The sequence below is a fragment of the Hemiscyllium ocellatum genome, chromosome 37 (genome assembly GCF_020745735.1).
Source record: "Hemiscyllium ocellatum isolate sHemOce1 chromosome 37, sHemOce1.pat.X.cur, whole genome shotgun sequence".
NCBI classification, from domain to species: domain Eukaryota; kingdom Metazoa; phylum Chordata; class Chondrichthyes; order Orectolobiformes; family Hemiscylliidae; genus Hemiscyllium; species Hemiscyllium ocellatum.
This window is the reverse complement of record NC_083437.1, coordinates 8,929,618-9,073,796: the sequence shown is the minus strand read 5'-3', so window position 1 is coordinate 9,073,796 and position 144,179 is coordinate 8,929,618. Positions and strand designations below refer to the sequence as shown.

At 41.0% G+C, this 144,179-nt stretch overlaps 2 protein-coding genes across 2 annotated transcripts in view; both read right to left on the bottom strand.

The window, feature by feature from the left end:
* The window catches only part of b3gnt7l (UDP-GlcNAc:betaGal beta-1,3-N-acetylglucosaminyltransferase 7, like), a 3,958-nt gene extending 2,054 nt beyond the window's left edge, over nucleotides 1-1,904 (bottom strand). The window contains exon 1 of the mRNA XM_060852158.1: nucleotides 1-1,904. This exon is cut by the window's left edge and continues 2,054 nt beyond it. Within this exon, the coding sequence (XP_060708141.1) occupies nucleotides 159-1,496 (1,338 nt within the window). The 5' untranslated portion in view covers nucleotides 1,497-1,904 and the 3' untranslated portion in view covers nucleotides 1-158.
* A 53,337-nt stretch (nucleotides 1,905-55,241) lies between these two features.
* On the bottom strand, nucleotides 55,242-140,264 carry kif17 (kinesin family member 17). The gene is made up of 16 exons (XM_060851912.1): nucleotides 139,951-140,264; nucleotides 126,727-126,873; nucleotides 125,913-126,014; nucleotides 109,559-109,748; nucleotides 102,065-102,517; nucleotides 99,825-99,931; nucleotides 96,554-96,698; nucleotides 91,792-91,898; nucleotides 85,258-85,433; nucleotides 84,512-84,740; nucleotides 81,262-81,520; nucleotides 78,342-78,373; nucleotides 73,225-73,246; nucleotides 63,136-63,176; nucleotides 56,922-57,039; nucleotides 55,242-55,450 (listed from the first exon to the last, which is right to left on the bottom strand). Exons 1-16 carry the CDS (start codon nucleotides 140,179-140,181, stop codon nucleotides 55,242-55,244), a joined length of 2,568 nt encoding a protein of 855 aa, XP_060707895.1. The 5' UTR covers nucleotides 140,182-140,264.
* Nucleotides 140,265-144,179: the final 3,915 nt, after the last annotated feature.

Genomic DNA, 144,179 nt, shown 5'->3' with positions numbered 1-144,179 from the left:
ACAGCAGTTTTTTTTTGTAAATGTCTATTCTATAAAGTACCTTAGCTCAGTTAAGTTTAATATCGGTGTCATTCATAGTAGGTCTCTCTTCACAACATCAAGCAGATTTCACAGGCTCAATGATTCGCTCCTTCAGGATCCGCGAGAAAGCATCGAGGTTACTCGTTCAAATTGACGAAAAATTTCTTGGCACAGACAAGAGTCGAGTTGTGGACGGTGTCCCACATACGGAGCAACCCCTCGGGGCTCAGTTTGTGGATGACCACCAGATTTTTGTAGAAGCACGGGTCGCTGTTCATGGGACTGACCCGGCGCTTGACGATGCCGAACGTCCTGAAGGCGTAGTGCAGCTGCGGCTTGACGCCGACCTTCTGCAGGCACATGCCCAGGTAGACGTCGTCGATGGGGTACAGCTCGATGCCCTCCGAGGCCACGAGCAGCCGGCGGGCCAGGGCCGACGCCATGAGGAAGCCGCCCCCGCCGGCGTAGGGCGGATACGGCCGGTCGTGCAGCTGCTTGGGGATGAAGTACTTGCTCTGGTGGTTGCGGATGGGCAGCGCGCGCGAAATGATGTCGCCCGCGAACAGGTTCTCGCACCGCGGCCCCTCGCTCTGCGACGCCAGGAATTCCAGAAGGTTCTCGGTGTTGACGAAGACGTCGTCGTCGCCCTTGAAGATGAAGCGGGTGCCGCGGCAGTAGATGTCGAACCACTTGAGGAAGTTGACCTCCTTGAGGGTCAGGTTGAAGAAGGTGTCCATGAAGTCCCACTGCAAGATGTCGCCGTACAGACGGTCCTCGTATTCCAGAAGCTTCTGCAGGTTCCTCCGGTCTTTGCCGGCGGCCGGCGTGCCCAGCAGGAAGACGGTCCTGATGCTGCGGCCGCCCACGGTGAGTTCCCTGCCCCAGGTCTTCCTCACGGCCGCCCGGCGGTCGTGTTGCTCAATGACCGACTTGACGGCGATGAGCAGGTGGGGCGACCCGGACTCCCGCTCTCCTCCCGGCGACGGCCGGCACTTTTCCGGGTGGTTGAGCAGCAGCGGGAAATAGCGGCAGTGCCGGTAAAGGACGTACTGCTGGAAGCGGCTGTCCAGCCCCGAGAACCAGGGCAGGCTCCGCACTGAGGCGTTCGGGCTGCACTCGGTGACCGTTACCTCCCAGGCCGGAGCCGGGCTGCTGAGATTCGCCAAGCCCCCTGAGGGACCGAGCTGTGCCTCCTCGGCCCCCGGAGCTGCCGCGCCCCCGACACTCCCGTTACTGGCAGCTCCGCTCCGGGAGAAGATGTTGTCGGCCTCCAGCCAGCCCCCCACCGCCACCTCGAGCTGCCTCCTGCCACCTCCTCTTCCTCCTCCGCCGGCGGAGGCCTCCCCCCGCAGCCCCGCGGCCGGGCTCAGGCCATCCCCCAGTTTGAGTTTCTGGAGGAGAGCCAGGGCGGCGAAGAACAGCGACAAGCTCAGCAGTGTCTTCAGGAGTTTCCTCTTGCGGAAGATGTAGTCCATGATCAGAGGGGGAAGGGGCTGAGTGAGACAGAGATAGAGAGGGGCGTGATCTCCCCCCCTCCTCCCTCGATCTCCCCTTCCCCCAGGCTGCAGGCGGAGTGGGCTCAGAGCGTCGGGCACTGCCCCAGACGCTGTCTTAACCAGCCCGTCTCCGGGTCGCCCGGGGAGCTGGAGCCCGGGCACATGGCCCCCTTTCCCGGCGAGAGTTTGGGAGAGGGATGTCCTTGATCCGAGAGAAAAGGCGGGGGTGGGTGGGGGTTAGTTAGACTGGTTGCGCTCCCTGGAGAGGACTCCCTGTCTTGCGGAGCAGAGGGCACAGAGCTGCTCACTCGGGGCTCTCAGCCACTAGACTGAGCTGGTTGCCAGAAGAGGAGGAGATTCAAGTTTTCCGACAAGAAGATTAATCTCCCGTTCACATTTCTCTCTCTTCCTCTCTTTCCCCTCCTCCTCTTGGTTCAGTGCGAATTTTATGTTGCGTTTGCGATGGTTTTTCTCACTGAAACTGCTGAATCATGCCTTTTGCACAAACCACATCTTCCAGACTGGCGGCCCTAATTGGGAATTCCTTGCCCTTTTTGCCAGTTTACCAGTTATAATTGTCGTTTCCAAATAATGCTTTCAGCTCCTTTCAGTTTATCTGTAAGGCAGTTACCTAAGTTGCCATTGCCACCAAACCAAAACATTAAAAGATTATGGGAACATAGAGTCATAGAGATGTACAACATAAAAACAGACCCCTTGGTCCAACTCGTCCATGCAGACCAGATATCCTACATTAATCTAGTCCCATTTGCCAGCATTTGGCCCATATCCATCTAACCCCTTCCTATTCATATACCCATCCAGATACCTTTTAAACATTATAATTGTACCAGCCTCCACCACTTCCTCTGGCAGCACATTCCATGAATGCACCACTCTATGCATGAACATGCCCTAAGATGGGGTACATACAATGAATAATAATGCAGTGACATTGCACAAATCATATTATTGGTAATATTGACTATCCTCCATTATACCATGCTCACCAGTCCTGGAGAGCCTCAAACATGCCAATAAACACAGCGTGTTCTCTTTCCAGATCCAGTTGCAAAACTGGAGTCAGTGGGAAATGGGGGGAAAATTCTAAGCTGGTTGGAGAAGTGTCTGGAACATAGGAAGGTGGTTGTGTTTGTTGGAGGTCAGTCATCTCAACTCTAAAATATCTCTGTAGGAGTTCCTCAGGATAGTATCCTCGGCCCAACCATCTTCAGCTGCTTCATCTTCCCTCCATCGTAAGGTCAGAAGTTCGCTCATGATTCTTCCAGCTGAATGAGTTGACTCTGACTGAGTGTTGCAGACTGGCACATTCCAAGGTCCAGGACTACATGTTGAGGGACGCGCTGAAGCTTGGGGCAGCTGCCGCCAAGGCGCGGTGGGGAAAGACCACCGTTTAACATTTGCCTGCCTAAAGAAGAACAGGGGGCCCATGCAGTCATTTGGGCTCTGCTGACACCTCAGCTAACTATAGGGGCATAGGAGTGAGAAATGCACAGACCTGTATATAACAATGATAATTCTGAGCTGTGTATGTAAATGTTGACATATGTATGGCATGACCAAATGTACAGACCATCAAATTATTTTAGGATTATTTTACGAATAAAGTATATTTTTGAAATTAAAAAAAGAAGTTCGCCCATGATTGCACAGTGTTCAGCATAATTTGCAAATCCTCGAAGACTGAAGCAGCAAATGTTCAAATGCAGCAAGAGGTGGATATTATCCAAGCTTGGGCTGACAAATGGCAAATAATATCTGTGCTGCACAAATGCTGGGTACTGACCATTTCTGATAAGAGACAAGCTAATCTCTGCCCCATGATATTCAGTGACATTACAACCACTAATTCCCCCTCTGTCAACATCTTGAGGGTCACTATTGACCAGAAACTGAACTGGACTAGACATATAAATAGCTGAAAATGTGTTGCTGGTTAAAGCGCAGCAGGTCAGGCAGCATCCAAGGAGCAGGAGATTCGACGTTCATCAGGAAAGACATATAAATACTATGGCTGCAATAGCAGGTCAGAAGCTCTGAATACTGCAGTGAGTAACTCACTTCCTGACTCCTTCCCGCACACGTCAGGAGTGTGGCGGAATCTTCTCCACTTAATTGGTTCTATTCTAATGAAAAATGGCTTCAACACTTAACCATTGCCCCTTTGAACTGGTGTCAAGCAGGGCTGCATCATCACCTCTGCAATGTGCTGAATCTACCTTGCTGCAGGACATCACTGCAGACAAGCTGCCCACTTTTGAGCCAAGTGGACTATTAGTTTAGTCCTGCACTGTTGCTGTCCCTGAAACTTTTAATGGGGATCAGTGTGAGAAGTTATTTTAGTTGAAATGAGCAGGTGTGCTTCCTCTGGATTTTCAACCATTGTTGTTCCTTTCCCAGGAGTGTTCAATTGCGACAGAGCAGAGAGGATTTATTTATTTAGTTGTAAAGAGCAAATGCTGGACATCACAACGGGTCAGACAGCATCCATGAGAGAGAGCAAGCTAATATTTTTTGTCTAGATGACTTCTCATCAGAGTTGTTCATTTACTGTTTGTTTTCTTTAATTTGCTTGATTTTATTTTTTTTTAGATTACTTGCAGTGTGGAAACACTGTCTCACTGTAGCCCCTGCCCATGAGTGATTGGTAGGGGCGGTGTCCGGGGGAGCCAAGTTTTGATTATTTATTTCCTTCTGTCTTTCCCCTGAGGAATAGTGTCTTTTTTGTTTCACAAAGTGAAAACAGTTTTAGTTTCTGTTTTGAAAGAACAGAGCATTTCTCTCGGTGCTGTGCCTATTCTGGGTGTGTCTGAGGCAGGCAGTATCTTGATTTTTTTTTCCAGATACACCATCGGATTTAAAAGAGTGGAAGGTTGTTTTCATCCTGGAGGCCTTTGACGAATACAAGGATCGGTGCTGGTCCAATGTAATTTGTCATTTATGTAAAGAATTTGGATGAGAATTAAGGAAACGTGGTTTGTAAGGAGTGGCCGATGGAGTTTCATTTTTATAAATGCAAACTGCTGCATTTTGGTAAGAAATACAGGGCAAGACTTACACTTTTAATGGTAGTGTCTGTGGAGTGTTGTCAAACAGAGACTCCTGGGGTTTGACAGAACCTCTTCAGTGTGGAAGCAGGCCATTTGGTGGAAAAGGTTGACACGACCAGTGCCATATGCCTTGCATGCAAAAGTAGAGGCACAAATCAAGCGGCTGGAAAGCGAAGTTATCATCAAACCACAATAGTTTGCACTATGATCAGCACTAGTCATAGCCATGATGGGTCCATTCAACTTTGTGGAGATTTTAAAGAACGGTCACCCAATTTTTGAAGCCAGTTAAATAGCCAATCCGTATGGAACCGATAGACTTGACTGCCTTTCTTTTGAGATATCATCATCCGTTCCAGTGAATGACAGAGAACATTTTGCAACATCTGTTCCAGGTCGCTAGTTATCTGATTGATGTGCTAATAACTGTGAAGATCAACATTGAACATAGAAAAATACAGCGCAGTACAGGCCCTTCGGCCCTCGATGTTGTGCCGACCCAAGCCCACCTAACCTACACTAGCCCATTATCCTCCATATGCCTATCCAATGCCCGTTTAAATGCCCATAAAGAGGGAGAGTCCACCACTGCTACTGGCAGGGCATTCCATGAACTCACGACTTGCTGAGTAAAGAATCTACCCCTAACATCTGTCCTATACCTACCACCCCTTAATTTAAAGCTATGCCCCCTCGTAATAGCTGACTCCATACGTGGAAAAAGGTTCTCATTGTCAACCCTATCTAAACCCCTAATCATCTTGTACTCCTCTATCAAGTCACCCCTAAACCTTCTTTTCTCCAATGAAAACAGACCCATGTGCCTCAGCCTTTCCTCATACGATCTTCCTACCGTACCAGGTAACATCCTGGTAAACCTCCTCTGCACCTGTTGCACTGCCTTCCTATAGTATGGCGACCAAAATTGCACACAATACTCCAGATGCGGCCACACCAGAGTCTTATACAACTGCAACATGGCCTCAGGACTCCAGAACTCAATTCCTCTACCAATGAAAGCCAATACGCCATATGCCTTCTTCACAGCACTATTTACCTGGGTGCAACTTTCAGAGATCTGTGTACATGGACACCAAGATCCCTCTGCTCATCCACAATACCTAGTATCCTACCATTAGCCCAGTACTCCATCTTCTTGTTACTCTCACCAAAGTGAATCACTTCACACTTACCTACATTGAACTCTATTTGCCATCTTTCTGCCCAGCTCTGCAGCTTATCGATATCCCGCTGTAACCTGCCACATCCTTCCTCACTGTCAACAACTCCACCGACTTTCGTATCATTCGCAAACTTGCTCACCCAACCTTCTAGCCCCTCCTCCAGGTCATTTATAAAAATGACAAACAGCAATGGTCCCAAAACAGATCCTTGTGGAACACCGCTAGTAACTGCACTCCAAGATAAAACTTTACCATCAACTGCTACCCTCTGTCTTCTTCCAGCCAGCCAATTCCTAATCCAAACATCTAACGCACCCTCAATGCCATACCTCCGTATTTTTTGCAGTAGCCTACCATGGGGAACCTTATCAAATGCCTTACTAAAATCCATATACACCACATCTACCGCTTTACCCTCGTCCACCTCCTTAGTCACCTTCTCAAAGAATTCATTAAGGTTTGTGAGGTACGACCTGCCCTTCACAAAACCATGCTGACTATTCTTGATCACATTATTCCTATCCAGATGTTCATAAATCCTATCCCTTACAATTCTCTCTAAGACTTTGCCCACAACAGAAGTGAGACTCACCGGCCTATAGTTACTAGGGTTATCCCTACTCCCCACCTTGAACAAGGGAACCACATTTGCTATCCTCCAGTCTTCTGGCACTATTCTAAAAAATATAGGCCAATGGCTCTGTAATCTCCTCCCTTGCTTCCCAGAGAATCCTAGGATAAATGCCATCAGACCCAGGGGACTTATCTATTTTCACCCTTTCCAGAATGTCCCTTCCCTACATACCTCAAAGCCATCCATTCTAATTAATTGTGACTCAATATTCACATCGGCAACAATGTCCTGTTCCTGAGTGAATACTGACAAAAAGTATTCATTCAGTGTCTCTCCAATCTCTTCAGCCTCCACGCACAACTTCCCATTACTATCCTTGACTGGACCTATTCCTACCCTAGTCATTCTTTCATTCCTGACATACCTATCAACAAAGAGTATTTAATTTTTCTCCAAGGTCTTGGGAAGGATAAAATTTGTGTGTTCCATGGCTGCTTTCCCTGGAGCATCAGAGGAGCTGGGGGGTGACCTTATAGAGGTTTACAAAACCTCACAGCGCCAGAGACCGGGTTCAATTCCCACCTTGGGCAACTGTCTGTGTGGAGTTTGCACGTTCTCCCCATGTCTGTGTGGGTTTCCTCCGGGTGCTCTGGTTTCCTCCCACAGTCCAAAGATGTACAGATGAGGTGAATTGGCCATGCTAAATTGCCATAGTGTCCGGTGAAGAAGTAAATGTAGGGGAATGGGTCTGGGTGGGTTGCTCTTCAGAGGGTTGGTGTGGACTTGTTGGGTCAAAGGGCCTGTTTCCACACTAAGTAATTTAATCTAATCTAATTGGATATGTGCAGCTCCAACAACACTTGAGAAGCTTGATACCATCAAACACAAAACAGTCCACTTGATTGGCACCACATCCACATATATTCAGTTATTCCACCATAACACTTAGCAGCAGCAGTGCATTCGGTCTACAAGTTGTACTGCAAAAATGATCAAAACCCCTGATAGTGCACCTTCTAAACCCACAACCACAATCATCTAAAAGAACAAGGGCAGGGATATATGGGAATACTATCACTTGAAGATTCCCCTCCAAGCGTCTCACCATCCTTCTGGGCCAAAATCCTCAAATTCCCTTCCTAATGGCTCAACCTTCAGCACTGGGACTCCAGAGGTTCAAAAGGTTAACTCACCACCTTCTTGCTAAGGGCAACCAGGGATGGGCAATAAATGCTGGTGGACTGGCAGCACTGATGACCCTCAAGTGAATATAAACAAACTACAAAACTCCTGCAGTCTTAAACTAGAGACTCCACATTCATTTGCAAGAGAAATGAATTACCTCAGTTTTCCTAGTTCCTTCACAAACATTAATATCATGCTTAACAGATGCTTTCATCACTTTGCAGCCCTTTCTCCCTTTGCCACACCTCTCTCTGGCTGTGCTACCCCTTTGACTTTTTGCACCTCGCACTCAGGTTAGCCGTACCTATCTCCATTTGGCTACCCATATCAGCTCACCAACACCCCCCCTCCCCATGTGAAATCCCAATGTCAGCTTTGCTGCCTCCTTTGCAGCCCCTCTCTCCCCAAACCGTTACATTTATAATTTGAATGAAAATTGGGTGCAAATGTTAAGCCAGCATTTACTACTCATCTCTAATTGCCTTTGAGAGGAAACTGTTGAGATGACTTTTAAGCTACTGCAGGTTATATCGTGTAGGTGTATCCGTAATGCTGTTCAGGAAAGAGTTCCAGAAAGTTGATGCAGCAATGGTGAAAGAATAGCAATACAGTTCCAAGATGATATATAGCTCTATCTCACCTCAGTCCCTGTCTTTGCCAGCCTTACTCCCAGTCACTTTCATCTTCACTAACTTTGTTCGCTGGGCATCAACCTTACCCCCAGTGGATCTCATCCCCATCACCCTCACTCATTGATACCCCACCTTGCTACTGGTGGCCCTTTTCCTCACCAAGCTCTTTGGTCAGGCCCCAACCTCACTAACCTTGTTCTTGGTGGCCCTGATCCTCACCAGTCTTGTTTGCTGGGCTGTAGCCTCCAATGTTGAGTCCTGGCCTTGTTGACCTTGTTCCTACAGGCTCTTATCCTTGCCAATCTCACATCCTAGGATTTGTTCTACCTTCTCTGGCTACATTGCTTCCCTTCCTGTTTATTCTGGCCTTGCTGCCTGCTGCCTATTATCTTTTCATTGCTGCTATGATTACAGCCTGCTTTCTCTCTTGAGTTCTTTACAGCAAATGGCCCAGAGAGAACTAGCCAAAGACTGGAGCAGCAGTTCCTTAGAGAGTCTGTCCACTTTGTTTACAAAGACATCTTCCTGCTTGATCACCCTGTGACTGAATTTTCTCAAATGTTTTGGTGACCTTTGGATGTGAATTTACCCTTCACCCCTGTTATTTTTAGTGTTGCTAGAATGCCAATAGTGCCAGTCACGGTGTTGGAATTCTTGCCTTTGCTAAGTAGTGTGATGGGACAAAAGGATTACTTTTGATTTTACTCCTTCACAATGTTTGGATCAGTGCCGATTAGATTTCCCAACTAAAGGGCACTGGGGGATTGAGTGTCAGAGACCATTTCTAATTCCTGTCACTTTATTAATCATTTTAATTTAATTAGGCTGTTTGGTTTATTCTGTTTGCACTTGCAATAATTATTTTATGTTTTCCTGTCCAGTGACTCAGTGTCACCACTGCTGGTTTAATTTATAAAGAGCTCTTGTTTCGCACAAACTGGCGATTGTAACTGTTGGCTGGAACACATGAGGATCAACAAGTGTCAACCCTTTCCCTGCAATAAGCAGGGGGACTCCACGATCACAGACAACCAAGTAGTACCAGGAGATGATAACCATCACGAAAGAATGAACAGTAAAACTGCCTTATACTCTAACCACCTTGCGTTCAAGGCTCACATGGTATTTGCTTTGCTAATTGCTTGCTGACCTGCTGAACTAATAGCTTGCTGTTATTACTGTACAAGGATCTCCCAAATGCCTGTTGGGCCTGGGTGTCCCTACCTCTGAGCTAGAAGGCCTGGATTTAAGCTTCACCTATCATAAACATATGTCATAACATATCTAAATAGGTTAATTAAAAACACCTACAAAGACCTAAATCCCTGTATTTGCTCATCTTTTAAAAATGCCCTGCTTTTCCATTCTCCCATGGGGGTTTAATAATTTCACACGTAGACCCTTATGCTTGTGTGAAGAAAAATGCCTTGGAATTGTAAAATGTGAATACGGAACATGTTGTTCTATTAAAGAATGACCATAAAATGCAGGATTAGAAGTCACCATTTAGCCCACCAATCTGCTCCACCATTCAATGAGATCATGGCTGATCTGACAATTTCCAACTCCACTGTTCTGCCTTTCTCTGATACCCATCGATTTACTTACGAGTTAAAAATATATTTCACACCATGAAAAGATCATAATTATTCTTTCAAAATTTGTTCTGTTAAGACCTTGACTTGTTGCTTTTCTCTTTACATTTGACAGAATTTAACTAGCTTTGGTAATCACACCTGTTTGTCAAAAAATGCAAAGTTGAACTGAAATGCTGTGCACACAGTGATTCAAAAGATATACTGAATAGGTGAGGAAGGTAGACCAAATAGATGAAGAAATGTTTGATATTTGCAAGTGATTTTGAAACCAGTATCTACTGCAATAGTTCATTGAGATGCGCTGAGTAAATATGGACTTTATGTGATAGAGTAAAACCATTAATAATGAAATGAAAGCCCCTTTTATATGGATGTAAATTTGCTCACAGAGCTGAAAGGTTCATTTTTAGACATTTCGTCACCATACTAGGTAACATCATCAGTGAGCCTCTGGTGAAGTTCAGCTAGCCCCTTTTATATGTTTCACTTCTATTAACTTTCACGATGCAGTTTTGTATAAAGTCACTACCTAATTAGCTGTATAGAAAAACAAAATTAGTAGAAATATTTTCAAGGAAGCACACAGATTGAAGACCTATTAGACTTTTTGAATACCTCCATTGTTACAAAACAACCTTCTTTTTCACTAATCAGGAGCAATACTATTGTAGGAATCGGATAGTACAGATAATACGAGAAAAGGAAAACTAAACATTGAAGTAAAGGAAGCGGAAATGCGAAAGAAAACAATTAAGGTTTCGGACCCATCACAAAAACTGAACAACAATAACAACTTTGCAATTATATAGCATATTTAATGTAGGAAAATGCCCCAAAATTTGTTACTGAGGCACTGAATGAAATACTCATATCGGTGTCCAAAAGTTCAGTCAAAGAGAGAGGCTTTAAAGATCATCTTATAAATTGAAAGTGAGATTGAGAGCAGAAGGAAAGGTTTAAAGGAAATAATTCTGGATTATAACACCTAGGCAGCTGAAGCTATGACCACACAGCAAGTTGATGAAAATCAAGTTGATGAAAATGAAAATCACTCTATTGTAGTACAGTGATTTTGGTGGATTACAAGTGTTACCCTTTAATTTTCTTTTGAAGTGGGTGGTAATATGTTTAAGTGCATTGCCACACATATGTGATAACTTAAAAGGGCTGACATCTGCAATCCTATGTGGAAATTTTCAAGTTGCTATGTAGGAATCATAGTTATAAGGCTGGATGAATAAGGAAGGATGAGACTAAAGGGATCTGAACATTGAGAACCTTAATATTAACATGCCCTTGATAATTAAACTGTTGCACATTAGCAGTAATTTCTTATTTGACACAACAATGGTAGCATGTTGATATGATATTAATTGTAATCATACAGTGCAGAAACAGAACCTATGGTCCAACTCGTCTGCGCTGACCAGACATCCTAATTTGACCTAGTCCCATTTGTTGGCATTTGGCCCATATCATCTAAACCCTTGCTATTCATACAGCCAACCAGATACCCTTTAAATGTTGTAATTGTACCAGCCCCCACCACTTTCCCTGGCAGCTCATGCACCACCTTCTGCGTGAAAATGTTAACCCTCAGGTCCTTTTTAACTCTTTCACCCCAATCTTAAACCCATGCCTTCCAGTTTTGCACTCCCCGTCCTAGGAAAAAGACCTTGGCTATTCACCATATTCATGCCCCTCATGATTTATAAATATCTGTAGGTTCGTCCCTCAGCTTCCAACCTCCAGGGTAAAAAGCCCCAGCCTATGCAGCCTTTTCCTATAACTCAGACCCTCCAGTTCTGGAAACATCCTTGTAAATCTCTCAAGTTTAACAACATCCTTCCTGTAGAAGAATGACCAGAATTGTACGCAGCTTCACCAATGTTCTGTGCAGATGCAACATGACATCCCAATTCCTATGCTCAATGCTCTAACCAATAAGCAACAGGCATGCCAATTGCCTTTTTCACCACACTATCTACCTGCAACTCCACTTCTCAGGAAATATGCATCTGCAGCCTTTGCTTTCTTTATTTGGCAACACTCCCCAGGGCCCTACTATGAACTGTGTAAATCCTGCCCTGGTTTGCCTTACCAAAATACAATATCTCAAATTTATTAAATTAAACTTAATCTGCCACTTCTCAGCTCATTAGCCCATCTGATCAAGGTCCCATTGTACTCTGCAATAATCTCTTTTGTTGTCCAGTGAACCATCATTTTTGGTGTCATCTGCAAACTTACTAACTTAAACTCCTATATTCACATCCAAATTACTCATAGAAATGATGAAAAGAGTGTACCCAGCACCGATCATTGCAGCACACTGATGGTCATAGGCCTTCAGTCTGAAAAGCAAGCCCCTACCATCACCCTCTGTCTCCTCCCTTCAAGGCAAGTTTGAATCCAATAGGCTAGTTCCCCCCAGATCCCAAGTAATCTAAATGTACCAACCAGTCTACCATGCAAAAGTGCTGAAGTCTGTATAGACAATGTCTACTGCTCTTCCTTCAGCAATTTTCTTTGTCACCTTTTCAAAAAACACAGTTGTTAGTGCGACACAATTTCCCACTCACAATGCCATGTTGATTATCCCTGATCAGTCCTTGCCTTTCCAAATGCATGTAAATCCTGTCCCTCAGAACCCCCTCCAACAACTTACCCACCATTGACTAAGGCTCACCAGTCTATACTTCCCTGGCTTTTCATACAGCCTTTCTTAAATAATGGCACCACATTAACCAACCGCCAGTCTTCAGGCACCTCACCCATTGCTGTTCATGATACAAATATATCAGCAAGGGGCCCAGAAGTCTCTTCATAACTTCCCACATGGTCCTGGGAAACACCCAATTAAGTCCTGGAGCCTTTTCTACCTTTATGCATTTTAAGATCCCCAGCATCTCCTCTTGATGAACTATTTTCAGGGCATCATGATTTATTTCCCCAAGTTCCCTAGCTTCCATATCCTTCTCCACAGTAAATACCAATGTGAAATATTTGTTTAATATCTCACCCAGCCCCTGTGGTTCCACGCTTAGACAGCCAAATTGATCTTTAAGGGGCTCTATTCTCTCCATAGTTACTATTTTGCCTTTAATGTACTTATAGAATCTCTTTGGATTCTCCTTAACTTTATTTACCAAAGCTATCTCATGTCCTTTTTTGTTTTATTATTTCATTTTTAAAGGCCTCCCACTTCCCAACAGTCCTTTTACCTGCAAATAGCCTCCCCAATCAACTTTTGAAAGTTACTGTCTAATACCATTAAAACTAGCCTTACTCCAATTTAGAACTTTAACATTTTGATCAGTACTATCCTTTTCCAAAACTATTTTAAAACTAACAGAGTTATGATAACTTGCCCAAAGTGGATCCCCCACTGACACCTCAGTCACTGTTATTTCCCAACAGAAGGTCAAGTATTGCTCCTTGTCTATTGGGGACATCCACATATTGAACAAGAAAGTTTTCTTGTACACACCGAACAAATTCCTCCCAATCGAAGCCTTTAACACTATGACAGTCTCAGTTTATGTTTTGTACATATGAATTGTACATATGTAAGGAACATCAAAACATTTACAGGGCAATAGACTAATTGAGCTCAGATAAAAGAGGAAATTCTCCTGGGTTTGTGCCCAATTGCACTGGATATAGGGAATCAAGTAGAAAGTGAGGTCTGCAGATGCTGGAGATCAGAGCTGAAAAATGTGTTGCTGGAAAAGCGCAGCAGGTCAGGCAGCATCCAAAGAGCAGGAGAATCGACGTTTTGGGCATGAGCCCTTCTTCAGGAAATATAGGGAATCAAGCCTACTGTCTTAAACCGGCTGGTTTTCCACACATCAGTGCTTTCAAGACTGAGAATGGTATTTATTTTTATTGAGTTATTAAGGGGTGTGGAGCCACAGGAAGGTTAAAGAAAATAGAGTCAAGATGCAGGTCAGTTATAACCTAATTAAATGGTACTTCTGGACCTGAGGAGCTATTCACGTTCCTAAATTCCAACGCTAGAAATAGAAAGACATAACCAGGAGTAGGCAATTCAACTTCTCAAACATCTACTATTCAATACAATCATCGGTGTTCTTATCTTGGCCTCAATTCCACTTCCCTGCCCACTCCCCATAACCTTTTAACCTATTACTAATTCAAAATCTGTTGATATCCTCCTTCAATTTTATTCAATGTCCATGTGTACTGCACTCTGGAGTGATGAATTCCACAGATTCACCATTCTTTGAGAGAAGTAATTCCTCCTCAATTCTGCTTATGTCTGCCATTTAGCCTAAAACTATGGGCACTTGTTTTAGATTGCTCTACAAGAAGAAACAGCCACTCTGACTACTTTGTCAATCCCCTTTAGCATCTTATGCACCGCAGTTCAATCTCCTCTCATCTTCTGAACTCTAGCAAGGAAAGGCTTAAATTGCTCAATCTCTTTTCATAAAACAAACCTTTAGTCTCTGAAATTAATCTAGTGAACCTTCTCTGAACTGTCTGCAATGGAATTACATCTTTCCTCAAGTAAGGCGACCTAAACTGTCTGCAGTACTCCAGATGTGGTCTAACCAATGCATTGTACAGTTGCAACAACAGTTCTCTACTTTCATATTCCATTTTTTTGACAATAAATGCCAAAATTCCATTTGCTCTCACTAACTGCTGTACCTGCATTCTAGCTTTCTGTGATTCATACACAAGGACACCCACATCCTTGTGCACTGAAGCATTTTGAAGTTTCTTTCCATTTACATACTAAGTTGCATTTTTATTCTTTGACCAAAATGGATATCTCACACTTATCCACTTAAAAGTCATTTGTCAAGTTTTGACAATTTATCTAACCTACCAATGTCCATCTGTAAATTTCTTCTTTCTTCATTGCAACTTACTTTTATACCTATTTTAATGCCATCTGCAAATTTGGCCACACACTGTATCTCTACATTCAAATCATTGAGATATATTGTAAATAGTTGTAGTCTGAGGACTGAACCATGTGGTACCCACTAGTTACAGCTTGCCAATCAGATAAAGACCCATTTAACCCAACTCTCTGCTTTTTGTTGGTTAACCAATCCTCTATCCAAACTGATATATTACCACAAATGGATTTCAAAAACTTCCCAAAATCAGATGTTAAACTAACTGGTTTTAGTGTCCCACATTCTGCCTCCATCCATTTTTAGATAAGGGCATTATATTAACATTTTTTCAATCCTCTGGAACCTTAACAGAATCCGAGGAATTTTGGAAAATTATACCAAAGCATTCACTGTCTTGGCTGCCACTTTCTTTAAAACTTTAGTATGTAGGCCACCAGGGTTTGAGGACTTGTCTGCCGTTAATATCAATAATTTGCTCAGTACTTTTTCCCTAGTGACAACAATTGTTGTAAGTTGCTTCTTTTCTACAACTTTTGCATTACTTGATCCTATTGGGATGTTTTCAGTGTTCTCTACCATGAAAACTGAGGCAAAATATTAATTTAACGTCTCTGTCATTTCTGTGTTCCCCATTATGAACTCCCTAGTCTTGTCTTAGAACATAGAAGAGTACAGCACAGTACAAGCCCTTTGGCCCCTGATGTTGTGCCAACCTTTTATCTTATTCTTACTACATACCCTTCATTTTACTACCATCCACGTGCCTATCCAAGAGTCGCTTAAATGACTCTACTACCATTGCTGGCAGTGCATTCCACGCACTTGCCACTCTGTGTGAAGATCCTACCTCTGACATCTCCCCTAAACCTTCCTCTAATCATCTTAAAATTATGCCTCCTTGTAATAGCCATTTCCGCCCTGGGAAAAAGTCTCTGGCTATCCACTCTATCTATGCCTCACATCATCTTGTACACCTCTGAAAATTACCTCTCATCCTTCTTTGCTGCAATCCATATACACCACATCCATTGCTCTACTTTCATCAATGTATTTTGTCACATCCTCAAAGAATTCAACAAAGTTTGTGAGGCAGTACTTACCCCTCACAAAGCCAGGCTATCTCTCATCAAACTATGCTATTCCAAATAATCATAAATCTTGTCTCTCAGAACCCTCTCCGATAATTTGCCCACCATCAACGAACTGACTGGTCTGTAATTCCCAGGGTAATCCCTATTCCCTTTCTTGAATAAGAGAATAACATTTGCCACCCTCCAATCATCTGGACAGTGAGGATGGGTTTCCTCTGGTTTCCTCCCACAGTCCAAAGATGTGCGGGTCAGGTGAATTGGCCATGCTAAATTGCCCGTAGTGTTAGGTAGGGGGTAAAATGTAGGGGTATGGGTGGGTTGCGCTTCGGCGGGTCGGTGTGGACTTGTTGGGCCGAAGGGCCTGTTTCCACACTGTAAGTAATCTAATCTAAAAAAAAATTGTTGCTAAAGGCATAGCAGTCTCTTCTGTCACTTCCCATAAATGACCATCTGGCCCAGGGGACTTATCTATCCCCATGTTTTTCAAATTTCCAACACATATCAGCCTGTTTCACGCTGTCCTCACAAATGACAAAGTCCCTCTCACTAGTGAATTCTGAATATTCATTAGTGATGTCCCCAACATCCTCTGACTCCAGGCACAAGTTTCCTTCACTATCCCTGATCGGCCTAACCCTCACTCTGGCCATCCTGTTGATCCTCTCATAAGTAGAACGCCTTGGGATTTTCCTTAATCCTACCCACCAAAGGTTTTACATGCCCCCTTCTAGCTCTCCTAAGTCCATTGTTCAGTTCCTTCCTGGCTACCTTGCCACCCTCTAGAGCCCTGTCTGATCCTTGCTCCCTCAACCTTCAGTAAGCTTCCTTCTTCCTCTTGGCTATATCTTCCACATCTCTTATCATCCAAGGTTCCTTCACCCTTTATGCCTTCCTTCCTTGCCTCAGTGAGACAAACCTATTTAGCACTCACTGAAAGTGCTCCTGAAACAACCTCTCCATTTCCACTGTGCATTTACCTGTTCCCAATTTAGATGCCCCTCTTCCTGCCTAATAGCATTTTAATTCCACCTCCCCCAAATAAATACTTTCCCATACTGTCTGGTCCTATCCCTTCTATGACTATGGTAAAGGTCAGGGAATTGTGAACACAATCACCAAAATGGCCTCTGCTCTGGTCGGCCTATCTACATGTTGAGTCAGGAATCCTTCCTAGACACAACTGACAAAATCTGCACCATCCAAACTATTTGCGCTAAGGAGGTTCCAATCAATATCAGTGAAGATGAAGTCACTCTGTTAATTCTGCACATTTCCAAAATCTGCCTCCCAAACTGCTCCACTGTGTCACTGTTGCTACTGGGGGAGTCGATAGAAAACTCCCAATAAATTGACTGCTCCTTTCTTGTTTCTGACTTCCACCCATTATGACTCAGTAGGCAAACCCTCCTCGATGACATTCCTTTCAGTAGCTATGATACAATCCCTAATTAACAATGCCATTCCCCACCTCTTTTACCTCCATCCCTATTCTTTTTGGAGCATCAAAACCCTGGAATATCTAACAACCATTCCTACCCCTGTGATATCCAAGTCTCTGTAATGGCCACAACATTGTAGCTCCAAGTTTTCTCAAGGAGCAACATTTACTTCAACTACTCTTTTCCTTTTTGTATATTTATAGAAGCTTTTGCTGTCCAATTTTATTCTTTGCACTAGTTTTCTTTCATAACTTACCTTTGCTCTTATTATTACTTTTTTAATAACCCTTTGTTGGTTTTTAAAAGTTTCCTAGTTCTTCACCCTGCCACTGACCTTTGTAATATGGTATGCATTAGTTTTTGTCTCTGTTATCTTTAATTTACTTTCCTAGCAATTTTGCCCCCTTACAATGTTTCTTCTTTTGTAGAATATATTTTAGTTGTGAGGAATTGAATATTATCTTAAATGCCTGCAATTATTCATTAACCGTCCTATTTTTTAGTCTTTCTGACAAGTCCACTAGGCCCAAATCAACCCTTCTGTCTATGCAATTGCTCTTACTTAACACCAGAATACTCATAAAGGACTGAAGTTTCTAGGCCTTGAAGTGAATTTGAAATTCCAGCATACTATGATCACTCTTCCCAAGAGCGTCCTTTCCTATAAGACCATTCATTAATCCTATTTCATTACACAATTTTAAATCCAAAATAGTATGTTCCCCAGGATGACTCCTCCATATATTGCTCCAAGAAATATAGTCTTAACACAGTTTCTGAACTCCCCATCAAGGCCACCCCTGTAAATTTGATCAGTTTATCTTGAAAATACCTTAAGATTAAGAAAAACGTCTAATGTATGAATATTGAAATCACTCATGATTATTGTCGTACCTTTCTTACAAGCCCTTTGTATTTTTTGGTTTATATTGTGAAACTACTGTTAGAGAACTTATAGATTACTCCTACTTCTTTCCCTTGTTGTTCTTATTTCTATCCAGACTGATTCTACATCTTGATTTTCAGTGCCAAAATCATTTTTCCCCACAACACTTATTATCCTTTTCTAACAACGCTATATCTCCATCTTTTGCTTTCTGACTATCCTTCCAAAACACTGAGTACTCTTGGATATTGAACTCCCAGATCTGGTCTCTCTGTAACCACAACTGAGTAATTGCCACCAAATCATCCTCATTTGTCACTATTTGCACTATTACTCAATAATTTTATTCCAAAAGCAATATGGATTCAGACACAAAGCCTTTAAAATTGTCCTATTATCATTTTTTTTTCTACGCTTGTACAATTCCTTGGTGCAATTTCAAGTTCATATGCTCTGACCCTCCTTTTTTTATCCAGTTACAGTCAGCCTCATCACTAATCTAAACACCAACCCACTCCTTACACTTGGATTTTTAAAACTTTCAATGCAACCGAACCCTCCACCCCTATCCCAGCTGGACCCCCATTGTTTAGTTTAAAGATCTAGCTACAGCCTTGGTTATGCAATCCATCAGGATGCTTATCCCAGCATGATTCAAGTGAAGCCAATGGCAAAGCTCCCACTTTCGGTAGTATGGTGCCAATATCGTATGAATTATCCCGTACTAATGTTCGAGCCATGCATTTACCTCTTCAATCTTACTGACTCTGCCCCAAATAACTCATCCAGAGATGTGGTTCTGCTTTTATTTTAGCATCTAGCTACTTGTATTTCCTCAGAAGAATCTCTTTCCTTGTTCTACCTTTACTATTGGCATTAATGTGGACCACAACGATTGGATCTTTTGCTACTCTTGGATCTCGCTATCTATCTCTCTCATCGTTACATCACATAGGCATAGTCCCTGTATAACAGTTGCTGTTATACAACTAATGGGCAATGTAGGACCAGTCCTCATTAAACCCAAGGAGCAAGTAATTGTCAGCATTTATTAAACAGGCAAAGCCACCTATTTTGAAAATACCTTAAGATTAAGAAAAACGTCTAATGTATAGACTGTATTCTTTAAATTGGGGTCTGGCCAAAGAAGTTGGCCCATGAATATAGCTATGGTCATTATTCGTTTATTCTCATATGTTATCTACAAGAGATAGTACGTTCCTACTAGGAGTCAGTTGACATTGCAAGTGTGGTCTTTGGACAAACTGTAGCTTCTTATAGATTCATCATGCAAGACAATGATGACTTACTCACACATATCTTAAAACCACATCAGATTTTCGATAGAATTTTCATCATGGAAACATGTACAAAACGGCTATGTTACTTGCTCATTATTTGCATGTGGTTTCTTGTTCTTCTGTGCTCTATTTTTAATTGCCTTGTGGTCAGGTAAAGCCTGAAATGCTGGCAATTTCTTCAACAAAAGTGTAGTCAGAATTTTTCTAGTATCATACTGCAGATCTATGTACCTAACACAACAGAGCTGATAGTGCATACATGCAATGTTAGGTAATTGTAGTGTGTAACTGGCTGATGGTCTTCTGTAAATTTCTATGATTTATGAGAAGCGGGAACTATCAGCTGGTCTATGATCAGATTAGGGCCAAGATCACCAGAGATAATAGAACCATAAAAATGATACAACACAGAAGGGTTCCATCCAGGCAATTGGGTCCATGCTGACTGTCACAAAGCTAGACCTTTCTTTTTTCTAAAAGCTCTTCCTTGGCTCAAGGATACTCTGTCCTTGATGTTTTTCAGAGGGTAATAAACAAGGCCGGCCTCTGATCAGCCTGTTTTGGTACAGAGATGAAAGGATTTTGAAAGGCCTTTTGTTTATATGTAAACAAACGAGACTTCAAGCTAAAGTAGTCACGTTTTAAAAGTGGCCTGTATAATGAAAGGGGAGTGGACAGCACTCTAGCTGAGCAGTTTAGTTCAACATTGAACTGGTGAGGAGTTCAACAATGAGCTGTGTGAAAACTTTCTCTCTCTCTTTTTGTCCTTCAACTTCAGCCTGTAAGCAGGCGTTTCATTTATACTTTGGAGACGCTGGTTTGGACTGGGGTGTACAAAGTCAAAAATCACACAACATCAGGTTATAGTCCAACAGGTTTATTTGGAAGCACTAGCTTTCAGAGTGCTGCTCCTTCATCAGTTGGTTGTGGAGAATAAGATCATAAGACACAGAATTTCTAGCAAAAGATTACAGTTTGATGTAACTGAAATTATATATTGAAAAAGACGTGGATTGTTGGTTAAGTCTCTCATCTTTTAGAATGACCATTTTGGTTTCAGTTCTTTCATATGTAAATCGCAAAACATTTTTTAAAAGTTACATTCTCAAGTGAACTTTAACAATTGGTGTCATGTTGGCCCAGATAATGTATTGAAGGTGTGAGTTTCCCTGTATGAGGTTGTCTGTGCCACCATGGTCAGACTGATTTTAATCTAAAAAATGGATTTACAGAATCTTACATGGATTCATGCAGTTTTAGAGCAAAGTAAAATGTAATTCTGCAAGTACAAATTCACCCCACAAACTCATGTGTACGTGTACATGTGGGTGTGTTGGGGGGGGGGGTGCAGGTTATGAGTGTCTGTGAGAGAGTGTGTATATGTATGAGTGTGAGTGCAAAGGAGTATAAGTCTGTGAGAGGGTGTATGTGGGAGTGTATGGGTGAACGTATGAGAGAGGAGCTGCGTGAGAGTGTGTGTGTGTCTGTGTGTTTGTGTGTGTGTCCGTCGGTCTGTGTGTTTGTGTGTCTGTCTGTCTGTGTGTATAGGAGACAGCCTCAACCAGGACCTTGGGTTCATGTCACACTACAGGTGACTCCATTGTACTATACACACACACACTCAGACAGACACACACACACAGACAGACAGACAAACAAGCATACACAGACAGACAGATACACAGACAGACACTCCCCACACACACACACAGATACACACACTCCTACACACACACTCCTACATACACACACACTCACCAGCCCTTCTCTCATACATTCACACATACACTCCCACATACACCCTCTCACAGACTTATGCCCCTTTCCACTCATGCTCACACATTCTCTAACAGGCACTCATAAACATACACCACACACACCCACGTGCACACACACACACACACACACACACACATATATAAGTTTGTGGGGTGAATTTGTACTTGCAGAATTACATTTTATTTTGCTCTAAAACTGCACGAATCCATGTCAGATTCTGTAACTCTTTTTTTTAGATTAGAACTTGTCTGACCATTGTGGCACAGACAAACTCACACAGGAAACTCACACCTTCAATACATTATCTGGGCCAACATGACACCAATTGTTAAAGTTCACTTGAGAATGTAACTTAAAAAATGTTTTGCAATTAACTATGAAAGAACTGAAACCAACATGGTCATTCTAAAAGATGAGAGACTTAACAAACGATCCACATATTTTCCAATATATAATTTCAGTTACATCACACTGTAAACCTTTGCTAGAAATTCTGTGTCTTGCAATCTTATTCTCCACAACCACCTGATGAAGGAGCAGCGCTCCGAAAGTTAGTGCTTCCAAATAAACCTGTTAGACTATAACCTAGTCTTAAGTGATTTTTAGCTTCATTTATACTGGTTTTTAAAGGGAGTTTGCTTATTGGGACTACATTCGGAACAACAAAATTAAGTCTAGTTTTAGTGGTTCTGTTCGCCGAGCTGGAAGTTTTTGTTGCAAACGTTTCGTCCCCTGGCTAGGAGACATCATCAGTGCTCTGGAGCCTCCTGCGAAGCGCTTCTTTGCTGTTTCTTCCGGCATTTATAGTGGTCTGTCCTTGCCGCTTCCGGGTGTCAGTTTCAGCTGTCCGCTGTAGTGATTGGTATATTGGGTCCAGGTCGATGTGTCTGTTGATGGAATTTGTGGATGAATGCCATGCCTCTAGGAATTCCCTGGCTGTTCTCTGTCTGGCTTGCCCTATGATAGTAGTGTTTTCCCAGTCGAATTCATGTTGCTTGTTGTCTGAGTGTGTGGCTACTAGGGATAGCTGGTCGTGTCGTTTCGTGGCTAGTTGGTGTTCATGTATGCGGATTGTTAGCTGTCTTCCTGTTTGTCCTATATAATGTTTTGTGCAGTCTAGTTTGTGTTTTGTCTAGTTTGGCTAGACTGAGTTCTGTAGGGGTTCTTTATTCTGCTCTTTCTGTTTCATTGTGTGATTTTGTGAATAACGTTTTGTCTGTTTTAAAATCTAGTAGTCAACCTAGTTAACTTACTCCAGTGTAATTTTCACTGTACACTTACCAAAACAAATTGCAAAGTTATGGGTCTGGGCTGCCTACTTAAGAATGTTTTGAGTGGTCTGGCCTAGTCTATAACATGATCCAAAGACGTAAGATACCCTTTTCAATTCCATCTTCCTACAAACGGCCCATAGCCTTGCAGCTTTCAGCACTTAAGGTGCAGATCTAGGTACTTTTCAGTGTTTAGGTCTCTGCCTCCACCAATTTAGGCCCTCCATGTAAAAAAACTTTTCCACAGAGCCCTTCTAGTCCTCCTGTCACTTAACTTGAATCTAAGACCCCTGGATTTTGAACTCTCTGCTAAGGAAAACAGGTTCCTCTCGTGGCCATGGGCACTCGGATGGTCCCCAGCTACTCTTGCCTCTTAGTTCACCACACCTCATCCATACCTAATCAGGCACTGTACCCCAACTCTTCTGCCATTACATTGATGACTGCATTGGTACAGCGTCCTGCACCCACATGCTGAACAGGAACAGTTCATTAACATTGCCCACAACTTCCAACCCACCCTCAAATTCACTTGGTCCATCTCGGACACCTGCCACCAACGCGCCTCCCCACCACCCCACCCCCGAACCTCCCTGTTTCCAGACGGATGTTTACTATAAGCCATGACTCTAACAACTACCTGGACTACACCTCCTCCCACCCAGTGTCATACAGTCATAGAGATGTACAGCAAGGAAATAGACCCTTCTGTCCAACTCATGCATGCCAACCAGATATCCTAACCCAATTGAGTCCCATTTTCCAGCACTTGGCCAATATTCCTCTAAAACTGTGCTATTCACATACCCATCGAGATACCTTTTAAAATATTGTAATTGTACCAACCTCCACCACTTCCCGTGAAAGCTCACTCCATAAACGCACCACCCTTTGCGTGAAAAAGTTGTCCTTTAGGTCCCTTTTAAATCGTTACCCTCTCACCCTAAACCTGTGCCCTCTAGTTCTGGACTCCCCACCCCGGGAAAAATACCTTGTGTATTTACCCTATCCATCACCCTCATGATTTTATAAACTTCTATAACCTCAGACTCCAATGCTCCTATAACCTCAGCCTCAGCCTATTCAGCCTCTCCCTATGAAAAGATTGAAATGTTGCACTTCTTCTCTGGAGACTGAAGTAAAAGTTTCCTCAAAATTGTGGTCTGCTTCCTGACAAACCTACATAAACTCCAATCCTGCAAGAACTCCATCCCGCTCTCCCAATTCCTCCGCCTCCACCGCATCTGTTCGGATGAGGAGACATTCCATTCCCAAGCATCCCAGATGTCCACCTATTTCAAACAACGTGCTTATGCCCCTCTCTGTCATCCAGACAGCCCTCCACTACACCAACCTCATTCCCTGTTCCACTCCTCTAAACCGTGCCCCCCAAACACAGTAAAGACAGAATCTTCCTTGTCCTCACCTACCACCCCACTAGTCTCCCCATCCAACCCATCATCCTTAAACATTTCCGCCAACTTCAACTAGTCTGCACCACCAAACACATTTTACCCTCCCCACCCCTTGCTGCCTTCTGCAAGGACTGTTCCCTTCACCAATCCTTAGTTTGTGCCACTCTCCCCCACCCACCCCCAAACATACAGGTACCTTCCCCTGCAATTGGAAAAGATGCAAACTTGCCGGCATACCACCCCACCTCACCGCTATCCAGGGCCCCAAATAGTCCTTCCAGGTGAGACAGAGGTTTACCTACTTCTCCTCCAACCTAGTATACTGTATCTGGTGCTCCTGATTTGGTCTTCTTTTCATCAGGAAGACCAAATGTAAACTAAGGGAATGTTTCTCCGAACATCTCAGCCAGGCCTGCAGGTGCCGACTGGACCTTCCAGTCACGACCCATTTTAATTCTCTTTCCCACTCCCTTTCCAACATAGCCATCGTTGGCCTCCTCCATTGCCACAATTAATCAAACCACAAATTGGAGGAACAAAACCTCATCTTCTATTTGGGAAGCCTACAGCTCAGAAGACTCAACATTGAGTTCTCCAATTTCAAATAACATCTCTTCCCATCCTCTGATGCCCTTTCCAGAACCCCACCCTCCTTTCCATTCCTCTCAACCACCTATCAGATTCATCCTTCACATTGACCAACCAGGTCTTACCCTCTACCTGACTCCACCTACCCCACCTCACCATTCTGCGCTCTGTGCGCTCCCCACCACACACACACCCACCCCCCCCCCCACCTTATCTGCAGCTCCCTGAAGAAGGGTTACACCTGAAATGTCAACTTCACCTCCCAATGCTGCCTGGCTTGCTGTGTTCTCCCAGCTTCCTGCTTGTCTACCTATCTCTATTCATCACAATTTTATATACCTCAACCATACTACCCCTCAGTGTCCTCTGTTCCAAGGAAAACAACACCACCCCTTCCAATCTCTCCTCATAACTATAATTCTCCAACCCTGGTAATGTTCTAGTAAATCGTCTCTGCCCTCTTTGGAGAGCAATTACATCCTTCCTGTAATGTGGTGACCAGAACTGAACACGATTCTCCAGTTGTGGCTGCATAATTAAACCAGCTGTTTCATTGCCTCTGGGGACATGATTAGCAGTCTAATTGTGAGGATGAGAGAATCTAACATTCCTTTCCCTACAGTACTTAAGGCATTTTCTTGGCCACACCTGGAATACAGATTTGGTCTCCTTACTTAAGAAAGGATGTACTGGTGGGGGTGCAGAGGAGGTTCACTAGGTTGATTCCAGAGTTGAGGGGTTGGCTTATGAGGACAGGCTGAGTGCTTTGGGATTATATTCATTGGAATTCAGAAGAATGGGAGGGGGGGGGGGGATCTTACAGAAACACATACAATTGTGAAAGAAACTGATAAAATAGAAATAGATCGGATGTTTCACATCACTGGTAGGTGAAACTAGGACAAAAGGACATGGCTGAAAATGCTTTGCTGGAAAAATGCAGCAGGTCAGGCAGCATCTGAGGAGCAGGAGAATCGACATTTCGGGCATGAGCCCTTCTTCAGGAAATGCTGCGCTTTTCCAGCAACACATTTTCAACTCTGATCTCCAACATCTGCAGTCCTCACTTTCTCCAAGAGGGCATGGCTTCAAGATTAGAGGAAGCAGATTTAGAACTGAACTGAGAAGGTACTTCTTCACCCAGAGGGTTGTTAATCTATGGAATTCCTTGCTAAGGGAAGTAGTTGACGTGATCTCAGTAATCACTTTTAAAGCTAAGGTAAATACTTTTTTGAAAAATAAAGGAATTAAGGGGTATGGTGAAAATGCAGATAAGTGGAGCTGAGTCCACGAAAAGATTAGCCATGATCTTATTGAATGGTGGAGCAGGCTCAAAGGGCTGGATGGCCTTAAACCTGCTCCTTGTTCTTATGATGACATCAGGTCAGTGGAACCACGCAACATAGAGGGAGATCATTCAGCCCATCGTGTCTTTGCTCGTTCTTTGAAAGCTTTCCAATTAAAATCATTCTCCTTATCTTTATCTTTTCCTTGAAAATACTTCTTTATTTGGTGCCGAACGTACCTATATATTAAAGAAGTGTCAAAACCACTTGATTTGATTAGCGTAACTTTATTTGCATAATAACAGCACCCTCTATGGGTTCCTTGTAGTCAAGAAATAATCTGCCTTCAACAATCAGACTGTTACTGTACATATTTGAGTGATAATCAACATTTTTTTTGATTACGTTTCAAGGTTAAATTTATGAGGTCGAGTATTACATGGATACTACATTTTGAGGAGCTGAAATTCACGCCTGACAGTAGAAGCACAATAGATCTCCAAACGAATGAGAAAAAACACGAATTGCGGCAATTCTAAAGACGCGGAACGGAGCAGGACGGGCGGCGGACTGGACGATCCGGACTGGAGCAGGAGGACTGCCAGACTTAACTCAGAAATGTTGATTAGTCATCTCGGAAAATTCCAAATTTCTGGCTAAAAATAGGGGGTCGATATTTACATAGTATCGACTATTACTCAAATATATACAATGCATGGTATTAAGTCGTTGCAAATTACCTTTTGAATAATATCAAGACACTGGACTGGTCAATAGTAAACAATTGATATTTTATCTTTTTGTGACATAATGAAATTTTGATTTTTTTTATAAAGGCAGAGAGGAAAAATATTTGATTGAATTCAGTTTTAAATTAAGATCTTTCTGTCGGATTTTAAGGCTTCCACATGAAATGGCTTATCCCAGCACAAAAATCTTGTGTATTTTGAAGTGCACTGTTGTGTAGGGCGATGCAGTAGTCATTTTCTGCTCAGCCAAAATCCATCAAAAAGTGAGACGAACATAAGATTGTCAATTTTGATGAAGCTATCGATTTGAATTAATAGGTGAATTAGACTGATGAATTAACAGTTGTTAATAGCATAACTCTGACTCCAGTTCAGAACCGTAAATGGGAATAAGAAAATTATTGGTGGAAAGGAAGGGAAATAGTGTGTTTCTGGTGCATTTCTAAGCTATTGGCAGGAGAGCAGTCTCAGTGAAATTTCTGGCCAAAATAGTTAAATGCAGTGTACAGCAAAACCATGATGAGGATCAATGATTTTCATTCACTATATGAAACACAGTTAATTGCTTTATGTTTAATTAGTGTGGCAGCATGACTATTCTATGTCGCAATTTCAGTTTCCTATCTGTTGAACAAATGTCTTTCAGGACATGATAAAGACTTTATCCATAAGGATTAACATAGAACATTATGGCACAGTCCAGGCTCTTTGGTCCTCGATATTGCGCCAACCTGTGAAACCAATCTGAAACCCATCTAACCTATACTATTCCATTTTTGTCCATAAGACTATCCACCCGCCTTCCTCCTCTAACCAAAAAAAAGGACTCTGAGGTGGGTTGATAAGGTAAGTTGATTGGTTAAAAATTTACATTTTTTATCTTCTATTAATGGGTTAATTGCATAAGATCATAGCAGAGAAGTTCTAGAAATTATTTAACTCAAATTGTTATCTATTAATTAATGAGGTAGAGATGGCTGGACAGGTGTTGTGCTGTAGCTGTACGCTGTGGGAGATGGCTGATCCCATTGTGAATGGCAGTGATCACATCTGCAGGAGGTGTTGGTTGCTGGAAGAACTCTGGGTCAGAGTTGATGATCTGGAATTTGAGCTTAAAACATTGCGGCACATCCGGGAGGGGGAGAGTTACCTGGACGCTTTGTTTCAGAAGGCAGTCATACCTGGTAGATTAAGTAATTCAAATTCAGTTAGTGATCAGGGACAACAGGGTGTCATTGCAAGTGAGGCAGGTAGGGGGATACTGAATTCAGGAGTACAGGAGCCTCAGCTTTTGACCTTATCCAAAAGGTATGGCATTCTTGCTCTCTGTGAGGATGAGGAAAAGGGCTGCGGGAATATGAGCCAACCATCCATGGTGCAGAAGGCCATTCAAGACAAGGGAGCAAAAACACAAGTGGTAGTTATAGGGCATTCTATAATTATGGGGACAGATAGTATCGTTTGCAAGCTGGATCGGAAGTTTCGCATGGTCTTTTGTCTGCCCGGTGCCAAGGTGCAGGACAATTCTGACTGGCTTGAAAGGATACTGCAGTGGGAGGGGGCGGATCCAGTTGTTGTGGTCCACATTGGGGCTAACAACAAAGGCAAGGGTAGGGTGGAGGCCTGTTTGGGGATTATTGAGGAATGAAGTTAAGGAACAGGTCCTCAAGGGTCATAATCTCCAGATTACTGCCCAAGCCAGGTGCAAATTGGCTAAGGGACAAGAAAATTATGGAAATAAGCATGTGGCTAAGGGAATGGTGTGGGAAAGAGGAGTTCCATTTCATGGGGCATTGGCATCAGGTTTGGAACTGGGGGGGGAATCTGTACCAATGGACAGTCTCCACCTGAACCGATCTGGAACTAGTGTTCTAGAGAAAAGAATAAATAAGGTGGTCACTAAGACTTTAAACTTGTGAGTCAGAGGTGGGGGCGAGGAAAAGGGAAAGCAACAGGGAGTATGGTGATAAATGAAAAGGTAGCAGCAGGTTAGCATGTATGCAGGAGGGGTTAAGTTCAAGGCAGACTATGAAAGAAGCAAAAATGAAGGGTAACTCAGGAGATATTAGAGATGTTGTGAATCGTGATAAAAGTACTTTACCTGAACGCTTGTTGCGTTTGTAACAAGGTTGATGAGTTAGCGATACAAATTATCATGAACGAATATGATTGATAGCAATCATGGAGACATGATTGCAAAATGGTCATGACTGGGAATTTAATATCCAGGGGTACCAAATTATTCGGAAGGACAGACAGGAATGCACAGGAAGTGGTGTCGCTTTGATATTCAAGGACGACATCAGGGTGGTGCTGAGAGATGATATAGGTTCTATGGAGCATGAGGTTGAATCCATTTGGGTGGAAATTAGGAATTCCAAGAAGAAAAGGTCACTGATAGATGTAGTCTATAGGCCACAGAATAATAACATCACATTGGGAAGCGCAATAAACAAGGAAATAACTAATGCCTGCAAAATTGGTATGGCTACTATCATGGGGGATTTAAATCTACATGTAGATTGGTCGAACCAGCTTGGTCAGGGTAGCCTTGAGGAGGAGTTCGTTGAGTGTATTTTTCTTGATAGTTTTCTTGAACGTATGTAATGGAACCAATGAGAGAGCAAGCTATCTTAGACCTGGTCCTATGTAATGAGACAGGAATAATTAATAACCTCATAGTCAGGGATCCTCTTGGAATGAGAATTAAGGGATATAGTGAAAAAGCGGGTAAGTGGAGCTGAGCTGAGTGAAAAGATTAGCCATGATCTTATTGAGTGGCGAAGAAGGGTCAAAGGGCCGGATGGCTAGTTCTTACATTCAATAACCATTTAAATGCCCTTAACTTGGCAAGTCTATGACTGTTTCAGAGAGTATGTTCCATGCCCCTACTACTCTTTGACATCTGGCCTATATCTATCACCCCTCAATCCAAAGCTATGTCCCTTCATGCTAGCCATCACCATCTGAGGGAAGAGGCCCTCACTCTCCACATTATCTAACCCTCTGATTATCAGTCTCTCTGGGAAAAAAAAGCCTCATATTCTGCCTTTGTATCCTGCAACCAAACAGAATAAATGTGGATTTCAACAGCTTCCTATTTCCCCTCCCCTCACATTATCCCAATCCCAAGCCTCCAACTCAGCACCACCCTCAGGACCCATCCATCACTGCCCCTTCTGACCTATCATCTTCTCCCTCACGTTCATCCACCTATCGCTTTCCCAGCTATCTCCTTCCCAACCCCACCCCATCCCATTTATCTCTTAGCCCCGACCCACAAGCCTCATTCCTGATGAAGGCTTATGCCCGAAACATTGATTCTGCTGCTCCTCAGATGCTGCCTGACCTGCTGTACTTTTCCAACACCACACTTACGACTCTGGTCTCCAGCATCTGCAGTCCTCACTTTCTCCTCCTGATTATCTTATATGTCGCAATTGAGTCACCTCTCAATCTTCTCTCTAATGAAAACAGCCTCAAGTCCCTCAGCCTTCCCTTAGAAGACCTACCTTCCATACCAGGCAACATCCTAGTAAGTCTCCTTTGAAACCTTTCCAACACTTTCACATCCTTCCTATAGTGCGGTGACTAGAACTGTACATAATACTCCAAATGCAGCCGCACCAGAGTTTTGTACAGCTGCAGCATGACCTCATGGTTCTGAAACTCACTCCCACTACTAATAAAAGCTAACATGCCATATGTCTTCTTAACAACACTATCATCCTGGGTGGCAACTTTCAGGGATATATGTACATGGAATTAAGTGTCATGTAAAAGAAATTGCAGTTGCATGTTATAGTAACAACAACCTACATTCATAGAATAATTTTAAGATAGTAACCCATCACAGATTCCTTCAAAGGAGCATTTGATATCAAATTATGAAAAGGAGGTATTAGAGAAACAGGAGGCTGGAAGAACACAGTAAGCCAGGTGGCATTAGAAGATGGAGAATTCCTTCTTCAGGACTAGATGTGGGGTTAGGGCGAGCTACAGATACGGGTGAGAGGTTGCTGGGGAGAGTGGAATGCTAAAGTAGTGATAAGTGGACACAAGTGGTGGGAGGGATGGATCCGGTTGGTAGCTGGAAGGAAGAGTCGATAGGTGGAATGGAAGGGACGAGGCAAGACTGGAAAGGGAGTTGGGGGATGGATAGGAAGGTTATTTGAAATTAGAGAACTCAGTGTTACGTTTGGGCTCTAGGTTTCCCAGGTGGAAGGGAAGGTATTGTTTCTCCAATTTGTGATCTGATTCACTGTGACAATGGAGGAGGCCAAAAATGGACATGTCAGAAGGGAATTTGGGGGGTAATTGTTATGGGCAGTGACCAGGAAGTTAAGCTGGCCATTTTGGGCCAGGCAAAGATGATCAGCTACATGGTCACCTAATCTATGTTTAGCCTCACCGATGTAGAGAAGACCACATTAAGAGCACTGGGTTCAGAAGACTAGGATGGAGGAGATGCAGGTGAACTTCTGTCTCACCTGGAAGGACTGTTTGGGAGCCCTGGATGGAGGTGAGAAAGTAGGTATACAAGCAGGTATTGCATCTTTTTTGGTTACGGGGAAGGTACTGAGGGGTTGGTGGGGTGTGAGGCACATGCCAAGAATTGGTGAAGGGAATACTCTTTGTGGAAGGCAGAGAAGGGTGAGGAGGGGAGCCTGTTCTGGGTGGTCGGGTCTAATTGGATGTTGGCGGAAGTGCTTGAGGATGATATGTTGGTTGCAGAGGCTGGTGGGTGGAAGGTGAGGACAAGTGGGACCCTATCTTTGTTATTGTTTGGATGGGGGATGTTTAAAGCAGTGGAGTGGGGAATGGAACAGATGTGGTGAGGGATGTCTGGATGACAGGGGGGAAGTAAATGTTTGAATTACGAGCTCACCCAGGATACTTGGGAATGAAACATCTCCTTCTTAGAGCAGATGTGACAGAGACAGAGGAATTGGGAAAACAGGATGGAGTTTTTGCAGGATACAGGATGGGAGGAGGTGTATTCCAGGTAGCTGTGGAGTCTGTGGGTTTGTAATAAATGTTGGTGCATAAACTGTTGCTGGAGATGGAACTGAAGAGGTCAAAAAAGGGGAGGGAGGTGACCGAAATAGACCAAATGAATTTGAGAGTGGGATGGAAGTTGTCAGCGAAGTCGGTGAACTGCTCCATTTCTGCCTGGATGCAGGATGCAGTCATCAATGTAATGGCAGAAGAGTTGGGGAACAGTACAGTGTACATACTGAAGAGGGACTGTTTTACATAACCAACAAAAAGGCAAGCATAGGTGGGTCGCATGTGAGTGTCCATGGCCACCCCCTGGATTTGGAGAATGAGGGAAGAGTTGAAGGAAAAGTTATCAAGAGTGAGGACTAGTTCGGTGAGACAGAGGAGAGTATTGAAGGAGAGAGGGGGGACTGGATGGGTCCAACAACACTTTTTTCCCTCTCTCTGTCATCCAGACAGTCCTCTACCATACCTTCTCCATTCCCACGTTCCACTGGTTTGAACACTCCCCCATCCAAACATAACAGAGATTGGGTCCCTCTTGTCTTCACTTCCCATTCCACCAGCCTCTGAATCCAAAGTATCATCCTCAAACACTTCCACCAACACCAATTAGACCCTACCATCCAGAATATCTTCCCCTCCCCACCCTTCTCTGCCTTCTACAAAGTTAGTTCCCATTGCCACTCCTTGGTTCATGCCACACTCCCCACTAACCCCATGGTACCTTCCCCTGTAACTGAAAAAGATGCATCGCGTGCCCATACACCACCTCCCACATTTCTATGCAGGGCTCCAAAAAGTCCTTCCAGGTGAGACAGAGGTTCACCTGCATCTACTCCAACCTAGTCTACTGCATCCAGTTGGAGCATACAGCTGGAGTACTGCATCCAGTGCTCCAGCTTTGGCCTTCTCTACATTGGTGAGACCAGCCTTAGCCCAGGTGACCGATTCGCTGGGTATTTTTTGTCTGGGACAAAACGGCCAGCCTGACCTCCTGGTCACTGCCAATTTCAATTCCCCTTTTCACTGCCCCTCCGACATGTCCATTATTGGCTACATCTATTGCTGCAGTGAATCAGACCACAAATTGGAGGATTAGAACCTTATCTTCTACCTGAGCAACACACAGTCCGGAGGACTTAATATTGAGTTCTCTAATTTCAAATAACCTTCCCTCCCATCCCCCGGCTCCCTTTCCAGCCTCACCTTCTTCCTTCCATTCCACCTACCGACTCTTCCTTCCAGCTAACAAATGGACTCATCCCTCCCATTGATTAACCAGGTCGTACTCACTACCTATTCACCTATCACTGTCTCACTGTTCCGCTACTCTCCCCAACCCAACTCATTCTCTTTTTCTGTAGCTCCCCCTAACCCCATATCCAGTCCTGAAGACTTCTCCACTTCTCCACCTCCTCGTGCTGCCTGGCTTGCAGTGATCTTCCAGCTTCCTGTTTGACTACTTTGGATCCAGCATATGTAGTTTTCTTTTGCTTCTAACCAAGGAGATATTAGATCAGGTGACCAAAAGCTTAATCAAACAGATAGGTTTTAAGGTGATGAGGTTCAGGATAATAACTCCAGAGTTTAGGAAGCGAGCAGCTGTGAAGATACGATTGCTAATAGTGGAACAAGGAAAATTAGATTAGATTACTTACAAGTCCACACCGACCCGCCAAAGCGCAACCCACCCATACCCCTACATTTACCCCTTACCTAACACTACAGGCAATTTAGCATGGCCAATTCACCTGACCCACACATCTTTGGACTGTGGGAGGAAACCGGAGCACCCGGAGGAAACCGGAGGAAACTCCACACAGTCAGTTGCCTGAGGCGAGAATTGAACCCGTGTCTCTGTGCCACCGTGCCACCCATTAATCAGAGATGTAAAAGAGTCAAGAGTTGAAGGAGGACAGAAATCTGAGGAATTTCAGGCTGGTCAAGGTCACAGTGATAGGGAGGGATGTACCATTTGTTGGGAAAAGTAATAATATTTAAGGTATGTCTGCTGTTGATGTAAGTACATATCTGGAACAGTAACAATATCCCTAAGTGAAAGAAATACAAGTTGTTTCACCTGGCAACAGTGTTTGGGGCTCTGGATGATGGAAAGGGAGAAAGTAAAAGTGTTTGCATAGGAAAATGCCATGGGAAGGAAAGTAGGTATTGAGGACATTGAAAATGTTTCCTTGACAAATTATTCTAATCTATTAACTGAGGAAGCAAATGGACTGCTTAAGATCCTTCAGAGATAAAAGCTTTGCACTTTCCTCCCAATCTCTTGAGAATTTGCAGTAAGGAATATTACAGGTGGTAAATGACGCACATTGTCTCCAGCAGCTTTAGTTCTCCATTTTGTTTATCTCTTTGCTATTCCAATCTCCTTGCATTCACTGCATAAACAGTGAATGCTATTGGTTGATATTACATTCTAGCTACCTGCTCACTGCCCCTAACTCGATAGCAATCTGGATTCAGCAGAAATTTACTGCAGCTGCAAAAGAGTCAAGATCTGAAAATGTTCAAAATTTGAAAATTTCAGATCATTACCGCTGCTTCTGTGTAAATGCTGTCTGATCTACCAAGTAATACCAAGATTTTGACTTCTTCGTTTGAATTTTCAACATCGCGTGGTGGGAGAACACTTTGATGACAGTGATCACAACTGCCTCACATTTATCATAGCCTTGGAGAGGGAAAGGAGCAGTTACCGAGGGAACTGGGGAAAAGGAAATTATGACACTATCAGACAGGAGTTGGGAAGTACAGACTGGGAGAATGTTCCAAAGAAAGGGCTCGGCAGACATGTGGAGACTGTTTAAGGAGCAGCTATTGTGAATGATGTACAAATTTGTTCCTCTGAGACAGGTAAGAAGGGGTAAGATTAAGGAACCTTGGATGACAAGAACAGAAGAGCTTCTCGTCAAAAGGAAGAAGTCAGCTTACGTAAGGTGGAGGAAGCAAGGATCTAACACAGCTTTAGAGGATTACAGGTTTGCTAGAAGGGAGCTCAGAAATGGACTGAGGAGAGCCAGGAGCAGGCACAAAAAAGGCTTGGCCAGAAGGATTAGGGAGAACCCAAAGGCATTTTACTCATACATGAGGAATAAGAAAATGATCAAGGAGAAGGTAGGGCCAATAAGGGATAGCATAGGGAACTTGTGCATGGAGTCTGAGCAGATAGGGGAAGCCCTAAATGAGTTTTTTGCTTCAGCTTTCACTAAGGAAAGGGACCTTGTTGTGAATGAGAACTTTGAAGAGCTGGGATACAGGCTTGAACAGATCAAGATTGATGAAGTTGATGCACTGGGATTTTTGGCAAACATTAAGATTGATAAGACCCCAGGGCCAGACCAGATTTATCCTAGGCTTCTCTGGGAAGTGAGAAAGGAGGTTGCTAAGCCGCTGGCGAAGATCTTTGCCTCCTCACTCTCCACAGGAGTCATACCGGAGGATTGGAAGGAGGCAAATGTTGTTCCTCTTTTCAAGAGGGTAATAGGGAAATTTCTGGTAATTACAGACCAGTCAGTCTTACATCTGTGGTCAGCAAAGTTTTGGAAAGAATTCTGAGGGATAGGCTTTCTGACTATTTGGAAAAGCATAGTGTGACTAAAGGCAGTCAGCATGGCTTTGTGAGGGGCAGGTCATGCCTCACAAATCTTATTGTGTTCTTTGAGGAGGTGACAAGACAGGTTGATGGAGGTCGAGCAGTGGATGTGGTGTATATGGATTTCAGCAAGGCATTTGATAAGGTTCCCCATGGTAGGCTCATTCATAATGTCAGCAAGTATGGGATACAGGGAGATTTGTCTATCTGGATTCCGAATTGGTTGGCTGACAGAAGGCAAAGAGTGGTTGCAGATGGAAAGTATTCTGCCTGGAGGTCAGTGTTGAGTGGGGTCCCGCAGGGTTCTGTTCTTGGGCCTCTGCTCTTTGTAGATTTTATAAATGACTTGGTTGAGGAGGTTGAGGGGTGGGTTAGTAAATTTGCAGATGACACAAAGGTTGGAGGTGCCATCGATAGTATTGAGGACTATTGCAGGCTGCAGTGCGACATAGACAGGATGCAGAGTTGGGCTGAGAAATGGCAGATGGAGTTCAACCTGGATAAATGTGAAGTGATGCATTTTGGAAGGTCGAACACGAATGCTGAATATAGAATTAAAGACAGGATTCTTGGCAGTGTGGACAAACAGAAGGATCTTGGTGTTCAAGTACATAGATCCCTCAAAGTTGCCACCCAGGTGGATAGGGTTGTTAAGAAAGTATATGGTGTTTTGGCTTTCATTAACAACAGGATCAAGTTTAAGAGCCGCAAGGTTTTGCCGCAGTTCTACAGGTCCCTGGTGAGACCACACTTAGAATATTGTGTCCAGTTCTGGTCACCCTACTATAGGAAAAATACACAGGCTTTGGAGAGGGTGCAAAGAATGTTTACCTGGAGGGCTTGCCTTATGAAGAGAGGATGACTAAGCTCGGACTTTTTTCTCTGGAGAGAAGGAGAAAGAGAGGTGTCCTAATCGAGGTATACAACATAATGAGAGGCATGGATAGAGTCAATAGCCAGAGACTTTTCCCCAGGGATGGATTGACTGGCACGAGGGGGTCATAGTTTTAAGATATTAAGAGAAAGGTATAGAGGAGATGTCAGAGGAAGTTGCTTTATGCAAAGAGTTGTGAATGCATGTAATGTGTTGCCAGTGGTGGTGGTGGAAGCAGAGTCATTAGGGACATTTAAGCGACTGCTGGACATGCACATGAACAGCAGTGAATTGAGGGGTGCGTAGGTTAAGTTATTTTACATTAGGATTAATGCTCGACACAACATCGTGGGCCAAAAGGCCTGTTCTGTGCTGTACTTTTCTATGTTCTTTCAATAGAGTATCTGGATTAGTGGTGCTGGAAAAGCACAGCAGTTCAGGCAGCATCCAAGTTTTTACCTTTCAATAGAGTATGATGTCCTTTGTTCAACAAAAGGATATTTTGTGATTTTTTATCATTTTGTTATGTCTAGTCTGATGTTTAAACTGATTTAAATAGTAAATTTAAATTCAAACTTCTGATCAGCTTTTAGTATTTAATTTCCAAGTTGTAATTGATCTCTCAATATTATCTATGTCAGCGCAAGAACTCAATGCCTTTAATCAATGCAGGTAGACAGGATAGTGAAGAAGGTTTTTGTTACACTTGCCTTTATTGGTCAGTGCATTGAGTAGAGGAGTTGGGATGTCATGTGGCAGCTGTACAGCACATTGGTTTTAGGCGACTTTTGGATTACTGCATTCAGTCGTGGTCTCCCTGTTATTGGTAGGATGTTGTAAAACTTGAAAGAATTCAAAAAAGATTTACAAGGCTACTGCCATGGTTGGAAGATTGGAATTATAGGGAGTGGCTGGATTGGCTGGGGCTATTTTCTCTGGATTATCGGAGGCTGAGAGGTGACCTTATAGAAGTTTATAAAACCATGACGGGCATGGATTCAGTCAAGGTCTTTTCCCCAAGTTAGGGAAGTGAGAGAGGTAAGATTTAAAAGGGACATAAGGGCCAGCTTTTTCATGCAGTGGGTAGTGCATATATGGAATGAGCTGCCAGAGAAAGTGGTGGAGGCTGGTACAATGGCAACATTTAAAAAGCATCTGGATGGATATATGAATAGGAAGGGTTTAGAAGGATATGAGCCAAATGAGACTAGATTAATTTAGGCTATCTGATCAGCATGGACACGTTGGACCAAAGGGTTTATTTCCATTCTGTACATCTCTATGAGTAATTAAACTGAATATAATTACTTTTACTTCGAGTTTAGTAGAAATAACAGTTGCCAACAATGGCAGTCAATTAAGAAAATAATTCATAACTCACAACAAAGATCTAATCCAGTGAGGAAGAAGCATTTAAGGAAGGAGATAAATCCACCATGATTAACCAAGAAAGTTAAGGATAGTATCAAATGAAAGAAAAAATTATACACTGTGTCAAAGATGAGTGGTAATCAGGATTGGGAAAGTTTTTAAAACCAGGAGGGAATGACTGAAAAAGAAAAGAGGTGGGATGAAAAATAAACTTTGAGGGTAAAACTAGGAAGCAATATATAAAAAAAGAAACTAGACTTTCTTTAAACAGATAAAAAGGAAGAGAGAGGCCAATGTGAACATGGGTCCCTTAGAGAATGAGGCTGGGAAATAAAAATGAGCAACCAGGAAATGGCAGGGATGTTGAATCAGACTTCAGAGTAGACACTAAAAACATTCTAAAAACACAAAATAACCAAGGGGCAAAGGTAGGGGAGGAAATAAATTTCCTATCTATTTAGGAAAAGTCCCAGAGGATTGAAAAACTGCCAATGTGACATCCTTATTCAAAAGGGAGGCAAAAACGAAACAGTTAACTCTTAGCCAGTTGGATAAACATCTTTCCTTGGGCAACTATTAGGGGTCTATTATAAAGGATGTAATAACAGTGTATTTAGACATGTATAATATAATCAGGCAGAGTTTTGTGAAAGGGCATTATAAATGTATTAAGATTTTATTGAAGAGGTAACAAGCTGCTTAGATAAAGTGAAACCAGTAGGCGTATTGAATTCCAAAAGGTGCTTGGTAAGGTATTCCATGTAAGGTTACTTGATAAGATAATGCTGAGAGATTGTTTCCTCTTATGGGACAGCCGAGGACTACAGGGCGTGATCTTCAAGAATAGGGTCACCTAAAGGAACAGAGATGAGGAGCAATTTCTTCTCTTAGTGAATTCATGGAATTCTTTACCACAGGAGGCTGTAGATGATGAGATGGGTAGAGTTTTACTTAGTAAAGCAAACAAAGGTTATGGGGAAAAGGCAGGAAAGTAAAAGATGATTAGATCAGCCAAGATCTCATAGAATGGCGAAGTAAACTCATTCAGCCGAATGGCCTACTTTTACATTTTCCAGTCTATTGACAGGGGTTCTATCTGCACTAAGCACAGAATGCTCATGGCTGCTCTCCATGAGTTGGTTTGAAACCTATTTCTCACTCTTTCAATAACGAGCTGTGTTTCTGTAAATACTGTGCAGTGGGGGCTATGAGAGCTTGAGGTCTGATACGTTTGCTCAACCTGCCTGGTTCCTGGTGCCAAGGCTCATTCTCTATTATTCTTATGGGCTTTTCTCTCTCTTGCATGCTTTATGTGCCTCTGTGTGCTGACGTTCAGGTTAGCCTGGAGATGGATCATTGGGACCAATTATGATAAAAAAAAACACCAATAGATATTTTTGGTGAATCTCTTGAGACTTCTTAGACCCCTACTTGAGAACTACTGAGTTAAAATTTACCCAGGAACTATTCATCTAGTTGAGCAGTATGAAAAAAGAATGATCATGGAAAAAGCTGAAAGGAGAAAAAACTGTAAAGTTGGCATACTCCTCGCAGACCATAGGTTCTTATTTTCTCTTATTAGAGAAAAATGACCAGTGGTGGTTTAACCAGCAAGTCACATTGCCACAGGTGAGCCTTCCAGTGAAGTGCGTTAATTGACCTCCTTATATTTATATAGTGGGTATTTCTTAAAAAAAGACACAAAATCATCATTATTTTCTAGAAGTATGCATGTTAGCTAAACTAAAGTTGGGAAACTTAAACTGGTTAGATGCTTTATGGCTCCCTTTGCCTTTGAGTTTGAGGGTGAGAGATAATATGTGAGTATGCAACTCCTTTGTCTATCATCCAATGTAGGGCAGGTCCTAACTCAATTTTTTCACATGAGATTTAGCATGACAGAAATTCACCCAGGTTCCTTAAACAGAACCTTCCAAAACCCCAATCACTACAACCTAGAAGGATGAGAGCAACAGATACACGGGAATACCAACATGCACAAGTTTCCCTCCAAGTTACTCACCATCCTGACTGGGAAATATATCACCATTGCTTCAATATTGGTGGATGAAAAACCTGGAACTTTGTCCCTAACAGCATTGTGGGTGTACTTACGCCGAATGAACTGCAGCGGTTCAAGGAGTCAACAGACTATATCCTTCCTCAGGACAACCAGGGAAAGGCAATAAGAGCTGGTCCAGTCAGAAAAGCCCACAATACCTGAATAAATTCTGCAAAAAAAAAAATGTTTTGAGTCATCCACCTTGGCAGAGTAATTGAAGTAGCTTCCTGTTTATTTCAATCAGTTTTCAGTTTTGGATGCAGTCCTCAAAGAAAAAAGGTCTATTCCCTTTAATGTTGGGTCAGGACACAAGTACTCTGCTCGACATCAGTATTCCTGAATATTCAGAATCAGCATATAGTTCCTATATTCCATCTGGAGTGGGACCAAACTCAATTCTTCTGATTCAGAGACCGTACAGTCCCTAAGCCAGAAGTCACTCTGTCTATATACAATTGCTCTGGATCTTATCCTAGTATTGAGAAATCACATTCTGATCTCTCTTCCACTGGGAATGTCCAAAACAGATCTCAAACACTTCATCCTTTAGAGTCTGATGGGAATATGATCACTAAATTCACTCTGAATAAGCAGTCACCTATGCAAATCACATTTTTTTTTACCATTTATTCTAGTACAAAAATAGCAACATAAATTATTATTGAAATTGTCATTATTAAAATTACTGCAACTCTTCGTTAGGTTACAATCAATTTTAGTTATTTTGGTCTAATTTAATAAATTCTAGTAGAGGTCAGCATCTAAGTCAACTTTAGAATTATTGAAAACTCCCTCCAAAAATGGCATTTGACTTTTATTATTAATATAAAACTGAGTAGGGCATGACTATGGGTGGTCACCACCTTTGTCGTTTGCCACACAGAGTCTGCTCCGAATGGGTATATCTTAAATTGCCATACAAGTTTGCAACACAAATTGTTTTGCTAGATTACTCTCACACTGCACTATAAGGTAATGGTAAATAAAACATCTGTTTATAGGGTGAAATAGTGAGACCAACAAGTGCGAGAACACATACCATGGCTGACACGGGGGTTGGAAGGAATGTGTATATGCTAGTCAATTAATAAATTAGATATATGCAAAAACATGAATTGGGGCCAAAAATTGGGTTGTCGCAATTGATGTATATGGTACAATTTAAGGTTTTTTTCTTTCATGGGGTATTGGCATCACTAGCTGGCCAGCATTTATTGGCTGTACTACTTTCCCTTGAGTAAGTAATGGTGAGTTGCCTTCATTAGTAGGTAGACCCACAATACCCTTATAGAACATAGAACATTACAACGTAGTACAGGTCCTTTGGCCCTTGATGTTGTACCACCCTGTGAAACCAATCTGAAGTCCATCTAACCTACACTGTTTCATTTTCGTCCTTATGCTTATCCAATGACTATTTAAATGCCTGTAAAGTTAGCAAGTCTACAACTGTTGCAGGCAGTGTGTTCCACCCCCCAGCTACTCTGTATGAAGAACCTACCTCTGACATCTGTCCTATATCTGTCACCCCTCACTTTGAAACTATGCCCCCTCGTGCTAGTCATCACCATCCAAGGAAAACTGCTCTCACTGTCCACCCTATCTAATCCTCTGATTATCTTATATGTCTCAATTAGGTCACCTCTCAACCTTTTTCTCTCTAATGAAAACAGCCTCAAGTCCCTCAACCTTGCCTCGTAAGACCTTCCTTCCATACCAGGCAACACCCAGTAAATCTCCTCTGAACCCTTTCTGAAGCTTCCACTTTCCTATAATGCAGTGACCAGAACTGCACACAATACTGCAAGTGCGACTGCACCAGAGTTTTATGCAGTTGCAGCATGACCTCATAGTTCCAAAACTCGATCTCTTTACTAATAAAAGGTAACACACCGTATGCCTTCTCAACAACCCTATCAAACTGGGTGGCAACTTTCAAGGATCTTTGTACATGGACACAAGATTTCTCTGCTCAACTACACTAACAAGAATCTTACCATTAGCCCAGTACTCTGTATTCTTGTTACTCCTTCCAAAGTGGATCACCTCGCATTTTTCATCATTAAACTCCATTGGCCACCTCTTAGCCCAGCTCTGCAGCTTACCTATGTCTCTCTGTAACCTACAACATCCTTGGGCACCATTCATAACTGTACTGACCTTAGTGTTATCTGCAAATTTACTAACCCATCCTTCTACGCTCTCATCCAGGTTGTTTGTAAAAATGACAAACAGCAGTGGCCCCAAAACAGATCTTTGCAGTACACCACTAGTAACTGAACTCCAAGATGAACATTTCCCATCAATCACACCCTCTCACTTCCTTCAGCTAGTCAATTTCTGATCCAAACTGCTAAATCAACTTCAATTCCATGCCTCTGTATTTGTGCGATAGCCTACCGTGGAGAACCTTATTAAATGCTTTACTGAAATCCATATACATCACATCAACTGCTTTACCCTCATCTATCTGTTTGGTTACCTTCTCAAAGAACTCAATAAGGTTTGTAAGGCAGGGCCTGCCCTTCAAAAAACTGTGTTGACTATCCCTAATCAACTTATTCCTGTCTCTTATAAATGGTTCCAACACTTTACCCACAACCAAAGTAAGGCTCACTGGTCTACAATTACCAGGGTCATCTCTACCCCGTTTCGTGAACAAGGGAACAACATTTGCTATCCTCTAGTCTTCTGGTACAATTCCTGTAGACAATAATGACATAAAGATCAAAGCCAAAGACTCAACAATCTCCTCCCTGCCTTCCCAGAGAATCCTAGGATAAATACCATTTTCACACTTTCCAGAATTTGTAATACCTCCTCCTTGTGAACCTCAATCCCATGTAGTCTAGTAGCCTGTTTCTCAGTATTCTCCTCAACAACATTGTCTCTTTCCAGTGTGAATACTGACGAAAAATATCCATTTAGTCCTTTCCCTATCTCCTTTGACTCTATGCACAACTTCCCACTACTGTCCTTTATTGGCCCTAATCTTACTGTCATCATTCTTTTATTTCTTATAGACCTATAGAAAGCTTTAAGGTTTTCCCTGATCCTATCCATCAACAAATTCTCATGCCCCCTCCTCACTCGTCTTGGCTCTCTCTTTAGGTCTTTCCTGGCTAACTTGTAACTCTCAAGTGCCCTAACTGTGCCTTCACACCTCATCCTAACATAAGCCTTCTTCTTCTGCTTGACAAGAGATTCAACTTCCTTAGTAAACCATGGTTCCTGTGCTCAAAAACCTCCTCCCAATCTGGCAAGTACATACTTATCAAGGGCACACAGTAGCTGGTCCTTGAATAAGGTCCACATTTCTACTGTGCGAAACTTCTGTGGCTCCTATGCAGAATCCTATGCATCCTAAATCTTGCCTAATCGCATTGTAATTGCCTTTCCCTCAGCTGCAGCTCTTGCCCTCCAGTGTACACCTATCCATTTCCATCACTAAAATCAACATAATTGAGTGGTCACTATCACCAAAGTGCTCACCTACCTCCAAATCTAACACCTGGCCAGGTTCATTAGATTAGATTAGATTAGACTTACAGTGTGGAAACAGGCCCTTCGGCCCAACAAGTCCACACCGACCCGCCGAAGCGCAACCCACCCATACCCCTACATTTACCCCTTACCTAACACTACGGGCAATTTAGCTTGGCCAATTCACCTGACCCGCACATCTTTGGACTGTGGGAGGAAACCGGAGCACCCGGAGGAAACCCACGCAGACACGGGGAGAACGTGCAAACTCCACACAGTCAGTCGCCTGAGTCGGGAATTGAACCCGGATCTACAGGCGCTGTGAGGCAGCAGTGCTAACCACTGTGCCACCGTGCCGCCCGTTACCCAATACCAAATCTAATGTGGCCTTGCTCCTTGTTTGCCTGTCTACATACCATGTCAGAAAACACTCCTGCACACAATGGACAAAAACTGACCCATCTAAAGTCTGGACTATAGTATTCCCAGTCAATATTTGGAAAGTTGAGGTCCCCCATAACAACTACTCTGTCACTCTCACTCCTATCGAAAATCATCTTTGCTATCGTTTCCTCCAAATCTCTGGAACTATTCAGAGGCCTGTAGAAAACTCCCAACAGGGCGATCTCTCCTTTCCTGTATCTAATCTCATCCCATATCTACTTCTGTTGACGAGTCCTCAAACGTGCTTTCTGCAGCTGTAATACTGTCCTTGACTAACAATGTTACACCCCCACCTCTTTTACCATCTTCTCTATTCTTACTGAAACATCTAAATCCTGGAACCTGCAATAACCATTCCTGTCCCTGCTCTACCCATGTCTCTGAAATGGCCACAATATTGAAATCCCAGGTACTGACCCATGTTGCATGTTCACCCTCCTTATTCCGGATGCTCCTGTCATTGAAATAGATACACTTCAAACCAACTTCTTGCTTGCTGGTTCCCTCTTGCGACCCCAAAACCTTATTTCAGACCTTTCTATTCTCAACCTCCTCTACACTCGAACTACAGTTTCGGTTCCCATCCCCCTGCTGGATTAGTTTAAACCCACCTGAAGAGGATTAGCAAATATCCCCCCTGATTCAGGTGGAGACCATTCTGTTTGTAGAGGATGTCCCATCTACCCCAGAAAGAGCTCCAGTTATCCAGGAATCCAAAACCCTTCCTCTTGCACCATCCCTGTCGCCATGTGTTCAACTCCTCGGTAGCATGTAGCACAATCAACAAACCAGAGATAACCACTCTATTTGTCCTAGCTCTAAGCTTCCACCCTAGCTCCCTGAATTTCTGCCATAAATCCCCATCTCTCTGCCTACCTATGTCATTGGTGCCTAAAGGGACCATGACTAGTGAAGGAATGGAGATAAAGTTCCAAGTTCAGGTGGTGCGTGGCTTGAAAGGAAACTCGCAGGCAGTGGTGTTCCCATGTACCTGCTGCCCATGTACTTCCAAGTGGAAATGGTTGTGTGTTTATAAAATGTTGTCTAAAGATCTTGGACAAATTTTTGCATGCATCTTGTAGATTGAACACACTGCTGTTATTGACCATCATTGGTGGAGGGAATGGATGTTTGTGAATGTGGTGCCAATCAAATGGGATGCTTTGTCCTGGTTGGTGTCAAGTTTCTTGAGTGTTTTTAAGAGTTGGATTCATCCAAGCAACTGGGGACTATATTGTAGATGGACTGCTGTGGAGAGTCTGGGGGTGAGTTACTCACTGCAATATTCCTAGCCTCTAATCTGCAGTCATAGCACTGAGTTTGTCTGGTGAGTTTAATTTTGTTTCTGTTAAATGGTGACCCCCAGGATCTTGATAGTGTGGGATTCAATGATGGTAACACCATTGAATGTCATGGGGGGATGGTTAGATTGACTCTTATGGGTAATGGTCATTGATTGGCATTTGTGTAGCGAGAATGTTATTTGCCATTTGTCAGCCCAAGCCTCAATATTGTCCAGATTTTGTTGCTTTTGGACATGAATTGCTCAGTATCTTAGGAGTCACAAATTGTGATGAACATTGTGCAATCATCATTATGATGGAGGGAAGGTCATTGATGAAACAGCTGAAGATACCTTAAGCCTAGGACACTACTCTGAGGAACTCTTGCAGAAATGTCCTGAAACTGAGATGACTGACCTCCAACAACCACAACCATTGTCCTATCTGGCAGGTATGATTCCAATCAGTCGTGAGTTTGCCTCCTGATTCCCATTGATTCCGATTTTGCTCGAGCTCCTTGAGGCTACAGTTGAACAGGTGAAGCCTTGATGTCATGGGCTACCACTCTTCCCATCACTTCTGAAATTCAGCTCTATTGTCATGTTTGACCAAGGCTGTAATGAGTTCATGAGCTGAGGAGTCCAAGTGGAACCCAAACTGAGCATCATTGAGCAGGTTGTTGTAAGCATGCTCTGCTTGATAGTTCTGCTGGTAACACCTTCCATCACTTTACTGATGATCGAGAGAAGATGACAGGATGCGGCAAGATCTAGAGCACAAGTCTTGTCAGGACTCATAGCCTCTACAGCGCCTAGAGTCTTCAACAATTTCTTGATATCACATGGAGTGAATCAAATTGGCTGAAGACTGGTGTCTACAATGCTAGGGTCCTCTGGAGGTTGTTGAGATGGCTTATCCACTTGGCACTTATGACATAGTTAGAATACAGACAAAATAAAAAGAAATGAAAAGAATTGACTTAACTGGAAATTTATTGAAATGCTTAACAAAATAATGTTTATATTAACTGTAACTAATCAGCTGTTTCAATATAATAGCATCCCATTAACACACCCTTGGCAAAGGCAAATTAAGTAAAATAGATTGTCTTATGTGCAATTCTATAGCAGGAAGAAAATCTCCGCTTTTAGCTGTCACAACGACAGGAATAAAAACTTCAACGTCCAGCTTTAAGACCCCAGCAGCAACTGCTAAAGGCTAAAACTAAAAATCAAGTTCTGTGAAAGCTTGAACCCACCCATTCAGGCTCCTTCTATTATTCCAACTTCAAAAACACCTGCAATGCCTCACAAGCTGTTTACTTTATTGGCTTTGAGCAGACTGCTCATCACCTCTGTCTCAACCTCTCTTCATAAAAACAAGGACAAAATTTACCTCTTAAGCCATGGTATCATCAGACGTTCGCTTGTTGCTTATGCAAGTAGTCCTGTTTGGTAGCTTCACCAGGTTGACTCCTCATCTTTTAGGTTTGCCTGGTGCTGGCTTGATGGTAGTGCTCGAATGGGGCATATACTGGTCTTTGAGTTTGCAAATTGTGTTGGAGCACGATTCTGCTGTTGTTGAATGCCCACAGCACCTCATGGATACCCAATTTAGAATTGCTCGATCTGTTTGAAGTCTGTCCCATTTAGCAAGGTGATAGTGCCACACAACATGATGGAAGGTATTCTCAATGTTAAAATGGGACTACATCTTCAAAGGACTGTGCTGTGGTCACTCTTACCAATACTGTCATGGACAGATGGATCTGCAGTTGGCAGATTGGTGGGGCTGAGGTCAAGTTAATTATTCCCCTTTTTTTGATTCCTTCACTACCCTTGCCACCCTTAGTGCTTCCTCCAACTGTTGTTCAACACGAAGGAGTACTGATTCATCAACTTAGGGAAGGCAGTTAATGGTAATGAGCTGGAGGTTTCCTTGCCCATTTATAACCTGATGCCTTGAGATTTCATGAGGTCCAGAGTCAATGTTGAGGATGTCCATGGCAATTCCCTCCTGACTTTAGACCACTGTGCTACTATCTCTGCTGGACCAGTTCTGGTGGGACAAATCCAGGAATGGTAATGGTGGTGTCTCGGACATGTCTGTAGGGTATGATTCAGTGAGTATGACTATGTAAGGCTATGGCTTGACTAGTCTGTGAGACAGCTTCCCTATTTTGGCACTAGCCCCCAGGTGTTAGTAAGGAGGACTTTGCGGGCTCAACAAGGCTGTTTTTGCCATTGTTGTTTCTTGTGCCTAGATCAATTCTTTGTCCATCCAGTTTAATTTCTTTGCTTATACTTCGTAGTAATTGATACAACTGAGTGGCTTACGAGGCCATTTCAGAAGGCAGTTGAGAGTCAACTCCATTGTTGTGATCTGGCAGCTACATGAGGATTGCAGATTTCCTTCCAACAGATGTTAGTGAACCAGGTGGGTTCTTCTGACAATTATTTCACAGTCGTCCTTAGATTCTTAGCTCCATTTTTTTAAGTGGATATCTGCTGCGGACAGATTCAAAGCCAGGTCCCTAGAACATTAGTGGAGCTTATGGATTAATAGTCCAGTGATACTACCACTAGACCATCATGTTCATTAAGTAAAATTATGATAAGTCAAATTCTGATACTGATAAGGTTTGGTTGTGTTGAATAGAATGATGCCTGTGATAAGCTGAAGTTCCACACTGCTAAATCTAGATTGGCCAAACTCATTTAAACTTGTCATATGATTATGGCAACAAATTAAACCACAGTTAGGCCATACTGGAACATGAAATCATGTAGCTCAAAGTAAGCCATCATTTGATATCAAGGTCTCCACCTAACAAGACTTTCAAACTTGAAAATGGCAACTAAACCTGTGAGTAAGTTAAATGTGTTGATTGGAGAGAATTTGAAGTCAAACTGCAAGTGGAAAACACTGATTTTAAGTGAATAGTGGGTATCGCTAAAGAGTGAATGATTCCACCACTGAGTTTTCACATATTTACTGCTTTTCCACATTTTCATTTGGGATTTTCATTTTCTCAGAAAGTATGTCTGCAGACAAATCTGGTTACATAGGATACTTCCTCAGTTATCTCAAAGCTTTGCTCAAGACAAATTTATGAATAGATCCCCTGTCATTTGATTTGCTACGATTTCACTGAATTTAAAGTGATTAGTATTTAAAGAACTTACCTCGAAACCAATGGTCTTTTCACCGCAGAGAGCGGCGCGAGCTGGGCGGAAGTGAGGTTGGAGCGCAGAGCTGGTCGGGAAGGTAAGTGATTGGTATTTGAGTGGGTGTGTTCTAGACCTCCCCCCCATCCTCCTCCTCTAACCTAACTTTAAAGTCCACAGGTAAGCGACTCAGTGTTATTGACTCAATGTTCTTGTTTTGGAGACAAAGTGTACAGTCATGGCAGCGCAGGCAGTGGAATGTTTCTCCTGCAGGATGTTTGAGGTAGGGGTGACCATCGATACTCCTGCCGACTTCGTCTGCAGGAAATGCAGTCAGATCCTGCTCCTCACCGAATGAGTTAGGGAACTGGAACTGGAGTTGGATGAACTGAGGATTATTCAAGAGGCTGAGAGGGTGATTGATAGAAGCTGGAGAACAGAGGTAGCTGGGTAACAGTTAGAGGTGGGAAGGGGAAGAAGCAGGCAGTGCAGGGTTCCCCTGTGGTCGTTCCCCTAAACAATAAGTATACAGCTTTGGAAACTTTTGGGGGGACAGCCTTGCAGGGGTAAGCTGCAGTGACAGGGTCTGTGGCGTGAGGTCTGGCTCTGAGACTCAGAAGGGAAAGGGGGAGAGGAGGAGAGCGCTAGTTATAGGAGACTCTCTAGTTAGAGGGACGGACAGGCGGTTCTGTGGACATGGGCGAGACTCTCGGATGGTTTGTTGCCTCCCGGGTGCCAGGGTCCGAGATGTCTCGGACCGTGTCTTCAGAATCCTTAAGGGGGAGGGTGTGCAGCCAGAAGTCGTGGTACACATTGGCACCAACGACATAGGTAGGAAGAGGGGTGGGGAGGTCATTCAAGAGCTCAGGGAGTTAGGCTGGAAGCTAAAAGCTAGGACAGACAGAGTCGTCATCTCTGGGTTGTTGCCGGTGCCACGTGACAGTGAGGCAAGGAATAGGGAGAGAGTGCAGTTGAACACGTGGCTGCAAGGATGGTGTAGGAGGGAGGGCTTCAGGTATTTGGACAATTGGACTGCATTCTGGAGAAGGTGGGACCTGTACAAACAGGACGGGTTGCACCTGAACCAGAAGGGCACCAATATCCTGGGGGGTAGGTTTGCTCGCACTCTTCGGGGGGGTTTAAACTAATTTGGCAGGGGGATGGGATCCGGACTTGTAGTCCAGTAAGTAAGCTAGCTGTTTGTCAGGATGTCCAAGAATGTAGGGAGGCTGTGGAGAAGGTAGCACTGACAGGGAATATTTGCGGACACAGAGATGGGCTCAAGTGCGTATACTTCAACGCAAGGAGTATCAGAAATAAGGTGGGTGAACTTAAGGCGTGGATCGGTACCTGGGACTACGATGTTGTGGCCATCACGGAAACGTGGATAGATGAGGGACAGGAATGGTTGTTGGAGGTTCCTGGTTACAGATGTTTCAGTAAGATTAGGGAGGGTGGTAAAAAAGGAAGGGGGGTGGCATTGCTAATTAGAAATGGTATAACGGCTGCAGGAAGGAAGTTTGAGGGGGATCTGCCTTTGGAGGTAGTATGGGCTGAAGTCAGAAATAGGAAAGGTGCAGTCACCTTGTTGGGTGTTTACTATAGGCCCCCCAATAGCAGCAGAGATGTGGAGAAACAGATTGGGAAACAATTTTGGAAAGATGCAGAAGCCACAGGGTCGTAGTCATGGGCGACTTCAACTTCCCAAATATTGATTGGAAGCTCTTTAGATCAAGTAGATTGGATGGGGCGGTGTTTGTGCAGTGTGTCCAGGAAGCTTTTCTAACTCAGTATGTAGATTGTCCAACCAGAGGGGAGGCCATATTGGATTTGGTACTCGGTAATGAACCGGGACAAGTGATGGGCTTGTTAGTGGGTGAACATTTTGGTGATGGTGACCATAATTCTGTGACTTTCACCTTGGTTATGGAGAGAGATAGGTGCACACAACAGGGTAGATTTTACAATTGGGGGAAGGGAAATTACGATGCTGTAAGACAGGATTTGAGGAGCATAAGTTGGGAGCATAGGCTGTCAGGGAAGGATGTGGTGGAAATGTGGAACGTTTTCAAGGAGCAGATGCGACGTGTCCTTGATATGTATGTACCTATCAGGCAGGAAAGAAATGGTCGTGTGAGGGAGCCTTGGTTGACGAGGGAGGTTGAATGTCTAGTAAAGAGGAAGAAGGAGGCTTACATAAGGTTGAGGAAACAGGGTTCAGACGGAGCAGTGGAGGGATACAGGATAGCCAGAAGGGACCTGAAGAAAGGGATTAGGAGAGCTAAGAGAGGGCATGAAAAATCCTTGGCGGATAGGATCAAGGATAACCCCAAGGCATTTTATGCGTATGTGAGAAACATGAGAATGACGAGAACGAGGGTAGGTCCGATCAAGGGCAGTAGTGGGAGATTGTGTATTGAGTTGGAAGAGATAGGAGAGGTCTTGAATGAGTACTTTTCTTCAGTATTTACGAACGAGAGGGACCGTATTGTTGAAGAGGAGAGTGTGAAACGGACTGGTAAGCTAGAAGAGATACTTGTTAGGAAGGAAGATGTGTTGGACATTTTGAACAACTTGAGGATAGACAAGTCCCCCGGGCCTGACGGGATATATCCTAGGATTATGTGGGAAGCAAGAGAGGAAATTGCACTACTGTTGGCAATGATCTTTTCGTCTTCACTGTCAACGGGGGTGGTACCAGGGGACTGGAGAGTAGCGAATGTTGTGCCCCTATTCAAAAAAGGGAATAGGGATAACCCGGGAATTACAGGCCAGTTAGTCTTACTTCTGTGGTAGGCAAAGTAATGGAAAGGGTACTGAGGGATAGGATTTATGAGTATCTGGAAAGACACTGCTTGATTAGGGACAGCCAGCACGGATTTGTGAAGGGTAGGTCTTGCCTTACAAGTCTTATTGAATTCTTTGAGGAGGTGACCAAGCATGTGGATGAGGGTAGAGCAGTGGATGTAGTGTACATGGATTTTAGTAAGGCATTTGATAAGGTTCCCCATGGTAGGCTTATGCGGAAAGTCAGGAGGCATGGGTAAGAGGGAAATTTGGCCAATTGGATAGAAAACTGGCTAACCGGTCGAAGTCAGAGAGTGGTGGTAGATGGTAAATATTCAGCCTGGAGCCCAGTTACAAGTGGAGTTCCGCAGGGATCAGTTCTGGGTCCTCTGCTGTTTGTAATTTTTATTAATGACTTGGATGAGGGAGTCGAAGGGTGGGTCAGTAAATTTGCAGATGATACGAAGATTGGTGGAGTTGTGGACAGTGAGGAGGGCTGTTGTTGGCTGCAAAGGGACTTAGATATGATGCAGAGCTGGGCTGAGGAGTGGCAGATGGAGTTCAACCCTGCCAAGTGTGAGGTTGTCCATTTTGGAAGAACAAATAAGAATGCGGAATACAGGGTTAACGGTAGGGTTCTTAGTCAGGTGGAGGAACAGAGGGATCTTGGGGTCTATGTACATAGATCTTTGAAAGTTGCCACTCAGGTGGATAGAGCTTGTAAGAAGGCCTATGGTGTATTAGCGTTCATTAGCAGAGGGATTGAATTCAAGAGTCGTGGAGTGATGTTGCAGCTGTACAGGACTTTGGTTAGGCCACATTTGGAGTACTGTGTGCAGTTCTGGTCGCCTCACTTTAGGAAAGATGTGGAAGCTTTGGAGAGGGTGCAGAGAAGATTTACCAGGATGTTGCCTGGAATGGAGAATAGGTCGTACGAGGATAGGTTGAGAGTTCTCGGCCTTTTCTTGTTGGAACGGCGAAGGATGAGGGGTGACTTGATAGAGGTTTATAAGATGATCAGAGGAATAGATAGAGTAGACAGTCAGAAACTTTTTCCCCGGGTACAACAGAGTGTTATAAGGGGACATAAATTTAAGGTGAAGGGTGGAAGGTATAGGGGAGATGTCAGGGGTGGGTTCTTTACCCAGAGAGTGGTGGGGGCATGGAATGCGCTGCCCGTGGGAGTGGTAGAGTCAGAATCATTGGCGACCTTTAAGCGGCAATTGGATAGGTACATGGATGGGTGCTTAATCTAGGATAGATGTTCGGCACAACATCGTGGGCCGAAGGGCCTGTTCTGTGCTGTATTGTTATACGTTCTAATTTACTTTGCTGTCATGAAGGTGGTGGGTTATGCTCAGGTTTACAGTCTTATTTGCTCAAATAGTCATTGTCCATACTGTACCTAAGTCTAGATGCCACAGCCAATATTTTCATGCAAGTCTATACTTGGAAATTTAGTTATAGGCGGTCACAGGAAAAAGACAAAAGGAGAAGCCCTACTTGATTCTGCTTTTTGTCCCCCCAGCTTTGAATCCTAAGAGATTGTGATTAGTTAACTTGTCTCTGACCTGACCTTTCAAGCTGTGTGGTCCAATCTCACAGTTGGTTCATTTAAACACAGAACTAAGAGGGAGACTGGATTAGATTTGTTAAGCTTATTAAGTCCACAGTGACAACTTTCATCAAAATGTATTTTTAATTGCAAAAGGAGTTAGAAAAACTCAAGTTTTTTTCTTAACTTTATTGAGAATGTGTACAGATACAAGCTTAAAATGTTATAAACAAACAAATAATTTAGTTTAAGTAACATAATACATAAATTAATTCTGCTGTGACTACATAGTTTAAAGATATATGAATAAGAACAATTATGCCCATTTCCTCCTAATCTCATTTTAATTTACCATTAAAAGTGACTGCAATCAAATTCCAATACAACAAAATATTACTCATGTCATTATTTTTAAAAAATGTCAGTCTGAGTTGAAGTATTGTTAGTCAAAATGATAAAAGCCTAAAACTAACACAACTTTTGTGTACTTCCAATGGTGGGTCAGAATAATGTTTGACTGCATTTCTTTCTTTGTTCAGTTTATTCTGAGTTGGACATGCACATGTACGTTGAATTCCAACTCCTGCCACAATTACTTTTCTCCTTCCTTACCTCATGGATCTAACTCATGGTTAGAAGATAGTGAGAAAAGTGCCAGCACCTTCCAGAACTTGCCCAAGTGGCAAGTGTGAAGGTAGTACAGCCTTTTGTTATTCCCATTCAGCTTCTGCACATGTGCACTTTGAAGCAAGGATTAGTGGGAACAACCACCTGGCTGATTTCATCCTCCACTTCTTTACCTGGAGGGTTGTAGCCAGATGTAACAGCCTAAATAAACTGAGACTAGCTAATTTAGCACAGACTAGGGAGCTTCCCTGGGAACCCAATATCACTGTAGGATTTCCTATTAACCGGAGAAGCTTCATTACCAATTGTATGTCTAAATGGTCCCATCAAATTTTACAAATAAGTTGAGGTAGGAATACAAGCTGGGTGGTGTTTTTGTTCCACCTGAGCTTGAGGTGTTGAAATTATAATAATTTCAAATCCAGTCCTATCAGGAGCCAGGCTCTTCAATGTGACTATCCTCTCTGGCCTTGTGTACAGTCCATCTGTGTCATTCTTTAAGCAATAGCAGGATTTTTGACTGTGGGGGATCATCATGGTCAAGCCCAATCCATTTTTTCCAACTGAGATCCATAACAAAGAATTCTGCCAAGGTTAATTAGATAACAATCAATTTATTCCATGTACCCTCCTGCCTTACCTTAAACATGGACAATAAAATTAATACTATATTATCTTTATTACAACTCTGCTGAGATACAATAATTCAGGACAAGAATTAAACTTTGGACCCAATGGTAGGTACAGTTTGTTGTTATATTTACTAACAAAATCATTTGAAGATCTATAAGAATACTCATCAAAGTTAAAGGACAGCAATAGTTAACTGGTTACTTGTGAATTCTGAGCACTTGGCTCAGTTTAGCCATCACAGACAATGTAAGAATACAATGACAATAATTTATAAAATGTATAATATTTATAACATTACTGTGGCAGCCATTTATGTGTAACATTACAAATGACAGCAAATACATAGCCTGACCTCCTGCTCCTGCTCCCAGAGTAAACTCATAATACCCAGCCTGGACATGTTTTTAAAAAGTGGACCGGTTAGAATTACTGTTTTTGAGATTGGTAAACAACATCACCAGGAGCATCTTAATAAGAGGAACTTGTGTGAATGGAGCTGCTTACAATGAAGTAACAGCTTGAGGACACCTGGAGGGAGGCCAAACAATTTGCCTGATATAGGGCAGTACATTATCAAGGTTAACAACAATAAACAACAAACAGAAAGGGCAATAGATCAGAAAATAAAAAGAAAATGGTGAATAGCAATGCGAGATGAAACTGCGGGAGCTCCTGAGAATGAGTGTGTTTGAATGGGATACTATAATGAGTCTCAATTTCAATAAAGTTAGAATGTAGAGAGGAGAAAAAGTTAAGAAATGGAGTGCTTCTAGCATTATAATGGAATCTCAAACTTATGTGAAAAAAGAAAACTGTTAGACCTCTATCTCCATCCCTGTATATTTCTAGAGTTTGTGGCTAGAGGTGAGAAAGCATTAGTCATATCCACACCCTTTCTGTTATCCATTTCCTTCCTGCTCACCATACACTAACTTTGTCCATGTGTGAAATGTCCGAAATATTGGCACGTGATGAGAAACAGAATTGTAAGTTATTATTGTATCAGAAGACAATATTTTTCTTGTATCTTGTTAGAGAACTTTAACAGATGTTAGAATGTTAGAAATATATTCTAAGAACCTTCCCTTGATATTGTAATAATGTTAAAAATATTGGACATTCTTGAGCATGAAACAGAATTGCTGAGGAGAGAAGCAATGTTAAGCACGAAAGAAGCCAAACTTCTTGAAAGCTGCAATGGGAAAGGACAAGATTTGCTATTAGAAGAGATAGAGAAGCTCAGAAGATTAACATGTAAAGACATTTTTTTGGAGAGGTAAAGGTGGCAGCTCTGATCAGACTCATGAAACATAATAAACTTTCGCTGATCAGAAAGAAACGAAAACGTAGCTGTACAACCAGAACTGGTTCATTGTCAGATTGACTAATTTGAAGGAATTTAGTTAACAAAATCAGAAATGTTTTGGAAAATTAATTTGTAGGGATGGATGATGAATGAATTGATTGAAATAAAAAGAAGAGTGGAAAAGAGAACAGCAGCACGCTCTTGGAAAGATTTACTGAAATTTAAAATACATGAACTGTGCTATTGTTAAGATGAAATGTATTGTGTGGAACTTTGACTTTAGAAATTTCACTTCAAATTCCCAAAACAACAGCCTTAGTAGTATGATTTATTAGACCAATACAGGTGTCAATCAGTTTCCTGCATCATTATGATTTCTCAATTGCAGACATATCTTTATAGGGAGGTGTCAAATGGGAATAACGCGCTATATTACATGGACAGCCTTTCGGACAGTATCTCTATTACTATCGCAAAAACCGCTAAGTAGCTGGTGATAGAGCAGCATTAGCAGGACGGGAAGGGGAAAATACAACAAATGTCTTTAAAAACAATTTATTGCAACAGTTCCAAATCAGGCAATGTCCATGAAAGAACTGCTTTTGCTTTTCTTGCGTTTGGTTTTGGCTGAGGGCACACGAAGTTCCAAAGATTCCAGGCGAAATGGCCTTGGCGTGGGCATTTCAGGAGGCTGGGTAGGAGACACTGTGTTCAAGTTGGAGACAGCATGGGAAGAAGATCCATTGTTAAGAGATACATTATGTACAGATGTGGAGTTGTGCACTGTTACAGGAGAGAACAAAAAATACAAAATAGGGTCATTTGCACAATGCCACACCACTCTTCATGAGCTATTTACACAGAACAGTTTAACCAAATTCAACTTCAAAGGTTGCTCATTAAAGGGATTTCCAATTTAAGATGTTTTGCCAGCCAGATCGGAGTCCAACACTTTGAGTTAAACTAAGGAACAACTTAAATCTGATTTGTTTATTCCAATGATGAATATTGATCAGTATGGACTAGGCCTAATACAAAAACTGTTTTTAATTAATTGGCTAGCTCAAAACTGTAATTTTATTCTTAAAAATAGCCAGAAAGGGTATGTGCTCCCTTGTCCTGGAGAAATTGATATTTCTTTGCTTATCCAAAAGTCTGCATGAACAAAGTGGATTTTCAAACCAAGTCATCAAACTGATATAGATTTAGTTATTAATCATTGTTGATTTTCTGCTTCGGATTCCTCATAGACAAGCAGTACTTGTGAATAGCAGTAACTGTGGCAGGTACTCTGAATATATGTTGAGAAGATTTTACCATTAAATATCTTAAGATAGGAATGCAAAAACAGGAAGACTGGTGGGAGAGATGAACCTGTAGATCTAAAAGATCATGTGGAGAGATTGATAATGTATTGGAATTTTGTTGAGGAAACAATTATGGATATAACAGTCTGAATGGAGTCAGGATGGTATGAGTTCCACCTCCCAGGCTATGCTTTCCCTCAGTAGGGTCATTACTTGGGATCCTATATATTGAAAGATGAATCCCAAAAATTCTAAACTTCTGTGCTGGCTTCCTGGACCCTGGGATCCTCTCCTCAGAGTCTCATTCTACCATTCCCAGATCTTGTGATCTCTTTCAATCCTCCTTGATTCCGGGTCCTCTTCAATTGTTCCCAGGACATGTCAGCTTCTTCCAGTGATTCCCGATTTCAGGACCATTTCCCCAGTGATCTTAAGACCCACCACTTTCAAGTATTCCTGAATCCATTTGCTAGACCCTTGCATTCACTCAAAACACATCTGGACTTCATATCGCATTACTTGTTTAACTGACAGAACCAAGGCCTCCTTCCAGGCTTCCCGGTATGATGGCATATTAATACCCATGGTCATATTACTTAGCACAATTCTAAGCCAAGAATTGGCCCAATTCTATAATGCAGGTTATTAAGTGCTACAATTTATTTCAGTAGTTTGATTGGATGGTTATTCACACAGCATGCTTTGTAAAAGCAATGTGCTGAGATTTACTACTGGACTAAAAGGTCAAATAGCTCAAAGACTTACTTAATGGCATTTTGGACAAATACCCTCCGTAATAATAAAAGGTATCCTCACCAAGGCACTTTCTAAGCTGCCACAATGCATCTGCGTTTTGATATTTCCTCTTGGAAAGAATATTGTTTGAACTAGTTCCCAATGGTATGTTTAGTATTACTGTTTTCATCATGGATTGTGAAAATACTTACAGAGGCTTCGTGCAGGGTCTGTATTCAGGATCTGACTAGCACGCTTTGACCTGAAATAGTTGTTGGCAATATTTTCACTATCACTGCGGTTCAGCATTTGCCTATAACGGTCTTCTTCCTATAAGTCAGTAATGATATTTGAAAACATATTTCACCCTTAACATATCAAAAACGGTGCATTGGAATAATTGAGTTTAAAAATTGTTATTCAAGATTCAGCTACCCATTTGAAACATGACAGATAATTTTTTTTTGAGTTGCAGCCAGCACTGAAAAAGTTGCCTTTGATGATAAAAACATATAATTTGCTGGGTTGCTATTCAGTCTTTTAGATTAGTTTGACTGAAGTTCAAAACTGTCAGCCCTGTAAACAGTATCTAATAAACATAAACGTATCTTTGTACCACAGAGATCTTTTACAGTAAACTGTAGTTCCAATCTTTAAGGAAAGGTTTAGAGGGATATGGGCCAAGTGCTGGCAAATGGGACTAGATTAGGTTAGGATATCTGGTCGGCATAGACAAGTTGGACCAAAGGGTCTGTTCCTAAATTGTACATCTCTATGACTCTAGGTTTCCTTGTGCTAAGTAATGGAGCATCAACAAAATGAAACTCTGACTACTATTTAACAGGCTAAACATGAGTTTTAAAAATTAGTTACGTCAATAGTGAATAAGAATCGTTGAATCCCTACAGTGTGGAAACAGGCCATTTGGACCAATAGGTCTACACCGATCCACCAAAGAGTATCCCACCCAGACATATTCCCCATTAATCTATATTTACCCCTAACTAAAGCACCTAAACTTTATGGACAATTTAGCATGACCAATTCACCTAACTTGCACACCTTTGGATTGTGGGAGGAAACTAGAGCACCTGGAGGAAACACATGTAGACATCGGGAAAATGTGCAAACTCCACACAGACAGTCACCTGAGGGTGAAATCAAACCTGGGTCCCTGGTGCTGTGAGGCAACAGTGCTAACTACTGAGCCACCGCGCTGCACTGAATTGTCTAGTAACCAATGGGACTTGGTTTTGCTCAGAATGATAATAACAGTAAATGTCATACTTACCAGACTCAAAATCTTGATATTTTCAAGTGTTACATCTCAGCCGGTACTGATGTTCAGGATCAGTAGTGCAACATGCCTCTAGATTAATTTCTGACTATACTTTATCTTGAGGAAATTGTTTCAATTTATGGACATCCATTCACACTGTTTCAGAATCACATTTAAACAGTCTATGTATTTACTTTGCTGATGACCACCTCCAAATCATAAATACACCAGAAATCACCTTCTTCAGGTGTTGTTCATCAGACATTTGTACCAGAAGACTGATCTTTTATAACTGTACTTCCATGACCAATGCAGCTTTACTAGACATGTCTGCTATCATAAATAGATTAAGTTTCGGGATTCTTTTAATGTGACCTAGTCATCTTTGTAAATTGCTCACTCATGGGATGCAATCAATGTGGCTGAAGGTATGCCCACTGTGATGATGAAGGTGATATATTTCTACGGTAAGGTGGTGAATGGCTTGGAAGTGAACTTGGAAATGGTGTGTTCCTATGTAGATTAGATGAAAGTGATTCATGTAATTAACACCAATTATCTTTGCCCAACGGTACTTTACTGTAGGATAAAACAGCAAATTGCTGTATTGAAGAAATTTAATTCATATAACTCCTGAACCGTAACATCCACAGTGCAGAAAAACCTTACTAGATTTGACCAGTTTTCTGATCATTATAGAAAGAAGGAAGCAAATTTATAAAACATTTTTAATCATTTCAGGGCACCTCAGAACATAATACAAGCTAACTAAGTATTTCTGAAGTCAAGTAATCATCTTAACTGCACACAGGAACTTGAAATCCACTAACTTAGAGGTGTGTTTGATATCCTATGTATTTGGCAATAAAATGCCAATAAGGTGAATTTCTGAATAGCCAAGGGCTTCCAAAACAGTGAAGCATGCACTGCTCAGTCCTTACACTCTGTAACATTTTATTCATCATTTTTAAAATCTATTTTATCTGTAATTTCTTAAAGAAGTATTTTCCAGACAGAATTCTATTTGTTAAAACATCTTATTGAATAATCATTGCACAAAAATACATTTCATTTATTCATTTCCAAGAATATGGACAAAACTGGCAAACCACCTTTTTGTGGTCTAACTCTAATTAACCTTGAGAAAGTTATAATGAGCCACCTTCTTGAACTGCTGTATTAAATATTGTGAATGCATTCCCCCATTGCTATTATGGAGGGAATCCAAAGATTTTGACACAGCGAAGATGAAGGAACGATGATATATTTCCATATCAAAATAGTATATAAATTGTGGGAAAACCTGGAGGTGGTGGTGTTCTTATGCATCTGTTGCCCTATTCTTCTAAGTAATAGAGCTCACCAGTTAAGGAAGTGCTGTCAAAGGCAGCTTGGCAAATTACTGCCATGAATCTTGCCACACACTGCTGTCACAGTACACCAAAAATATTTATACAGCTGGTCCAGTTAAGTTTCCAGCCAATGGTGACCTTCAGATTGATGATAGGAGGTAATTCAGCGGTGGTAATGTTCTTTTACGTCAAGGGAGGTGGTTCTAGTTAAAGCCTCTATAGTCGAAATCTTACTTGCCACACACCAGCCCAAGCCTGAATACAATTCAGCCTGCTCCTCAGAATAGACTGTATGTTCAAAACTTAATACCTCTGCTTCAGTATTATGAATGTTCGAGTAAAGTTAATGTCAGTTGAGTTTAACAATGTATTTCTGGCATTTCATGGAACATAGAACATTGGCCCTCGATGTTGCGCCAACCTGTGAACTATTCTCAGCTCGTCCCACCATCATCCATGTGCTTATCCAAGGATTGTTTAAATCTCCCTAATGTGGCTGAGTTGACTACATTAGCAGGTAGGACATTCCATGCCCTTACCACTCTCTGAGTAAAAAGCCTACTTCTGACATCTGTCTTAAATCTATCACCCCTCAATTTGTAGTTATGCCCCCTCATACAAGCTGACTTCATCATCCCAGGAGAAAGACTTTCACTGTCTACCCTATCTAATCCTCTGATCATCTTTATGTCTCTTTCAAATCCCCTCTTGGCCTTCTTCTTTCCAACGAGAACAGATCCAAATCTCTCAGCCTTTCCTCATATGACCTTCTCTCCAGACCAGGCAACGTCCTGGTAAATCTCCTCTGCACCTTTTCCAATGCTTCCACATTCTTACTGTAATGGGGCGACTAGAACTGTACACAATACTCCAAGTGTGGCCGCACCAGCGTTTTGTACAGTTGAAACATGATATTGTGGCTCTGGAACTCAATCCCTCTACCAATGAAACCTAACACACCATATACCTTCTTAACAGCACTATCAATCATGGGTGGCAACTTTCAGGGATAATTATGGTTAATTTGTAGATGATACTTACCATTGAGCAATCTGCAATTTCAGTTGTAGTGACTCTGATCCCCTGCTTTGTTGGTGCTAGACTAGAGCCAGCTGAAAAAGAACAAATGAAGTTAACTTGTACAACACAAAAGCAGCACTTTACTTCTAGCCAAAATTTTCTCATTTCTGGTCGATTTAGTAAAATAGCAATGGTTTTTGTGCACCTTATTACAGTTTATATTACAAGAAGACCATTCCAAGGCCGACCTGGTTCTCTGATTAGCACCTAGAAGCATGGAGGGAATCAGTGGTTGGTGGACTGATAATTGTGCTTATCATGACCGTTAGCACCAGAGATTGCAGTTTTTCTACTGTTGTTTCCCTTCCAATATGTAAGATAGAAACCTCCACACTACCGGCGGCACGGTGGTTTACTGGTTAGCACTACAGCCTCACAGAACCAGGGACCTGGGTTCGATTCCAGTCTCGGGCAACTGTCTGTGTGGAGTTTGCATATTCTCCCTGTGTCTGTGTGGGTTTCCTCCCCCAGTCCAAAGATGTGCCATGCTAAATTGCCTATAGTGTTAGGTGAATTAGTCAGAGGGAAATGAGTCTGGGTGGGTTACTCTTCAGAGGGTTGGGCTGAAGGGCCTGTTTCCGCACTGTAGGGAATCTATTCTAATCTACCAACATGTATCACTGAGAATAAAAATATCTGTTAATACTCCTCGCCATAATTATAATTAGCCAGATGCAAAAGAATACAGAAAATAATCAGTCATGCAATCCTTAATGTTGGCAGTATTTTAAGTAATAATTGTGATATAGACTGTTGATTTATGGATATGATTTTTAATGATATTTTGTGTGCGATTGAGTGTGGTTTTTGAGTTAGAAAGTGGTGGGTTTTCCATGTGTCTGACGTAAATAATTAACTTGTAAGTATTTATGTAGTCATAGCGATTTCTTTTAAATACAGTTTTCGAAGTGATCAGGTTTGTGCACTAATGGACTTTTATTTATTTCTGAGTTGTTGAGACCCTGTGTGGTAAATAATGGGGCCTCAAAGATTTGTTACAAAATTCTGGAATTTGTGATTGTTTTAAGCTTAAGGAGAACCCCTATAACTAAAGTTTCATATTTTACTTTGAGTGGGATAGTCCTGGGAAGACCTTGGAACATGATGGTTGGATGCAATGTTCCTGAGAATGAAGTGAAAGACACAGTGAATTAGATCACTTTGGAGTTAAAAGTGAGCTTTAGTTCCAGACCAGAAGTGTTTAGATATAAATCCATGAGTGATTATTTAAGCTGAGCATATTGAAGCTCAAGTGTTATGATAACTTTAAGAAGAATGTATGTACAGTTCCAGTTGGCTTCTGGTCCAATAGGGCTCTTACGCTGGAGGTTGTCAACTTTGACAGCTTTTCTTTATTTTTGCTGTCTCTTTTTTTTTAAACCTACCTTGTCCTGAGCTTGGATGGCATCAGTGGTGGTGAAAGCCTAGTGTGCGGACCTTGGGCAGACCTACTGCGTACCTCCACCAGGCCCAAGACACAGACTTCCAGCCGGCCCAGGGCATGGAACTCCAGTGAGACCTTGGTCATCGAATAGGCCAAGTGCGGAGGAAAGTGAGACCCTACTTACTTTTCCAGAGCAAACACAGGACCTGGAATTGACACCTGATACATTGGCAGAGGTGACGTCGGCAAGGTAGGTCCACAGCAAAAGATGGCGCCTGAGGTTCGGCAACTTCATCATTAGTTGAGTCCAATGCTGGCAGTGGCAAAGCTGTGGCATAAGGACATCATCACAACATCGATCAGGTGTGCCCAGCGGCAAGAGACACGTCTTTGACATTGACTGGTCTACCATAGGTGGCATTGAGGCAGTGGTAGAGGAGTATCAGCTCAGTGGCAAAGATGACGCCTGATAATTGTCAACTTTGATGTTGGTTGTGTCTGGTGTAGATGAGGTTAAGTGGTGGCAGTGGAATGGCAGCACAGACATTGCTAACGGGGGGATGAGCTGGCTCAGGACTGATGGACTCTTTTCAAGCTATATCTTTCTTTATTTTCCATAATATTATTTAAATTATTTAAAATGGTGACAAATGAAAGCTTTTCACTGTATTTTGTTGTAATCTTAATGTAAAATACATGTGACAATAAAATCAAAATCAAAAGTGAATGTCACAGTTGACCTCAACCTATCAAGATACAGGAATCCTGGAGTGCATATTATACAAGGAGCATTTTGAATCAAACCTGGGTCACTGGCAATGTGATACAGCAGTGCTAACCACTGAGCCACTGTGCTGCCTAGATACTGTACTAGGTATGGAGTTTTACAAACTGTACTTGGAGTATTTTGGGCATTATACAAAAGCTGTTCTTTTTCTTCCCTATTTATAAAGCAGTATTTTGAGATTAAGGGGATTATACTTTTACTTTGTGTTTAAAATCTTTGAATTTGGAATATAAATAGATAATTTGGATTATTATATTTCAAGTATATTCTTTTATGTAATATATTTCTGGTTTTTTTTGTTAAAGCAACATCTGCAGCACTGCATGCTTATGCTTCAGCTGGCGACCACTTTGTACAAATTAAAAACAAAATATGATCCATCAAGCCACGTTCCTCACTCTGGGGTCTGCATTTTCCAGTAATAACACCGGCTGTGATCATAACAGAATTTAAAAAATGAAAATAGGTTATATTTCCATATTTTGTACTCTAAAATTCCAAGCGTCTATTTTTTCAGTACATCCAACAATTTCTTAGAACTTGCTGCTTTCTTTTTAAAATAATCAGATAATTGATTACTACTATCTAATCATTTCAATTTGGTGATCTCTCCATTCTCCCACATCTGTTTTAAACAATATTGTTCCTCAGACATTTTCATTCACACATTTCATTGAGTGTATGTTATCCCATAGTGAAGCAGTATTGATGTTGCACTCAATGAATATTGCTGCTGAATCTTTTTAAAGAATTTCTTCCAATATTGTCACTTAATATTTTTTGCAATGGTTGGTTTCCATGGAAAATACCTTCCACTTTGAGATTTTTCAGTGTTACTCAACTCGAAGATGTCAAAACTGGCATCTGTCCTTATTGGGTGCCAACCAATTCAGTATCCTATGAGACCTTGCAATTTCTTCATTTCAGATTTGGAAGCTGCTGCATCCTTTTGTAAAGCCCTACCTTTAGCTAATAGCAATGAGTTTACATATTTCAAATAAGATTATGCAAAGTGAGGCGAGATGCATTCTGCCTGATTTCCAAACCAATGTACTTAAAATCCCCATGAGCCTGACTTGCAAATTTGGATTCTGCTTTAATCCCATTTATGACAATGTTTTCAAATTCCCTGCTCCATCCCCACTAAAGGTCATCTACATGCATCCTTAAGATGCTGAAAGCTGCAGCTTATGATACCTGTAAAACATGGCAAAACCTGCTTTTAACTGAAGACAATTCAATTTTAATACCAAAGCATACAGGCATCATTGAGGCCAACATATATATATTTAACTTCTAGAGTGTCCCCACTTCATTTGGTTTCTCTCTTAAACTGATTTCCCTGCAGAAATACAACTTTAATCCCAAGCATTTGTTGCTAACAAAGCCAAAAAAAAGTATGTTTCTTGCTGTCAGTGAATCTACCCTTATATCTTGATCCTCCAGTTTTGCTACAAATCTCGTGCTACTCACCTTGCTTTAGCCTAATAAGTCCCACTATAGGCTTATTTTTTGACGCATATGTGATAAGGCTGTTTATTCCCAATCTGGGAACGCTCTGTGTATACTTTCAATTCCCTCCAGCTTTCCAGTTCTTGTTGGTTAGCATCTTTTATTAACTTGTCTGGTAATTTGTTCATGATTACTAAGATGTCCCAATCACATGGGCTTCTATTCTTGATTGTATTCCTGGTTTTGTACTATATTTCTCATCCTTGTTAAACTAGGTCCACAATCATGCTTTCTATCTCTTTATGGACTGCTACTGTTTAACCTCCATCTTGTTACATAGAAAATAGAACAATACAGCACAGGAACTGGCTCTATGAGCCACCAAAGAAAATTTTCTGATTCAGTATGTTGATGTACCTACTGGAGAAGGTGCAAAACTTGACCTACTCTTGGGAAATAAGGCAGGGCAAGTGACTGAGGTGTCAGTGGGGAAGCACTTAGGGCCAGTGACCATAATTCTATTAGATTTAAAATAGTGATGGAAAAAGATAGACCAGATCTAAAAGTCTGAAGTTCTAAATTGGAGAAAGGCCAATTTTGACGGTATTAGGCAAGAACTTTCACAAGTTGACTGGGGGAAGATATTCGCAGGTAAAGGGAAAACTGGAAAATGGGAACTCTTCAGAAATGAGTTAATGAGAATCCAGAGAAAGTATATTCCTGCTAGGGTAAAAGGAAAGGCTGGTAGGTATAGGGAATGCTGGATGACTAAAGAAATTGAGGGTTTTGGCTAAGAAAAAGAAGGAAGCATATGTCAGGAATAGACAGGATAGATCAAGTGAATCCTTAGAAGAGTATAAAGGCAGTAGGAGTATACTTAAGAGGGAAATCAGGAGGGCAAAAAGGGGACATGAGATAGCTTTGGCAAATAGAATTAAGGAGAATCCAAAGGGTTTTACAAATACATTAAGGACAAAAGGGTAACTAGGGAGAGAATTGGGCCCCTCAAAGATCAGCAAGGCGGCCTGTGTGTGAAGCCGCAGAAAATGGAGGAGATACTAAACGAGTCTTTTGCATTAGTATTTACTGTGGAAAAGGATATGAAAGATATAGAATGTAGGGAAATAGATGGTAGCACCTTGCAAAATGTCCATATTTCAGAGGAGGAAGTGCTGGATGTCTTAAACGCATAAAGGTGGATAAATCCCCAGGACCTGATCAGGTCTACCCTAGAACTATGTGAGAAGCTGGAGACGTGATTGCTGGGCCTCTTGCTGATATATTTGTATCATCGATAGTCACAGGTTAGGTGTCGGAAGACTGAAGGTTGGCTAATGTGGTGCCACTGTTTAAGAAGGGTGGTAAGGACAAGCCAGGGAACTATAGACCAGTGAGCCTGATGTCGGTGGTAGGCAAGTTGTTGGAGGAAATCCTGAGGGACAGGATGTACATGTATTTGGAAAGGTGAGGACTGATTAGGGATAGTCAACATGCCCTTGTGCGTGGGAAATCATGTCTCACAAACTTGACTGAGTTTTTTGAAGACGTAACAAAGAGAATTGATGAGGGCAGAGCAGTAGATGTGGTCTATATGGACTTAAGTAAGGCATTTGACAAGATTCCCCATGGGAGACTGGTTAGCAAGGTTAGATCTCATGGAATATAGGGAGAACTAGCCATTTGGATACAGAACTGGTTCAAAGTAGAAGACAGAGGGTGGTGGTGGAGGGTTGTTTTTCAGACTGGAGGCGTGACCAGTGGAGTGCCACAAGAATTAGTGCTGGGTCCTCTACTTTTTGTTATTTATATAAATGATTTGGATGTGAGCATAACAGGTATAGTTAGTAAGTTTGCAGATGACACCAAAATTGGAGGTGTGGTGAACAGTGAAGAAGGTTACCTCAGATTACAACAGGATTTTGATCAGATGGGCCAATGGGCTGAGAAGTGGCAGATAGCAGGACTTATACACTTAATGGTAAGGTCCGAGGGAGTGTTGCTCAACAAAGAGACCTTGGAGTGCAGGTTCATAGCTCCTTGAAAGTGGAGTCGCAGGTAGACAGGATAGTGAAGAAGGCGTTTGGTATTCTTTCCTTTATTGGTCAGAGTATTGAGTATAGGGGTTGGGAGGTCATGTTGTGGCTGTACAGGACATTGGTTAGGCCACTGTTGGAATATTGAGTGCAATTCTGGTCTCCTTCCTTTCGGAAAGATGTTGTGAAACATGAAAGGGTTCAGAAAAGATTTACAAGCATGTTGCCAGGGTTGGAGAATTTGAGCTATAGGGAGAGGCTGAACAGACTGGGTCTGTTTTTCCTGGAGCGTCGGAGGCTGAGGAATGATCTTATTGAGGTTTACAAAATTATTAGGGGCATGGATAGGATAAATAGACAAAGTCTTTTTCCTGGGGTGAGGGAGTCCAGAACTAGAGGGCATAGGATTAGGGTGAGAGGGGAAAGATATAAAAGAGACCTAAGGAGCAACTATTTCACACAGAGAGTGGTATGGATATGGAAATGAGCTGCCAGAGGAATTGGTGGAGACTGGTACAATTGCAACATTTAAGAGGCATTTGGATGGGTATATGAATAGGAAGGGTTTGGAGGGATCTGGGCTGGGTACTGGCAGGTGGGACTAGATTGGGTTGAGTTGGGATATCTGGTCGGCATGGACAAATTGGACCGAAGGGTCTGTTTCCATGCTGTACATCTCTATGACTCTGTGTCTGTGTTTACCATGATGCCATTCTAACCTAAGCCCATCTGTTTGCACACGGTCTGTATTCCTCTATTCCTTGCCTACTCATGTGTCTGTCTGAATGCCTCTTAAACATTGCAATCGTATCTGTTTCTACCACCTTACCTGCAACACATTTTTCAAATACCTGTATAAAGAAACTTTTCCTTTAAACATTTCCCCTAATATAATAAGATTTATTTCAACAATTTGTGATCTCTTTCTATGGACACGTTTATTCCTAGACCCACTATTTTGAACTTCCATTGTATTTTTGGCTTTTTCATCTTTGTAATTTGTGTTTCCAATCTATGGGTTTAACCCTCATCCTATACATTCATTCAGCTTTATTACCAATAACATTCTCTCAACCTCTTTATTCTTTTAGCCCCTTTCTTTCATAATAAACCACATCTCCCAGATTAAAACTTGTTTTAGATGGCCTTATAATGCACCTTAAGGTTCACTGAATTCTTTGAGACTTCACCTTTCGTGAAAGCCTTTTTTGCCTGCCTGCAGTGCATTCAAATGCTTTGAAAAACTAGAATTATCGAAGCCCTTTCCTAAGCTGCTCACTTATTATTAATGGAAATTTAGGATTCATTTCAAAAACTTATTGATAATCACTGTATCCTTGTCATCTGCTATGGATTCTTAGCAAATGATTTTGCAGATCACAATTTACAGTTTGGCAGATCTGTCAAAATTTAATGAACAATATTATCTCTTAGTGTATGATTCCTTTTACATAATCATTGCTGAAAGGGTTTTCTGCTTCCATATTCATGATAGTTATGCCCATATTTTGGCACATATGTTTGAATTCATTATTACCAAACTCCCTTCCCAAACAACTACTTGCCTGTAGTCCAAGTTAGGTCCCTATTCACTTTTTCATTGCCTAATCCCCAATTATTTCTTAGCTGTACTCTATTATTGTTGACTCACAAAATATGTTTGTCAAATCTACAAAATGTAAAATGAAAATACGTTTTTCTTCATCCCATCCTTTAAATTCATGGCCACTGACTCATTGAAATTTTTTGCTCAGGCTATGACGAGGTATTTTGATTTTTCTGTTAAATTTACCTCTACGAGCTTATTGTACTTCCCATCCCTCAGTCAGTCATCATCTATAAAAACTTTTAATCTCTTCAAGGATGGATAAGCATATTGCCTTTGTAATTTAAACACAATTGATATTTCTAAATTTCCATCCTCAGATTTCTCTAGTGGACAGGTTATGTTCCATTAAAAGAATACAATAATGCCTTGCTACTGTAAATTGCAAATTCACAGATTTTATAAATACAATAGCTTTAATATTTTCCATCTCTAGTTTCATCTGGACTTTCTTCATTGATATTATACTTAATAACAAGTATTTTGCTGAGCAGTAAATCTTTACTAACAAACTGATCCATTCTGACTATTTTAAAAGGAATAAACAACCACTACTTTCAGAGATTTTGGTCTGTTATCATTCTCAAATGTGAAACTGATAAAATTGTCAAATTTGTTAACTTTGTTACCCAGACAGTCTAGGTAACACTTTAGCCAGTCTATTCCTCGCACAGTAAACGTGTAGCCACTGTCCAATACTTCACAATTTGCCAAATCTATAAAATGTAAAATGTCTGAAAGTTCCTGCAATGAATATATACATCGTTGAGCTGAAATATCTTGTGACTAATACAATATCTTCTCTTTGACATCTATATCTTTTTTTTCCCTCTGAATCCTCAACTTCTTGTTTGGTTTTGAATTACAGGTTTATTATAGGTTTAGGGCAGTTCATGGTGTAGTGGTACTTAGCATCACACCTGAAACAACAACTGACTTCATCCTGAGAACCTCTGGGATTCAGTCGCTTCTTATAAATCCCAAAGTTCTCTTTACTTTTCAAAATTCACAGTAGTAGTTCTTTCCTTATTTTCAGTTACAGTTCTCCTTTTGTACTGTCACCTTTGTTCTGAATCTAGACAGACTCACCAATTTGTTAACACTATATCCTCCATTTTCTGTCTTATTGCTGACTGTCACTTTGTGCTACAAATCTGCCGGGAAGTAATGTTTTCCTAGGAATGTTTTTACTGCTTCTGACATCTATTTTGTAGTATATGTTTATCCACAAACGTAACTCCAATCAAAAATAGAAGCTTGATAATTTGGCACAATTAATAACCTAAATGACATCACAAATTGGAGAATTTCCAAACAAAATTTCTGCAAATTTGCACACTGACTGACCGCCATTATATACTCTTCCATTATATTGTCTTCAGTCCTTCTAAATTTGTCAAAATTTGACCCTGTCTGTTAAGCAGTCAACAGATCAGCTTTTGGATAAATTTTATCCAAATAATTAAAAAGTTGGTTCAAACCTTCAACCATGTCCAAATGATCAGGCTTCAATTTCAATGAAACTTTACTTCTCAGCTTGCTTCTGTAAGTAGTGAAAGTGTTAAGGCCATACTTGACTTCCTCTTTGATAAAGAAATAACCAAGATCCACATTGTAAATTCTTTCTTCCACTAGTCATAAGGTCCATTTTCAGAAGACAAGGATGGGTAATTATATGTTGAAATTTTACATTTTGATTCAAGCATTCTTTGCTGCTAATGTTATATGAAAAGTGTAACGCTGGAAAAAGTGCAACAGATCAAACAGCACCTGACGAGCAGGAGAGTCGATGTTTCCGGCATAAGCCTTTCATCAGAAATTGCATTCCTGATGGAGGGCTTCTGCCTGAAAAGTCAACTCTCCTGTTCCTTGGGTGCTGTCTGACCTTTTGTGCTTTTTCCAGTGCCACACTTTTCGACTCTGACTCTCCGTAATTGCAGTCCTCACTTTCTCTTAGTTACTCATGTTATACTCCAAACGGTAACTGTTTTTAAACAGAATTCAGCTCCACACTTATATATGAACTTTATATCAGCTGGTAGCATGAAACTCCCCACCACTCAATATCAGTTGCTCATATTTATACAACCAATTCACCAGTTCAAACCCAATTAACTCTTCATTCAGACATCCATCACATTTCCCCCATTCTGCTGGGTCTCACGCATTTCTTCAGACCATATCAGATGATAAAACACAAGTTTTGCAGACATTTTATATGAGACAAATTAAGTTGATTGTGATTATCTGGATAACTTTATTTACATTGAAGAGATAGAGGGCAGAATTTTCAATAGTGGGCAAGAAAGTTGAGTCAGGATATCTTTAAATCAGCAGACCATCCTCCAAAAAATGGTCCCTCTACATAATGTTTTGATTTCAGGGGTGGGGGATGAGGTTGAGCCAGACCTGCTGACTACAGAAGCATGTCAGAGGTAGTCAAAGAGGTGTATAAGTATTACTGGTTACAGTGACTGGTTGCTTGCATTTCTTGTGGTTAAGTCTCACTTGAGAGGTTTGCAACACAATCTATATAACAAACTGAAGAAGGATCAAACTGGTGGCGAGGTGGCCGAATGGTTGTCACGGGTGCCTCACAGTGCCAGGGACCTGGGTTCGATTGCAGCCTTGGGCAACTGTCTGTGAGGAGTTTCATGCTTTCCCGTGTTTGCATGGGTTTCCACCTGGTGCTTAGGATTCCTCCACAGACAAAAGATGTGCAGGTTATGTGGATTGACCATGCCACATTGTCCTGTAGTGTCCAGGGGTGTACAGGGTAGGTGGATTAGCCATGGTAAATGCAGGGCTATGAGGATAGGTTAGGTGGCTGGATCTGGGCGAAGGGCCACTTGCTGCAGTGTAGGGATTCTATACATGCATTTCAAATCCGCCTGAAACAATACACTGTCTTCGACTGCCAGCACAAACACATTTTCAGAATCTGCTCAACTCAATCATTTCTAACTATTCAGGGCACTAAATCTATTCCACACATAGCACTTGGTTCAGGGTCTGATTTTCACAATTGTAACAATAATTTTAAAAATATAATTTTAATTAATTAAGTGAACCAATACATAACTGAAATTCAATCGTTCAGAGCAAAATGCAAAGTTGAGTAAATTGCAATTTACTGGATTAGTGGGAAACTTGGGCCAGCCAGTGAGCGTGGAGCCTTTTGATCCGAGGAAGAATTGACAAGAGGATGCCATTTGCAAATCTTGCTCCACCAACAAGTGCATCCTCCTGTTGTTTTATACACATACCTTTGTTGAAAATGCTAGCTCACAAAGGTATGTTACCAGAAATCGCAAGAATACAGCAAAAGGACGGCGAGAGATTGTCAGATATCCGTGTACTTCAATCAACCAAAACACACCTTGAAACTTCAACTTTGCTATGTGATCCATCTGTGGCTCTGTGTATTCCTCTTTCTCTTCTAACATCAGCTTTTGTGATGAATCAGAAGACAGTGAACTAAACAGATCACTTATCCAGTTGTAGTTTTTCACTTTTGTCGAGGGGTAATAGAATTCAAAGTTTTCTTGCAATGTTTTGAATTTCTGAATATAAGGCTATGCAGCTTGACAGCTGGTGATGTTAACAGAACATCTCAACAGAAACCCTGACATTGTCTTTTCCCAAAGGACCAGTTTTGACTTGAAAGCTTAAAGTTTATCTGTGATGGTTAGGATTGCCTTGTTCTTCCCCTGTATTTTAGTATTCAGCTCATTCGGATGATGACAATGATAGATATGCCAGCTTCGTCCTCCAGCAATCATCAGATAGTAACTCTTTAGAAGACAGCTCATGCATTGTTGAAAACTCTGTCAGTTCTCTCTGGAGCTCATGAGCATGGGAGAGAAACGTCCCCTGCAATAACCATTGCACCTCAGTTTGTGACAGTAAACTCTGATGCTTGACCCCATCTCTGTGCACAAGATAGCGAACAAATGTGATTTTAATTCCTGTGATTTTATGTACAAAGAACTAAGAGCAGTACAGCACAGAAATGTGTCCTTTGACCCACTAAGACTATGCTGATACATGATGCCTTTCTATACTAAAAAATCTTTTGTCTCTATGCAGTCTGTATCCCTCTATTCCTTGTCTATTCATGTATCTGTCAAGGTGCCTCTTAAATGTTGCTGTTGTATCTGCTTCTACCACCTCTTCTGGCAGTGCATTCCAGGCAATTACCACCCTCTGTGTAAAAAAACCTTGTCTCTCACATCTCCTTTAAACTTACCCTTCCTTTACCTTAAACCTATGTCACCTCGTACAGACATTTCTTCACTGGGCAAAAGACTCTAACCATCCATTCCTCTCATAATTTTGTGAATTTCCAACAAGTTGCTCCTCATCCTTCAATATTCAAAGTGAAAACAAACTAAGTTTGTTCAATCTCTCCTCATAGCCAATACCCTCTAAACAGACAACACACTGGTAAACTATGTCTGTAACCTCTGCAAAGCTTCCATATCCCTCTGGTAGCAATGACCAGAACTGTATATAAATATTTCAAATGTAGCCTAACTAAAGCTCTACACAGTTGCAACACAACTTGCTAATTTTTATACTCTCTGACCTGACTGATGAAGACAAACATGCTATATGTCTTCTTGACCACCTTACCCACTTTCAGGGAATTGTTGGTCCATATGACTAGATCCCTGTCTACGTTGGTACAGTTAAAAATCACACAACACCAGGTTATAGTCCAACAGGTTTATTTGGAGGCACTAGCTTTTGAAGCACTGCTTCTACATCAGGTGGTTGTGAAGCCAGGTCATAAGTCACAGAATTTACAGCAAAAGATTACAGTGTCATTCAGCTGTAATGATATATTGAACAAACCTACATCAAGTCTTTCATTTTTTAGAATGGGATTGCTAGTTTTAATTCTTTAATATGTAAATCCCAAAACTTCTTTTAAGTCACATTCTTAAGATAACTTAAGGCTTTATAACAAAATGTGCCATCTCAGCTCAGACAGGGCATTAAAGGTGTGAGGTTAAAATATGTCTGTATCCGAATCTTGAGTCAGACTGGTTCTAATTCTAAAGTGGAATTTACAAAATATTACATGGATTGACTGCCTGTAGATTATGCATTTTTTCAGCAAAATAGATTGTATCTACAAATATAATTCGCAAATATAAATTTACCCTATAAACCTATATGTGTGTGTGCGTGCAGTAGAGACAGAGTGTGTGCATGTGAGTGTGAGTGCATGTGAGAGAATGTGTGCTTGCATGTGCGCAAGCTTGATGAAGTTTATGTGAGTGTCATGGGGTATAAGCTTATAAGAGAGTACATGCATGGGTGTGAATGTGGGGGGTGTATGTGTGCGCATATAAAAGAGAGCTTGTGTATGAATGTGTGTACATACGTGCATGAATGTGTGTGCGTGAGAGAAAGAGAGAGACAGAGAATAGAGAGAGAAAGAGTAAAAAGAGAGAGAGAGAGAGTATAGTGCAGTGGGGTCATCTGTGGTGTGACATGAACCCAAGGTCCCATTTGAGGCCATCCTCATGGATACTGAACCTGGCTATCAGCCTCTGCTCGGCCACTTTGCGTTGTTGCCTGTCCCGAATTCCGCCTTGGAGGACGGTCACCTGAAAGTCTGATGCTGAATTTCCCTGACTGCTGAAATGTTCCCTGACTGGGAGGGAACACCCCAGCTTGGTGATTGTTGTGCGGTATCCAATCATCCATTGTTGTAGTGTCTGCTTGGTCTCGCCAATATACCATGCCCAGGGGCATCCTTGCCTGCAGCACATGAGATAGACAATGTTGGCAGAGTCACATGAGGACCTGCTGCGTACATGGTGGGTGGTGTCCCGACATCCACATCAACATTCTAACACATCTTGCAGCGGTAGCCATGACAGACTTGTATGGTGTTATGGCAGATGTTCTCCTGAAGGCTGGGCAGTTTGCTGCAAACAATGATCTGTTTAAGGTTTGGTGATTGTTTAAAGGTGAGAAGTGGAGACATAGGGAAGGTCTTGGTGAGGTGGTTCTCATTGATAATGTGTTGCAGGCTGCGAAGAACATAGCACAGTTTCTTGGCTCCTGGGAAATCCTGAACAATGAGAGGTACCCTATCGATCGCAACCTGTTCTTTCTCCTGAGGAGGTAATTATGGTTTCTCGCTGTGGCACATTGGAATTGGCGATTGATAAGTTGTGCATTGTACTTTGTTCTTATGAGGGCATCCTTGAGCATCTTCAGTGTCCATTCCGTCCTCCTCATCCAAACAGATCCTGTGTATGTGTAGGACTTGTCCGTAGGGGATGGCTGTTTTAATATGTTTATTGTGGAAGCTAGGGAAGTGTAGCATCATGAAGTTATCTGTCGGTTGTGGTAGAGTGAGGTGCTGAGGTGCCCATCCTTGAAAGAGATGCATGTGTCCAAGAATGAGACAGTTACTAAAGAGTAGTCCATAGTGTGTCTGGTGGTGGGATGAAACTCGTTGATATCACTGTGTAGTTGTTTCAGTGACTCCTCACTGTGGGTCCAGAGGAAGAAAATATGTTGATACAATTAGTTTGATTAAAGATAGTCAGCATGGCTTTGGCCTTATTGAGTTCATTGAGGAGGATGTGATGAGACAAGTTGACAAAAGTCGAGTAGTGGAAATGGTGTACATGGATTTCAGTAAGGTATTTGATAAGGTTCCCCCAGCAGACTAATTCAGAAAGTTATCAAGTATGGGATACAAGGAAATTTGGCTGTCTGGATAAAGAATTTGCTGGCCAAAAGAAGACAGCAAGTGGTAGTAGATGGAAAGCATTCTGTCTGAGGTCAGTGACCAGTGGTGCCCGCAGGGATCTGTTCTTGGGCCTCTGTTCTTTGTAGTTTTTAATAAATGACTTGGATGAAGAAGTGGAAGGGTAGGTTAGTAGGTTTGCCAATGACACAAAGGTCGATGGTGTTGTAGATAGTGGCGAGGGCTGTTGCAGTCTACAACAAAACATTGACAGGATGCAGAGCTAGGCTGAGAAATGGCAGGTGGAGTTCAACCTGGACAAATGTGGAGTGATTCACTTTGGAAGGTCAAATTTGAATGTTGAATACAGGCTTAAAGACAGGATTCTTGTCAGTGAAGAAGAACAGCAGAATCTTGGGGTCCACATAGATAGACCCCTCAATGTCACCCAAGTTTATAGGGTTGTTAAGAAGGCGTATGGTGTTTTGGCTTTCATTGTTGGGGGATTGCATTTAAGAGCCACGAGGTTATGCTGAAGCTCTATAAAACCCTGATTAGACCACACTTGGCATATTGTGTCCTGTTCTGGTCACTTTATTATATGAAGGATGTGGAAGCTTTAGAGGGGGTGCAGACGAGATTTACCAGGATGCTGCCTGGATTGGAGGGCATGTCTTATGTAGGGAGGTTGAGTGAGCTAGGGCTTTTCATACTGGAGAGAAGAAGGAAGAGAGGCAAATTGATAAAAATCTACAAGGTAATGGGAGGCAGAGATAAGAGTAGATAGCCAGAGATAGTTCTTTATGCAGAGAGTGGTGGGTGTGTAGAATCCACTGCCAGCAGTGGTAGTAGAGTCAGAGACATTAGGGACATTTAAGCGACTACTGGACAAGAACATGGATGGCAGTAAATTGATAGGTATGTAGGTTAGGTTGATCTTAGATTAAGATAAATGCTCGGCACAACATCGTGGGCTGAAGGGCCTATACTGTGCTGTACTGTTCTGTGTTCCATGTTCCAATTAAGAGTTCTGCCATTTACTGTTTAAGTGTATACTGTAATTCATAATTTTCATTGTTTGTTTTCATACTACAGCTATCTCTGGGGCATTATTTTGCTACAAGAGTTTCAGAGTAGAGGATGCAAACATTGATCTGAATATTTTGCTCTGACAAATATTTTGACTTTCCCCATAATGAGGCTCTTCCATCAGCCAAATGCTCAAACTCATGTTGTCTTTTCTACAAGTAATCTGTTACCTGAAATATTTATCCTTGAAGTATTTTGTTACCAGTTGCATGGCTTGATTTCTCCTTACAAGAAAAAATTCTCCTGAATAGAATTCCTATTAACATAGTGAATGTTGGCCAGCAGCTAGCAATGTGCACTTGTATCAGTAGACCTGTTAATCTATAAAGCCAAATTTTCATAAGTAGCTGACCTCTCTTGCAGCACCTTCTCTGTACCAGTGGACATTATCAATTTGCCACTTAACTGTATTATCAGAGAGTAGAATTTTGTTGATTTCTTTTGCACTAACAAAATTCTATTCTCTGATAATACAGTTAAGTGGCAAATGTTGATTTCTTTTGCACTAACATAACATCTATGTTTCTTTTACCTGCAAGTATGGCTTAAGGTATTGACAATGATATGGGACTTCTTTGACTTTGCTACAAGCTCCTGGTTTGCACCACACATTGGATCTGCTTCCTGTTCTTTCAAGTATTTGAAGTACTGATTGTCTTTGTTTGCAAGGGATGAATGTTTTATCTGCAAATAGTATTTTAATTTATTTGTACCATTGCAGCATTTTCCAACTAATCTCTACAGACAAGGCATTCAGGTAAGAGGCATCTCCTATCCACGAAAATCCAAAGCCTGATAGCTCTCATTGTACTCTCTCTGAGGAATCATCTCGTTTAATAACAAACTTATCCATTTCATCTTACATCAGGGGAAATTAAATACATTTCACAACAAAATCTGGATATGGACAATTTAGCTACTTATATTAATGTTGGCTTGTTTTTTCTCATTTTACTATCAATAAAAAAGTGCACAAACACTGGTACTTGATTTCTATGGTCACTGTAAAATCTAGCATGTCATCTCAATTTTGCCCTTTGACCACCTGCATTTGGAATGTTTTTGTTTTAAAATTGAAGGATTGAAATCTCACTTTTAACTTGATGATTAATTTTCACAAGTTATACGTGCTGTAATTGTAGTTGGATTGAATATTGATTAAGATGAAGCAATGTTTGTTTCACTTGATTCTTATTACCTTTGTACAAAATTTCACGGCATGCTTCGATAATCCTCGAAAAACACCAGAATGCCTTAACACACCAGTTGAAAACCACTATACTATGTACAGAACCAATGATCGACATAATAACAATTCTTGAAATGCACATGAACAGAAACACTTGTTCAGAAATCTGCTTTCAAAAAACTGCTGCTCTCAGACTCTAATAAAAGAGTCAGTTTGACAATGCCATTCACAATGCAGAATTTCTTATCCCTTGCAAGGTAGAATCTTGTTGTCTTCCTGCCTCTGCCCAGATAGTCTAGATGGGAATGTTTGAGGATAGCCTTTTGCTCCCTCTATCAATTGAGGCCTTAAATGTGCCATTAATGCCCACTTGACAGCCTCAGCCTGACACCAACTATTCACCCAGTGGAGAGCACTGGATTTGCCATGCAGAAAGCTCAAAGTGAATCCCTGTCACATCTGCATGTGGCTTTCCAGAGATTGGGGGTGGTTTCTTGTTTAATGGTACAGTGCAGTCGACCTGGAATTGGCAAAGCTGCTGGCTGCTGAACTCCTCCTGCCTCCTTTGGAACATTCATACTGCACCACTTACGTGTGGCCTGGATCCCTCAGTGATCCAGAGCCTCGAATGGGAGCATCACCCCCAGCATTCATTGCCTCCCAGGTGGTGTTGCCAAGCAATGCACAGCCAGCAAACTCTGAATGAGCAGTAGCCTCATTGGGGTCAGGATTTCTGCCATAAAGACATTAAGATTAGTTACTTCTGCAGAAGTCCCATCACTATCCAATCATGTGCCTGATTGTCACTTAAATCTAAAGGCCTTCCCCAAAAGAGAAAGCTCCAGGTTCTTGCCAGCTCTCCATCCAGCAGGTGAGATGCCTGTCAACCCTATTGAATACTTCTCATTGTTTAAAGAATAGTAACTCTACTCCACTTCACACCTCCTCTTGACCAATTCAACATGGAAATATCAAAAAAATGAAAGGAAGAAAGATTAACTTATTCCAATTACATAAATATATCAATCAAAATGAAATCTCCACCAGCCTGTATAAACAGAACACTGCTGAGCTGATCCACTCACGAGTGACTGAAGCTCAGGAAAGCATCCATAATGAGACAAGAAACTGGTGAATTTCTGTTTACATTGCTGCAAATGGTTTCAAATTGAATCCCAGGCTGAGCTCTATGACAATCAGATACCTACTGCTAATCTAGTCCCTGGTGACAGTTGTTGAGACTGTTGGATTAAGAGACAGGGAAGATTCACCAGAGCAAATCTGGCAGGCACTGGTGAGGAGGGATGGCATAGGACCATATTTTAGAACGAGAGGTTTAAAAATATGGGATTGCCTATTTAAGACAGGATGAGGCAGAGGCCTTTGAGTTTTTGGAACTCCTTTCCTTAAAAGTAGTGGATGCAGAGTCTTTGAATCTTTTTAAGGCGGAGGTCAGAGGATTCTTGGTAAGAAAGTAGGGGAAAGATTATTGGGGATAGATGGGAACATGAATTTGATGTCACAATCAGATCAGCCATGATCCTATTGAATGGTAGAGCAGGTTTAATGGGCTGAGTGTCCTGCTCTTGCTCCTAACTCAGATGCTCATCTCGAAGTTTGGAAGAGCAGGGGTGGGACAAAATAAGTAGTTTCATAGGGGTTCCACTGGGCACAGGATACCTGAACAAGCGGGATCCTCTTTTAGCCATCAAAAAGAAGCATCTGATTCTTCAGTGGCCCAAAGACATGAAGGTCACCCAGTGCCTGCCCCTTCCAGGTGAAAGGTGTGGTGGCACATTCCATTCATTGAGACATTATAGTTCAGAAGGATGTTAAAGGTTTCCAAACCTATTAGTTTGGTGGAGATACTTACTGCTTGCCACAGAGCTTATGTCTCCATTCTAAACAGTCTCTCTGTGGTGTTGACCAACTTTTCCCTATATACACATCCAAGTCCTCTTTTAGGAAAACCAAATTAACCAAAAGTGAAAGTAAACCAAGATAGTATCTTAGGGGCACTGTAGCTTAAATCAAAATTGTAAAGGAAACTTAGAAAATCTTCAATCAAACTGCTATTTGTGGGGGAAAATAATGCATCTCAGCCCTCAAGATGTCCATCTGTCAGGGAAAACTTCAACTGTGTCAGTGGATATTGTGTTAGCCCTCTTCTAAGTGGACCTGGGCATGGAAATAACCATGATAGATGGGCTGGCAGTCAGGAGCTACAACCTTCTCCATGATCCATTGCCTGGACTTAATGACAGCATCTTTGCCTATGCCTATTTACCTTCCCTCAATCACATCAGGTGCCCAAAGATAAGGAACATGGGGCTATGGTGTAACTAAATGCCTAATGGAAAACTTCAAAAAATTTAAGAAGGGGCATAGTCTCCTACACGGTCATGGACTCCACAGCGCCACAGAAGACGCAGTTGATTTGGAGCTAGTGAACCACTTTAGTCTACAATTTATGGGATAGTTGCATCAACGCCTTCCATCCCAAGTCCATTGGAAAAAAAGATGACTCCTGCACACAGAAAGCACCATTAGGGACTTCCACATCTGGAGGCAGAAAAACACATCACCGCATGCCTGGTGATTGATAAAGGTGAAAAAAATGAAGGGTGCATAGAAAGCACATCTAAATACTCTTGCAGGGAAAAAAGAAATAACCAAATGTAAACAAAGTGGAAAAAATAAGACAGCCCCTTAGGGCATTGTAATTAAAGCTTTAAAGGAAATTTATAAAATCTTAAATGAAAGTGTTGGTACAGGAAATAATGCATCCCTGCCCCTTCAGCACCTGCCTGTCATGAAAAACTTCTATTGTGGTAGGGAACACTATGTGTTCCCTCTATAAGGACATATGGGAATTGACATAACCCTAATAGAGAGCTAGGAAATCAGGAATTACAACCTTGACCTAGTTGACTGCCTGGATCTATTGATAGCTACTTGCCAAGGCCCGGGAGCAGACCCATGAGCGGGTCCTCCAACTAGCCTGAGTGGTCCGCACCGGGTGCTCATCTAAATACACTTTTGAAAAAAAAATTACCACTTAGACAAGAACGAATTGATCAATACTGAAGAACTGTTTAGTTTTTAGCTTCTATCCAAAGAAACTATTAGATAATAATTGAAGAGATTATTCAGCCAATGTTATATGAGTAATCAACAGCAAAAGAACAAAGCAACTCATTTCTACATGGAAGAAGGAATAGGTTGTAAGAATGTAAATGTGTCAATTATATTAATTAATTTATATTAATCTTTTAGCAGAGGATTACATCATAATTTATTATTGTGCTCATTGAACTATTTATTGTAGTTGTTTTTCCAAAGTCACTGTTAGCAAACAACATTTGTTTTGAAGTAATTGAAATTGTGTTTCACTGACAAAAAAAATGTGGAGGCATTATAGGCTAAACCACATCTCTCCAAGAATGAGTAAGAGAGAGAGATGGCAAACAGGTGCAGCAGGCCAGAAAATTAAAAACAAATATAGTGACGAAGCAGAGCGAAGTACTGAGGGAGGAGGAAGAAAGTATAAAAGTTCATGCCTAAATTGGAGAGCTGCTTTGTTTTTCAGCACATCAAGTTAGTTACAGTTTGCGACCTACAGAATGAACCACACTTGTTTGGTCTAAATAAAATATATTCCTACTTCTACCCAACTACTATACTGTGACCTTTATTGATTAATCTTTTTTACTGATTGTCCTCTTTTTGTTTACCATTGCACCATAACTTGTTGGTCCACATTGGCTTTCAATCTGATAAAACTTTGATTTTAAAACACTCATTCTTGTTTTCAAATTCATTCACAGCCTTTCCTTTCCCTCTGTCTGCCCCGCAACCCTCCAAGATCCTTCACTTCTGCCCTTGTATGCATTCCAGATTTTAGTCATTCCATCATTGGTGATCGTGTTTTCAACTGCCTAAACCTCAAGCTCTGGAATCTCTCTGCTTCTCTCTTCTTGTTTAAGGTTCAATTCTGTCCAAGTGCTCTTTTTCTGCCTTATTGTCAAATTTTGTTTAATAATGCTCCCATGAGGTGCATTTAAAGGTTTTGCTTAAATGCAAGTTGTTGTTTTTGAAAGTCATAAGAACATAAGAACTAGGAGCAGGAGAAGGCCATCTGGCCCTTTGAGCCCGCTCCGCCATTCAATAAGATCATGGCTCATCTTTTCATGGCCTCAGCTCCACTTACCCGTGCTCTCACCATATCCTTTATTGTTAAAAAAAATTATCTTAGCTTTAAAAACCTTTACTTAAGTAGCATCAACTACAACACTGGGCAAGGAATTCCATACATTTACAACCCTCTTGGTGAAGGAGTTCCTTTTCAATTCAGTCCTGAATCTGCTCCTCCTAATTTTGAGGCTATGCCCTCTTGTCCTAGTTTCACCTGGCAGTGGAAACATCTAGCTTATCTATTCCCTTCATATGGCATTTTGTTAGAATATGTGCATACATGAAAATATTGAAAGATAAATCACAGTGTTTTCTTTGAAGATATTGGCATGTTTCTGAGTGAAGTTTATAAAATGAATACCTCGCTAGACAAAGTGTCCACTATCACTTACCGGAAGGAAGCGTGATCTTTTGAAGAACTGTTTCCGGTAATTTCCAGCAACCACTTTCTTCATCCCAAACACTTTCCCGTTTTATTTTGTCAATGTTGCTGTAATTACACTCACGTCGAATCAATGGCTGGATTCTTTCTAGGACTTGCTGCAGCAAAATATTTTCCCGTTCCTGCTTCCTTATAGTAGACAGGTAGTCGATACGTTCAAATTCAAATTCAGATTGAAGATCAGAGATCTCTATCTCTGCAACTTTCAGCTTAAGGAGGATAAACAATAAACATATTAACAAACAAATCTCTTAATCTGCTCATTAATAGTCATTAAGAAACCCAATAGGGAATTTTGCTCAAACTGTAATGGAAGTGTGGAACACAGATGGATTTAAGAAGAATCAATGGAAGTAGTAATGAGGACGAAAGGAAGTGAAGGACAGGTTGACAGGATGAGATGAAGTAAGGTGGGAGGCATTTATGTGCTGGATAATGAAAGGCTTGTTTCTGTGCTGAAATTCTATCTAAATAAGGTTGGGTTTATTCTGAATTCATGTACACTGAAAATGTAGTCTCTTTCTCCACCATTCCATTTTATCCATGTGTGTTCCTTATGTAGAAAGGTCAGAGCACACTTATTGAATTTGATTCACAATTGGTTATTGTGAAATTTACCACTAACCTCAGAATAAAACCAAATTTCACCAGAAAGAATGCATCAAGAGAATACTGTTGGGGGAAATAAAGTAAAAAAATACAGACAGATAACTCAGCAACATGTCCATCAGGGTAACTATTAATGTACTGTTTATCCTGTAATTTCTTAAATTCATTATTTGAAATACTGTCTTTAAGAAGACAAGTTAACCAAACCAATGTTTTGTTGCTTATAAGCTGACATAAAAGGTCCTAAGGCACTGTTTAGAAAAGAGCAGGAAATCCCCTTGATTTCCTATTCATTCCTTTCAGAAGCAACACCAGCAAAGATAGACCACTTGATTATTACCTATGTGATATTGTGGATCTAGCTGAATGCAAAAGGGTTGTGAAATTATGGAGGCTCAACCTTTTGTTTCTGGAATAAGAATAGTTTTACTATACATTGTGCCTATAAAAAAATTAAGAAGATTTTTAAAATTCATTGATGGGATGTGGATGTTAGTGGCAGGGCCAGCACTCATTGTCCATCCCTAATTAGAGAAGTGTTGGTGAGTTGATTTCTTGAATCGTTGCACTCTGTGTGCTTTAGAGACAATCATAGTGCTGTTTGGGAGTTCCAGGATTTTGACCTAGCGATAGTGAAGGAAGATGTCAGGACAGCACAAATAAAGAAAATACTGAAGAAACTCAGCAGATCTGGCAGCATCTTTGGAGAGAGAAACAGAGTTGACATTTCAAATCTGGTATGACTTGTTCAGAACTCAATTCTGAAGAAGCATACTAGATTAAAATGTAAATTCTGTTTCGCCACAGATGCTGCTAGACCTGCTGAGTTTCTCCAGTATTTTCTGTGTTTGTTTCAGATTTCTAGCACCTGCAGTATTTTAACTTTAAGTCAGGATAGTTCTAGTTTGGGGGAACTTGCAGGTTGTGTATTCCCATGCATCTGCTGCCTTTGTCCTTCTCTGTGATAGAGATCATGGCTTGGCAAGTGCTGTTAGTGAAGCCTTGGTGAGTTGGTGCAGTGCATCTTGCAGATGGTGGACACTGCTGCCACTGTGTGTTGGTTATGGAGGAACCCAATGTTGCAAGTGGTGCCATTCAGTCAGGCTGGTTTGTCCTGAATGGAATCAAATTTCTTAAGTTTCCTGGAACTTTATTAACCTAAACAAATGGAAAGTATTCTCTCTCATTCCTGACTTGTGCCTTGTAGATGATGGATAGGCTTTGGAGACTCAGGAGGTCTTTGCTATCTTGCTGTCATAACCACAAGAAGCCATTCAGCCCATCAAGTCCTCATTAATCCTCGGAAGAAAATCTCACCAAGAGCCAGATCTCCACCCTATCCCCGTAACCTCATATTTACCATGGCTAATCCATCTAAACTGCACATCCCTAGACACTATGGGGGAATTTAACATAGCCAATTCATCTCATCTGTACATTGTTGGACTGTGGGAGGAAATCGGTACATCCAGAGGAAATCCATGCACTCACTGGAGAACATGAAAACTCCACACAAACAGTTGCCCAAGGCCAGAATCGAACCCCAGACCCCAGCACTGTGAGGCAACAGTGCTAACCACTGAACCTCTGTGTTGTTCTCAGTTTCTGGTCCATGATAACCACAAGCATGTTGACAGTGTAGAATACAGCAATGGTAACACTCTTGAATGTCATCAGGATATGGTTAGAATCTCCCTTGTTATAGATGGTCATTGCCTGGCACTTGTGTGGTGTGAATATTACATGTTATTTATTGCTGTCCCCCTAGGCGTTGTTGTATCTCTACACAGACCACTCCAGTGTCTGTAGTTACAAGTGATGCTAAACCTTATGCAAGCATCAGCAATCATTTCCACTCTGACCTTCTAATGGCTGGAGCAATTGAAGATAATTTGGCCAGGACTCTATCCTGAGGGACTCATTTAACAAAAGCCTCCAACAACTACAATCATCTTCCTTTGTATATTAATATTGTGAGTCCAATGTGAAAACTGCACACTAAGTCTACTCAACATTTAAGCAATTATTATTATTAATACCTAATTTTAAATGGATAGTCTATGAACATTCCTTTAAATGTTTGGTCGTGAAATAAAATAGGCATTCCATTATTCATGGTCAAAGTTAATTATACAATTTGTCAGTTACACATGAGTAGCATTATTACTAGAAAACCCATGGGCAGAATTTAAAAGAACAAGCTGCTCCCAGGAGGGGGTGGGGTGGAAAGTCAGCATCTGCATCCAGCTGTTACAAGACAATTAAACTGAAACTTAACCCAGCATCCTGGCTTAAACAGCCAGCAGAAGTAAAATGTACCAGATTCAGCAAGACGATTGCATAGAAGGGAAAGAATGCTCTATGAAATTCAAAAGCTAGAAGGCATTTGAATACTGGGTGAGTTGGTACAGTGCATCTTATAGATGGGGGATACTTGAACATTGAAACAGCACAACAATTTCCTTGACTTGATGAACAGGCCTTTTTCTGAGAGCAAGCTTTACATTTATAAGCAATTTCTATTATATTGCATTAGCAAATGTCCCTGATAGTTAAGACAGTAAGAGGGAACTACAAAGAAAAAGGAGGACCTTTCTTTGCAAGTTTTCAATGTTTTTGCTTTTTGCTCGAACTTCATCCTGAATAGATTCGTACACGTTGATCAAGATAGCAGGATCATCCCTATCTGTATGCTTCAGTGCTTCTGCAAGTTGATTCTTTCGTTCATCTGCATACTTCTTACGTCGTTTCCGTTTCTCCTTCAGCTCTGTATTTTTGGCCTGTTCTCCACCTACAACCTCATTCTCCAACATCTTCAGTCTAAAGTAAACAATGGAAAGTTTTATTAATTAGAACTAATCTTGATTTTTAAGTGATCAGTCAATGGGGCACCAGTTATTTCACCCCTGTGATATAGAAGCAGTTGAGATTTTGAGATAGCAGCCTCATTTACATTAGGGTAGTGAACTGTGGGTGCCATAATAAAGTACTTGTTAAATATTAATTAGCAATGGGATTGAAAGATAGGAGGATAAATACAAATTAAAGGAATGCTACAATGTTAAAAGTAACAACTTTGTGATAAGACTTTTAACTATCTACCTCTCCAAGGTGAATGTAAAATATTTCTTGGCAGGAAGATTTCACTATCATTGATTGACAATATGACATAAGAAACACCAATAAATGTAGATAAACTTATTTATCTCCTTTGCTGCTTATGGGGACATACAATATGATTACTATTTTTGATTATGTAATAAGACAAGCATTTGAAAGTTGTACACATATATGGCCTGAATCATTTATAGTGCAAAGAAGTACTTATGGAACAGACCTTGCAAGCACTTCCTCCTGATCCAAGGTGGTGGGTGTTGAACCACATGGAGAACATTCAGCCATGGTTTCTTCCTTTAGGAGTTGCATATCTAATGGAGAGCTTTGCTCTTCATTAATTGGTGTCGCTTTCTTGCTGCTTTCGTGTGTGGCTATTTCAGGCTCTATTTCAATTAACTTGAAAAAAATGAATAAGAAAATCAAATCATGAAAGAGACATTTTGCATTTTTCAGGTAACCAAGCTCAGAAATTTCCATAATTAATAGCGTTAATTGGAAAAATACACTCATGTATTAAAATGGATATTCAGCTACTTAATTATTTGTAGGTAATATGTAATTTCTAACATTAAACTATTAAGGACAGCTAGGGGCACATGTATGATGACTTCTTTGTTTTCTTTACTAATTAGTAATAGTTATATTATCTCTAGCAATTGTAAACCTGTTCATTGGTGGAAATGTGGAGAAGAAGGTGCTAGTGATCTGCACCAGACACCCTGGGATTAAGGAACTCTCTTCATTTAGGTGGAATGGAAAGGAACTGCCCAACTCTGGTAAATCTCGGATAATAACAGAGGAGGGGAAGCAACAGAAGATGCTCTGGTCTGCTGCTAATTGCATGGGTTATATGTGGGCTGAACAGTGAAACACTCAAAGATCACTGTTGGAAAGCTGTCATGTATGACGTCCCTCCACTGTACTTGCACCTGATTTAACTGGCCCTCTGCAGTTGGCACTCCAGGAAATCACGTACATTATGATTTATAGATTTTCTTTGCGGATCGTGCACTTTTGCAAAAGCAGAAGTATCAGAACTGCTTTAAAGTCAATTTGTAAACAAATATGGTCTATGCCATTAAGCTATGAAATACTGATTTTTGTTTAGAAAGATAACTAACGTACTTCTTCTGACCGTCTGACAATTACCACTTTTTTTTTGTATTTTGGTTACCCATTTTCTGTCCTGGCATAAAATGATGGCTGGACAATCGCTTTTATACCTTATTCAGTTGGAATTACCACAGTTTTGTACTAGACAAACCAAAATGTGTCAGTCCACCTTTTAAAACAGTTAAATCCATTTGCTCCTTCATCATTAAGATGTTTAAAGAATTATCTTCAATGAATTTCCACCATTAAAAGAATGTAAGCCATAAGGCTAGTTCCTCCTCTGATACTATCCTCTCTTGCTTATTTCTGGACTAGTCTAAAAAGAAAATGGGAATTTTTTTCTGCTCTGAAACTGGCTGCTCTGTTTTTAAGAAAAATCCAGCTATACTTACTCCTGTCAACTTTCCCTCCCTCTTGACAGACTTCTACCTCTAACTCAGCATTGCAAATTGGTCTGATCTTGGGAGATAATCATGTGACCTCTATTCCTTGACACAGCTTTCTCTCCTACGATACTAAAAGTACATTAATGTTCCAGGGCACCACCATACTGCACTGTAGATGAAAGTGCTATTCTCAGTTATCCATTACCAGTCTTATCTGTGTAGTTTCAGAAATTATCTAACAGTGCATTAGATTAGAGTAGATTAGATTAGATTACTTACAGTGTGGAAACAGGCCCTTCGGCCCAACAAGTCCATACCGACCCGCCAAAGCGCAACCCACCCATACCCCTACATTTACCCCTTACCTAACACTACAGGCAATTTAGCATGGCCAATTCACCTGACCCGCACATCTTTGGACAGTGAGAGGAAACCGGAGCACCGGGAGGAAACCCACGCAGACACGGGGAGAACGTGCAAACTCCACACAGTCAGTCGCCTGAGTCGGGAATTGAACCCGGGTCTCAGGCACTGTGAGGCAGCAGTGCTAACCACTGTGCCGCCATGCCGCCCACATTATTTACAGAGAAATCTGATCTGCTCTTTAATGTACATATAGCATTATTGCTTTCTAGTATCAAACTATTAAAGTATTTCATATATTGCTAGCCTTTTATGTCGCCCTTTCCACTTCCTTCTTTGATGAAATCATCTGTTTGTAACAATTTTTGTACCGCACAAGCCAGAAATTGATGACTGTTAACACTTACAGAACACAGTTTCAAGAGTTGTTAGATGGCAGCATTCAATTTGGTCCAGCAATAGGGGAGGCTACTATCACAATGTTTTCAATAAGTCACTCAGGACATTTGGAGAGGCTGTTTCAGTGAAGATCAGTTCAAAATGTATAGGCCATGAGTGACAATGTGAGAAAGAGAGAAGAATATTCCATGTTAGGAGTATATATATAAACCGGTTCTGCTGGGCAAACAGCTGAACTACATGGATTCTGTGTAGGGAACTAAGTGAGGAGTCAAGAGCAGCTGGATGACTCTGTGACTTAAAACTCAGATAGAAGATCTAGGAATTAGTAGACACAGTGAAGTATGGGAGTCAGGGCTCAGAGAAAATCCTGGAGAGCTGAGAAAATCATTGTCTCTATATTGTAGGAAGCTGCAAGGAGCTTGAATAAAGCCTGTGAGTGTGGATGCCACTGTAGCAGAGATGCTGAAAAGTACACAAGCAGCATCTACTTGACATAACTGAGCAAGATTGAAATTCTGGAGAAAACCCAAGAGCAGAACAGAGTCAGTGATGCTAGAAGAAAGCGAGGACTTCAGTTGCTGGAGATCAGAGTTGAGAGTGTGGTGCTGGGAAAGCACAGCAGGTCAGGCAGCATCCGAGGAGCAGGAAATTTGAGGTTTTGGGCATAAACCTTCTTCAGGAATGGGAAGTTCCTGATGAAGGGCTTATGCCCGAAACATCGAATCTCCTGCTCCTTGGATGCTGCCTGACCTGCTGTGCTTTTCCAGCACCACACTCTCGACTCAGTGATGCTAGATGTTGGTCAAGAGCTGGAGTTATATTGTGAATGAGTGCTAAAGTGCAGCTTCTGCATATCAGGGAAAGCTAGATCCACAAAAGGTCAAACAAAATGGGCTCAATTGTTAAGGCAGTTCATTATAGAGTAGTTCTTCAGAAATTCAAGGCCAGATGGGTAAAAGTGAAGTATTATAACCCCTTGTGAAGTTTAGTAAGATGACAACCTACTATGTCATTATTGTCTGGGAATAATTGTTGAGAAATCTGTGGGATCTTCTTGATTGCATTTGGTAAATTGGTGTATGATATGGGAGTACATGAATAGAAAAGTTTATTGTTGTTTGCTTAAAACCACAGAATCCTGAGGCTTTATTCTTTCAGTAGGTACCCTGGATCTCATAGTTGAAAATGTGTTGCTGGTTAAAGCACAGCAGGTTAGGCAGCATCCAAGGAATAGGAAATTCGACGTTTCGGGCATAAGCCCTTCATCAGGAATGAGGAGAGGGTGCACCCTCTCCTCATTCCTGATGAAGGGCTTATGCCCGAAACGTCGAATTTCCTATTCCTTGGATGCTGCCTAACCTGCTGTGCTTTAACCAGCAACACATTTTCAACTGTGATCTCCAGCATCTGCAGACCTCATTTTTTACCCTGGATCTCATACTTTGTCTATTTTAAAATAAAGTTTACTGGTGCCAACCAGACCTTAATAGCATATTGAAGTGGTTTGTATCCCACTGCAGTACCCTCAACTTGTAACATGTCCAGCTATGTAAAACTAAGCATGTACACTTTACCCATATAAGCACCGCTTTTGTAATTAAGAACCATTTTAAGTCTATGTCTTACATTTGTTTTGATTTCACACTACCAGGCAAATTGTACTGGCCCCTGGATTAAAGAGTTTTTCCCAAAGTACCACAGAAAAAGTGCCAAAAGAATAGTTCAAGTAATAAGAAATTTTAATGATTGGATAGGTTGGAAAGACTCTTTCGAGAAGGTTGAGTGGAGATTTAAGAGACTTGTTCAAAATCATTACAGACCTAACAAGCTTAGCTACAGAGAACCAGTTTCAATTGGAGAAAAAGGCTGAGAACCAGAGATTACAGGTTTAAAGAGATTACCAAAAGAACTAGAGGGGATGTGAGGAAAACAATTTTAACTAGTGAGTGGTAATACAGCAGCACACATTTGGAAGTGAGGTGGAAGGAAATTCTATCATAGTCTTCAAAAGATAATTGATTAATCACTTCAAAAGAACAAGGCACGCAATTGAGTTAAAAGACTCTTACAGAGCATGGGCATGACAGATTAGATTAGACTAGACTTACAGTGTGGAAACAGGCCCGTTGGGCCAACAAGTCCACACCGACCCGCTGAAGCGCAACCCACCCGTACCCCTACATTTACCCCTTACCTAACACTACGGGCAATTTAGCATGGCCAATTCACCTGACCCGCACATCTTTGGACTGTGGGAGGAAACCGGAGCACCCGGAGGAAACCCACGCAGACACAGGGAGAACGTGCAAACTCCACACAGTCAGTCGCCTGAGTTGGGATTTGAACCCGGGTCTCAGGCGCTGTGAGGCAGCAGTGCTAACCACTGTGCCACCGTGAATAGCCTTCAGTGCTGTAACCAGTTTATGACCCTTTATTTTAAACACTGAGCCTAAACAGTCTAATTATGTCTAAGGCCTTAATGTGGACAGCAATAAACACTTGAAAATTTAAAAATAAAGTATATATATGTAGTAAAATCACAATGAGTCAAATTCAGATAACCTGAAATTCTGGTTGACGCAAGGTTGTCAAACATTCCTGCTAGGTAAATAGCAAATCCAACAGAAATCCTGTGATAAGCCAAAGTTCTGCAATGGTAACTCTGGATTAGCCAAACTCAGACAGACTTACCAACCAATGAGAACACAGTTAAGCCGCCATAGAGCGCAATGTTTTATTATTTAATCATGAGATGTGGGTGTCACTGGTTAGGCACTAATTGCCCATATTTAGTTGCTTTTGAGAATGTGGTGAGCTGCCCTCTTGAACCACTACAGCTCATTTGCTGTTAGGGAGAAAGTTCCAGGATTTTGACCAGTGACACTGAAGGAATGGCATTATATTTCCAAGTCAGGATAGTGAGTAGCTTGGACAGGAACTTAGAAATTGTCATGCTCCATGGATCTGCAGCCCTTGTCTTTCTAGATAGAAACTGTCATGGGTTTGGAAGGTAGTGTCTAAGGAATCTTAGTGAATTTCTGCAGTCTCTCTTATAGATTGCACACATTACTGCTACTGTGCCAATGCTAATCAAGGAGTCTGCTTTTTCCTGGATGGTGTCAAGCTTTTTGAGTATTTTTGGGAGGCAAGTGGGAAATATCCTACCATACACTTGTACTTTGTTGATGGTTGACAGGCTTTGGGGAGTGAGGAGTTGAGTTGATTGTTGCAGTGTTCCTAGTATCTGATCTGGTCTTATAGCCAATGTATATATGGCTCGTCCGGTTTAGCTTTTGGTCAATGGTTATTCTTAGGATATTGATAATGGGGCCTTCAGTGATGGGAATGCTGTTGAACATCCAGGAAGGGTGGCTAAATTCCCCCTTGTTGGAGATGGTTATTGTCTCTCATTTGTATGGCTTTAATCTTACTTGCCACTTTTCAGTCCAAAGATCATGTGCAAAATGCTTTTTAAATGGCTCACAGGATATGAGCATCACTGGCTGCCAACATTTATTGTCCATTTCTAATTGCCTACAGGGCAGTTTACAGTTAACCACATTACTATGTCACATGTAGACCTTGTAAAGATGGCACACTTCCTTCCCTGAAGGGCTTCAGTGAATCAGATAGGTTTTTTGACAATTGCTACCAGGCTAGCTTCTTTTCAATATGCACCAAGAAACATTTTTAACATAGTTGAAACCAGCTTGGTTTACTTTTTTTTTACCAGATCGCTTTTTTTAAGTTTACAGTTGCAAAATGTAATGACAGAAAGTGAAACTAGGAATTGTCACTGCTATGGTCTGTGCCAACATGGGCATAACTGTAGAATTGCTGCTTTGTGTGATAGGAAAGTACAAGAAGCCTCACTGCTTTGTGAACGTCAACATTACCACACCATGTGAGGATTAAAAAAACTGCCCAGATGACTCTAGTATTTTTGAGGCATGCATTAAGAACATGGGAGAATGTTTCAACAAGAGAAAAGGAAGACTTTCAGACTGATGACTCTGAAGTGGCTGATGAATTCACACTCATTCATCCACCTGTGTTCCTAGCTGAAACTGCAAAGGCTGAATAAATGCTCTAGGAATTTGCAGTGAAGTGCAAACTTGGAAAACATGTTTGACTGCGTTAACAATTCATCACATATTAACTATCTCACTGTCTTTTCATTTGTTTTCTTTTAACATTGGGCTTCCTCATTAATTCTGAAGTTCTGTTTAACATAAATTTGTAGGCTGGTCATCTGCGATTGAATTTATCACAATTTTGCAGGATAGCCCTATGCTTGAATAAGAATTTGCAAAGGCTGTAAATACTATATTTCTGAGTTCAGGAATGCCCAATTACAATCACCACTATATAATAACTTAAACTGGCTGTCAGTGTATAAATGTTTATTTTACATCTTATCATAAAAAATTATAAAATGAATCCAATAAAATGTGCATAAATATTTAATGGAGTATTAAAATAGTATTTACCGTGGCAATCTCTAGCTTCTGTTCTATTTCACATACATCTGCTAGTTCAACATTAAATGGCTGAGTTATCTCCTGGGCAGAGGCTCTTTCTTCAAATTCAGGTGCATCTAAGGAGACAGAGATGCATTTGTATTTTTGTACTAGTTGCACACTGTTGTGTTGCTTCTCTGGAATAAATGAAATGTATGTTCCCCAACCAAATACACTATCTCAACCCTTAAAAGCATATAGCCCCAATATATACAGAGGCTTGAAAGCAACCTTAATATTCTCTTCCATGTATTTTCCCGGTCAAACAGAAGATGTTCGAGTATATCAAAGTTTGCACCCCCAGGTAATCCAAATCCTAGATTACTTAAAGTTGTTTTAAGATTAATTTTGACGTAACTATGACATTTTCAATTAAAATTCTTAATTGGATTGATTACTCACAACATTTTATCTCAATACTATTAGGTTAGCACTGCTGCCACACAGTATCAGGGTCCCTGGTTTGATTCCACCTTCCGGCAACTATATGGAGTTTGCACATTCTTCCCTGTCTGTGCAGGTTTCCTCAGAGTGCTTCAGTTTCCTTCCATGGTCCAAAGATGTGCAAGTTAGGTGGAGTGGCCATGCTAAACTGCCCATAGTGTCCAGGGAGGTGCAGGCTAGTTGGATTATCCATGGGATTTGCAGGGTTACAAGGATAGGGTAAGGGGTTGGGTGGGATGCTCTTTAGAGTGTTGGTGTTAATTTAATGGGCAGAATGGCCTACTACTATACTTCAGTGATTCAATGAATTTCCCCAGAAAAGTCCAATGTTATCAGTAATTATATAAATCATTAATTACTGATTTATAATGAGAACTAGTTAACACATTTTTTTCCATTTTCATATGACAGTATTATACATTTACCCCTTTAAATAATTAACTCCTATTCCCCCAAGAGAAAAGGGTTAAAGATAACAATAGATTATTCTCTGCAGAGATTCAGTGTGAGAGCAAAACCTCTAATAATTATTACTTTTGAAGGGAAAAAGAAGAGGTGTGGAATATTCAGATGGCACCTAATCTGGCATGGGAAAAGATGTAGCCACATTACTGGACACATAGAGTTGTCTCAGTCATCTTGACAGCTTTTTCAGGAAACACAGCATTTAAAGGTCTTTCAGATGCTACTTCAGAGCACAAGATTGATATTGAACTCACAACAAGGATGTTTCTGAAAGGCAAAGAGGTGAGCTGGGCAGCCATTTCCTGAGCAGGCTTTCCCCAAGTGAAAACTGAACAATCTCCAACTGCATAAAAAAAAGTTATCAAACAAGATAGCCAAGTAATCAGCCAACATCAAGTGATTTCCTAGAAATATCATTTAAAATTATGTTTCAATGTCCTTACATTGATCTTTTAGGAAAGCGAAAAATTTGTATTCAAAATACTTGAAACAAATCAACTTTCCAGCAATCCTTATGGACCGTAAGTCTTCACAAAAATAAATATGAAATCTTCATAACTAATTGTGTAATAATTCTATTCAAGTCCTGGGGATTCACTTGTATCCTTAAGATTGAGCAGAGAAAAACTGATGACAGTTAAATGTTTATAAAAGAATGTAAAGATTGGCTTCAGTTCTATTCTTCACTAAATGGCTCTCTGGATTGTGATAACTGATACCCCATCTGAGGTTCTCCAACATCATTCAGAAGTAATCCTACCACCTCGCTGGTCCATCAGACTCTGTTCAATAAACCATGAGTTTAGCTACAGAGTGAATGGGAATATTCAAAAATGGGGATAGTTTTGCAAATAGCTAAACCAGTACCAAAAAAATACTCAGCAGTGGAAAAAGAAAACTCTGGGATCGTTGCTGACTCTGAATCATCTGAAGCATATGTCGGCCACAACTACAGAGAATCACTGGTGTATAATCTCTTAGTCTTTAGCTAAAGACTGTCTCATTTTGTTTTCTGTAATATGGAGTATGGATTAAAATGGGAAAGGACTGTTATAAAAGCAAGGTATGTGGGGAAATTTGCAGCACTTTTTGAAAACAAATTACTGAAGCTTGTTGTGTGTTGTGTTTATATTGCTGCTTTGTTCAGTTAGTGGGGAGGGGGTGAGGACAAGGGGTAAATGTTTATAATGGGGGAATGTGTGTGTAATGAGCAACTGGGCCAGAAATAGGCAGCTATCTGATTTGTGCACACTTCATCTCTCAACTTTACAAGGAGTAAAGTCATTCAATGTAGATAGTATAGAATCTAACTTAAAATATTTGTCAAAGAAAATGTCAAATCAACTGTCTTCACAAGAGTCAGAGAAAACACTTGTAATAGCTCTTTTAATTTTCTTAATTTTCCAAATTAAAGGTTATTTCTCATTCTCAATCATGAGAAATATTATGGAACTAGTTGCACTAGAATATCCATTGGAAAGATTAGTGTGCAAATCATATACCTTTCTGAGTAACATGGAAGTTATAGTGCATTGTTGGAATGTTATCATTTGTACATGGGTTATACCAAAAATTCACCTACTAGCTCACGTGAACACTAAGGATGGCACTGTTTGAATACAAATGATCATCATCATTGTTTGCGGTAGGACACGACTATGCACAAATTGCTACATAGCAACAATAATTACACTTAAATAAATGAACCATGGGTTTAAAAGTGCTTTAGGGTATCTAGGGCATGGAATAATATGGAAGGCAAACACTAGAGGGGAGACATTTATATGCACCTTCTATGCAGTATTCAAGATGGAAGTTAAAGCCACACATTCCTGCAGGAAATGTCGGGCATTCTTCAATTATAGCAATGATTAACGGATGGGGCAGTAATTAGTTGAGTTGGATTTGTCCAGCTTTCTGTGTACAGCACGTATCTTCAGTACTATTGTTGGGATTTTGCCATAGTCTTTGAAGTATCCAGACCCTTCAGCTATTTCGTGATATCACTGGAGTGAATTAAATTGGCTAACGACTGACATCTATGATGCGAGAGATCTCTGGAGGAGGCTGAGATTGATCATCTAATCAGCACTTCTGACTGAAGACTGCTGCAAGTATATCAGGCTTATCTTTTCCACTGGTATATTGGGCACTCCCATCACTGAAGATGGGAATATTTGCGGAGCCTCCTCCAGCTAGTTGGTTAATTGTCCACCATCATTTACAAATGGATCTGGTAGGATTGTAGAGCTTTTATCCGATCCATTGGCTGTGAAATGAACTAGCCCTGTCTATCACTTACTGCTTACACAGTTTGGCATGCTTCTTAATGTTACACTTGGTTAAATGTGGCGTTGATATCAAGGGCAGTCACTTTCACCTCAATCTTATCCTCAAATCATATATTCTTTTGTAATCTTGTAATAAAACTATAATTCTGTATTAACCATCACTCTGCCACCTGTGTTGTAAAATAGAAATGACGCCCATTTAGTTCAGCCGAACGTATTACATATCAGTGGTACTCCTTCCATCTACAATGATTGATCATAAGATCACTCTGTGTCAGAAAGACTAACATACTGCTTCTTAAAATAGAATTATGTCTGAATAGAAGAATAAAGCTTCCCGAGCAGTCATGATTACCTCTACAGTTGTGAAATGTGGTAATTTATTGCAAAAATGTTAAACCTTTTGACAGACTTCACAATTTGATGTATGCTTTTGAGAATACAGCAACGAGGTTAGGAAAAAGTAAGTTCATACCTTGAAGAATCAGCAATCAAGAATTAGTTGTGTAGTCAATATATTAAGGCTACTCCGGGAGACAATCTAAAGTACTTCTGCACATATATCAAGATATGGGGTGATTGTATTCAAAAATAATTTGTGCAGTGATGCACAACCTGAGGAAAGAGCCTCTGAACATTTTCATTTAAATTCACTAGTGGGACATGGGGATTGCTGGTTGGACAATATTATTGCCTGTACCTAACTGCCCTTGAAGCCTTGGTGATCGTGAGCTGCTTTCTGAATCTGCTATAGCTCATGTGTTATCATTGACCCACAATGTCATGAGAGATGGAATTTCAGGATTTTGACCCAGCAACAGGGAAATAATGGCAATATATTTCCAAGTCAGGGTGGTGAATGACTTGGAGGAGAACTTGCAGTGGTGGTGTTCCTATGTATCTGCTGTCCTTGCCATTCTGGATGGAAGCAGATGAGGTCTGGAAAGTGCTGCCCTAGGAGTTTTGACAATTTTCTGCAGTACATCTTGGAGATGTACACACTGCTGTTGCTGGGCACTGGTGTGGAGTGGATGCTTGTGGATGTGGTGCCAATCAAGTGGGCTGCTTTGCCTTGGATGGTGTCATGCTTCTTGAGTGCAATTGCAGCTGAACTTATCCAAGCAAATTGGGAGTATTCCATCACACTCCGGACCTATGTCTTGTAGATGTTGTACAGGCTTGAGGAGTCAGGAAGGGGATTACTCAGTACAATATTCTTAGCATCTGGCTCGCTCTTGTAGCCACTTTGTTTATATGATGGGGCTAGTTGATTTTCTGGTGAATGGCAATCCCATGATGTTGATAATGGGGGAATCAGTGATCATAATGGCATTGAGCGTCAAGGGACGGACAGTTACAGATGGTCATTACCTGGCATTTCTTTGGCATGAACGAAAAGAAAAACACAAACAGAATGCATTTCCCCATTCAATCCAGCTGACTCTCACATGTTCAGCCATAACGGGACACCAGCAATCTCACCAATGAAGTCAATATTTCATGGATTTCAAAACCAAGTCCAGAAGGCATACCTGTGGCCTTATCTGAAGCCTCAATGCGTGCCAATTTCATTTCATATGAACTTCTTAATTTTTCAATATCTTCTTGCAGTTTGACATTGGACTTTTGTTCTGCTTCATAATCTGCCTTGATCTTTGATAATTTCTGCTCATATTCCTAAAGAAAAATACAAAATGAAATCATTGACGAAGAACTGTTGAAGAAGAGTGGAGGACTTAGACCAGGCGACTATAGCTGATGAGTCTAACATCAATGGCATGAAATTAAGTGGAGAAAATTGCGAAGGAGAAAAGTAATCTCCATATAGAAAGATAAGATTTGTTCAGAGATTATCAGCATGGCTTTGTCAGAGGAAGGTTATAACTAACAAAGCCAGTGAGAATTTCAAAAGGTGGTCAAGTAATTGGATGAGGGTAGGACAGTTGATAAGGCCTTTGACAAGGTTCCATGTGGGAATCTGATAAAGGAGGTGAAACCTCATAGGATCCAGGGTAACTTGGCAGCGTGGATTTAAATAGTGACAAGAAACAGAGGGATGTGGTTGAAGGCTGTCTATGTGACTAGAAACTGGTGTGCAGTGGCATATCACCACAGCTTTGTTGTTTGTGATATTCATAAATTATGTAGATGAGAATGGTGTGGGGTTGGGCGGGGTAGGGAAGATGATAAGTAAGTTTGTGGATGACACCAAGATTGACTGCTTGTTGACAGTGAGAGGAATCAAAATATACAGGAGAATATAACTGGGCAGATCAGTGGCAAATGGAATTGAACCCTGATGAATGTGAGGTGATGCACTTTGAAAGAAGGAACTGACATAGAAGTATCCAATGAATGAAAAGACACTATGAAGCTCAGAGGAATAGAAGGATCTAGAAGTGCTTGTCCACACGTCCTCGAAAGTGGCAGAGCTGAAAATGTGTGCTGGAAAAGCGCAGCAGGTCAGGCAGCAGCTTTTCCAATTACACATTTTCAGCTCTGATCTCCAGCATCCGGAGTCCTCACTTTCTCCTCGAAAGTGGCAGAACAAGTTAATTGAACAGTTGAGGCAGCATACTGGATACATGCCTTTTTCAGTTGTGGCATAGATTATAAAAGCAGGTAGGTCTTGTGGAGTTGTACAGAACTTTGGTTATACCACAACTGTGTGCAGTTCTGAACACCATGCTATAGGTAGGATGGGGCTGCCCTGGAGGGTGCGCAAAGGAGATTCGCAGGATGGAGAATTTCAACGATGAAAAGAGGCTGGATAAGCTCAGGTTGTTGGGGGCCATGATAGTGAATTATAAGGTTATAAGGGACATGGACAGGATGGATCGAAAACAGCTGCACCCTTAGTTAAAGGGTCAATAACAAGGGGCCATAATTTAAAAGTGAAAAGTTGAGAGGGGATTTCAAGAAAAACTTTTCACCCAGAATATGTTGGGCGTCTAGAATGCACTGTCTGGGACAATAGTCGAGGCAGGAAGCCTCACAATCTTTAAAAAGTACTTGGACAGGCACTTGAAGCATCATAACATTCAAAGCTATGGTTCTAGTGTGGGAAAGTGGAACTTGTGTAGGTAGTAGTATATTTTTGGCGGTGCAGACTCAATGGGCTTCTTCTGTAGTACAATTCTATGATTATCTCCCAAAATCTCATTGTATTGTTTTAACATCTACCAAAACAATGAAATACTTGAATGACAACTGTGTGGTTCTGATAAACCCTCTGGCATTCCTATCACCAAATCCTGCACAATCAACATTCTGAAGTTTACTGTTAGTGAGCAACTCAACTGGACCAGCCATATAAACACAGTGGCTACATGAGCATGTCAGAGGCTAGGACTGTTGCAGGGAGTAACTCACCTTCTGACTTCCCGAAGCCTGTCCGCCATGTAGTAGGCACAAGTCAGAAGTGTGATGAAGTACCTCCCACTTGCCTGAATATGTGGAGCTCCAACAACACTCATGAAGCTCGACACCATCCAGGCCAAAGCAATTCACTTGATTGGCACCATATCCATAAACATTCACTCCCTCCTCCCTCCATCACCGAAGCTCAGTAGTAGCAGTGTGCACTATATAAAAGATGCACTTCAGAAATTCACCAAGGCTCCTTAGGCAATAACTTCCAAGCCCACTATTATCTAAAAGGAAAAGGTAACAGATACATGGGAGCACCCGCACCTTCAAGTTCCCCTCCAAGCCATTCACTATCCTAACTTGGAAATATATCACTAATTGTTCAGTATTGCTGCTAAACTGCTAGAAATATCTCCTAATGGCATTGTGGGTGCACCTATACCAAATGGGATGCAGGGTTCAAGAAGACAGCTCACCACCACCTTCTCAAAGGCACCAGCAATGTTTCCTCTAGGCTGCACGAGTGTGCCAGTGACTGATTTCGACTTTCAGAAGCCACTACCATGCATGGACCTCGGAAGACCTCGCAGTGGCAAAAGAAATTACAGAAACATCAGTAACAAGGGATGGGTAATAATTGCTGATCCAGCCAGTGATGTCCACATACTTTGAGTGAATTTTAAAAAGCTATATCTAGCTGCATTGTACTCAAAATGTATTTCATTTAAGGAGAGCTTCAATGTTCCTTTTCATCCACCTCCCCTTCTGAAGGAAAACCTGACTGTCCATCATGCAAAGACTGGTAGCTTGCTGCGTTTCAGGCAATCACTGTTACTACTAATAGCAGTTGCAAATAAATCTCCTTTCAGAATCTCCCTGGTCTCCCAACTGCAGTGAGATGAGATTATGAATTACAAATTAAAAAGGGACCTGTGTGCAGTACTCACAAAGACCCCTCCAGTTTGTCAGGATTCAGATTGCACTATGAAGTATTTTATTATGCAGGTTAATGTTTTTCAGTAAATTACTCTACTAGAGCAGTGTACACAAGAATTAGACCCAAACTGGAAGAAGTAAGTTTCAACCCACTGAATCTCCTGCACAATTATGACTGATAAAGCAACAACACTATGCATTTGGATATCCTATGCATTATAATCTAGATGGAAAGAAGTGAACTTCTAGTCCCGAAATGATTCTTGTGATATTCTATTTTATCACAAAAATTTTCCCATCACAATCAATGTGAGTCCTGAAATCTGGTGAATTTAGAACACTGGTACTTCTCTGGGATGAATACAAATCTCCCTTGTGGAAGTGATACATCAAAAAAGCAGTAATATCAGAACCAGAAGTACCATTTAGCATAAATCTATAAACATAGCATGTAAAGATTGAGAATATATTTTAGCTTTTTCTTCAATTTACACAAACCTGTCTCATATTTTCTTTTTCAAGCTCTATCTCAGCATGAGCATTGGTATTCTGAGGGGATGGAACAGTGGTTTGACTACGATCCCTTTGCACTTTATTTAGAAAATCTGCAAAATAAAAAGCAAAGTCAGTTTAAGTGATAACCTACTCTGCGTCCTATTCTAAAATAATGGAACGGTAGACGTACAGTTATCTTAGATTCAGGCAAGCAATTTGATCAAGGTAGATCACATTTGAGTTCCCAGTGTCCTAATCCAATGTTGATATGTATGTTTCTTTTCAGTGTTTCTTGGTAGTCATCAACAATAGATCCTACCTATCTTCTTATATCTAGGTTTGAAAATGCTACTTCAGTTGAGATCAGTTAACTCAGCAAATCGTGAACCTAGGACTTACCAGTAACAAGTAACACAATAGATACTGAGTTACCCTTTGAACTGTGATGGAGAATAGGTACATGTGTTTCACTTCTATTTTTTAATTCCCTCCCGTCTTCTTCCTTCCCTTTTTAAAATCTATGATACTACACTTTTGACAGCATCCATCTGAGAGTTAGACCACAATCAGAGAAAATTACATCTAATAATATTGGTGTTGGTTTAAATAAATGATCTTTCTGGAATTACAAAAAGCAAAAATGATTACCGAAATAATATCATTTGGATGAGGTGATTCAGATTACTAGTAAACTTAAAAATCATGATTAGGTGATGCCAAGATTGGATTTTCAAGTTTCGTGCTTAATAGTAGATGAGAGATGAAGAGTACAATAGAGCTTTGGTGCTATGGGTAAACACAAGTTGGAATGGGAGACAGTGTGATGAATTGATTCAAAAACATTAAGGAGTAAGAATGTATAGGATACTCAATTTGCATCTTAGTAGAAACAACAGAGGCAGAACAGTTCATGGAAACAGTGGCCATGGTAACAAAGTAGAGACAAAGAATAACTTTGAACAGATTTATCTGAATCCAGCACAAAACTACAAAAAGTACTGTGATGTCAGTTAGGATTTTAGTATTTTCAGGACTGTAAGACCCACTAGATTTTTAAAAACACAAATGATGTATACAATTTCAGACCATATGATGCACAGTCATTTTAGATGATATATTACAAAAAGACATGTCTTTTACTGTGGTACTGCAAGAATTGTTTTGGGTATTGGTAGAACAGATATTATGTTCTATAAAAATTTCAAATTATATTGGCAGTTAACACCAGTTGTTATTATGAACAATGAGGAACACTACCACTGTTCACTATTAATTCAGGGCTTTTAATCTGAACTCACAGGCTAATGTTCTGGAGATGTGGGTTCAAATCCCACCATAGCAGGTGGTGAAATTTGAATTCAATAAAAATCTGTAATAAAACCCAGCCTAATGGTGACCATGTAATCACTGTTGATTGTCATAAAAAATTATCTGGTTCACTAATGTCCTACAAGGACATGTCTTGCCTGGTGTGGCCTGCAGGTGGCTTCCATCCCACAGCAATGTGGCGACTCTGGGAATTGGGTGGGCAATAAATGCCAGCCTAGCCAGTGTCACCAAATCCATGAGAGAATAAAAGTGATTGTGTATTGTTATAGGGACTGTTAAATTGTTTAAGCCTGAAATCAGATGCAAGTAGGCAGGCAATTTTATGCTGCCAGCCTCCATACCAGTTCCCCGCCATGATCCTGACTCATTTTCAATGAGGGCAACTTGGAGTTAAATCAGATGCTGACTATTAAGGCTAATTATTGGCATTCTCAGGGCCTAATAAGGACCCATTCAGCTTCAGCTACTCTTCACAACAAGGGCCAGATAGTTATGGCTATTTCAAAAGTGAAAATAAACATACTTTCACTTTTCTTTTTCTCAATGTGCAGATCAACAACTCCCACCCTGGCTGGTGGGGCTGCCAATCACTGAGTGCTTAGAAGCCTCTCAAATGTCTGTCAATGTTGGAAGCCCATCCACCATCCTTGATTGGATGGTCAATCAGTTCCCAGTCTTTAAAAATCTGGTGGGCACTCCTGGAACATATCATATGGGGTTAGGATCCTGAGCTAAACCAGTAGGTGGGTTGCAAACACAATTGAAAATCCGGGCTGTGACATTGGAAGTGGCATACATCCTATATCCACTAGATCAATCTTCCACTTTTTGATTAACACAAATTTGGATTCCATCAGTTCGTATCAGTATAAAATAAGGAATTTTCAATGAATGAGAGAAGAAAAAGTACTTACTAGATAAGTTGTCATTTCCGAGTTGTCCAGCTAGGAGTGCCTTTAGCTGTTTAATCTCTTCCTGATACTCTCGAAGTAAAGCATCCTTTGGATCTTCATTAATTCTTGGCTTGTTTTTGATATTCTTTGCCCTGTTGGCATATCGTAAAGTGCTAAGACTTTCATCATAGTTATTGTCTGCAGGAGATAGACATGCCACCATCAGAGTTTTGGTGTTGCCTCCAAGGGAATCCTGTAACATTCGCGTCAGTTTGGAGTCACGATATGGAATGTGTTTTGATCTTCCATCCACAAGTGCAGAAATTACATTTCCAAGTGCTGACAGTGACAAGTTGATTTTTGTGGCTTCTTTCAATCGATCTCCAGTCGCTCCAGTTTTTGCCTGTCTTTCACTACCTGCCAAATCTACCAGGTTTAATTTTCCCACACGGATGCGGTCTTTTCCATTATCATCTGCAAGAAAGACACAGAAACGATAGTTACAAATATTCTCTTCCATCACGATGCCCATTTGCCTTCAGTCATTTTCAGCCTGAGGAGGGTATCAGATAGACCATCCTGAGTGTCTCACCAAATTTTATTAGTGAATAGCACTACAAGGCTAGAAGTAATTGTTCCTTCCTAGTTTGATTTCAAAAGGTAGTTAGTCAATCAGTTTGGTGAATGGACTCACAAATGGTCTAAATTTGGGTAATGACAGCAGGTTTTCTTCTCTGAAGCATAAAGTGAAATCAACTGGGTTGTTTTGAAAATGGGTTTTCATGGTCATGTTCTGATACCAGCATTTCTTTCAAACAGATATGTGCTTCAAACTGAATTCACATTCATAAACGATGAAAGTAGAACTGCCAACCCTTCCAGGATTGTACTGGTATCGCCAAGAATTGAAGATTAACACTATGGATACTACTGCAAGAGATGAGAAATAGGTCTATTAAAAAATAATTGGCTGTCATCTTGTGGCCTCTGAATATTATTGCTAATTTAAAGGAATTACTTTATTTTCATACAGCTGATATCTTGTCATTTAAACCTTCTTCTTTTATTGCTCCTTTGACTTTGGATCTCAAAAACTTTGGCAATTTAGTTTCTGCTACCCTCCACCCAATCACAGCCCTTCTCTGTTGCTCAGAACCTATTATATTTTAACTTGCCTCCGTTGGGATAAACCACCAGCTCTGTTTCCCTGTCTCTTTTTATTACTCACCTGATAGGGAAATTGAAGGGTAGCAGAATTATTCAAACCTGGGGGTGGTGGCCACTGCACTTTTGTGAGTAAGCCCAGACCCAAATAAGACTCTCACGTTCAGCATTATGAGCCATAGTAAACAGCAGAACTAGCAAATTTCTGTGGTGATGGCAGGAGAAATAGAACCTTGAAGGACAATTGCTCAAGGTGCAGATGAAAGATGACTGTTGGGAAGGGGACTTATGTTTCCTGAAGCATAATTGAAGATAATGGAAAATTAGCTCAGCTGCTTTTTCTTCCAAAGACACATTGTTCTTTGAGATTGAAATGGGAGACTCATATGAGCAATGAAAGAGGACATCACAAGATTGCAAGTCATCGAGAAATAAGTAGAGATCCTGCCTCCATGGCAGATCACTACTGAACATTAGGAAGTTAAAAATCACACACCCGGTTAGAGTCCAACAGGTTTATTTGGAAGCACTAGCTTTCGGAGCGCTGCTCCTTCATCAGGTGGTAGTGCAAGTCGAAACACACTCCAGTCCAATACCGGAACCTCCAAATCATGACTAACTTTGGCACATTAGAAAACTGACCTCTGGCAGAAGTCAAAGGCTAGGAATAATGAGTAAGCACTAATTTTCAGCAAGGATCTTTGTTGGAGTCTCAACAATTTAGAGTATTTACTAATGACCAAGGTGATGAAACATAAAGTCACACACGGTAGGTAGTATTGCAAACAGGGTAGATGTAAGTATAAAATTACAACATGATATTAATTAAATGAACAGACAACTGGTCAATGGATTTCAATGTAAGAAATAAGGTTATCTACTACTGACAAAAAAAATTAATAAAGGGCATTGCGTGAAACAGTGAAGGTTCAAAGAAACTTGGGATGCATGAACATGGATCACTAAAATGTCATTAATGAGTACAGAAGGTTATCAAAAACATTAATATAATTTTAGCCTTTATATCTAGAGAGTTACTTTACCCAGAGGATAGAAGGTATGCTTCTGCTGTATAAAATTCTGGTCAGACAATACCTACAGTATCCTGAGCAGTTCTGAGTACTACACCTTAGGAAAAATATAACAGCTGTCAGCAAGTACAATGTAGATTTATAAAAGAGTCAGGGCAGGCAGGGACAAAGTAAAGAACAAGGTAAGACTGATAAATTAAAACTGCATTTATTTCGATGCAAGAGGCCTAACAGGGAAGGTAGATGAACGCAACTCATGGTTCGGAACATGGGACCGGGATATCATAGCAATTACAGAAACATGGCTCAGGGATGAACAGGACTGGCAGCTTAACGTTCCAGGATACAAATGTTACAGGAAGGACAGAAAGGGAGGCAAGAGAGAAGGGGGAGTGATATTTTTGATAAGGGATAGCATTACAGCTGTACTGAGGGAAGATATTCCTGGAAATACATCCAGAGAAGTTATTTGAGTCGAACTGAGAAATAAGGAAGGGATGATCACCTTATTGGGATTGTATTATAGACCCCCTAATAGTCAGTGGGAAATTGAGAAACAAATTTGTAAGTAAATCTCAGTTATCTGTAAAAATAATATGGTGGTTACGGTAGGGAATTTTAACATTCCAAATGTAGATTGGTACTACCATTGTGTTGAGGGTTTAGATGGAGAGGAATTTGTTAAGTGTGTACAAGAAAATTTTCTGAATCAGTATGTGGATGTACCTACTAGAAAAGATGCAAAATTTGACCTACTCTTGGGAAATAAGGCAGGGCAGGTAACTGAGGTGTCCATGGGGAAGCACTTTGGGGCCAGCAACCATAATTCTATTAGTTTTAAAATTGTAATGGAAAAGGATAGACCAGATCTAAAAGTTGAAGTCAAATCTGGATGAAGGCTAAGTTTGACAGTATTAGGCAAGAACTTTCAAAAGCTGATTGGAGGCAGATGTTTGCAAGTAAAGGGACAGCTGGAAAATGGGAAGGCTTCAGAAATGAGATAATGAGAGTCCAGAGACAGTATATTCCTGTTAGGGTGAAAGGAAAGGTTGGTAGGTATAGGGAATGTTGGATGACTGAAGAAATTGAGGTTTTGGTTAAGAAAAAGAAGTAACATTTGTCAAGTATAGACAGGGTAGATTGAATGAATCCCTGTAAGAGTGTAAAGGCAGTAGGATTATACTTAAGAGGGAAATCAGGAGAGCAGAAAAGGGGACACGAGATAGCTTGGTCAAATAGAGTTTAGGAGAATCCAAAGGGTTTTTACAATACATTAAGGGCAAAAGGGTAACAAGGGAGAGAATAGAGCCCCTTAAAGATCAGCAAGGCAGTCTTTGTGTGGAGCCGCAGGAGATGGGGTAGATACTAAATGAGTATTTTGCTTCAGTGTTTACTGTGGAAAAGGACATGGAAGATATAGAATGTGGAAATAGTTGGTGACATCTTGAAAAATGTGCATATTACAGAGGAGGAAGTGCTGGATGTCTTGAAATGCATAAAACCGGATAAATCCCCAGGACCTGATCAGGTGTATGCTAACTCTGTGGGAAGCTAGGGAAGTGATTGCTGGGCCTCTTGCTGAGACATTTGCATCATCGATATCACAGCTGACGTGGTGGAAAACTGGAGGTTGGCTAACATGGTGCTACTATTTAAGAACGGTGGTAAGGACAAGCCAGTGAACAATGGACCGGTGAGCCTGACATCGGTGATGGGCAAGTTGTTGGAGGGAATCCTGATGGACAGGATGTACATTTATTTGGAAAGGCAAGGACTGATTAGGGATAGTCAACATGGCTTTGTGCATGGGAAATCATGTCTCACAAACTTGATGCAGTTTTTTTTGAAAAAGGAACAAAAAGAATATTGATGAGGACACAGTGGTAGATGTGATCTATATGGACTTCAGTAAGACATTTAATAAGGTTCCCCATGGGAGAATGGTGAGCAAGGTTAGATCTCATGGAATACAGGGATAACTAGCCATTTGGATATAAAACTTGCTCAAAGATAGAAGACAGAGGGTGGTGGTGCAGGGTTATTTTTCAGACTAGAGGCCTGTGACCACTGGAGTGCCACAAGGATCGGTGCTAAGTCCACTACATTTCATCATTTATATAAATGATTTGGATGTGAGCATAAGAGATATAGTTAGTAAGTTTGCAGATGATATCAAAATTGGAGGTTTAGTGGACAGTGAAGTAGGTTACCTTAGATTACAGAATCATAGAATCCCTACAGTGTGGAAACAGGTCATTAGGCCCAACAAGTCCACAACGACCCACTGAACCGTATCCCAGCCAGACCCATTCCCTCTACCCTATTATTTTTTTTCACATTTACCCTGAATGATGCAGCTAACCAATACATCCCTGGATACAATGGGTAATTTAGCATGGCCAATTCACCTACCTCACATATCTTTGGACTGTGGGAGGAAACCAGAGCACCCCGAGGAAACCCATGCAGACACAGGGAGAACGTGCAGTTGACAAAAGTTGGAATTGAATCCAGGTCACTGGAGCTGTGAGGCAGCAGTGCAAATCACTGAGCCAATGTGTCACCCACAATGTGCAAGTTCCCCTCCCACATTATGCTGGCTTGGAACTGCAATGCTATTCCTTCACTGTTGCTGGTCCTTCCTACACGACTGTGGGTAATCTGACAATACAAGGACTTAATAATACAAGAAGGTGACTCACCACCATCTTCTCAAGGTGTTTGAAATCATCTTCAGCCAGAGGTGCTGAGTGGAACTGTGCAACCACAACACACTTAAAGAAACTCATCACCATCCAGAACAAGGCAACCAATTTGATTTGCACCCCATCCACCTCATTCATTCCCTCCACCGCCAATCAACAGGATCTTGATCAGATGGGCCAATGGGCGGAGGAGTGGCAGATGGAGTTTAATTCAGATAAATGTGAGATGATGCGTTTTGGGAAAGCAAACCTTAGCAGGACTTATACACTTAATGGTAAGGTCTTAAGGAGAGTTGCTGAACAAACAGACCTTGGAGTGCAGGTTCATAGCTCCTTGAAAACAGAGTCACAGGTAGATAGGGTAGTGAACGTGGTTGGTATGCTTTCCTTTATTGGTCAGAGTATTGAGTATAGGAGTTGGGAGGTCATGTTCCGGCTGTACAGGACATTGATTAGGCCACGTTTGGAATATTGCGTGCAATTCTAGTCTCCTTCCTATTGGAAGGATGTTGTGAAACTTGAAAGGGTTCAGAAAAGATTTACAGAATGTGGCCAGGGTTGGAAGATTTGAACTGTAGGGAGAGGGTGAATCGGCTGGGGCTGTTTTCCCTGGAGCTTCAGAGGCTGAGGGGTGACCTTATACAGGTTTATAAAATTATGAGGGGCATGGATAGGATAAATAGACAAAGTCCCTTCCTTGGGGTGGGGGAGTCCAGAACTAGAGGGCATATGTTTAGGCTGAGAGGGGAAAGATGTAAAAGTGACATAAGGGGCAACTTTTTTCACACAGAGGGTGCTTTGAGTATGAAATGAGCTGCCAGAGGAAGTGGTGGTGGCTAGTACAATTGCAACATTTAAGAGGCATCTGGATGGGTATATGAATCGGAAGGGTTTGGAGGGATATGGGCCGGGTGCAGGCAGGTGGGTCTAGATTGGGTTGGCATATCTGGTTGGTATGGATGAGTTGGACCGAAGGGTCTGTTTCCCTGCTGTACATCTTTATGACATCTCCAAATAATAACTGGACTCCAAGGATTAAATTACAATGAGAGCTTACAAAACTAGGAATGCATTCTTTGGGATGTATAAATGAAGGGGTTATTTGATTAATTTTTAAAAGATACTAAGCGAAGATAGGGAGAGTCTAGTTTAGCTGATTGAAGAGGCGAGGACAAAGGGAGAGAGTCTAAAAATGACAGCCAGAACTTTTAGGAGAGCAATTAGGCACACAAGGAACACACATCGGCAAAATAAGGTAAAAATCTAGAAATCTAATCTCTCAGTAAATGGCAATTGTTGATGCTTTGTTTCCTAATTTTAAATGCGATTAATAGATTCTTTTCCCACCAGAGGTAACAGGAGATATGATTAAAGGCACATCAATGGATGTTTGGATTTCAGCTCACCACGATTTTACTGAACAGTGGCTCATGGTAGAACAGGCTTAAGGGGTTAATTGGCTTACTCAATTTCCAATGTTAATATACGCTCCTTTTAACCCCTAAGGAGTTGCATTTCAGTACTAAAGACAAAACTAAGCAAAAGTTCCAAACAATTTAAGTTCCTTGCCATAATTTTATGAAGATAAATAATAGCCTTGATATTGTACAATCTCAGGCAGAGTAGGGTACTCCAACTGGAGCTCATGCGTTCCTTCTGTGGCTTTCTCTTTCTTTTTCTCTCCCCCTTTTATCTCTTGATGGCCCTGGTCTTGGTCTCTCAGTAGCATGGCCTCTCTCAGCCTGGTCTCCCGATAGCTCCTGATGGTCCTGGCCTGGTGTCTCGGCGTCTCATGGTGGGTCCTGGCCTGGTCTCTCTGGAGTTCTCATCCTGGTCTCTTGATGGTATGTTGGTTGGTCTCATGGTGGCATCTTGGCTTGGCATGTGAGTGGATCCTGCCCAGGCATATTCCTGAGACACCGGGAGGAAAATAGAGAGGTGGCAGTTCCATCAGAAGTGATGGTATCTACGACACATGCTTCAAGAACAAATAGACAAGATTCCCAGACAGCGAGATAAGTAGAGGACTCATCAAAAACTGTTGAAGTATTAGCTTATTCCATTATTTTCCCCATTTAAGCTATGAAAGACTTCAGTGTAAACTATAATCCACTTTTTAAATTTTTCTACTATTTTATGAAACAATGCTTAACTTTTCAACTCTTGTTTCTCTGATTAATTTGCATCTAAGCTTCTTTTGTACTTAGGTACTTTGGTACCTAAGATGGCACCATGTGCAACTTTCCACTGAACATTATATATTTTCCACTGAACTCCTGTACTTGAGTACATGTGACAATAAAATCTAAGTCTATTTTATAAAGGAATCAAATTTATTGGAAATGATGAGAATGGGAGAAAGAGTAAGACAAACAGATGGGAATTAAGGTACAATAAACACAAAGGCAAAGGTGAAAGTATGCAAAAACAAATAAGAGAAAAGGACAGAGGGATAAAGATTTACAAGAAAATAGATGCAATTTGTTTAACCTATTTTAATTTTGGAAGAAATTCTGAGGATTGTATCTATGAATTTTAGAAAAAAAATTTTCAGAAGTAAATCACTACAAATAAAATATCAATATTCAATCACTTGTTGGTTTTGCATAACTGACCTATTGAGCACATCTCCAAGTGTATGGTGAATATAGAATGTGAACGTGATGAGTCTTTATTCATGAGGGTGTATCCCACAGCTCGATTGCCCCAGCCAATATCCATGATTTTCTCACACTCTGATACACTGTGCACAGTGTGCATGGATAGATCCTTCACATAAATGCCTTTCTCTGGATGCTCCTTGAGCTATAATCAGATGGATGAGACAAATAAGTTAGAAGCCTGGGGAATCATCAGCCTAGAACTAATCTATTAAATTTCACCATTGTAAAGATTATTTACAGAGTCAAAAAATTCAAGATAGATTTTACTTCTAATTTTGCAACAGAACTATAACTCAATTTTAAAATTGTCTCTATTCCTCTCCCAAAGGTGCTGATTATTGCTGTGGCATGCAAAGATAAAGAGCATGCATTTGTATTGCATTTCATTCTATTTCAACTTCAAGTCAATCCAAGTCACTTCTCAGCAAAATAATTAGCTTACAAGTTGATTTGAGGATGATGTTTATTCAGGATTCTGCCGTATGTCTCCATATGACTGAAGTGTAGTAATATATAGTTGGGAAACACAGAAATCGACTTACATGAAGCAAGATCCAACAAAAAAACAAGAAAATTTATGACCACATAATCCATTTTCTTATCCAGTGATGTTAGCTGAGGTACAATTGTTAGCCATAATGCTTCTAATAATGCTCAGATTTGAATAAAATCCTGCAGATACTGGAAATCTTAAATAAAATAAAGTGCTGGAGAAACTCAGCAGGTCTGCTAGCATCTGTGGAGGAAGAAAGAGCTTTAACATTCTGAGTCCGATATGCCCATTCGGAACTGAATGGGTGAGTAAACTGTGTTTTATTTATGCTGGAGACAGATGAAGAGGAGCAACAAGTGGAACAGGTTGTCATGGTGCTCAATGCCAAAGACAAAGGGGGTGCTAATGGTAGTCAAGGTGAAGATGGGAAAGGAGAAAATGGGTCCACTCTACTGACAGCAAAGGCAAAAAGACACAAGCAAGGCATGGCAGTCCGTGTCTGTGTATGTGTTTGTACGGGGTAGGGTGGGTGAGTAGTGGAGGAGAAAGAGAGGGCTGGGGGTGTGGGGGAAGATGTAAGAAATGATGTGGAGGTGGAGGTGCCAGTGTTGGACTGAGGTAGACAAAGTCAGAGGTCACACGACACCTGGTCATAGTCCAACAGGTTTATTTGAAATCACAATCTTTCAAAGCATCGCTCGTTCATCAGGTGAGACTTCAAATTTGCTCATTCATCAGGTGAGACTTCACCTGATGAAGCAGCAGTGCTCCTACAGCTTGTCATTTCAAATAAACCTGTTGGACTATAACCTGATGTTGGATGGAAGAAAAACAGACAATGCAGAGGGCATGCTCTGAAGTTGAGGAATTCAATACTGAGACCTGGTGGCTATAAGGTGCCTTGGTGGAAATGTGGTGATGTTCCTCTAGCTTGTGTTGTGCATTGTTGGAACAACGTGGCAAGCCGTGGATGAAAATGTTTGCAAGGAAGCACAGTGATATACTGGGACAGCAAGCAAATGGAAGGGCAGGGTCATTCCTGCTAGGGCAGAGCTGTCCCATAAAGTGGCCATCCAATCTGTGTTTGGTCTCCCAAATGTAAAGAAGACTGCATTGTGAGCAGCAAATACAGCAGACGACGTACAACACTGCTTCACCTGGAAGATGTGTGTGGAACCTTGGACAGTAGGGAGGGAGGAGTGAATGAGCAGTGTTAGGAGTGGTGGTGGAGTGGATCAGTATGATCCTTGCAGAATTCTGACAGTGGAGGACAGGAGAAGTTGAGTTTTGGTGGTGGTGTCCTGCTGAAACTGGCGTAAATGATTTTGAATGATCCTTTGAATACAGAGACTGGTATGGTGGAAAGTGGAACCCAGGTTTATCATTCTTTTCTACCCAAGGGTGATGTGTTCAAACTGATTTATTTAAAACCTACACAGATACAGTTCAAGAATATACTGACAAGAATATTAAAGATTTATAAAACTGGAATACACATATACAAACACACAAATTAGAAACTGGCACAGGCTACTTGGCCTATATTGGTGAGAGTTCTTGTGACTGATATCAAACATTGGAGATAGTAAAATGTGGAGAAATGCTGGTATTGTGTATCTGCAGGGGTGCTGGCAGATGGCCCTCCACACTTGTGGGAAGAAGTCACAGTGGAGGTCGTGCCTGCAGTGTTGCTCCAAGGACATGGATAAGAGCTGAAAGAAGTTTAACAATCTGACAAGAATGAGTTCAACCTTTAAATGGTGTAGCTTACCAACTGCACCAGTCGTCTTATCCATTGCTAATTCACTGCAGTTCTGATACCAGCTGACCAACAATCATTGTCAATTAATCCTCAGTCCTTTAATTCAAATGCTTTACCCCACACTCATACACTTAGCATTGCTGAAAGCCTCACACCGAACAATTCAAATACATATTCTGTTAGCCAAAATGACCCCAAGCTCCAGTTGCTTGACACTTCAAAACACCACTGCATTCTCTAGTCAAAATTTCTGCTTCAGGCCTGCTGCAGTGTTCCAGCAACACTCAGTGAAATTGGAAGACCTGCATCCCAAAATCTGCCTTGGGCTCCTTCAGGTGACTGACTGTGTGGAGTTTGCACGTTCTCCCCGTATCTGTGTGGGTTTCCTCCGGGTGCTCCGGTTTCCTCCCACAGTCCAAAGATATGCGGGTCAGGTGAATTGGCCATGCTAAATTACCCGTAGTGCTAGGTATGGGGTAAATGTGGGGGGTGTGGGTGGCGGGTCGTTGTGGACTTGTTGGGCCGAAGGGCCTGTTTCCACACTGTAAGTAATCTAATCTAATCTAATCAGACTCAATATTAAGTTCAATAATTTTAGCACCTGAGCACCTTTTTCCTTTACCCACCCCTATACCTCAGGCCTTGTCATCACATGGGCTGCTTTCATCACAGCCTACTTACTCCTCCATCTTGCACACTAGTCACCAACATCTCAGGCATGCGCATGGACAATGACCGCATGCAAACCCCTCCCTCCACCAGGACCTTCAAAGTGAGATGCCAATTTCCTTCTGTCTGACATACCTAGGGCAAATGACAATAACTGTGAAGACAGCTGCAGACTTTGAAGATGGCACTGATCCCAGGAGGACCTGGCAGTGCCAAGCACTTCTGCCTGCAGCTAGTGGCAGAATATGATGAGTGGTAATGTGCTGAGTTTGGGACAACAGCTTCAGAAAATGCACTAAGCCTTGTGGAGAGAAACCCTACATGAAACTCACCAAAAATGAATAAGCCTATTTCTGTTAAGATTATGTAACTAAAACTCCACGAATTGTATTCCATGCATATTCATAACAGGTTGCCAATGCACATTTAACAAAAGAAAATAAAAGTTTATACTGTGCAAAAGGAACATGAAAAAAACTACATATAAGAACTATTTGAAACAGTCTCATAAGGAATATCAGATAAAAAGTCTAAACCCTCAACAACAATTTACAAATAATCAAACCTCAGCAAAGGATTACCCTGTTTAAACTTTAAAGTCTCTTTGTCAGTGGGCACGGCTATAATTTTTTTTGCAAACTTCTGTAATTACTTGATGCAAACATTTTCTTTAGGAAATGTCTCTTCCTGAGACACATAAACATAGCTCACTTGTTTCTTAACATGGATTTTTACAATTCTTTTTCCGTAGTCTTCTGCTTTTTTAAAAAACTGGTACGAGGCACTCTCTTTCTCTTATCTTGACTGCTTTGGAATCTGAAACAAAAACAGAAATTGCTGGACGAACTCAGCTGGTCTGGCAGCCTCGATGTTTTGGAGCAACTACACTGCTGTTTAGGCCCTTTTCTTTCTAAATGTCCTGCTCCTCTCAGAAAGAAACCTACACACTTACCTTTTATGACGGTATTGTCTCTCTTTATAAAAGGAAACTAATTTTTCTCTGATTCCCTGTGCCAGAGAATACCTTGTTGCTAGGCTACAGTTCCATTTCTTCTCCTATCTCTATCCCTTCTTTTCTAAAACACAGATCTTCTACCACGTGTCTACTAAAGTACTGGACTATTCACTTCAAAAAAATTTTTGAAACCTTATTTAAACGGTACAAACAAATTTTCAGTCAGATAGACACACAATTCACAAAACTGAAAAATGAAACTAAAACCATGGCCTTTCCTTCTTAATTCATGCAATATACAAAATAAAAGTACAAATCAAGTTGTAAATTCTTCTATCCCATCTTAAACCCAAATTGCCAAACAACAATAATAATATAAAGCTTCAATAACAGGCCTGAATGCCACAGTGGAAACTCAAATTGTTGCCATCATGGTTTTGAAAACCACTGTTAAAAGAGACTTCTAGTATCACAGAATCTCTCACAAGATTAAAATGTTTGCTGAGGCATTGTCTGAGAAAAATGTCAGTGTTTCCATCTAATTCTGCCCCTAATGCTCCATCAGTGTCTTTGGTGTTGCCCCTCAGCTAGTTTGCTTAGGCCAGGGTAAGGCAATTAGAAGCTGGAGGCATACTGGGTTGTTTGAGATTGAAGTTAACATTGGAAGACAATCTCCTCAATGGAACAGCAACTGATTTCCATCTCTTACACTGCAGTCCCTGGAGAAACATCTGATTGGAAGACAATGTAATGGTTACAGAGGAAGTGTTTTTTACGGTATATGGGAAGGTATGGTTAAGCACATTATTATGATTAAAATATTTTAATCACAGATAATCTGGAAAGAAAGAGCTTGTTAAGCTTGCATTTTACTTTTCGCTTTCCCCTAATGCTCCTGAGGTCCTCACCTGATTGGTGATAGAAAGGGATATACCTTCAAAATGGACAGATTGTGTTGCTGGTAGCATATTACTGCAAATCTTAATCTCTGAGCTAAATAATGTAGGGTCCATTCTGTGAGCAAGCAGTTGGAATGTTGCTTACTGACACAAATATTCTTGCTTTACAATGTTTCTTGTGGCAACATGGTAGGCCTGTTGTGCACAATGCATGGTTTCCTGTCTGGAGTTTTGAGCGTGTCTTAAGGGGATAACATTTGTTGCCCAGAGCCAGCTTTTGACCTGCCATGTTGGTGGAACAGACGATTGATGCAGAATGAAGGAACCATAACTGGTGCTCAATAGTGTGCATTTATTTGCATGATGCACTGATTGTGGTCATACACCAGCTGCATTTTAAATTTACAAGTAAAGTTGTCAAGCTCAAATGAGGAACAGAAAGCTAATGAGAGTTTAAGCAATAGCCTGCATCACTTGGATACCTGTAGCCTGGCAAATCCTTGCATCCCTCTATTTATTTCTGGCAAACTCTGGCAGTAAACTCATTTATACAGTAGAGCAATACAAACTCTCAGATGTGGCTCATGTCTGCATTAACAGCCTGAACAGAGCCAGATCCACAAATCTTAAGTGCCATTGTCATCTTGATCACCACAGACACTGGTGATCCTGCCGTGCTTTGAGGTGTCGATGTTACTGCAACACTGCAGACTTCATTCATGATCTCTATTGTGAAACAATAATGCCTTGAGCATTGGTCCTTGTTGAATTGGAGGTAAGAAAATTAATACCTGAAGGTCCTAGGCCTCTTGTTGAATTCCCTTTTCCAATCATCTCTTCATCACACCCTCCTAGAATCTTGTCCTGTTTCTCCTGGTTTTTTGTCATCATCCTAATCAAGTTTATTCCCAGAGAAAGTCTAAATGGGTTACTCACATCTGGAAGCAGTTTCCATCAGCTACTTCAATTGAAAAAAAAATTCAAAAAAAGCAAGGTCACTTTATCCAATGTAACCATAATTTAGCCACATACAGGAAAACTCCAAACCCTTCACAATTGAACCGATAGTCAATAGGATTAATCCAGCAACTAACATGGACTTCATGATCCCTTTAAATTGACTCAGTCAAAGTCTTTTTTTCAAATATTATTTGAAGCATTAAGAGCATTTTTCCCTCTCTCTAATATCCAAAAGTGCTGTTACACAGCTGAACATTACTTTTCTCCATCACCAAATCATCTATGGTAGTTTAACCACCACCAGTAAATCGCCCATTTGAATAATTTGCATGTAAAGCTAGTAAAGGGCAATGCACACCAAAGGTAAGGGAGAAGTAGGGAGAAAGGGATGAAGCCCCATATAGGTCCTTTCATTTTCTTTTGTTTGTTTTTTTACACCTTTTACAGCCACATTTGCTTCCTCAGTGCTTGCCTCCGCAACCAACTGATCCCACGTGGATTCAAACTACATTCAAACCAGCACAATTTGGATCCGAACAGGACAACTAGTACAGACTACAAATTCAAAACCACCTGCAACAGTTTTCTCCTTCTGGATCCTCCGTTCCACACTCACAGCCATGCACCACCATCTAACTTCTCTATAGTTGGCTATGCCTCAACTGAGGGCCACACTCTCTCAGAACTGCACAGGACCCCATCTGTACTATGTCCTAAGAAGAATTCATACTCTCAACAAACAGTATTTCTACACCATCTCAAACATCAAAAACTGTAAATACAACAAACTTTTATATATTCACCTCAATAACCAACGCTCCTCGAACATTCCAGAAGCTTCCCCCAGTCTCCATAACTGCCGCCATTAGCCACAGCGACCATCACCGTGGCAAATCTTTTTACCTTCCTGATGAAGGGCTCCTGCCCAAAACATCGATTTTCCTGCTCCTCAGATGCTGCCTGACCTGCTGGGCATTTCCAGCACCACTCTAATCTTGACCTGGAACCAGCTAATCGAATTGTTCAACCAAATGTTATGTTATATCTTGTTCAGAACACTTGCACTGTGTCAGGTAGTTCTGCTAGCCTTTGACTCTCTTAAAGGTAGAGTTAAATCCACATCTTCATAATACCTCCCCCCTTAAGAAAAATTGTTTCCTATTCTTTAAACAAATTACCCTAACATACAGATAACTTTAAGTTCACCCTAACTTCTTCCCATATAATTGTATATATGTATATAACATTAAATTAAGACAAATCTCATCTCAACTTTATCAGTTAAATCCGCGATAATGCATCTTCGATTACGTTCTTACGACTCGCAACGTGTACGATTTTAAAATTAAGACTCCAACGAAATAGTCTCATATTCTTGTCTTTAAAGTATTCTAAGAACGTAAGCGGATTGTGATCAGTGTACACAATCGTCTTCGACACATTACACATTAAAATGTATTAAGGCCAGTACCTAACTCAACAGTGCTTTTTCAATTGTGGAGTATTTCCTTTGGTGGATGTTGATCTTCTTCGAAAAGTAAAAAACCAGCACATCAATCCCATCCTCATCTTCCTGGTAGGAGTGCAGCTCCAACTCCAAAGTCACTAGCATCGATGGTGACTTTAAAAGGTTTTGAAACTTGTTTGGTGGTTAATATTGATATCAAATGGTCGAAGGCCTCCTGTCATTGCTCTGTCCACTGACACCTTGTGTTCTTCTTCAGCAAATCGATTAACAGTGCCATTACAGTGCTGAAGTTTGGTACAAACTTCCAGTACAATCCGCTGTAGTCCTAAGAATCGAAGCACCTGTTTCTTTGAGATTGGTCGTGGAAATTTCTCGATGAGCTCCGTCTTTGCATTTTGTAGGGTTAACCTTCCATGACCGATGTTACGTCCCAAGAACGTCATCTCTGCTTTCACAAATTCAGTTTTAATTACGTTTATCACGGTTTTGCTTCTCGTAGTCATTCAAAGAGCTCTGCCCACTGTACTAATTGATCTTTCCATGACTTACTAAAGATCACTACATCATCCAAATAGATCATACAGTTTGTTAACCCAGCCACAACTCTATTCATTAGTCTTTGGAATGTAGCAAATGTGTTCTTTGTTTCAAAGGGCATCACTTTAAACTGATAGAGCTCATTTGGGGTTTCAAGCACAGAGATTTCTTTTGTCATCTCTGATAAAGGATCCTGCCAGTAACCGTGCATTAAGTCCACCTTGGTGATGTAATTGGCTTATCCAATTTTCTTGATACAGTCCTCCAGTCTCGGAAATGGATATGATTCTGATTTTGTAATAGCATTGACCTTCTTATAATCCACACAGAATTGTTAAGTCCTGTCTGGTTTGGGAACTAAGACGGTTGGCAAACATCACTTGCTCTGGCTTGATTTAATGATGTCCTCATTGAGCATGGCCTCCATCTCCATCTGGACCTGTCTGGCTTTGAAAGGATTAAGCCGATAGAGGTATTGTTTTATCAGAACAGTATTCCCTATGGCTACTTAATATACAATAGCAATAGTCCTCCCCATCTGATTCTTACATATGTCCCTATACTGCAATAACAAATCTTTCAACTGTGTTCTATGCTCCTGAGATAGATAGCTTATTAACCTATCCAAGTCCACAAGGACTTCTTCATTTTTAATCTATTTTGAGGCACAGCACCATTCCCCCTACCTTAGCACAGCTAATCCACCCTAACCTGCACATATTTGGATTCTAGGAGGAAACCAAAACACCCAGAGGAAACGCATGCAGACACGGTGAGGCAGTAGTGCTAACCACTGAGCCACCATACCACCTCTCCAGTATAATACGGTTTCAACATATTCACATGACATACCCAATACATGTCTTTTCTATCTGGCATCTTTACTAAATAGTTCACCTGACTCAACTTTTTCTCAATTTGACAGGGACCACTAAACCTGGCTTTGAAGGGATTGTCTACCACTGGTAATAGTATTGACACGTCATCCCCTTGGGAAAACGTTCGAGCTTCAGAGCTTTTATCTGCCACCTGCTTCATTCTATGCTGTGTCCTCTTTAGGTGCTGTTTAGCTAACTCACCTACTCTATTTAATTTGTCTCTCACCTCCGATGCATAATCTAAATGCGAGATCTCCAACTTTGGTCCTGTCAATTTTTCTTTAATTAATTTCAAAGGACCTTTCACTTCATGCTCTAATATTAACTTGAAGGGAGTGAACTGAATAGATTCATTTGGGGCATCTCTGATGGCAAACAATACAAATGGGTTACCTTCATTCCAATCATTCGGGTAGTCTTGACAGTATGCTCTCAACATGGTCTTCAAGGTCTGATGTGACCTTTCTAAAGCTCCCTGGGATTCAGGATGATACACACTGGTTTTAAAGTGCTGTACACCTATGCCATCCACCTATGCTATCCATAACCTCCTTAAACAGCCTAGCAGTAAAATTTGGACTTTGGTCTGACTGAGTCTCTGTGGGCAATCCATACCTTGTGAAGAAAGCTACTAACACCTCTCCTACCGTTTTTGCCTTGATACTTCATTTGGAATTGCCTCAGGAAATCTGGTAGACGCATCCATTATAGTTAACAAGTATTGGTTCCCACTTTTAGTTCTCAGGAGGGGAGCTACATTATAATCCATGTGAAAGGTTCTTCAAATGTGGGAATTGGCAACAAAGGTGCTAGTTTTATTAGTACCACCTGGCACGTATGACACAAATGGCAAAAGTTCACCATATCCTTGTGCATTCCAGGCCAATAAAAATGTTTTTGTACCTTAGCCTGAGTCGTATGAACCCTTAGGTGACCTCGTACAGGTAGTTCATGTGCTACCGTAACACTTCCCGTCTGTATGCTACTGGCAACATAATCTGGGTATTTGAGCCCATTTCCCTTCTGTACTAACCTGCCATGGTCTCCACTTCCAACTTAAGATTCTGTATTTCAGATAATAACCCTCTGGAATATTCTCTGCTTCATTTTCAGAGTACGTTTCCACATATATATCTTTTACCATCTTGTTTTGCTATTGCAAGTCTCTTAGTCTTTCAGGAATAAACACTTCTGGATGACCCTCTGCCTGTTCAGGTTTTTCCTGCACCATTACTTCAAACAGGATATCTGCTAACTGAACCTCAACGCCTTCATTTTTCTCTTGACTTTTCGCTTTATGCTGTGATTTATGATAGTGGGATCTGGTTACCATACAGTCTGGGAAAATACCAGGATAGTTCTGTTTTAACTCCTCAGTTTCTTGGTCTTCGTTGGGCTTCTCCACTACAAGGGGTGTCACTCCCACCTTGGATCCTGCCAAATCATCCCCAGAACAAACTGAATTCCTGGAACTGACACTTTGTCAATCACTCCCACTGTAACTTCCCCAGTCTTACGTTGGCACTCCAACCTGATCTTACATAGGGAAACATGAACTTTCTGTCCATCTATCCCACAAATTACCACACTCTCGGGTAACAGGTCAGAAAGAGTGCATATTTGCTCATCCCTTACTATTAGCAACTGGTATCTCTCAAAATTATAACTTTCAGTCCTTCTCCCCCTGTTCTGAGCAAATTTTACCCAGAGAAGCAAATTCTTTGTAGAGATCACGTACTAATTACCCAGCCCCTGCCTAGGCTGTGCACCCTCCTGCAGCTCCTTGGTTCTCAGGGTCTCTTCACTACTTTCACTAATCCATTGGCTTAGCTTCTTTTACCACATCTTTTCCCACAATGCCTTTCTTTAACGACCATCGCCGCGACCCACTTTACCACAGTGGAAACACCTGAGGCCTTTCACCTCCTTTCCACCCTCTTGGGCTTCTTTTTTATCCTGTGGTAAATTCTTACCAGTGCTCTCTACTCTTGGTTTAGTAGTGTAGGTTCTCTCCTTCTCCCAACTTCTATCCCTCACAGGACGAAATTCTGGCCAGAAGCTCGTCTTATACACCAACATGTACTCATCTGCTAATTCTGCTGCCCTTCTCACTTCCTGAACTTTCTGTTCCTCCATGTGAATTCTTATCTCTGGAGGTAAGTTTTTAAACTCCTCCAGCAGAATAATGTCTCGTAGGTCTTATCTATTTTTAAAGCATGCACCTATCGATCAAAAGGATTATGTTTAATTCTTTCGAACTTAACATAAGTCTGACCTGGTTCTTTCTTTATGTTTCTGAACCACTGTCTATATGCTTCTGGTACCAATTCATAAGCACTTAAAATAGCCTGTTTAACCTCTTCATAATCTCTTGATCCCTTATCTGACAGCGCAGCAAATACCTCACTAGCTGTGCTTACCAGTTTAGTCTGAACTAGCACTACTCATAAATCCTCGGATCACTCCATTTGCCTAGCCAATTTTTCAAATGAGATAAAGAAGGCTTCAACATCTTTCTCATCAAAATGTGGCAGAATTTTGACATATTTGTATATCACTACCTTCTCTTTTAATCTCCATCCTGTTAACGTGGCTTTGCTGACTAAGTCGCAACTTCTCACGTTCAAATTCTCTCTCTTTTTGCTCAGGTAAGAACCTTCTCTCTGTCTGCTTATCTTCTAACTCCATTTTCCTCAATTGTAATTTGAGTTTTTCTACCTCTACTGCACTTGTCTGTTTCTCTGACACACCTAATTGTTTGAGTAAATCCCTTACAATTTCAGCTTTACTTTTGTCCTTGATTAAACCCAAATCTAACTTTGTTGTTAATTCTAAATGTATGGCCTTTTTCTTTCCTTCCAAACTTCCTTGGAAAATTTGAGAATCATCTTCAAATCCCAGAACCTCTTTAGCATTTTTAAGAGCTATTTCTCTCATTTGTAGTTTAATCAACCAGAAGTCACCAAAATTAAATAAAATGTCTCACCTACATTTTATTTAAAGACTAGGACACTAACCTGCAAGTGTTTAAATCTGCTAGGATCTTTCCTACCCCAAATCTATTCAAATTTATCTAAACCTGTTCAAATCACAGACCTGAGCCACCAAAGCATTGGATTGTGTCATTGGCTTTTAAGACTGTCAATTTACTAAACTTAAAGTTGATTGGAGTTTGATATTTTTCAGGGTATAGTTCAAATTAGTTTTGTTGTCTCCAGGCAACAGTGCTCTCTACTCTCAGCTAATCGAATTGTTCGACCAATGTTACATTATATCTTGTACAGAATACTTGGTAGTGTGCCAGGTAGTTTTGCTAGCTTTTAACTCACTTAAAGGTATGGTACACCCACATCTTCATAATACTTGCTCCCCAAAATGATCTCCCTATATTCATTTTCTAAGGGGCCTATGTTCACTTTGATCTCTCTCTACCTTTTTATATATTTAATGAAGCTCTTATCCTCATATTTGTATAATCCTTGCTAGTTTTCCATTGTAGTTTATTTTCTCCACTTTTATTATCTTTTTAGTCCAACTTTTCTGGATTCTGAAGTCATCCCAGTCTTTGGGGTTATCCTGACCTTGACCTCCTTATATGCTTTTTTCTTCCATCTTAATACTGTTCTCTAACTTCCTTGGTTAGCCATGATTGATTTATCCTTCTCTTTGCATCTTGCCCCCTTCCTGGGATGTATTTTGCAGAGAGTCATGAATTACCTCTTTAAGTGTCTGCCACTCCTTCCATACTGTCATTCCTACTAATCCATGTGTGCAGTTCACTTTAGCTAACTCTGGCCTCATTTAATTGTAATTTCCTTTAAGTTAAACACTTGTTTCTGATCCAAATTTCTCATTCTGAAATGGTGTATTAAATTCTATTACTTTATGATCACTACTTCCTAGGAGATCTTTTACTTGGAGGTTATTTATTAAACCTGCATCATTACTCATTATCAGATCCAAGGTAGCCTGCTCACTAGTTGTGTTCATGACATATTGCTCTAGGAAATAATCCCTAATACACTCTATGAATTTGTTGCCATATTTTAATGAATCCAAACAACATGAAGATTAAAGTCATCAATAATTATTGTGCTGTTTTCACATTCTCTTATAATTTGGTGATTTATAGTTTTTCCCACAGTGCAACTACAGTTTGGAGGTCTGTACACTACTCCTACTAATATCTTCTTTCCCACTAGCAAATCAACAATGGCATTTTTTAATCTATTAACAACCAACAGTAAATCTATCTAGGTCCTTCACATCATTTAATGTTGTGTTGAGTTCTGAAAAGTTAAGACTCAATGTTGGGTGGAGTTATGTAGCTTGGTAGAAAATCCCAGTGATAACTTCTAATTAGCATTGTGTGTTTACCTGCATCTTCATCCCCTGACTGCCAGGGTTCATTAAATGAGCAAGCACTTTTACGAAGATGTCCTACATACCAATTGTGTGTATATGTTGTTCCTCATTTCTGTGCCAGATGTCACAGTGTCGTGCAAATGCAAAAAACTGTAAATGCACTGGAAAAGTTAGCCTCTACAAGCTTTATAGTAAAATTAGAAAGTATTTCTATTTTATAAGACTAACAGCTGCTCCTTGTAGGATGGATGAAGGCTCATATGCAGTATAAGCATTATCATGGACCAAATGGACTGAATGGCCTATTTCTTTCCTGTACATTCCGTTTAAATTTAAAAACAAGTACCCTTTTCTTGTCGGAAGATCGTTTGAAAGTAAGCTTCCATTTATATTCTTTCCTGGAAGGTTAAAATTAATTACAGCTATTTTCCCTTGGTGTTATAACAATATTAGCTGAACACCATTTGCACTGCTCTAAATAATTATTGTATCCCCATTCTATGCCTCAGAAACTAACCATACTTGCACTGAATTGGCAACCACAGAGTCTAATTAAGGAGGAAACCGCACACCATCTACCCTGAGCACAGCACACCTCTGAGACAGAGAGAGCACAGAATGCTCTATGAACATCACACCCAAGAAATAAACAAGACCAGGATTAATAAATTATAAACAAGTTGAATTCATGTTACTGCTTTGTTCTCTGCTACACAAGCAATAGCTTGAATGTCCCTAGTTGTATCTTTTACATCCCAGATTGAAAGTTTTTGACCTCTAGAACTAACATCAAAGATTAACATTTTGAAGGACAGTGTTTTCAATTTTGTATGCCAGCCATATGGAGAACACTAAAGTAATATGATGTGACTTAATCAATAGTTTGATGTATATCGATTTCGTTGATTGATTTCAATGACTTATTGATGGAAGGGCAAAAGAGGTAACTGCCCTGTTCATATAACCTTGAAGTACTGCAGCAGCCCTATAAGGGAATCCTTAGATCCTCATAAGTTTGAAAGGGACGGAAAAAGAAAATGTTAGGTTTCACAGGACTTAAAGGACAGATATTTATATCTTGGAGAAACGCGGTAGGGTCAAAACAGAATTATCATCAGGCCATAAGAAGCTCCCTGCAAATACATCCCAAATGCTGCAGGGACATAAATGGTTAGTCAAAAGTTTCAACCCCATCAGAAGTTCAGGGTATACCTCAGAGTGAAAAATTAATGGCTGTGACAGACAACCCAAATTCCTACCTTACTATGAAAACCAAACCTATTTTTTCACACCTCTAGCAATACATGAAGAGCAGTAAGAAAAATAAATGGCAGGTAGCATAAGATGATTCAAAAAGAAAAACAACCAACCAGGAGGCTCCCTAGATCAGTAAGGAAGCAATCCAAGAACTTTGTATCCTGTTTCAATCAAATCAACAAACATCACCTCAAGAACAAAATTAAAATATGACAAGGTATGCTTCTGAAGTCTTCATTTCTACTGTGTACATAAATATCTAAAGTAATTCATTTTTACATAGACTCATAGAATAACAAAGCATGGAAACAGTCCTTTGGCCTAAACTGGTCAATGCTGACCATGGTGCCCATTCAGAGTTCCAATTATATACATTTGATCCATATCCCTCTAAATCCTTCCCACCCAGTGTTTTTTAAATGTTGCTACTGTACCTGCCCTAACCATTTTCTCTGGCAGCTCTTCCCATATATGTACCACTCTCTGCATGAAGAAGTTGCCCCTCAGGTTCTTCTTAAATTTTTCCCCTCTCACTTTAAACTCATGCCCTCTAGTTATCAATTCTCCATCCCTGGGGAAAAAAAGACTATATGCACTCATCCTATCTATGCCCCTCATGAATTTATACACTTCAACAAGGTCACCCCTCATTCTCCCATGTTCCAAGGAATACAGTCCTATCGTGGCCAAACTCTCACTATAACTCAGGCTCATCTAAACATTGGTATTTACAACAAATCATTCTTTCTGTGCTTCTCCTGACTCTATGTGTCATTCTTAAGCCTATCCTAGTGTGACCTATGGCTGTAGGTACTCAGCTATAAAATGATGTTATTTCAATCAAGAAAGTCCTGTTCTCAGGGTTTCAGGGTGACTGGAGAATTCCTCCACAGGCTGTGTCATCGCTGCAGGTGCGTAGGCATCTGATACTTACATCTGTGGCATTGTAGCCAGGATATTGTCAGAGTTTGTCACCTTTGTTGCATCCAGGGGGAATCAGCTGTATCTGTGTATCCCATGGAATGAATTAAGGTAGCTGAAGACTAGCTTCTGTGATGCTGAAACAATGGGAAAAGCCCAGGAGAGATCAACACTTCTGGATGAAAATGATTGCAAATGCTTCAGTCTTGTCCTTCATGCTCATATGCTAGGTTTCCCCATCATTCAGATTGAAACTCATGGAGTTTCCTCCTTCCATTATTAATTATGCACCATCATTTACATTTGTATGCTTCAGGATTTCCGAGCTTTCATTATTAGGATTGCTCTGTAACATGCTGTTTCTCTGTTTAATATACAGGGTGCACATAATCCTGTGTTCCAGCTTCATCAGGTTGGCACCTTATTTTTAGGGGTTCTAGGTAATGCTCCAGGTGTCTTTTCATATATTCTCATTGAATCACATGTCGTCCTCAGACTTGATTGTTGTTAATGGTGTGGTAATTATATTAAAACTAATAATAAAAAGTTAGAGAGCATTGATTAATTAAGTCGTTTAAGTACATATAAAGAGAGACTTTTCTCCTTGAAAGTGTGCTTCATTAGTTAATTATTATTTTTATTTATTTGGTACTCAAAAGAAACTAAAATGAGACTTGCAATTGATGACTGATACAGACCACAGGAGTTGCAGTACATTACTAACATCCAGAATATTTTTATTTGATGAGCTCCTTTCACAATTTTTGTTTTTGTTACAATATTTGATGTCTAAATTAGCAAGCCTGGCTACTCAAGAAAAGTTAAACTACAGCCTGGAACTTTTTGTAATTATTTTTCATTTGTACATAGGATGCGAAAATCACTGAGATGGCCAACACTTGTTATTCGTCCCTAACTGCCTTTGAGAAAGTGGTGGTAAGCTTGAACTACTGCTGTACATCTGGTGTAGATATACACCCAAAGTGTTGCAAATAAAGGAACTCCAGATTTTTCATCCAGCAAGGTAGATTCTTACAACTCAAATAAACACAAGTTTAATATAGACATTTGTCACACAAAAGATTTCTAATAATTTAAGTCAATGTATCTTGAGACAATACTCATGTAAATTTTGACTTTACCTCCAGCTTCTGTTTAGTGTCTTTGCCCAGAAGGTCTCGGATCTCTTCATTGTAAATTTCCAAATATGAAGCCCTCACCAGGAACTTTGTATTTTCTGTACACTGTGGGTGAACACACAGTGGCAGTGAAACCACTTAAACTGCTTACATTTTGCTGCAAAGTAATCAAAGCACTGAATGATATCAAATCTAAAAGTAATGATGTTGAATACGAGTTGATTATTTCATTTACAAATACCTAAGAATGCTGATACTGTATAAAGAGGAAGACAAAAAAAAACAATTATAACCAGTAGCATAAAATGTATTTTTTGAAGTCATTGTTCTTTACTGTCTCTCACAAGGATATAAAAGCAAGCAGCAACTCCTAATCCTGCCTTAATTTTACCTCCAGGGCAGCACAAGTTATTTGCCATCCAGTTTTAATTACTTCCCTGGGAATAATTGCCTCATCACTGGATATTAATGAGAGCATATTATCGATTCACTATGGTGAATCACAAATGTATATTTGTGTCTTGCCTTATTCAGGACTTATTGAAGTCCATCCGATACTGCTATTACTAATTCTCTTGAAGCATGTGTCCATCACTAAATATTTTGATATTAAAGCAGAATGGAATTCATTTTATTCACCTTTGAAACACTGGCATATAAGATAAACTCTACAAACCTAAAGCTATTACTGGAAAAATAAGAATATATGACAAATTGCATTGTATCACAGACTCTTTTACAGCATTCAGCACCACAATAATTTAATAATTAACCACAAGAATCCTAATTTATAAACTCTGAGCTGTAACTGAACTACCTGGATACTCTCAAATATATGTTCAAAAGCCCTGGGAATAACTCCTCGTTGCGAAGTTGGATGAGAAATGCCTTGCATGGTGAATGACTTCCCGCTTCCTGTTTGTCCATAGGCAAATATTGTTCCATTGTAGCCTTCAGTGACACCCTAGAAAAGAATGGAGTTGCTCATAATTTAAAATTATAGATATGAAGGCATTAAATGGTATCTAGATCAGCTACAATATGGAACAAAGAAGATTTTTAAATTTATATATGTTATACAGTATATTCAAAACAATTCTAAACTTTATTTTAAAAATATTGCCTTTTCACATCCCTTCCAGTTTTCTTAAAATCAACTTCTTTCCTTTCTTTAATGTCTCCCTAACATGGGTACCTTTCTGACACCATAGGATGATTATTTCTATGTTAAAAAGTCATTTAAATCTAAATTTGAATGAGCAGCTAGATGGGAATGGAATTAAAAATAGTCTTTAGAGTTTCTACTGGGAGTAAAATACGTAGTTTCAGTTTTGCCAATAATGATTTGAAGACACAGAGGAGTTAAAGATTATTGGAAGTAAACCTCTTCTTCTAACTAGCAATTGACTGGCAGGTCTATCATGTTGCTGCTAAAGAAAGGCAGGGAACATTTTCTTTAAATTATGGATAGGCAAGAAAAACTTGCACTTATATTGCAACTTTCACAATCACCAGACTTCTCAAAGTACTTTAAAAATAAGTGCTATTATGAACTGTACCCCTTGTTGGAATGTAGGAGCAGAACAATAAAGTGGATAAATAACTTGAGAAGTGGTAAAATAATTTGAGAGGTAACAGTGCATTCGTGCTGGTTTCCTGAAAAATGTGGTAACCTTTTTACATGATATTTTCAGTGTTTTGTGTTACAGGAATAGAGGCAAATTAAGGTGAGAAAAATCTTTTTTTCTTTAAAAGGCATCTGGACGGGTATATGAATAAGAAGGGTTTAGAGTGACATGGACCAAATGCTAGCAACTGGGACAAGATTAGGTTAGGATATCTGGTTAGCATGGACAAGTTGGACCGAACGGTCTGCCTCTAGATGCCAACAAACAAAAAAGATATTGGGGCACTTAATTATAAATAATTCCTTCATGTGTTTCAACACTCTTAAACACAATGTCTGATGGGAGATTGTTCCGGATTGCTGACTTCACCCCATCTTCTCTGTCAATCTTTCTCCTCCCCTCTCCCAGGATATCACTACTCACATCCTGCCATTTGTTCCTTCTTATTGAGCTAACTATGCAGCTCCTGCTAGTCAGCCAATTTCTTAAACAGGTCAACAACTTGCCCTTAGTTCCATGAGCTTCAACGTTAACCAACAGACTATCAAATGGCTACTGGATATCCATATAAATAATTTGCAGACATTTCCTTTACATTATTTTAAACACTTCTTCAAAAATGCAACTGAGTCCGTTAAGCATGATCTATATTTTATAAATCCATGTTTTGCACTCTCTGATCAGCTGAAAATTTCCGTCATGTTCAGTCACCTTATGTTCACTTATCTTGCAACTAGAAAAATAAGTGATTCAGAGGATATTGCTGCAAATAGCTTATCTACACCACTGTGTGGCATTGTGCTGCTTCATGAGGCAGCTGGACAAATCAAAGCCTTCTGGATCACATATATTCTCAACTAAATTAGGTGGATTTTCAGGCAAATGACTGAAGATTTGCTTAAGCAATAAAAAAAGGGGTGAAATGATTTCTGCAGAAAATCAACGCTCTACTTCACTGCAGGTTTTTCTGGAACATACACAGACAACTGAGAGAAATTCACACAGTAAAAATGGAGCAACAGAAGAAAATTAACATACTGAAGAGGAGGAGTGTATAAATACTAAACCAGGTTAAAAGAGCATCAATGAAGTACATTAGCCTTAGAGCAAGTAATTGAAGTACTTAAACTAGTTTCCATCTGATCACAAGTGTGGCTGATGCTAGTGTTGAACTTTCAGCAAGATTTGGGGCACTGATTATTACTACAGAGCAAGTTCTTCTAGATGCCAATCCTGTGTAGGAAAAGTAATTAATTTCCTCAAAACTTAAAGTTTATTTTATTGTTGAAACTGGTGAAATCCTAATTTCTGCTAGAATTTCTGAGGTATCATTGACCAAAAAGAAGCAGCATCAAGGTTGAGACTGTGGAAGTAGTAGCACCATTATTTATTCAATTAGTATCAGGGAAATCATCATTTCCTCAACTTGGAATAGTATTCAAAATCATTTTCACCCTTCTTTTCATTGACATGATTTGTTTGGGATATTTTTCATGGGGGCTAGAAGTGCTTCAGTCTTTTAATCCGTTGTATGAAGCAGAAGATGATTTCAGCTTGATGTTTTCACCTATACGGGAATTTGATTGTTCAAGTCCTAAAATTTTGTCTTTTGAATCAGTTCTTCCTTGATTAGTCTTCACTGCTTTTGCCTTCAGTGTCATATCCGGACACTGGCATTGTATCTGTATTCCTGTGAGAAAATAACGGAGTACACAATTCTCACTTCCTCAAAACAAGCCAAGAAGTTTGGCAAAAAGACTTTGGTGGTGTGGGGAGCAATTGGATAAAAATGTAAATAGTGAAAGAGCAGAAAGAAAGACTTTGTAGGAAACTGTAGTATAAGGGATTCACTGCTGTTATGCCAGTAGCTAAGAGTGCATCATCACTGCTGTAAGATCAGTGGAACCAGAATTTAGTGGAAGAATGTTCTAAAGTAATCCTACTGAATCATGTCTCTGTAAGTTGTGAAAATAGTTAATACATTTTCATCAGTTTGTATTAGTATGGCTTCCGGTCCTCAGATGTTTCAGAATCCTGTTACGATAATTCTACAAATATGGGAAGTTCTAAATAAAATAACTTTTAAGGAAATTGTTAATAATCACGAAATGCAATTTTGTTTCCGAAGGAGTTGGCTGGCTTCCTAAAGGAAAGTATTTTAATATTTATTTAGTTAATTGCAGCAGCTAACAGTCATACTATATGACATTGTTTGCTGAAAAAGAGGCAAGCAGCCAGAGTGATGCTAAATATCCCCTCTAGCATGTGGTGTGGAATTACAAATTGCCATGTTGTCAATGGTACTGAGGAGCAAACATCATCCAAAGATATTTTACTTGATCACTAGCCAATGAACCCTTTCAGAAGGAGGTTCAAATAGCTGTCAACATAATGAGACTCCATGGTGAGAGGAACTGACCGGGGATTTTGTGGCAGCAGACGGGACTTAAGGATGGTGTGTTGCCTTCCTGGTGCCAGGGTTAAAGACATCACAGACCGAATGCAGGAAATCCTCAAGAACGAAGGTGAAGAGCCAGAGGTGGTGGTACATGTCGGCACAAATGATGTCAGGAAGAAGAGGAGGAACAGCAGGACTTCGGAGAACTAGGAAGAAGGCTGAAAAGCAGGACGTCCAAGGTGGTTATCTCCAGTTTGCTTCCAGTTCCTCGGGCTGTTGAGGCCAGAAACAGGGAGATAATGGATTTGAATGTGTGGCTGGGGAACTGGTGCAGGAAGCAAGGATTTAAATTCTTGGATCACTGGGGTATGTTTTGTGGTAAGCATAAATTCTACAAGAGAGATGGTGAGGGACCAGCATTCTGGCAGGCAGGTTTGCTATTGCAACACAGCTACATTTAAACGAAGTAGCGGTGGGGGGACAAACTGGATGTTTAAGAAGGAAATTGGAGGGAAAGTTAGAACAGGGGAAGTCAAGAAAGACAACTGTATTAATGAGGCAGAAAACTCAGAAAGGAATCATGCTGTAAGGTTGTGTGAAATAGGAGTTGATGGGAAGGGTGAGGGCAGTAACAAATTAAAAATACTGTACATGAATGCACGAAGCATTAGAAATAAGATGGATGAGCTTGAGGCACTTTTGGAAATTGGCAGATGCGATATTGTGGAGATAACTGAGACGTGGCTTCAAGTGGACAGGGCCTGGGAAACGAATATTCAAGGCTGCACGTGCTATCGTAAGGACAGACTGACAGGCAGAGGGGGTGGGGTGGCCATGTTGGTAAGGGATGATATTCATCCCTTGCGCGGGGGGACCTAGAATCAGGGGATGTAGAATCAGTGTGGATAGAGCTGAGAAATACTAAGGGTAAAAAGACCCTCTTGGGAGTTATCTACAGGCCCCCAACAAGTAGTCTGGATGTCGGATGTAAGTTAAATCAGGTGCTGAAATTGGCCTGTTGCAAAGATGTTATTACAGTTGTTATGGGGGATTTCAACATGCAGGTAGACTGGGAGAATCAGGATGGTACTGGACCTCAAGAAAGAGACTTTGTGGAGTGCCTCAGAGATGGATTCTTAGAACAGCTGGTGCTGGAGCCGACCAGGGAGAAGGCAATTCTGGATCTGGTATTGTGCAACGAACCAGAATTGGTCAGGGACCTCAAAGTGAAGGAGACATTGGGAAGTAGTGACCATAATGCAATAAGCTTCAATCTGCAATTTGAGAGGGAGAGGGTACAATTGGAAGTGACAATATTTCTGTTGAATAAAGGGAACTATGGAGCTATGAGGGAGGAGCTGGCCAAAGTTCAATGGTGCAATACCTTAGCAGGGATGACAGTGGAGGAACAATGGCGGATATTTCTGTGTATAATGCAGAAGTTGCAGGATCAATTCATTCCAAAAAAGAAGAAAGATCCTAGGAGGAGGCATGGGTGGCCGTGGCTGACGAGGGAAGTTAAGAAACATATAAAGTTAAAAGAGAAAAAGTACAACATAGCAAAGATAATTGGGAAAACGGAGGACTGGGAAGCTTTTAAAGAGCAACAGAGGACTTCTAAGAAGGAAATACGCAGAGAAAAAATGAGTTACGAAGGTAAACTGGCCAATAATATTAAGGAGAATAGTAAAAGTTTTTTTAGGTATGTGAAAGGCAAAAAAATGGTTAAGACTAAAATTGGGCCCTTGAAGACAGAAACAGGGGAATATATTACGGGGAACAAAGAAGTGGCAGAAGAATTGAATTGTTACTTCAGATTTGTGTTCACTGGGGAAGACACAAGCAATCTCCCTGAGGTAACAGTGGCTGAAGGACCTGAACTTAAGGGAATTTATATTTGCCAGGAATTGGTGTTGGAGAGACTGTTAGGTCTAAAGGTTGATAAGTCCCCGGGGCCTGATGGTCTACATCCCAGGGTACCAAAGGAGGTGGCTCGAGAAATCGTGGATGCGTTGGTGGTTATTTTCCAGAGTTCGATGGATTCAGGATCAGTTCCTGTGGAGTGGAGGGTGGCTAATGTTGTACCACTTTTTAAGAAAGGTGGGAGAGAGAAAGCAGGAAATTATAGACCAGTTAGTCTGACCTCAGTGGTGGGAAAGATGCTGGAGTCATTTATAAAGGATGAAATTACGACACATCTGGATAGTAGTAACAGGATAGGTCAGAGTCAGCATGGATTTATGAAGGGGAAACCATGCTTGACTAATCTTCTGGAATTTTTTGAGGATGTAACTCTGAAGATGGACGAAGGAGATCCAGTAGATGTAGTGTACCTGGACTTCCAGAAAGCTTTTGATATAGTCCCACATAGGAAGTTAGTGAGCAAAATTAGGGCGCATGGTACTGGGGGCAAAGTACTAACTTGGATTGAAAGTTGGTTGGCTGATAGGAAACAAACAGTAGTGATAAACGGCTCCATTTCGGAATGGCAGGCAGTGACCAGTGGGGTACCACAGGAATCGGTACTGGGACTGCAGCTTTTTACAATATATGTTAATGATATAGAAGATGGTATTAGTAATAACATTAGCAAATTTGCTGATGATACAAAGCTGGGTGGCAGGGTGAAATGTGAGGAGGATGTTAAGAGATTACCGGGTGACCTGGACAAGTTAGGTGAGTGGTCAATTGCTGGCAGATGCAGTTTAATGTGGATAAATGCATGGTTATCCACTTTGGTGGCAAGAACAGGAAGGCAGGTTACTACCTAAATGGAATCAATTTAGGTAAAGGGGCAGTACAGAGAGATCTGGGTGTTCTTGTACACCAGTCAATGAAGGTAAGCATGCAGGTACAGCAGGTAGTGAAGAAGGCTAATAGCATGCTGGCCTTCATAACAAGAGGAATTGAGTATAGGAGCAAAGAGGTTCTTCTGCAGCTGTTCAGGGCCCTGGTCAGACCACACCTGGAATACTGTGTGCAGTTCTGGTCTCCAAATTTGAGGAAAGACATTCTGACTATTGAGCGAGTGCAGCGTAGGTTCACGAGGTCAATTCCTGGAATGGCGGGATTACCTTACACTGAAAGACTGGAGCGACTGGGCTTGTATACCCTTGAGTTTAGAAGACTGAGTGGTGATCTGATTGAGACATATAAGATTATTAAAGGATTGGACATTCTGGAGGCAGGAAACATGTTTCCACTGATGGGTGAATGCCGAACCAGAGGACACAGCTTAAAAATACGGGGTAGACCATTTAGAACCGAGATGAGGAGAAACTTCTTCACCCAGAGAGTGGTGGCTGTGTGGAATGCTCTGCCCCAGAGGGCAGTGGAGGCCCAGTCTCTGGATTCATTTAAGAAAGAATTGGATAGAGCTCTCAAGAATTGTGGAATCAAGGGTTATGGAGATAAGGCAGGAACAGGATACTGATTAAGGATGATCAGCCATGATCATATTGAATGGTGGTGCAGGCTCGAAGGGCAGAATGGCCTACTCCTGCACCTATTGTCTATTGTCTAACATTCACTGTCATGATATATACTGAGTCATAAAGTCACATACCATGGAAACAGACCCTTCAGTTCAACTCCTCTATGCTGACCATGTTTCTTAATATAAGCTAGTCTCACTTGCTTGTGTTTGGTCCATAGCCCTCTAAAACTTTTTTATTCGTGTACCTATCAAAATGTATTTTAAATGTAACTGTATCTGCATCTACCACTCTCACTGGTAGTTAATTCCACATATAAATCACCTTCTGAATGAAAATATTGCCCACAGGTCCCTTTTAAATCCTTCTCCTCTCACCTTAAAAATACGCCCCATAGTTTTGAAGTCCCTAACTCTAGGGAAAAGACCTTTGCTTTTCACCTTATGTATGCCCCTCATGATTTTATAGACTCTAAGAAGGTCACCCTCAATCTCCTATGTTCCACTGAAAAATTATCTCAGCCATCCAGCCTATCCTTAAAAATCAAACCCTCCAGTCCAATGCATCCTAGTACATTTCTTCTGAATCCTTTCCAGCTTAATAATATCCTTCCTATAGCAAGGTGACCAGAACTGGACACAGTGCTCCAAAAGGAGCCTCACCAATGTTCTGTACGGCCTCAACATGACGTCCTAACTCCTATACTCAATGGTCTGAGCAATGAAGGTAAATAATCTAACTGCCTTCTTCACCACCTTGTTCACCTCTGATGCAACTTTCAAATAACTAAATACCTGAATCCCTGTGTCTCTCTGTTCGACAACAGTACCCAGGGCCCTGCCCTTGTTTGTTTTACCAAAATGTTTCTTATCCAAATTGAACTCCATCTGCCAATCCTCAGTCCATTGGCCCAATTGATCAAGATCCCTTTGTAATCTGAGATAACCTTTTTCACTTTCAACTATAACACCAATTTTGGTGTCATCTACAAACTTATTAACCCATGCCGCCTAAATTCTCATCCAAATTGTTTATACACAGGTCATTCTGCTAGAATGTACATTTCATCAGCACGAAGTGGCTATAATGCAATTGATGAATTGTGGACTTTGTTTGGATAATGCAAACTTTCTACTGAATGGGTACAGGGATTTTCTATTAGCGCTCTTCTACAGTGGGATTCTCTATAGCGTTTTTCCATCGTATGATTTTCTATATCACGAGGTTGCAAAGGAACACAACTGTCGGGTTATAGCCAAATGATTTGTAAATAACAAACAAAAGTGGACCAGCACTGATCCTTGCAGAACATCGCTGGTCACAGGCCTCCAATCCAAAATAGCAACACTTGATCACCATTCCCTGTCTCCTATCATCAAGACAAGTGCGTATCCAACTGGTAAGCACTCCCTGAATCCCATGTAATCTAACTCTACTAATTAGTCTACTACATGGAATCTTGTCAAAGATTTTACTAAAGTCTATGTAGACAACATCTACCGTTCTGCCCTCATCAATCTTTTTGGTTATATCCTCAAAAATTCAATCGCGTTTGTGAGACATGATTTCCCACACTTCAATCTCCCTAATCAGCCTTCCCTCTCCAAATGCAAGTAAATCCTATCTCTCACAGAATCTTCTCCAACATCATAACCACCATTAATGTCAGTTTCACAGGTCCATAGCTTCCAGGCTTCTCCTTTATATTCTTTCTTAAATAAAGGCACAACATTAGCCACCCTCCAATCCTCTGGCACCTCAGCGTGGCTGCAGTTGATACAATTTCTCGGTTAGGGGGCCTGCAATATACCTCTATGAGGTCCTCTCCTGACCTTTGCTTCTCCAAGGAAAACAATAGCAGTTATTCCAATCTTCCACATGGCTCAGATCATCCAGACCAGGCAACATCCTGGTAAACCTCCTCTGCACCCTCTCCACTTAAATCACATCCTTCCAGTTGTGGCCTAACATTGTATACAGTTCAAGCATAACCTCCCTGCTCTTCAATTCTATGCCTTGGCTAATAATGACAATTACTCCATATGCAATCTTATCCAGCTAATCTATCTGCCCTGCTACCTTCAGCAATCTGTGGATATGCATAGCAAAATCCCCAGATCCACAGTAATTTCCCATTTCCTCCCGCAGAACAATCCCTTACCTTGTCAGCCTTCGTCAAGTGCATTATTTCACAATTTTCCAGACTGAATTCCATTTGCCACTCCTCTGTTCACCTGCCCAGTCTTTTGATATCTCTCTTCAATTTAAAGCTATCTTCTTTACTATTTACCATACAATCAACTTTTGTGTAATCCACAAACTTCTTGATCACACCTCCTACATTTATGTCAAAATCATGTCTAATCATAAACAGCAATTGTCCCAGCACTGGGTCCTGCAGAACCTCACAGGAAACAGGCTTGAGTGTCAAATGCCCTTACCGTTACCATCTTCCTGACCCTCAGTTAATTTTGGATCCAACATATTACTTTGTCATGGATCTCATGGGTTCTATTTTTTTTTACCAGTCTGCCGTGATAGACTTTATCAAAAGTACGGCAGATCACAAATATATTACCCACATTGAAACTCCAGGTTATGTTCTCAAAAAAAATTGATCAAACCTGTCAAACATGACCCATAACAAATCCAAATTGACGATCCTTGATTAATCCACATCTGTCAAAGTGCATAAATATTCTGTTCATCAGAATTATTTCCAATACTGCCAGGGTAAACGTCCTGGCCTGTAATTTCCTGATCTGGCTCTTCCTCCCTTTTTAATAATGGGACAATGTTAGCAGTCTTTCAAGTGAGAGCTTGACTCCACCCATTCATGCTGCTTCTATTGTTTCAACTTTTAAAAAATGCCAAGGCTCACTAGCTGACTTTATTAGCTTGGAGGAGACAGCTCAGCACCTATGCCTCAAAAACTCTCAAGAAAAATCACAGAAAAAATTCCCCTCTTAAACCACAATATCGACATACTCATGATATCCAGGTTCTTTGTTCTTACTGCCACTTTATAGTCTTTATGGGTTGGATGTGCCAGTATTAGACTGGAATGGACAAAGTTAAAAATAACTCAACACCAGGTTGTAGTACAACTGGTTTATTTGTAAATACAAGCTTTGGAGCGCTGCTCCTTTATCAGGTAGCTAGTGGGGTAGGGTCATAGGACACAAAATTTATAATAAAACATCAAAGTCTCATACGATTGATGCAATGTATTGAACAAACCCAGATTGTTGTTAAATCTTTAATCATGAAGAATGGGGATGCAGGTTTTGATTGATTAATATGTAAATCCTAGAACTTCTTTCAAGTTACAGTCCTGAGATAACTTAAAATTTCATTTTAAAAAAAAGTGACCTCTATGCTCAGACAATGTATTAAAGGTGCGAGGTTAGAGTCTGTCTGTATTCCAACATTGAGTCAAACTTGTTCTATGTCCAAAGTAGGAATTTATAAAATTCTGATGGACTGATTGCCTACAGATTGTGTACTTTTTGAACAAAATGCAAATTCACCCCATAGACTTATATATGTGTGAGTGTGTGACTGAGTGCGTGTATGTATGTGTGAGAGTGTGTGCGTGTTTGATATAACCTGTGCGCGAGTGTGATGGAGTATATGCCTGTGAGGGGATGTGCGCAGGAGCTTGTGCGTGTCTGAGAGAGTCTGCGTGTATGAGAGAGGGTCTGTGTGAGTGTGGGAGTGTGATCATGTGTAAGAGTGTGTGTGTGTGCGTGTGTGTGTGCATGTGTGCTTGTGTGTGAGTGTGTGTGAGAGAGTGCATAGTGTATTGGGGTCACCTGTAGTGTGACATGAACCCAAGATCCTGGTTGAGGCCATCCTCATGGATACTGAACTTGGCTATCAACCTCTTCTCAGTGACTCTGCATTGTTGCATTTCCCAAAGTCCCCCGTGGAGGACAGTCACCCGAAGATCTGAGGCCAAATGTTCTTGACTGCTGAAGTGTTCTCCGACTGGGACGGAACATCCCTGTCTGGCAATTGTTGCGCGGTTATAGTGTTGGCTTGGTCTCACCAATATGTCATGTCTCGGGGCATAATTGCCTGTAGAATATGAGGTATACAACTTTGGCCGAGTCACATGAGTACCAGCCACGTGCATGTTGGATAGTGTCCCCATGTGTAATGGTGATATCCATGTTGATACTCTGAAACATCTTGCAGTGCTTGCCATGACAGGGTTGTATGGTGTTGTGGTTGCTCTTGTCTTGAAGACTGGGTAGTTTGCTGTGAACAATAGTCTGTTTAAGATTTGGTAGTTGTTTAAAGGAGATAAGTGAAGGCATAGGGAAGATCTTGGCAAGCTGTTCATTCTCATCGATAATGTGTTACAGGCTGTGAAGAACATGGCATAGTTTCTCCACCCCCAGGAAGCAGTGGACAATAAAAGGTACCCTATCGGTCATATCCCATGTCTATCTCCTGAGGAGGTTATTATGGTTTCTCGCTGTGGCACATCAGAACTGGCAATCGATGAGTTGAGCATCGTATCCTGTTTTTATGAGAGCGTCCTTCAGAACCTTCAGGTGTCCGTCACATTTCCTCCTCATCTGAACAGATCCTGTGTATTCGTAGGGCTTGTCCTTAGGGGATGGCAGTTTTAATATGTTTAGGGTGGAAGCTAGAGAAGTGCAACCATGGGTTTGCGATAGAGTGAGGTACTGTGTGCCCATCCTTGATGGAGATGCATGTATCCAAGAATGAGACTGATTTTAAAGAATAGTCTATGGTAAGTCTGATGGTAGGATGAAACTTGTTGATATCACTGTGTAGTTGTTTCAGTTACTCCCTCGTGATGCTGCACTCCTCTAGCTTGGAGAACTTCAGCAGTCAAGGACATAAGGCCTCGGAAGTTCAGGTGACCGCCTTTCAAGGTGAATTTTGGGATATGCAATAACGCAGAGTCGCCGAGCAGAGGCTAATAGCTACATTTGGTACACATGATGACAGCCTCAACAGGGATCTTGGGTTTATGTCACATTACACGGAGACACACATAAACACACAGTCTTACATATGATCACATGCACACACATGCACTCTCCCTCTCTCCCCTACACACACATATGCGCATACACATATAATTTTTGGGGGTGAATTTGCATTTTTTTCCAAAGATGGTCAGTTTATGTGCCATTTTATAAATTCTTACTTTGGAAACAGAACCAGTCAGACTCAAGTTTGGAGTACAGACAGACTCTAACCTCACACCTTTAATGTATTATCTGAGCTAAGATGTCACCTATTTTTTGAATAAAATCTTAAGTTATCTCTGGACTGTGATTTGAAAGAAGTTCTGGAATTTACATATTAATCAATAAAAACCTCTATCCTAATTCTTAGTGATTAAAGACTTAACAGCAAACTCGGTTTGTTCCACACATTGCATCAGTTGAAAGACACTTTGACCTTTTCTATAAATTCTGTGTCCTATGATCCTGCCCCACTAGCCACCTGACAAAGGATTGTACTTCCAAATAAACCTGTTGGACCTTAACTTGGTGTTGTGTGACTTTTAACTTTGCCTTTATGGGGACACATTTGCCCTGTAACTCTCACTATTTCCTCCTTTAATGGCTCAACTGGTCATACACAGTTTTACACAGCTCTCAGTTCACTTGAACCAAATAATATCTTATCTTAGTAAAATTAGCCTCTCCCAAATTTACAGATTTTATTCCCAGATCATCATTATCTATTTCCTAACAATCAAAGCCTGAGTTATGATTGCAGTTTTGGAGAAGATTTGTATCTCAGGTTGTGAATCATGTCTGAGAACAAATCTCTCAGCTTACAATCTGAGTTATGATCACTATCTCCAAAATGCTCCATTACTGATAGTCCTTCTTCCTGTCTGGGTAATTTCTTATTAGGCCCAGAATTATTCCCTCCCTTAATGGACTTTCTAGATACTGGCTTAAAATGTTCACTCTCTTTGCTTTCCAAGGGCAAAAAAGTTAGTGAGTGATACATAATCTTATTACCTGCCTATCTGTCTAGTGGTCACACACTCTCTTCCTGCTTGCATTTCCTTAAAATGGTCCATTAATGTGTTTTATTCTTTCTTGTGACTTGAGTGTTTATGATCATACCCACTTATCCTTGGAGAGGGAGTATGCACAGTCAAATAGCATGTTTGAGCCCTTCAAAATCCAAAGGGCAATGCAGGGGCTAGAGTATATGGCTAATGATCAAAATAATATGTGAATTTGATTATATCAATTTAATTTTCAAAGTCTTTGATTTTTATTGCAGTGACCCCCCCAAGACAGTTGCTCAATTTAATTTGGCTTAGCATTTAGTGCCCATTCCTAATGAGGATGAAGAGAGAGAGGAGACGTGCATACTTGTATGATTGTAGACTTTGGGGTTTAGTTACACTCCTCTGCAGTTCGGGAGGGAGTTCCAGGGTATTGACCCAGCAACAGCATCACTGGCCTGTTCACTGTTAGTGTCTTGGTAGAACAAGCTGTGTGAAAATTGTTCTGTGATGCGACCTCCCCTCCTTTCCCAAGCCCTGTTCTGATATGTTGCGTCTGCTTTACCTCCACCAGCGGATAGGCGATCTCGTTGTACAGTTGCTCCGTGGTACTCTCTATGTAATAGACACCGTCGAAAGTGAACTGTTTGGGCGGCTCTCCGAGGACCCCGGGTTTCTGAATAAAACACTGGCCGCGGGCAGAGTCCATGGACACTACCACCTTACAGTTCAGGTCCCTCTCTCGGCTGTTGCTGGGTCTGCAGCGTACCACCACTCGCACTGTCTCCAAGGCCATCGTCCTCCTCCTCCTCTCCCCAGCCTGATGCAGTTTAGTTTCCTTATCAACGACGGTCCCCTCTTACAGGTCCCCCATCCCAGCCCCCCTCCACCATTCCTGGGACCGGGATCGCGCAGCCAAGCGTCGGTTGCTCGGCAACAAGCAGGTCCACTGACGATCCCAGTTTCCGGCAGGGAGTCCGTCACTTCCGTTTTTGTTGCCTGCCAACCGTTGCTATAGAGACAGAGCAATTGGGAGCTTTGATCAGTGCTCCGTGATGCTGTCCTTTCATAGACAGATTAAGGGAGTTTCCGCTTTTTTTATTTTAAATCTGTTCACAGATCAGAACAAAACGTGAGTAGTTTATGATTTGGAGCTTATACAAAGTTAAAAATCACACAACACCAGATTATGGTCCAACAGGTTTAATTGGATGCACTAGCTTTCAGAGCGTTGCTCCTTCATCAGGTGGTTATCCAATGTCAACCACTGGGTATTTCCTCACTGTTAAGACTTTTAGTAATTGACCATGCAGCTCCGGAACCCAGCTCTTCTACCAGCCATTCTGCAGCCACTCGGGTATTACTGTCCAGGAATATTAAGACATCCCAAAACAGAATGTTAATAAGAAGATTTTTGAAGTTGTCCTTTACTATTTAATGCAAAGCCAAGGGAAAATATGATGGGACATCTAATATGAATGTAATGGTGGGAATATTGGATCAAAGGAGTATAAGGAAGTTGTTTCACTGTAAAATTGATCATTGCAGAAAACCTGGTGCAAAGAGTCGAGGTGCATCCTCCCTGTTCTTCCTCATCCATCTCTCAAATTGACCCTCTTCATTCCTGCAGGCAATGGTTGCACTCTCGTTATAGCCATGCTGTGCAGTACGCAACAGAACACTTGAACACCCTCCTCCTGCATGTACTGAAGGGCCCCACCCCAAACCCCAGTCTAGACATTACAGCATTGCTTCAGCATAGCCATTGCCTGTCCTATGAAATTTTGTGACGCCTTGGCCCTTGTTGTTATTGTGATGGAAGGGGTGCATCATCATATGGGATCGTCTTTGTCTCCAAGCAGCCAAGCTCCACAGAAGCCCAAAGATGCTGGAATAGCTAACTGTTCAGAATGGCTATTATCAGAATAGTAAACCACGCATTGTTTTGTGAGTTGTTGCTGTGCCTCTCCCCATTGACAATGAGGCATGCAAAGCCTTGTACATGAAGGTTATGGCACTCTGTACCATCAGTGAACCCATGACCCTGATAAAGCCATATACCCTTTGTTCTACCTTGCCTTGGTAATGGAGAAAAATGGTGTACTCATCCTTCCTATGATCTAGGTTACCTTCCAGATGGATGATGTACTTACAGGAGTTTGAGATGTTAGTGATTTCTGCTGGGAAAGTTCCAAAATAATTAATGCAACTGTGATCTAAAGGCCATTGGCATTGTTGACCTCCTGTTTCAAGACTCCAAATTAGATTGAATGAGATGGCAGAGTTATGTGACACCTCTTTGTCCAATCTCAGCAGCCTTAGTTAAGTAAAGTACTCTTGAAAATCTCTTGGTGGGTGAAGAGCCTTGTTCCTTCTCCTTCTTTGCATCCTTTGATGTATTTGCTGAATGTGTTGCAGACCCATGGCAATGCAACCTCAGCCTCCAATGATCACCAATTCCCAGCAGGACTCCTGTTCAAAATACTTCAGAAGGTACACCACTGAATTTCCACTAAATGTGTCTAAGTTTGAAGTAAAAAACACTTCACTTGCAAGTTGGTGTCTTAATTCATTAAATAGCACCAGTTGGGGTCCATCATGCCACACATTCATTCAGCTGTGATCAGCACTGCAGTTCAGTATGCATGGTGCAGATTAAGTTTGTTAAAAGAGCATCAAATCATCTGGAACTGCCATAATAGCATGGGAATGGCGATACACATATGTAGAGATTGTAAACCTAATTTCTTGCCCATATAGTCAGTCAAATTAAACAAGAAGAACTTGAGAATACAAATGTTTAATGCACTTACCTGTGATCTTATCAAGTGATTTTTGGACTCTTAAATTTATTTAAGTGGTTTGCTAAGATATCTTTTAAAATGTGAATTAAGATTCAATGATTTCAGCAGCTTGTAAATAAAATCCTCAGATGTGCAGTTTACTTTGAATCTTCCTTTCTATCACAGTTTGGGTGAGCTGTTCTATTTTAAGCCAATATCCCACTCAATCCAAACATCTGGCTATTGCACAAAATATGGATGCATGGGATTGAAGGTGATTTAGCGGTTTGAATCAGAAATTGGCTAGCTGAAAGAAGACAGAGAGTAGTGGTTGATGGGAAATGTTCATCCTGGGGTTCAGTTACTGGTGGTGTACCCCCAGGATCTGTTTTGGAGCCACTGCTGTTTGTCATTTTTATAAATCACCTAGATGAGGGCGTAGAAGGATGGGTTAGTAAATTTGCGGATGACACTAAGGCTGGTGGAGTTGTGGATAGTGCTGAAGGATGTTACAGGTTACAGAGGGACACAGATAAGCTGCAGAGCTAGGATGAGAGGTGGCAAATGAAGTTTAATGTGGAAAAGTGTGAGGTGATTCACTTTGGAAGGAGCAACCGGAATAAAGAGTGCTGGGCTAATGCTAAGATTCTTGGTAATGTAGATGAGCAGAGAGATCTCGGTGTCCATGTACATAGATCCCTGGAGGTTGCCACTCAGGTTGATAGGGTTGTTAAGAAGGCATACAGTGTGTTAGCTTTTATTGGTAGAGGGATTGCGTTTCGGAGCCACGAGTCATGCTGCAGCTGTATAAAACTCTGTTATGGCTGCACTTGGACTATTGCATACAGTTCTGGTCACCACATTATAGAAAGGATATGGAAGCTTTGGAAAGGGTTCAGAGGAGATTTACTAGGATGTTGCCTGGTATGATGGGGAAGGTCTTATGAAGAAAGGCTGAGGGACTTTGAGGCTGTTTTTGTTAGAGAGAAGAAGCTGGACAGGTGACTTAATTGAGACATATAAGATAATCAGAGGGTTAGATTGGGTGGACAGTGAGAGCCTGTTTCCTTGGATGGTGATGGCAATTAAGGAGTGTTAAATATAAGAAAGATGTCAGAGGTAGTTTCTTTACTAAGAGAGTAGTAGAGGTGGGGAACACACTGCGTGCAACAGTAGCCGACTCGCTAACTTTAAAGGCATTTGAATGAAACATATGGATGAAAATGGAATAGTGTCATTTAGACAGGCTTCAGATTGGTTCCACAGGTCAGTGCACCAACGTGGACCAAAGGGTCTGTTCTGCACTGTAACATTCTATGTTCTAGACTTATTAATTTGAAACTGGAATTTACATAAATTTTAAAATTTAGTGCGCAAAGATAATGCAACTTTAGTAGACACAGAATGTAATACTGATTATGTATGCAGCACCACCAAGTAGAGGAATAGATTTTCACCTATTCACTGAGTTCACAATACGTAACAGACACCTGTGAGAGACTTTGAAAAGAGGCAGCTCCCCATTCTTGGGCTGGGTGCTGAAGGCTGGAAGGTGCCAATGAAGGAAATACGTGCTTATCAAACTACTATGATATCACCAGGTTTATTGGCAGCTGGTCTTATTGCTACTGTCTCGACTGCAGTTGGCTTGCTTGGCTAAGCGACACCAGAGAAGATTTGACTTGTGCAATAATCTTAATATTTTCTTCAATCACTTCCAGAAAAAAAAATTAGCTGCTAGAAGTCATGTTCACATGCTCTTTATTATGAAATTTCTGCAGTGAATGGTATTATAACATAAACAACTTAAAAAAATAAAAATACACATCTTTAACACAATATAATACATTCAAGGTCAAAAAGCACAATATAGGGATTTAGATATAACAGTTGGAGATTTGTTTTGTTTTTTGTGAGATCATAAGGACAATGAAGACCAGTGAGAATGAATTAATCCTAAAGATCCTGGATCATTAAGACCACATCTTAACAAAATGCATAACTGGATCAA

Coding starts and splice junctions, on each gene's coding strand:
- kif17 (XM_060851912.1), bottom strand. CDS start 140,181: ATGGCCTTGGAGACAGTGCGAGTGGTGGTACGCTGCAGACCCAGCAAC. Junction 96,699..99,824: donor AAAAAGAAAATATGAGACAG/GTTTGTGTAAAT, acceptor ATTTTTCTTTAG/GAATATGAGCAGAAATTATC. Junction 85,434..91,791: donor AGAAGCTAGAGATTGCCACG/GTAAATACTATT, acceptor ATTTTTTTCAAG/TTAATTGAAATAGAGCCTGA.